Source organism: Tachyglossus aculeatus, chromosome 5 (genome assembly GCF_015852505.1).
Source record: "Tachyglossus aculeatus isolate mTacAcu1 chromosome 5, mTacAcu1.pri, whole genome shotgun sequence".
Classification (NCBI taxonomy): domain Eukaryota; kingdom Metazoa; phylum Chordata; class Mammalia; order Monotremata; family Tachyglossidae; genus Tachyglossus; species Tachyglossus aculeatus.
The window spans coordinates 79396775-79532412 of record NC_052070.1 but is presented as its reverse complement, the minus strand read 5'-3'; the positions used below and the strand labels follow the sequence as shown (position 1 = coordinate 79532412).

At 44.3% G+C, this 135638-nt stretch overlaps 1 protein-coding gene across 2 annotated transcripts; it reads right to left on the bottom strand.

Annotated features, from left to right (window-relative positions):
• Positions 1 to 22820: 22820 nt before the first annotated feature.
• KAT6A (lysine acetyltransferase 6A) lies at positions 22821 to 134837 on the bottom strand. 2 transcript variants are annotated; one of them, XM_038746237.1, is made up of 17 exons: positions 134787 to 134837; positions 123903 to 124837; positions 76032 to 76140; positions 72959 to 73074; positions 72617 to 72698; positions 71882 to 72017; positions 70399 to 70715; positions 66036 to 66154; positions 60254 to 60369; positions 41457 to 41598; positions 40022 to 40183; positions 38918 to 39011; positions 34816 to 35047; positions 33334 to 33535; positions 32046 to 32654; positions 30131 to 30440; positions 22821 to 25648 (listed from the first exon to the last, which is right to left on the bottom strand). In XM_038746237.1, exons 2-17 carry the CDS (start codon positions 124503 to 124505, stop codon positions 22998 to 23000), a joined length of 6000 nt encoding a protein of 1999 aa, XP_038602165.1. In that variant the 5' UTR covers positions 124506 to 124837; positions 134787 to 134837; the 3' UTR covers positions 22821 to 22997. The 2 variants fall into 2 exon arrangements, with proteins under 2 accessions (XP_038602165.1, XP_038602164.1); XM_038746236.1 differs by lacking the exon at positions 134787 to 134837 and adding an exon at positions 125078 to 125144.
• Between the last annotated feature and the right edge of the window lie 801 nt (positions 134838 to 135638).

Here is a 135638-nt window from a genome sequence, read left to right as displayed (position 1 = left end):
TGTTGGGTAATTGAGCGTGGCTGTGGAAAATAGTTGGACGAGACTGGAGCTAGGATACGACCCTGGTTTATTGAGGCTGACAATAGGATCAGACAAGTTCCCTTCAATGCCAGTATGGCCAAGCCATATAATCCGGGGGTAATCTTAAAAATCTGATGAACTTTTGGGGGGCACAAACACTTTTTTTAGCAGTTGCCAGGGTCTAAGTATGCTGATTGTGACCAATCAATCCATGCTATTTATTGAGCGCCAGCTGTATGCAAAACAATGTACTAAACTCCTAGGAGAGTTTAATGGAAGGAAAAGGCATGTTCCTTGACCTCAAGGCACTTACAATCTAATTATGCTTCAGTACGATCTAGAAACACTGCCTAAAGGTCTTGATTCTGTTTCTTGCGTTTCTACTGTATCTGGTTGTTCAGCAAAAACGTCTGCTGTGCCTCTCTGTGGTCGGAAGCTATGTTGCAATTCCAAAAGCCCTTGGTTAATGATCCAAAGTGACCGATTCAAGACAACTCCGGCTTAGGGTTTTGTCAGAAAAAAGAAAACAATTACGATGCCATCACATTTTTCATATAGCCTTCCTGCTATTGTCTTCAAGATGGTGAGACATTTCTTCAGGATTCTGGGCACTTAATCCCACAATATTATAGTTATATATTAGTATTTGTGGTTCGGTGGCCAGACAGCAGGCCTTGAAGTCAGAAGGACCTGGGTTCTAATGCCAGCTCTGCCAAGCGTCCGCTGTGTGACCTTGGGCAAGTCACTTCACTTCTCTGGGCCTCAGTTACCACATCTGGAAAATGGGGATTAAGATTGTGAGCCCTATGTGGGAAAGGGACTGTGTCCAACCCAATTATCCCAACTCTTAGTACAGTGCCTGGCTTAAGCGCTTAATGAATACTGAAATCATTTATCATTATTATTTTATATTATATATAGTATATATTAATTTAATTGATAAATATTAATGGTGCAAATTAATCATCGTGAGGGTGGGGCTTATCATAGTCTAGCACACAATCATGATGTCATGACATACAGCAAAGGGATTTGGAGTTACTTTTTGACTCTTGGGATCAGAAACCAAGCCAAAAAGGAACTCTCCATCTTGAGAGCTTTAAGAAAAAAACTGAATACAGTCATCTGACTTGGATGGTTTAGTCATTCATGTGCCAGGAAAAGGGGATATTGGGTCATTTGGCTTCTTAAGGTCTAGCACTTCACAGCTACAATGTGCTTGGCTAATGTCTGCTTTGTTACAATCGAAAACTAAATCGATCTGGGGTATAACCACAAGAACAAACAATAATAATAATAATATGCAACTGTTTCAGAAGCCCAAACATGGGTCTACATAATGGGCAATGTGGGCATTGCTTGCCCTGTCATTTTTGCCAACTACTTCCATCTAGTTTCTTGGTGATTGTTCTTGGGAAATAGAGCAGAAAGTAACGATGCTATCTGAGGGAGGGACATGAAAGGGAGAAGAGTTGATGACAGGGAGGTGGGGGGGGGGGGATGATCAGAGGGCCACACTCTTGGTAAATACTCATCAGATAGAACTAAATGAGCATTTAGGTTAATTAAGAGGTCCTAGAACATCCTGCTGAAGTGGGAAGAAGGAGCTCGTCCCCTGAAGACTACTGGGAACAGGCCACAGACTCCTCTGCCTGAGCTGGTGGAGCCATCTCCAGAAGCAAGAGCAGCAGGGAGTGTCCCTGGGAAGTGAATTCCTCCTTTTTAAAAAATAGTATTTGTTAAACACTTACTATGTGCCAGGCACTGTACAAAGCACTGGGGTAGATATAAGCTAATCAGGTTGGACACAGTCCATGTACAGTCAATCCCCACTTTACAGATGAGGTACTGAGGCACAGAGAAGTTGTGACTTGCCCAAGGTCACACACACAGCAGAAAAGTGACAGAGCCGGGATAATAATAATAATGTTGGTATTTGTTAAGCGCTTACTATGTGCCAAGTGCTGTTCTAAGCGCTGGGGTAGATACCAGGTAATCAGGTTGTCCCACGTGGGGCTCACAGTCTTCATCCCCATTTTACAGGTGAGGTCACTGAGGCCTAGAGAAGTGAAGTGACTTGCCAAGGTCACACAGCTGACCAGTGGCAGAGGCGGGATTAGAACCCATGACCTCTGACTCCCAAGCCCGTGCTCTTTCCAGATTAGAATTCAAGTTTTTTGACTCCAAGGTCGGTGGTTTTTTCAATAGGCCGAGCTGCTCCTCCCAAGGCTTCAGCCACCATGGGAAATGCAGCATGGCCTAATGGAAAGTGGAGGGTCCTGGGTGTCAGGGGACTTTGGGTCTCATCCTGGTTCTGCCATTACCTCCTATGTGACCGTGGTCAAGTCACTTCACTTCTCTGAGCCTCAGTTTCCTCACCTGTAAAGTGGGGTTTAAATAGTTGTTCTCCCTCTCCTATAGGCTGTGAGTTCCGCTTGGGATGAGGATGGTGACCGAACTGATATCTTGTTCCTACCCCAAGGCTTAGTACCATGCTCGGCAAAATAGCACAATAAAAATAATATTATTATTATTAATATTATTGTGCTTCCCCAATTTCTCCTTCCTCACACTCCATTCCACTCTTCCCTCGCTCAGCTCGCTTTTCACAGGGAAAAGGGCTCAAAATGAGGAGCCTCAGCAGTCAGCCATCCCTGGGGTGGAGATTGATGAGTTCTATTACCATTCCAAGAAGTCCCTGGTGGGATGGCTTTTTTCCTAGAGAAAGCATGGTACCTCAGGATTCCCAGATCAATCAATCAATGAACCATATTGATTGAGGGCTTACTATGTGCAAAGCACTGTACTAAGGGCTTGGGAGAGTACAGTACAACAGAATTAGCAAAGATGTTCCCTACCCACAATGAGTTTACAGTCTAGAGGAGGAGACAGATATTAACATGGATGTCATTTATAATATATAAAGATCCCTAAGATCTCAAAATATTCTCCCATCTGTTTCCCTGTCAGGGTCTTCAGGCTCTTGGCCTGACTCTATTTGTCTTCTAGCTTCTGGGAAATATTATTTGTCATCATTCATTTCATGCCTCTGCTCAGGCTATTAGTAGATTTTCTAACTAGCGTTTTATTCCTCAAATCACTTGCTGTTCCCTTATTATTTGTTTATGTATTTATGGTATTTGCTAAGCCCTTCCTATGTGTCAGGCACTGTACTAAGCGCTGGGGTAGATAAAGATAACCAGGTTGGACACGGTCCCTGTCCCACCTAGGGCTCACGGTCTTAATCCTCATTTTACAGATGTGGTAACTGAGGCCCAGAGAAGTAAGTGACTTGTGCAAAGTCACACAGCAGGCAATCAGCAGAGCTGGGATAAGAATTCAGGTCCTTCTGGCTCCCAAGCCCATGTTCTTTCCATTAGGCAACACTTCTTACGTTATTTCTGTATTGGGAACTGTTGTAGCCCTTTACTCTGCCTTCCTGTGTCCTAGGAGCAGCATGGTTTAGTGGAAAGAGCACGGTCTTGGGAGTCAGAGGTCGTGGGTTCTAATCCTAATCCACCATTTATCAGCTGTGTGACTTTGGGCGAGTCACTTCACTTCTCTGGGCCTCGGTTGCCTCATCTGTAAAATGGGGATTGAGACTGTGAGCCCTACATAGGACAGGGACTATGTCCAACCCGATTTGCTTGTATCCACCCCAGCACCCCAGTGCCTGGCCCCTGCCAACCTAACAGGAAAAGTCAGAGCCGGATACGTCTCTGGTGTCTTCTTGCCGGAACATTTACACTACTCTGCCTTCAGTGGCAGTCAGTCAATTGCATTTATTGAGCACTTACAGTGCTAATACTTATACTGTAAGCCCCAAGTGGGGCATGATGATCTTTTATTATTCCAGCATTTAGTACAGTGCTTGGCATATAGTAAGCATTTAATTATTATCATTATTATTATTACCACCAAGTGGGGATTATGTCAGGGCTATGGGGATTAAAAGAGAACAAAAACACTTAACGTACATATGAAATGTGACAAATATACTTTTATCAAATATATGAAAGACAAGAGCCCCACATCCAAATCTTAAGTCTGAAAGACAGCAGGGACTTAGAGTGATTATCTTGCCCAACCCTCTGCCTTCAGGCAGTTCACGTCTATTGATGCCCTGATAATGAAGAGTAAGTCCCTTCCCTTTTAAAGCCACTCAAAGAAATTGGCAACTATTTTTCAAGCCTCGAGACATCCTTATTTAGCACTTACTCAGTCTCCTCAGAGTGTGCTTGAAGCTCTTTCCTTCCCGATCTGTCCTCCAAGGAGGTTGAACACAGCTGATCTTCTCCTTCTTGCATTTTGAAGACCACCATCCCTTCTCAGCTTTCTCACCTCTGAATTAGATAATCTGGATAACCAAGCTTTCTTTGCGGATTTAGTTTTCCAAACGCTTTAGCTCTTTTTGTGATTCTCTTCTGAATCCTTTCTGTGCTCTCCATGACCTGATGGTGGAACCCAAATACAGTCAAATTCAGACTAAGCAAATGTAAGATGTGGGAAAAGCATAATCATTAAACGGATCACAAGAGGGTATATGGGACATTGCAGGCTGAAAAGAAGCACTTGCTAGAGAAAAGACGAATATTTTGCTGAAGAGCAAAAGGGCAAAGGGAAGAGAAACTAATGGAGTGGGTGGATGAAATAAGAGCAAAACTAGAGGCAGGGCAGAATTTGGAGAGAGACTTACAGGTGAGGGTGAAAGGAGAAAGAGATAGCCAGGGATTCCCTACAGAGAGGAGGGGTGAGAAGAACGAGGTCTCAGAGAACAATGACTGCAGAGGATCAGAGATGAAAAGTGGGGTTCCCAGAAAGAGGCCTCCAACCAAGAAGCAGAATGGCCAAGTGGATAGAGCACAGACCTAGAAATCAGAAGACCTGGGTTCTAATCCTAACTCTGCCACTTGTCTGCTATGTGTGACCTTGGGCAAGTTCCTTAGCTTCTTTGGGCCTCAGTTCCCTCATCTGTAAAATGGGGATTATGACTGTGAGTCCCATACAGGACATGGACTGTGACCAAGCTGATTAGCTTGTATCTACCCCAGCATTTAGTACAGTGCATGGCACATAGTAAGCACCTAGCAAATACCATTAAAAAAAACAAGCAAAAAACCCCCCATGGAGATAAGCAGCCAATTTTTTTTGGTTTGAGGGGTGGGAGAGTAGGGAATGAGGGCATTTAGAGAAATGGCAAATCAATCAATTGTATTTACTGAGCCCTTACTTTGTGCAGCGCACTGTACTAAACACTTGGGAGAGTGCAATATAACAGAGCTGGTAGAAATGTTCCCTGGACAGAGAAGTTTACAGTCTAAAGAAGGAGAAAATTTCCTCAATTTAATATTTTAGTAGCTCCTTTTACACACAAAGTACTTAATAATCATTATTGGTTGCTCCAGGTGTCAGAATGCCTACCTGTAGTTCCTTGTCCTTAGGTATTTTAGAGAGCGACAACAATTACCAGTTGTTTTTTAAACTTCAAGTGTCCTGGGAGAGGTAATAAGAAGGCCATAACTTAGCTACTCTAGGCTGTTTCCTCCTCTTCTAGAAGTAAGCTTCCTAGTCACTCTTGCTGCAGAACATTGGGAAAAGGCTATTGCTTTGAGAGAAGAGGATCTAATTAAGATAGCTCCATTCCTTTTTTCATTTTTTTCCATAATTGCCTCTTTAATTAGATGTGAGCCCTACCAGCAACCTTCAAGATTGTTCTACTTCACAATTAGTTGTTTCAAAGCTTACCTCCCACTCCGCTGAAGGAAAGTTTCTGCACTACAGCTAACTGGACATGAGCCCCTTTGGTCTGTGGCCAAATGATTCAGAGGGTAATAATAACGAAGTGGTACCTAGAACAGTGCTTGGCACATAGTGAGCGCTTAACAAATACCATCATTAATATTATTATTACCTGTTAAGCAATTACTATGTGCCACACACAGTACTAAGAGTCAGTCAGTTAGTCAATTATATTTATTGAGTGCTTAATGTGTGCAGAGCACTGCACTTGGTGCTTGGAAATAATAATGATGGTATTTGTTAAGTGCTTACTATGTGCCAAGCACTGTAACTACCATGGCTGCATTGAAAGCAACTCAATGCCGTCTCTACATATTTCAGAACCATAAGATAAAGGTCTCAGAAGCAGGTAAACAGCTAAAATACAGCATGACACTTTCACATTTTTGCTGTTTGTATTTCATTTGCTCTGTTTCTAATAGTTAAATCCCTCTTCTGCCTATGTGTTGGTATTCCTCTAAGAGCTAGTGGATAAAGCACTAGCCTAGCAAACCTGGGAGCTAGAAGGCCTGGGTTTTAATCCCAGCTCTACCACTTTCTTGCTGTGCGATCTTGGACAAGTCACTTCATTTCTCTGTGCCTCAGTTTCCTCAACTGACTAATGGAGAATCAATACCCGCTCTCCCTCCTACTTTAGGCTGTGAGCCCATGTGGGACGGGGAGTATGCCCTACCTGATTAACTTGAACTTACCCCAGCACTTAGAATAGTCCTGGACACATAGTAAGCGCTTAACTATCCTTAAAAAATCAGTTTGTTGTGCTGCTGCCGAGACAGCTTTTGATGATCAATGTTATGTTTTCAGCTAGCAGAACCCCACAATCAATCAAGCTAGAGGAGACTCTAAAAATCACATCTCCTCCAAAAGGCCTTCCTTGACTGAGCCATCATTTCCCATACCCAAGCACTTAACTGTGTCCCCCTAAAGCACTTTGATATTCACCCCAGCCCCACAGCACTTATGTAAATAGCCTTATACTCTACTATTTCCCCTACCCAAAATTTACTTTAATGTCAGTCCCCCCTGTAGACTATAAATTTCCTGTGGACAGGGATTGTGTCTACCCATTTTCCCAAAGGCTTAATACAGTGCTCTGCACAGATTAAGTGGTCAATAAATCCTATTGATTGATTGATTAATTGACCCCCTGACCTATTCCCAGCCCCTGGTGAGGCCTGGGCCTAAACAATTCCAGATAAAGGGGTCTACCTCTCACCCATTTTGAGGCTCCTTAGAAGGAAGGTTCCCAGCTTTCTTCTCCTCTAATGTTTAACAACATCCAGTAATCAAGAAATTCTTCCACGTACGTATCTTAAATTCACCCCTTCTCTACCAGTGCAGTTTCATGCAGTTTCTCCTTGGCTTATTCTTAGAACAAAGTCTGACACCGACCTCAGTGCTGTGGAAAAGGGCAAAGTAGCCTAAAGTCAGGGGAATGCTTGCTATGACTCTGCCATCAGTGAGAAAGGTTTCAGGCGAGGAACCAGGTAAGACCATCTCATGTTGGGGGCAGGTTTGGTGGGAATCCTGAAAGTCACTGGCTAACATGATGGGTGAAGATTGCAGCGGCTACCCTGGCTACTGCCTGCGGTTCTATGGCACAGTATTGGTACTTGGAGGGGATTAAATGGCCATAGATTGGATTTGTTTGTAAAATTCTTGCATTCACTTCACATCGTGGTGCACTCCCAGTCCTCTAGACTGTAAGCGTGTTACGGACAGGGAATGTTTCTGTTATATTTTTATACTGTACTTGCCCAAGCACTTATAACAGTGCTCATCACACAGGAAGCGCTCGACAAATATGATTGACTGACTGACCGCCATCAGTAGACTTTATCAGTGCCATGGACTAGCCCAGGTGGAACACCACTGGCCAGGATGAGTGAGAGTGTATGGCGCTGTGTAAGGCACTGTGCAAAGCGCTGTGAAAACCACTATGACTCTGATCAATTTCTTTCCCCAGGTTCCTGGTCCTGAAGTCTTTGTAATGAGAGAAGGTCGAGGTTAACCTTACTGAGTCAGCCCTCTCATCTCAGCGTGGCTCAGTGGAAAAGAGCACGGGCTTTGGAGTCAGAGGTCATGGGTTCAAATCCCGGCTCCGCCAATTGTCAGCTGTGTGACTTAACTTCTCTGTGCCTTAGTTACCTCATCTGTAAAATGGGGATTAAGACTGTGAGCCCCACGTGGGACAACCTGATCACCTTGTAACCTCCCCAGCACCTAGAATAGTGCTTTGCATATAGTAAGCGCTTAATGAATGCTATTATTATTATTACTCTGTCCTGGCTGAATATCTCCAACTCTTTTGACCTCTCCTCATAGGCTTCACTTTCCTACCCTGAGGCTTTCCTCTAGAGAGGCTTCAAAGTCTTCCCATCCCTCTTAAATTTCAGAGCTCCGACTAAATGGAATTGCCTAGTAAGAGTCTGGTCAATGCTAAGGAGAATTAAACCTGGCTTCATAGTTCCTCTGCTCCTTGGGCTGACATTCTGGTGATTGGTGTCCTCCTTCCTTCCCTTCTTCCTGGGAACACAGAGCTCTACAGCCTTCAGGTGTTGACTCAATTCCCAAGCAATCCTGGGGCTAGACTGGCACCAGGATGGATCCAGGAGGCAGTTGCAGTTCAGACAGGGCCCAGCCATGCTCTCTCCGTACCCTAGGAAGCCCTGACAATAATAATAATAATAATAATGATAGCATTTATTAAGTGCTTACTATGTGCAAAGCACTGTTCTAAGCGCTGGGGGGGGGGATACAAGGTGATCAGGTTGTCCCACGGAGGGCTCACAGTCTTAATCCCCATTTTACAGATGAGGTAACTGAGGCTCAGAGAAGTGAAGTGACTTGCCCAAGGTCACACAGCAGACATGTGGCGGAGCCGGGATTCAAACCCATGACCTCTGACTCCAAAGCCCGGGCTCTTTCCACTGAGCCACGCTGCTTCTCTACAACTCAACTCCTCCTCTCAACTGTAAGCTCATTATGGGCAGGGAACAGGTCTGCCAATTCTATTGTATTGTACTCTCCCAAGTGCTTAGAACAATAATAATAATAATGATGATTGCATTGTTAAGCACTTACTATGTGCAAAGCACTGTTCTAAGCGCTGGGGAGGATACAAAGTGATCAGGTTGTCCCACGTGGGGCTCACAGTCTTAATCACCGTTTTACAGATGAGGGAACTGAGGCACAGAGAAGTTAAATAATAATAATAATAATGGCATTTATTAAGTGTTTACTATGTGCAAAGCACTGTTCTAAGCGCTGGGGAGGTTACAAGGTGATCAGGTTGTCCCATAGAGGGCTCACAGTCTTAATCCCCATTTTACAGATGAGGTAACTGAGGCACAGAGAAGTTAAATGTTTTGCCCAAAGTCACACAGCTGACAAGTGGCAGAGCTGGGATTTGAATCCATGACCTCTGACTCTCAAGCCTGTGCTCTTTCCACTGAGCCACATTGATCTCACATTGCTCTCACAAGCCGTCTCACAAGCCCGCAACTTTGGTGTCATCCTCGACTCCGCTCTCTTGTTCACCCCTCACATCGAAGCCGTCACCAAAACCTGCCGGTCTCAGCTCCGCAACATTGCCAAGATCCGCCCTTTCCTCTCCATCCCAACCGCTACCCTGCTCATTCAAGCTCTCATCCTATCCCGTCTGGACTACTGCATCAGCCTTCTCTCTGATCTCCCATCCTCGTGTCTCTCTCCACTTCAATCCATACTTCATGCTGCTGCCTGGATTATTTTTGTCCAGAAACGCTCTGGGCATATTACTCCCCTCCTCAAAAATCTCCAGTGGCTACCAATCAATCTGCGCATCAGGCAGAAACTCCTCACCCTGGGCTTCAAGGCTGTCCATCCCCTCGCCCCCTCCTACCTCACCTCCCTTCTCTCCTTCTACTGCCCAGCCCGCAACCTCCGCTCCTCCGCCGCTAATCTCCTCACTGTACCTCGTTCTCGCCTGTCCCGCCATCGACCCCCGGCCCACTTCATCCCCCGGGCCTGGAATGCCCTCCCTCTGCCCATCCACCAAGCTAGCTGTCTTCCTCCCTTCAAGGCCCTACTGAGAGCTCACCTCCTCCAGGAGGCCTTCCCAGACTGAGCCCCTTCCTTCCTCTCCCCCTCGTCCCCCTCTCCATCCCCCCATCTTACCTCCTTCCCTTCCCCACAGCACCTGTATATATGTATATATGTTTGTACATATTTATTACTCTATTTATTTATTTATTTATTTATTTATTTATTTATTTATTTTACTTGTACATATCTATTCTATTTATTTTGTTAGTATGTTTGGTTTTGTTCTCTGTCTCCCCCTTTTAGACTGTGAGCCCACTGTTGGGTAGGGACTGTCTCTATATGTTGCCAATTTGTACTTCCCAAGCGCTTAGTACAGTGCTCTGCACATAGTAAGCACTCAATAAATACGATTGATGATGATGATGATTGCTCTGCACAAGTGCTCAATTAAATACCATTCATTTGACTGAAAGAGTCTGGGTGTCTAACAGACCCTGGGGACAGCCTCCATTTGACCTGGCTTCCATCAGTTCTCAGGACTGAATATTCCAAGATTGCCTGGAGTGGACCTCTAGCCTGCCTAGCCCAGACCAGTCCAGAAGCTAAACCTCAACAAAGCTCTTCTCCAAAAGCTGAGAAAGAGCATAGCTTACTGGATATAGCATGGGCTTGGGATCAGAAGGGCCTGGGTTCTAATCCTGTCTCTGCCACAAGTCTGCTGTGTGACTTTGGGCCAGTCACTTCACTTCCCTGGGCCTCAGTTACCTCATCTGTAAAATGAGGATTAAGAGTGTGAGCTCCATATGGGACAGGGACTCTGTCCAATCTGATCACGTAGAACAGTGCTTGCCACGTAGTAAGCACTTAGCAAGTTCTATTATTATTGTTATTATTAAAATTATTATTTTTATTACATGCTAGCCCATCTTTCTGTCTCCTTTCTTGTCTGCATTTTTACTAACAGTCCACGCTGTTAGAATGAAACCTCACCCCACAGAAGCAGAAAAGAGGCAGAAGCTGGGCTCTGTGCTGTCTGTCTGAGTCCTTCATACCAATATGACTCCAGGGGCCGTTTTCATCATCATCATCATCATCATCATCATCAATCATATTTATTGAGCGCTTACTGTGTGCAGAGCATTTTCAGGCCAGGGACAATCTCGTGGCTTCTGTCTGACTCACAGGATTGAACCCCTTTGTCCCACATTCATGGAGCAGGGGCAGAGGCCTGCTTTACCCCCTTTTATCACGTAGGGACTATGAGCTCACTGTGGGCTGAGAACATATCTCTCAACTTTTTTATGGTATTAGTTAAGTGCTTACTATGTGCCAGGCACTGTATTAAGCGCTGGGGTAGATACAAGATCAGGTTGGACACAGTCCATGTCCCACGTGGGGCTCAGGGTCTTAATCCCCATTTTACAGATGAGGTAACTGAAGTCCAGAGAAGTGAAGTGACTTGCCTAAGGTCACAGAGCAGACAAGGGGCAGAGCCAGGACTAGAACCCAGGTCCTCTGACTCCGCTTTCCCAAGAGCCCTTTATCTCAGAACAACCAATATCTCTTTGTCCAGCTTCATATTTGATGAGTCTAAAAATGGCTGGCTAAAATGAACAAGTCATCCTAGAATGAAGTGCTCTTGCTCTTTCCACTGGTCCACGTTGCAAGGATCATGTCTAACAAGTACAAGTTGCCAACTTGTACTTCCCAAGCGCTTAGTACAGTGCTCTGCACACAGTAAGCGCTCAACAAATACGATTGATTGATTAACAATTTTATTATGCTGTACTCTCCCAAGTACCTAAGACAGTGCTCTGCACATAGTAATCACTCAATAGATACCACTGATTGAATGATAGGGAAGGCTGCAGTCCTAGTACTAGTAATGTTATTTATTAAGTGTTCGATTTGTGCAGGGAACTTTTCTAAGAGTTGTAAAAAAATACAAAGGTGGAAATTGGGCAGTGTCCCTGGCCTTCAAAAGTGCTCATAATAATAATAATAATATTGATGATAATAATAACAGTAATAATTGTGGTATTTATTAAGCACTTACTATATGCCAAGAACTTTTCTAAGCACTGGAGTAGATACAAGGTAATCAGGTTGTCCTATGTGGGGCTCACAGTCTTCATCCCCATTTTACAGGTGAGGTAACTGAGGCACCGAGAAGTGAAGTGGCTTGCCCAAGGTCACACAGCAGACAAGTGGCAGAGCCGGGAGAGGGAAGAGTCTCAAACCCAACAGGCTCCTGTGGTTTGGTGTGAGAGGATTGACTGACTCTTGCTGCTCCTTATTTTTTTAATGGTATTTGTTAAACCCTTACTATGTGTCAAAAACTGTTCTAAGCACTAGGGTAGATACAAGATAATTAGGTTGGACACAGTCCCTGTCCCTTTTGACAGTGTTGCAATTATTTTTATGTTTGATTATCCCAGTGCTGTGTAAGCTCCTCTTGGGCAGGGAATGTGTTCCTTCATCAGTCTGTACTTCCCAAACTCTGGGTTCTGGGAAGCTCATGAGGAGCTCATGGATTTCTGCTTCCTCTATTCCTGGAGCTGGGCTTTTTATTGGAATTGGAGCAGCTGGGGGTGTTGGGATGGCAGCCAGTGCCCCTGCCACCACCAATGGCAAGTTGGCTTGTTCCTGCCGCCTCTCGTGGGAGGACACTTTCCACCTCATGCAACATTTTCTTCTCGAGGACTGTGCCGGAGGGGTGAGGTAGCTGAAGCCTGTCCTCTCCAAAGACTGCAGTCTTCAAACCCTAGCTTCCATATTTTATAGCTGATATTTAAAATTTTAATATTTTCACTGTGGCTGGATTCAAGTCCTACTGTTTCCTATGTCTGTCCTCCCTCATTTGAATTTATAAATCCCTTTTGGGCCAGCAACCGAGTCTGAGTTGATATTCCTGGAATTACCCCAACATTTAGCACAGTGTCAAAATGTGAACGTTAGGAAAGCTAATAATTCACATCGGACCTCGGGAAACTCGTATTTTACACTGACAAGCGTTTCACATCCTTTGTTTGAATTATTGTTCCCCAAGCTTAATGATTCTGATGCATTTTCCCTAGAAAATTGAAAAGTACATGGTTCAGAAATTTTAAAGTTTAAAAAGTCAAGGCAATTGTTGGGAATGCCACTTCAGCAGAGGGATTTAAGCACTGAAGCAGGCTACCAGGGGAACATGGTAAATCTTACCACTCAGGGCACTCTCCTCTTATTTTTAAAACCACCATCTGTCCTGCGTGTCTTAGCAGGCACTTGCCTGGAGGTAGGGAACTGGACCAGATGAAATCCTTCAGAGATTTATGATTCAATTAGTGTAAATCTTTGGTCTTGGCCCAGGTTGGAGAGAGGTTGATCTTTCCCTCTTACTTTATCCTATTTATTTCCTTCCTTCCTCTAATTCTCTTCCTATTTCTCAGTCTCTCTTCCTCTAAGGACCTCTGCTGGTCTTGCTTTCTGTCTCTTCCTTTCCTCTCCTCTTTTTATTTTACATGCTTACTAGATGCCAGGCACTGTACTAAGTGCTCCAGTAGAAGCTCAGACACAGTCCCTATTGCACAGAAAGTTCACAATCTTACTGGATCCCTCTCTCTCTATGCTCTGTCCCTCTGGTCCCCTCTTCACTGCCTCTCATCCCTTCTGGCTCCCCTTTCTGGCTCTTCCTCAAAGTTAAGCACAGACATACCTGGTTCCCATTCAGCTGCCATTCTCCCTCTTGCAGCCTCTTCTCAGCTCTGTCCCATTTTAGCATTTGAACTAAATTCTGAATTTATCCATTTCTAGATTCATAATTATTAAACAATAATCCATTAACAAGATACAAAGCAGTGTTCTAAGGCACTAGCTTTCATTATCCTTACACTGATAGTAACTATCTGGCAAGCAAATAGAAAATGTTTTGTCGGATGTCCCACAAAGCTAGACAGACAGCTTAAAAAAAAGTGCAGTTCAGTCAGGGAAAAAAAAAAATCACCTTCATTAACCAGAAAACTATTTACTAACATGAATTTCAGCTCCTAGGAAAATCTGGATATTTTTACAACTTAGAACTCACAGTTCTATATTACGCAATTAACAAAAACACATTTGAAATTTCAGCCCAAAACACTAATTTTTTTAAATTGTCAATGACAGGAAACAAAAGACTTAGATTGAAATGTTTCAACACTAACTTGAATATCCATTCTGTTCTACATATTCACAGAAGCCATGACAGTCCTAAGAATCTATATGCCCAAGCGCTTTCCCAAGAGCCCTTTTATCTCAGAACAACCAATTTCTCTTTGTCCAACTTCATGCTTGATGAGGCTAAAAATGGCTGGCTAAAATGAACAAGTCATCCGAGAATGAAGTGGAAGATTAGTGGCAGACCTTAATGGCCTAGATTTTCAGAACTGAAAATATGCCTCTCAAAAATACTTTTTGGTACCGAGAAAATATTTAGGGAAAAACATGTAATATCTACAAGGATAGACCTTCCACTTCCAAGGATTCTTTATTCACTATGCAGTGTGCCTATAAAACAAAAATACCTGAAACTCTGTCTCCATCTAGTGTTTTGAGAGATCTGGTAGCCTGAACTACAACTGATATCCCCTGATAGGAGGACATTTCATTCTTCAGTGGGTGGCAGTTGAGCTGGTTGTAGTGTGAATGCTTGGATTCAGAGTTTAAATATTATAAATTTAGAGATGTTGCTATCTGCTGCACTACATTTAACTCTGCAGCACTAAAACCAATGCAACCTCCTTAACAAGCAGTCTACACCTGCTGCCCCCACTTCCTTTCTTAACCCCCCTGCCATCTGGCTTCCGCCCCCTTCCCTCCACAGAAATTGCCCTCTGTACAATCTCTAATGACCTCCTTCTTGCCAAATCAGACAGCGTCTACTCCAGCCTAACGCTTCTCGACCTCCCGGCTGCCTTTGACACTGTCGACCATCCCCTTCTTCTGGAAACATTATTCAACCTCGGCCTCACTGACGCTGTCCTCCCCTAGGAAAACCAGATTTTCCTCCTATCTCTCTGACCGCTTCTCAGTTTCTTTCACGGGCTCCTCCTCTGCCTCCCGCTCTGTAACTGTGGATGTGCTTCAAGGCTCAGTTCTGAGTCCCTTTCTATTCTCCATCTACACCCACTCCCTTGGAAAACTCATTTGTTCCCACAGTTTCAGCTACCATCTCTACATGAAAGATTCCCAAATCTACCTCTGCAGGCCTGATCTCTCTCTTTCTCTGCAGTCTGGCATTTCCTCCTGCCTGAATCAGGATATATCTATTTGGAACACCTCAAACTTGACATGTCCAAAACAGAACTCCTCATCTTTCTACCAAAACCCTGACTTCCCCATCACCGCAGACACCACCACCAACATCCCTATCTCACAAGCCCATAAACCTTGGCGTTATCATCAATTCATCTTTCTCATTCAATTTACTTTTCTAATTGTATTTGTTAAGTGCTTCCTTACTATGTCAGGCACCGGGTTGGGTGCAAGCTAATCAGTTTGGACACAGTCCATGTCCCACATGGGGCTCACAGTTTTCATCTCCATTTTGCAGATGAAGGAACCGAGTCACAGAGAAGTAAAGTGACTTACCCAAGGCCACACAGCAGATAAGTGCTGGAAACAGGATTAGAATCCAGATTCTTCAGACTCTCAGGCCCATGCTCTAGCCATTAGGCCATGCTGCTTCACATATTCAGTGTCACCAAATCCTGTTGGTTTAGCCTTCATAACATAGCTAAAATCCACCTTTTCTTCTCCATCCAAATGGCTATTATGCTGATCCAACACTTAATCATATCCTGCCTTGACTACTGCATCTGCCTCCTCACCGACTTCCCTGCCTCCTGTGTGTCCTCTCTTCAGTCCATGTTTCACTCTGCTACCTGGATCATTTTTCTGAAAAGGCTTTCAGATCATATCTCCCCACTCCTTAAAAATCTCCAATGATTGCTCATCCAACTCTACAATAACAGAAACTCCTTACCACCGGCTTCAATGCAATCAGCTCTCTCCCTCCTACCTTAATTCACTAATAATAATAATTGTGGCATTTGTTAAGCACGTATTATGTGCCAAGCACTGCTCTAAGCACTGGGGTAGATACAAGCTAATCAGGTCATCCCATGTGGGGTTCACGGTCTTAATCCCCATTTTACAGACGAGGTAACTGAGTTAGAGAAGTCACACAGCTGATAAGTGGCAGAGCCATGATTAGAACCCAGAACCTCTGATTCCCAAGCTCGTGCTCTTGCCACTAAGCCATGCTGCTTCTCCAGTGAGTTCCAACTAGTGATTTAACCTTTCATTTCAAGTGTGGAAAGGGTATTGATTGAATGTCCACTGAGCGCAATGCATATTTTGAGTAAGGGGAGAACTTGGAATGAGACACTGACAAGGGAGAGAGGGTTTCTTTTCTCTTCATTGACCCCCAAGACTTCTAGAACTGTTACCTGTCCTGGGCCAGGCTGGAAAACATCTGGAAAACTTAGCAGCTGTTTGACCTGAAGTAAAGATGGTATGAGGGAAGCAGCATGTCCTAGTGGGTAGAGCATTGGACAGGGAGTCAGAAGGACCTGGGTTCTAATCTCAGCTCTGCCACTTGTCTTCTGTGTGACTTTGGGCAAGTCGCTTCACTTCTCTTTGGCTCAGTTACCTCATTAGTAAAATGGGGATTAAGGCTGTAAGCCCCATGTGGGACAGACACCGTGTCCAACCCAATTTGCTTGTATCCATCCCAGTGCTTAGAACAGTGTCTGGCACATAGTAAGCGCTTAAGTACCATTAAAAAAAAATCAGGCTCCTTGGGCTGCTCTGCTCTTGAGTATCTCCAGCTAGTCCATCCCCAAAATCTGCACCCACAAGAGGTACTGGAGACTTTACGAGAGGGTTGGGTGCCGTCCTGCCCCTCTGTGGGTTCAGGAGCCAGCTGCAGAAGAAAGGTGAAAGCCACAACTCCCTCCCCATAGCAACAATGTACTTTTCCCAAGTTTGTGAGTCCACCCAGACACACTGCACAGGCACCCCTTTCCATGGAATAGAGATGGTCAAGTATTTACTCCATGCACAGAAAATACTTCTGTCAATCTTCAGTCACGGTTAGCTGGGAGAGAGTAAACACATCAACAATCAAAATTAGAGAGTAGTGATTTTAGAAAAAAATCCAGGTTTAACCATGCATTGACCCTTTTGTAGCATTAAACATTTAACTTACTCTGAGTCAAATCTTAGCAACATTCACTCATTTTTTGCCCCAGTGGAAGCCTTTCCAAGTCCAGCTTCAGGGACCCTAAGGTCACCATGCAACCTTCAGTTTCAGCAAAGGAAAAGCAGAGGGAGAGTGAGAAGTAGGTGAGGCAGAGACCAAGAGGCCCAGAGGTTGTATGTCTGCCCATGAGTCTTTAGCTCCTTCTCTCCTCCTCTTTGTCCAATCCTTCCCAGCAATTGGCCTGGTCTCGTTGATGTCATTACGAGGTGCCGGTCACTCCTAGGAGGGCATATGGACAAGCCCTGGGGATCCAAAGCTGCACTTCTCTCCTTCTGGTGCCATGCAAAGTTTTGCCCAATCATCCCACTCCACCTGTTGAGGAAAATAGATAAAACAGGAGAGAGGGAAGGGAAAGAAAATGGAGATGAAGAGTGAGAAGGGAGAAGGAAAAGGAGGTGAGGGGAGAGGAGGAGGAGAAAGAAAAAAGGAGAGGAGGAGAAGAGAGGAGAAAAGAGAGAAGAAAGGGAGGAGACGAGAGAAGAGGAAAGGATGGGAGATGGGTGCATACTTTTTCTGACATTGGTTTCCTCTGCCAGTGCCACTGCCTCTACTTCAACAGCTCCTGTCGCCGTAAAAGCTGCAGTGGTTATGAAGCTGACCTAGGGTGGACCAGTTGCTTGGGTGGTCGCAGCAATAGAGGACAGTGGATCCGGGTGAAGCTTTGTGGCCTAGAGGATAGAGCACTGGCCCAGAAGTCAGAAGAACCTGGGTTCTAGTCCATGCTCCTCCACTTGTTTGCTGTTTGGCCTTAGGCAAGTCACAAAAATTCTCTGTGGCTCAGTTACCTCATCTGTAAAATGGGGATTAAGACTGTGAGCCCTCTGTGAGTCATGGATGGTGCCTGACCTGATTAGCTTGTATCTACCCCAGCGCTTAGTATAGTGCCTGACACATGGTAATGCCTTAACAAATACCATTTAAAAAGTGGCATGATGAGAGTTTACCCAAGCAATTGCATTATGAGATCTGGCTCCTGTCTCGCTCCTGCCTCCCTGTTGGGGGACAAGGTTAAGGTGAGATCTGGGATTGGGAGCAAAAGAGTCCTAGTCCAGCTTTGGAGCACAATAATGGTGGGAGAAACCCCAAGTGCCAAGTGGTGACTGTGACCTGTCAGCAGGAGGGGCAAGGAATGGAGATGGCGTTTCTGTTCAAATCCCAACCTGTTTCCAGCTTCAGGGTTTGGCTGCCCACTCTGCCAAAAACTGCCAGTTTAGCCCCCGGGGTGCCAAAACCATGGGAACAATGGACTTCCCTCTCCCCTTGAAGTTGGTGCCACGGTTTCAATTATTTCCAACACTGGCTTCGACCCCGGTTGTACCTAACAGTTAAAAGTGCCCGGGGCTGACCATTCTGGGTGGAAATTATTATCTGGAGCAAGGTTATAGTCAATCAACCAATCAATCATATTTGCTGAGCACTTACTGTGTGCAGAGCACTGTACTAAGTGCTTGGGAGGTACAACACTATAACAGGCACATTTGTTTTGTTGTCTGTCTCTCCCTTCTAGACTGTGAGCCCGTTGTTGGGTAGGGACCGTCTCTATATGTTGCCAACTTGTACTTCCCAAGCGCTTAGAACAGTGCTCTGCACACAGTAAGCACTCAATAAATATGACTGAATGAATTTCCTGCCCACAGCTAGCATAGAGGGAGAGAGTATATGCACCTAGCTCACCCATAATGGCAAAGGTTCAGGGCACTCAACGGTTTTTACACATGAATGGCACAGATATTCCCAAACTTTTGCACTGACTCTGATTTCCTAATGAAGAAGAAAACTGGTTAAGGCTCCCCTCACTTCCTTTCCCCCTACATCAGATGCAGATGCTGCTGAGCAAGGAAATGGTCAGGCAGTGGATGGTGAAGCAACAGCAGCACGGGACAACTGCAGACTGGGAACTGAAAACTATCCATTAAAATACATATTTCCCAAAGGAAATTTGGAACATAATTGGGAATCCAATAATTTACATTAGAAGAGTAGGTAGTGGGATTATGCTCAGATTAAGTAAGGAAAATTTAGTAAAAGAGAAAACCACAATGCATACATATATTTTTTTCTAGTTCTTCTTTCTAGACTTCCAGCCATTTGAAATCAGGTCAGGCTAGGAAAAAGCAAATTGCATTCATGTAACAAACTCTGTAGATGAAACCTGGCCGCCCAAGGGCGGGAGAGGCTGGAAGTGTAGCTGTTGGACTTCCAGAGGTCTCTGATACTCCCAGACTGATTTCTAAGCTGCTTTATTGTATTCAATTTTCCAGGGGCTGTTTTATTTGATAGTTCCTGTTAGGCAATCTAACACACAAAGCTAAGGAGCTAGAAAGCTAAAAAGCTTCCGATTTTTGATTTCCGGACAATACTTTTCAACCACGATGATTCATCCCAAGCAACGATATCAGGTAATGGGAAAAGCTGAGTAGCAGGAACTTGACAGCTTTCAACTCACATGGGCAAAGTTGCTGGATTATACCTGGACGACAAATTTTTGGATTAACAACAAAGGTTTCTTTCTCTTCTTAAGTCTAAGTCCCGAATTAGGGCTGTCATCCAGACCTGCATCTATCTGCCCTTTGGACTGAATAAAAGAATCTCCGGAAGAGTGACTGAAAAATGATTTCTTCAGTGTTTCGACAATGAAATCACACCCAGTTCCTAAGAAATAACGGTTAGGGCTGCAGCAAGTCAGATTGATAGTTGGATGAAGACTGGGCATCTGAAGCAAAGGTCGCAGCGTCCTTTCTGAACATTTCTTACCAGAATAAAAGGTGAAACTGGGAAAGCTTCTCGAAGCATGGGCCTGGGAGTAAGAAGGACCTGGGTTCTAATCCTGACTCCACAGCTCATCTGCCATGTGACTCTGGGCAGGTCACTTACCTCTCTATGCCTGTTACCTCATGTGTAAAATGGGGATTAAGACTGTGAGCCCCATGTAGGACAGGAACTGAGTCCCACCTGATTTTCTTGTTTTTACCCCTGCGCTTAGACAGTGCACATAGTAAGCACCTAACAAAAAAAAAAAAAAGTATTTTTTTTTTAAGTGTAAAAACCACACTGAAGACTTGAGAACACTTTGGAGGGAGGAAAAATTCCACATGCAAGACAGGCATCCAAAATGGCTCAACATAATTTATTTTTTTATGTTAAAATGTACAGAGTTCTTTTGAAAGTACTTGCTAGAAAGGGGAAAAAAAAGTGATATTACATACAAGGAGAGGAAGGGAGGCCAAATGGCCCAGGAGCGCATGACATGGAGAATTACAAAGGCATCTAGGCACCCCTTCCCCATAGCTTACAAGTCACCATGAACAAAGTACAAAGAGGTTACAAAACAGGAAAAGCAAATATAAACAGACAGGAATAGACTTAGCTTCATTTGTACATGCGGCTTTTAGAGGCATCTGGAGCTCTATTCACACACTCTAGAGATCTCTTTAAAGAGAATTTTTATCTTTCTTAAAATAGTTTTTAATATTCTACAACAAAGATAAAAAATTTTAAAGATGGAATGAAATGAAAAAGCTCTTATTTTAAAAGGCATCAAAGTCACTAACAGTGAGTTTTTAATTTCTTTTAGAAGATTACCCAAGTTATCTTGCTAAAAATACATTTTTTTAAACAGAAGTGAAAAAATGACAGGTACCAATATTACTGTGTTGGATAATTTCTTTTAGAATATAGAAAAGAACATTTTTTTCTCTACAACAGTTCTACAGTCACAAAGAGGCTTGTGGAAAAGGGAGCTGCCCGATTGATTTTTTTTTTTTTTTTTTTTAAAGAAAGAAACCAAACCAAACACAACCGCAAACCAACAGAAACGGAATTCACGGCCCTCTTTTCAACAGCTTCTCCTTCCGCCTTGACCCACCCTCCTCCCAGGAAACCTCCCATCCCACCCCCCACCCCAACCAGGAAGCAATGACACAGCTGAAGATGTAGGAGGGAGAGGGCTGCACGGTGCACTTTCTACATAGATGATTGGGAATCGGAATAGTATATACAGAGAAACTGGGTCCTACGTAGCCTTGCACATGCTCAAAGTCGATAGCGATAAGATGTGGAATTCTGCCTTTTCCTATCTAACACACTTAACTGAGAAAGTCAATTTAAGTGCATCTGGAAAAAAAAAACAACAACCCAAAAACCAACAACCTGTGCATTTGAATTTTTAATGCCTAATTGGTGCTTTAAAAAATTTATCTATATAAAATATACAAATAAAGGAGAGAACTTTATGCTTACAAGTTTAATTAAGCAGTATTGCCCCCCTTTCGATATTTGACAGCATATACCGAGTGGTATAACGGTTTCCACCTTTACAATGATGGAAAATGTTTTGCTTTTTTTTTTCAATCCCAGGCGAGAGTAACGGGAAGGAGAATGGGAAAACTTGGCTTTACGGGGGGAAAAGAGAACGGAGCTGAAGCACACATGAACACCCTTGCTGAGTAGTCTTTGCCGTTTTGTGCTGGTGGCTGTCCCTCTTCTTCTTAACCCCACACGGGAGATGGGCCAATGTACTCTGGATTCACCAGGAGATAGATTTAAGACAAAGGAATCTCAAAGGATGCCGGGAAACTAGAGGTACGTCTTGTACGAAGAGCTAATGTAAATCAGACTATAGACCCTCAGGACACACGAACAGATGTTTCTCATCAATCTCTCAAATGTTAGAGAAATAGTGGCGGAGGTCTTTCAGGTTCGTTTGTTTATTCTTTTTTTTTTTCTCTCCAATTCACTGAAACGAATACTTATCCGAACTCGACAAACAATGGAATTTAAAAGCGGAGAACCACCGACACTGCTGCTTGAGCTTACCCAGACCCAAAGGCTCAAGAATCGAGACCCTAGACGGTTCAAAGTACATACCGAAAAATTAAAGTTTGGATGGAAAAACGGGATTCGTAAAGTGCTACCGAAAAGAGGGCCTTGCCCTCTTTCTGGAGGTTCAAAACTCTACTCATCCCAAGGCTGGATTAGGACGGCAAGCAGCTTTCCTGAGAGATGTTGCCGCTCATTGAGACGTAGGGTACTCTATGTCTCTTGAGTGTCAGGTGGGAACACTAGAAAAGTACAATATTCTTGACTTAAGAAAAACCGGACACCTCAATGAAGTCATCTAAAAGAGAAACGCACTGGGAAAAAAAGTTTTGAAAGGTTATATGTAGGGAGAGGAGGGGATCTGAAGAAGAGAAGCTTTTTTTCCGCCTCGCTTTAGAAAACAACAATAATAATAACAATAACAACAATATTCATAAAAATAAGTTTAAAGGTAAAGAGCTTGGGTTGTTCTCCATGTCCCCTTCCAAGTCTCCCCTAAGTGCCTCCTGCTAGAATGAAGTAGGAAATGAAAGGTTGGGCTTGGAGGGAAGGGCTTAGTTACCCCTTGAGATGGATACCTAGCATTTTAAAATGACAACACCGGGAGCTGCAAACAGCGAGGGGGAACAAACGATCATAAAGGAAAATAAAGAGAATTTCACTTTTACACCAATTCTGTCCGTGTGGTGAAGAAAGTAAGGCTCTTTTTAATTATGAAAAGATTTTGTGCATGGTTTTCCCCCGTCCCGCCCCCCAGATCCATTTTCAATGTATTCTTCTGTAAAATGTTTCAGGATTGTGAAGAAAACCGAAACCCAGAACGAAAATGAACCAAAACCAAAAACCAAAAAAAAAAAAAAAAAAACCCAAAAACCAAAATAAACGAACAAAAAAAAAAAAGACCAGGCTTTCTAAAAAAGAAAAGAAAAATCCCTCTAAATCTACAGCAATATTTTAACTGGAAAAAGGTCCATTTTCTCTGGTTTGTCAGTATAAAAGGTTCCTTTATTTATATATATTTAAGTTTTTAGCGGCAAGTTCGTCTTGCTCATCTTCTCATATAGGGTCCGTTGAGTGACTGCTTGGGCACGCCAGCAGCATTCATGTAGCTGTGATGGGAGGGGCCAGTGTACATCATGTTTCCATGAGGATTTGGCTGCATAGGCTGCTGGGTATAGGCCTGGCTCCCCATCATTCCCATCTGCATCTGCATAGGATACTGTGCTGTCTGGTTCATGTAGGTGGGGTTGCTATGGTAACTGCTGTTCATCATGGGCTGGGTCATTCTGTAGCTGTTCATGGCATTCAAGGTGTTCATATTCATGGAATTGACATTGTAGGGGGTCGTCGGCATCAAGTTAACCCCCATGTTCATGCCCCGCTGCACAGCTAGCGCCCGAGGCCCGGCCTGCATGGCGACCGCCGGCGGGCTGCGGCCGTAGAGCTGCTGCTGGTGAGCAGCCGCCGAGGGCAGAGGCGCCGATTTCGAACGGATGGCAATGTGTCCCTTGACCGGCATTTGTCCTTGTAACCTCTGGGTGTGGGGGATGCCGATGTTGGTCGCAGACATGTTGCACTGAAGCAAGGGGGATGTGAGGTTCATGGTGGTGGACGCCAGATTTGGCGGGGGAGTCATGGTGGCTTGTGCTTGAGGAGTCCCAGCTAATGGATGGGAGGGGGCTAGCTGAGCCAGTCCCGTGTTGGACAGAGACACGCTGGTTGCATAGGAAGTCACGGCAGGAGAATGGCTATAAGGCATGGCATGAGGGTCCATTATGGTGTTCGTCAGCTGCTGCAACTTGGCTAAACTGAACGTGGCCGATGGCTGGGAGTAGCCGCCCGCCCCAAAATCCCCCGGGATCCTCTCGTAGATACTTATGTTGCCGGTGCTTCCAGATTCGGGGATCTCCATGATCATGGGTGCCGGGGTGAAGCTGTTGTTCATACTACACTGTGACAGGGGAGGCTGCTGCTGGGGTGGAGGCGGAGGCTGAGGCTGTTGGGGTTGAGGCTGTTGCTGCTGCTGTTGCGACGGCGGTGCTGGTTGCTGTGGCGGCGGCGGCGGCGGCGGCGGTGGCTGTTGCTGCTGCTGTTGCTGCTGCTGCTGCTGCTGGTTACTCGGTGGCCTTTCCACCACACAGCTCTGAGGTGACTTGATGCTGCAGTTGGCAGCGGGCTGGACGCTGTTCGGCTGCATCAGGCTGCAGCTATTGCCGATGTTGGCCATCTGCTGAGTGACCACGCAACTGTTCTGGGTGAGGCTGCTGGAGGAAGACAGGCCCCCGTAAGAGCAGCTGCTCTGGGAAGAGTTATTCCCACAGATGCTGCCTCCCATCGTGGAATCGTAACTGCTGGGGTTTTCGTAATTCTCGGTGGTGCTCTCAATGCTGCCCAGGTCACTGAAGCCGCTGTCCACCACCTGCTGAGAGTGGTCTGATACCGAAGGCACATCCATCATGGGGCTGGTCTCCATGTTCTGCATAGAGGGGGCGGACAGGGATCCTTGCTCGGGGCTGATCTGGGTGTAACCGCTCTCCAGAGCCGGCACGTTGGGGCTGCTGACGGAACGGACCGACTGGCTGGGGTGCGACTGGACCGAGGAGATCGGGCTGTTGTGCTCTGACGCGTGACAGTCTTCCACCATGGATATCTGAGGGTCTTCGTCAGCTTGGGTATAACTCTGGAGAGTCTGACACGCGGCAAGCGTCTCCTCGCAGTCTTGGTAGGCTCCGTCGTGCTCGTTGCTTTCTTCTTGCGTCAGCGACTGAACCGCCTGGACCGTTTCCAGGTCCAGTTCGCTGTGAGGAATCTCTTCCTCTTCTTTCAGTTCAATCAACGCTTCTTTAGTGTTTTGCTCTTCTTCACGGTCGTCTTCAGACCCCGGCAGGTGCTCGGACACGACTGACGTCTCGTGAGACGCCTGCTCCTCCTCCGAATCTGGCTCGGTCTCATTTTTGCCCTTTACGTCCTCTCTGCCGTTCTGTGTATCTGTTTCTAAAAAAGACTCCTGGACATCGGGCTCCTCTTTGACTCCTTCTCTCACCGGCTGCTCCTCCGATTCTTTTCTCTTGGTCGACTCCAAGTGACCGTCATCTTCATCATCTGCGTCGTGGTCCTCGTTTTCGTTGGTCACTATGGCCACTTCATCCTCTTCCTCGTGCTCCTGCTCCTCTAGGTCCTGCTGCTCTTCCTCCGATTGCCTCTGCTCATCCGACACCCGCGGCTTCTCTTCTGCTTCTTCCTCTAGCTCGGGTTCTTTAGCTTCGGTCACTGGGCTGCTGTTGCTGTCCACTGGGGAAGCTGCTCTAACTTCACTGCTGGTGGTATCTTCTTCTTCTCCCTCTCCCACCTCTTCTGTTTCCACGTGCATGTCGTCCTCCTTCCGCTCCTCCGCAAGCGGGAGGTCATCTTTCTGCTCAACAGCCTCTTCTTGCTCTTGCGGTTTAGGCTTACGCCCAGCCTTGGCGATAGGTACCATGGACTCGAGTCTGCTTTCTTGACCAGACACTGGCATCACCTCCCGGTTCAGCTTAAACCCTGGTTTTCGGCCGGGTCTTTTCTTCCAGTGGATGGGTTTACGGCTTTTGCCTTTCGGCCATCCTTTCTTCTTCTTCATAGGTGTGGAAGTATCTGGCTCAAGGGGAGAATCCTTCGCATCACATTTTCTCAACAGAGATACTGGCTTCAGGATAGGGGTGCCTGGGGAAAAAAAAAAACAGCATCACAATACCTTGTATTTGTCTGGTCAGTCAACAGTATGTATTTGAGGGAAAAGGTAAGTGCATAGCCCTGAACTGGATCTGGTCTAGTAATCAATCGTATTTATTGAGCGCTTACTGCGTGCAGAGCACCAAACTAAGCGCTTGGGAGAGCATAACGCAACAAAACAACAGACACATTCCCTGTCTATAACGAGCTTACAGTCTAGCACTCTTTACTAAAGAAGTCATCAGGCTTTTCGGATTTCATCCTATTGCTTCCCCTGCCCCGCAATTCTGTCCTCCCTTTGTTCTAATGAAAAAAATTAGAAATCAGGGGCAAAACTAAAAAAAAAAAAAGACGCTATGAAATATGTTTCAGAATGACGAATGAATGCATTTCAAGGTTGACACTGTCAAAAATTAATTATCCTTTTCTTCCTCAAAATGTTTTCCAATATCTGTATTAGAATTTATTTTGCAAGAGAGGATGCAGTAGTAATTACAATTCTCACAGCTCTAGTCAGAACAACAACTCTCAAATCTCAAACTCTCAGGCATTTCTTCCCTGTCAGGGCATTGCTATTTGTCAAAGTGAAGGAAGGGAGAATAACAAGGGACTGTACATTTTTTCCCCCCTTGTCTACCTTCCCTTGGTTGGTCAGTGATGATGTCTGATCTAGATTTGAGATTCTGGAAGTAATTAACTTGAAGGCCTGAATCTGCCTTATGAAATATATCAACATATATCTACCACTTGGCATTTATAATTTTAAATTTCATAAAGAGAACCTATTTATAATATTTGGGGCACTAATTTATGGTTTCCAAATATCTCAAATTTTTAAAGACTCAAAATAATTTTAGAAATTGATATCTCATACATTTATATTTTTTCTAAAATATCCTTTTTTTCCCCCTAGGGGAAATTATCTTTCGGGGAAGCAGCGTGGCTCAGTGGAAAGAGCACGGGCTTGGGAGTCGGAGGTCGTGGGTTCTAATCCCGGTTCCACCACTTGTCAGCTGTGTGACCTTGGGAAAGTCACTTATGTTCTCTGAACCTCAGTTACCTCATCTGTAAAATGGGGATGAAGACTTTGAGCCCCAGGTGGGACAACCTAATCACCTTGTATCCCCCCCAGCGCTTAGAACAGTGCTTTGCACGTAGTAAGTGCTTAATAAATGCTATCATTATTATTATTTCTCCTCCCAACCCCTTTTTTATTGTATTTGTTAATGTATCAGGCACTGTATTAAGCACTGGGATAGATCAAAATAATCAGATTGGACACAGCCCCTTTCCAACCTAGGGCTCATAGTCTTAATCACCATTTTACAGATGAAATAACTGAGGCACAGATAAGTTAAGTGAGTTGCTCAAGGTCACACAACAGACAACCTCAAAATTTCACACCTCTAAATGTAGGTGTTGTTACCACTATAATAGCACATAGTGCTATAATATATATTTTTAAAAAAAGCATAGAGAAGAAAAGTGAGCCAGGAACAGATTAAGTTCTGACTTCTAGTACAGTGCTTAACTCAGAATATCAAACAAATGCCATAGATATGGAGACAATAGAGGGTGACCTGTAATCCTGAACAAATCAGGGATTCCTTTTCTATGAATGGATGTCCTACACTCACATTTTCTAATTATAGTGACTCTGGTAAGCTAGATATATCCTTCCTCAGCCTATCAATTCTGCTCCTGAAGCAGCATGCAACAATCACACACAGTACCAAATACATATGGGTCAGCACCTCAACTCTGCGGCACTTCCTTGCTGGTGGGCAGAACACTATAGTCTACACTGTGTGCTATGATAGTTTTTTTAAATTCAACTCACATTAAAAAGAACCCTAATAAAACATTAAACCATCATTTGTCCCTAAGTGATTAAAACAAGAATCCCAGGATAGCATCTCATATTAGGGTTAAATTAATTTCAATCCTTAGTTTTAAAATGCTCTACCTAGGAAACATTGGGCATCTTTTAGACTGTGAGCCCACTGTTGGGTAGGGACTGTCTCTATATGTTGCCAATTTGTACTTCCCAAGCGCTTAGTACAGTGCTCTGCACACAGTAAGCGCTCAATCAATACGATAGATGATGATACAGGAAATGGCTGCATTTCTCCAATGAAACTATGGAATCTACGCTACCGCTCTACTCCACGTGATTACTGTAAGGAATAAAGAGAATGAGAAAAAGAACCCAACTACTAATGTTACATCTGGATTTCGGAAATATTGGCAATAAAAGCGGCCACCCAAAGATTGAAATTGAGAGGTTTAATTATGGCTCTGCTCATAATTTAATCCACGTGGGTCAAATCACTGACATAATGCGTACCGGTGCCGCATTGGCAAATCTTCTGGTTTTACCTCACTCTTGACTCTCCTGCCTCTGACCCATCTCTCACGCTGTTCCTCCAGCTTAGACCTCCCTTCCTTCTGCCATCCCCTCGTCCCCCTCTCCATCCCCCCCATCTTACCTCCTTCCCTTCCCCACAGCACCTGTATATATGTTTGTACATATTTATTACTCTATTTATTTGACTTGTACATATCTATTCTATTTATTTTATTTTGTTAGTATGTTTCGTTTTGTTCTCTGTCTCCCCCTTCTAGACTGTGAGCCCACTGTTGGGTAGGGACTGTCTCTATATGTTGCCAATTTGTACTTCCCAAGCGCTTAGTACAGTGCTCTGCACATAGTAAGCGCTCATTAAATACAATTGATGATGATGAATTGATGATCAGGCAGATCCCTGCTCTCTCCACATTCACAGCCCTCCTAAACCCCGCTCCCTCCTCCAACAAGCATTCTCTGATTCATTTCCCAGCACCCTGAGCACTACTTTCCCTTTAGCCAATTAAGTGCTATAATTGGACCTTATCTACATCTTCCTTGGCACTGTCTGCTCAATTTACTTATCTGACCACACAAGTTGCAAATATTTTAGCATTTACCACCCCAGCTAGTTTGCAAGCTCCTTGAGGGCAGGAATGTGCCACTGCATCATTTTATACTTTCTAAGCACCAACTACAATGTTCCACTTGTAGGTGATAATCCAGGCTATGCCACCTGTCTGCTATGTGACCTTGGGCAAGCCACTTAGGTTGCCTCAGTTACCAAATCTGTAAAATGGGGATTAAAAACTGGGAGCCCCTGTGGTATATGAACTGCATCCAACCTGACTGTCTTGTATTCACTCCAACACTTTGTACAGAGCCTAGCACATAATAAGCACTTAATAAATATCATTAAAAAGTGGGGGCTCAATAAATGCTGCTGCTATTACTTCTATGAGAACTTCTAATTATAAAATTATCTGAGAAATATTCACAACCACCTGGGAACGTTTAGCAAATATAAAAGTCCCGCATGAATTCTTGGAACATGAATATAATCAATCAGTTGCATTTATTGAGCATTTACTGTGTGCCGAGCACTGGACTAAGCGCTTGGGAGAGTAAAATATAACAGAGTTGGTAGACATGTTCCCTGCCCAGAATGGAGTCAAAATATAAGTACTTGAATAAATACGTGTAAATCCATAAAATATAATATAAAGTGAATATAAAAACAAACTCAGGCAGACAACTATGTGAAAATTAACAACTTGGAAAAGGAGAGAATAGTAAATATATTCTGGGATTTCAATGAACTGAGATCTATAAATAAATGGAAGGGTTGGGAAATACTTCAAAAGCAGTCAAGGAGCTTAAAAAGAGAACGGATAACAACTTGGGGTAATGCAGTTCACTCATCTGAGGAAAAATCATCCACAACATAGATATCCCGGAGAAATCTTTAAACAGTGGACACACAGAGTGAATGCCCTCTCTTTAAATCCCCTCTTTCCTCTAGCAAGCATTATATTAATGTAAATGAAAGATTGGGATTACAGTATGATGATTTTCAACATCCACCCCTCATCCCTTTAAATTTCTTTTGTATGGATGTGCAGAAGTCATGAATTAAACCCTCAGGTGATAGATACATGAGGAACATAAAATGAACCAGTCAGGGAAGGATAAGCTGTTTTCATCGCTACCAAAGTAGAAACCTTGTACATTTATATCATCCTGAAATGTTAGTTTCCCATCTCAGCTTATAAGTGAAAACCTGCGCGTGAAAAGGAGCTAGTAGACTAGATAGTCTTAAGGATTTATGTATTAAAAATTAGAGCTACTATGGCAAGGGAGAAAAAGTCTTACAACTGAAGTAAAAGAGGAAGGAGGGGAGAGGGAGTGAGGGAAGACGCTGCCAAGCAGTAGAGGAACACATAAGCAGCTGACTAATTTGACAAGGGCTTTAATAGTTACCAAACCACAAGCCTCACTTAGTCATTGTGAAAGAGGGCTGTGCGAGTTATACCAATCTTTGTGGGAGTCCCTTTCTGCCCAGTTCAGTTATTATTGCTATACCCCCTGAGAAAAACCACCACTCTGCACAATCCTGTGAAACATACCTTCAGCATCATCTGATTCCTCCTCCTCTTCATCTTTGGACTTCCTCTTGGAAGAGGGCCGATGCCTGAGGACGTCTTGAGGGGGCAAACGATGGAAGTAGTCCCTGGAGAACAACTCATTCTCATCCTCTTCCTCCTCCTCTTCGTCAATCTCAAACGTGGGCTCCAATCGGGGCATTGGCCTCTCGGAGTCAGAGTCTTCAAAAGGCTCATCTAACACCTCTGTTGTTTCAGAAATAGTTTCCGTGACCACACTGCTATTGTGGTGCTTGCGTTTTCGGACTCGCCTTCGCCGATGAAGAATTGGCTTCTATTTAAAACAGGGGAAAAAAGAGACACTTTTAAGAACAATAAGATCAAGCTGCTGACTACTAGAGGCAACACAATCCAGAGTAAAGAGCAATCGATTAGGAGTCAGGTGACCTTGGCTTTTTTCTGTGTTCCCAATTGACTACAAGCTTCTTGTGGGCAGGGATCAGGTCTATCAACTCTATTGAATTGTACCCTCCCAATCGCTCAGTACAGTGTTCTACACATGGTAAGCACTCAAATAAATTCCAGTGATTGATTACTCTGGCCAATAGTCAAGCTGTGTAATCTTAGTGCAAAATTTAACACTAGAATACGCTACCAAATATATCAAGTGCTTTGAAGTTCTCAAAGGAACGCTGAACACAATACATGAATCCAGTAGGAGACTCCAAGACCTAAATAATTCTGGCCACTATCCAAACCTTCCTGATTCAGGTGAGTGACAACTGTGCTGTCCTTTCCCTCGGTTCTCTCTGAGCACATACATTTTAAAAATTCAAACAGGTTTTTACCTAATTTTTTAAAAAAATAACTTCCCTTGGATTAAGAAGTATTTTTTTACCTGAAGAAATTCACACTCTACGTGTAGTCCACTTTCCAAATATCTCATCTTAAGGATTCTTTTTCTCTTGGTGTTTACTGACTTTGAACATTGGCAATACTGATACAATTAAAGAGATGGACTGCCCCTGTACTGGGGTTACTCAGAAGTCAATCTACATTTCTAGGGTCCCCTGGGACTGATGTGGACTCTGGTGGTGGGAGAAGTTCTTGGTTTGACTTGCATCTTCTGACTCATGCCAAGACCTTACTTCACTTCCCTCTGTTGCAACCTGCTAGGCCCCCAAGGAACATTTTTCTGGGTGACCCACACATTATCACAAGACAGAATGTGATAGTTTGAAGGAGTGTGCCTGCACAATGAGACCATCAAAAAACATTCTGAACCACCAAGCAGGAAGAAGATGAGAAGAAATAGCACGGGTCAGGGGTACTCAAAGAGTTAGAAGATTTCTGGAGGGACAGTTTTGCTCTGATGGTTTCAGTGCATTAACTATTCTGCTTTCAATTTTCCCTAGCACCTTGTTCTCATTCCCAGTATCATGGGAGGAAATGCTCAGAATCCCTCCAAACTGAGGTTCGGACTACAAGTCCTGATTCTGAACTTAAAACCATGGTTTGCTCCTGCTTGCCTGAATTCCCAGCCTCTGAGCCAATTCCAGAAGATTCTGCTTTTAATTCTCTCTAGCACCCTGTTCTCATGCCCAGTACTATGGGAAGATATGCTCAGAATCCTTCCAAACTGAGGTTCAGATTTTAAAACCCTGATTTTGAACTTAAAACCACGGTCTGCTCCTGCTTGCTTGAATTCCCAGCCTTTGGGCCAATTCCATAAGGAGATACAGCAATGACATCTGCTAGCAATTATTCTCACCAAAGTAGAAATGACAAGCATTTCTGATTTTCACTGGGAAGACCTAAGGCAACCAAATACAGGTGCCTCAATTTATAAACAACGACGAAAAACCCTGAAACCGTCCATATTAAATCCCATAGAGAGAAACGGGAAATATGCATTAGGAGTGAATGAAGACACTAATACCTTTCGTTTCAACGTGGGCTTAGTCAGAACCGGTGGAGAAGTTGATCGAGGACTTTCAGGTTCTTCTTCTTCTTCCTCGCTACTCTCACTAAAACTCCTCAGGAGGGCTCGGTCACCATCGCTATATCGACGAGGCAACCTATCACTCCCTTCTGGCAATCTGCACTTCAGAACCTCTGGCGTTTTCTTTAGCTGACCTCTCCAAATCTCGACGCCTTCACTGTATCGTCTCCTGGGAGCTTCTGATTTCTCATCTTTACCAAAACGCTCTGGAGAGGCTACTGACTGCTCCTCACATTCAGTATATTGCCCCTGGGAGGGGGCAGATTTCTCCTCACATTCACCGTATCGTCCCCGGGGAACTGATGGCGTTTCTTCCACAAGCAGTTTGGATTCTTTCTCACAGAAAGGCTCTCTGATCTTTTTGCTCTTCCGCCCGCATCGGCCTCTCCTTGATGGCTGATTATTTGCAGGAAGACTGTCCAGGGGAAGAACTTGCTTGTTGTGCCGGGCCGAATTGGCTGGTGCAACGATGTCCGGTTTCTTTTCACTCTCTAAAGAAGAATAAGGATCTGGCTCTTTTTTCTCCCAAGATGCAGGCTTCACCGTCTAAGTTTAGAAAATAAAACAGTCATGTTGATTGATCTATAGCATATTTTCTCCACCCTTTTTGTTGTGAAAAATGACCAAAGCAAAAATACTTCTGGAGAATTAAAAACATATATGCACTGAAGAAAGAAAAGGAATTTTTGTTCACTGAGTATGAAACTTTAACCAAAACTACAGTAAGTCGGACAGTGCACTCTTCCAAACATTTAGTACAGTTCCCTGTACACAGTATGTGCTCAATAAATACCACAGATTGATTGATTCTAAAAAATTTAACAGCAAAGTCAATTAGCCATTTTTAATATTATTTATAAGAAAGAATTATGTTTTGCCTCAATTCACCACAGAGATTCTCACCTACCTCCATTTTACCTGCTCAGCCAGGCTCAACAAAGCTCGTTGTGGGCAGGGAATGTGTCCATTTATTGTTGCATTGTACTTAACCAAGCGTTTAGTACAGTGCTATACACACAGTAAGCACTCAATAAATGATTGAATGAACTGAATCTATCCACCTTTTACACGACTCATATGACTCATAACGTAACTGTGTGTTAGCTACACTGATACCAAATCTATCCAAGTACAATAATAATGGCCACAGAAATCACAAATTCTGGGGATAGCCTAAAACATATTCCTGTGTTCTAGAAATTGGGATCTATGCTCTTAAACTGACCTCTATTTCCCTTTCCAGGCCCTGTTGCTCTTCATTTTCCCCTTCCTCGGCTTCCTCTTCTTCCTCCTCTGAGACAACAGAGTTGGAGACGATGACAGGTGTCCACCGCAAACATTCGGGATCTACATCAATGGGTCGCAAATTCACCTGAAGCTTTGCCATATGATCTTGGATCAGTTTCTCCCGACGGATAATCACAAATCTGGAAGCAGATAAAACCCTAAAACTGTCAGCGACCATAAAGATATAAAACCTTGGGACAGGAACTGTAATAATAATAATAATAATAATGAAGGCATTTGTTAAGTGCTAGGTGCAAAGCACTGTTCTAAGCAGGGGAGAGGACATAAGGTGATCAGGTTGTCCCACTTGGGGCTCACAGTCTTAATCCCCATTTTACAGATGAGGTAACTGAGGCCCAGAGAAGTGAAGTGACTTGCCCAAAGTCACACAACTGACAACTGGCGGAGCCAGGATTCAAACCCATGACCTCTGACTCCCAAGCCAGGGCTCTTTCCACTGAGATACGCTGCTTCTCTATGTATTATGGAGATAATGTAAATGACCAAACACATCCAGAATTAGATTGGGTGGCAGGCAGTGTGAGAGGGCAATTTGCTCCCATTTGAGGTACCCAAAAAATCTAATGAGGGAAAAATAACACCCTCCACAAGTCTCTAATGAGCATAAAAGCAGTGTGGTTTAGTGGAAAAAGTACAGGCCCAGGAGTCAGAATACCTAGGTTCTAATCCCAGCTCAGCCACTTGATTCCTGTGGGACCCCAGGTAGGTCATTTAACTTCTCTGTGCCTCGGTTTCCTCATCTAAAAAACGAGGCTTAAACACTTGCTCTCCCTGCTATTTAGACTGTGACTCCCATATACGGCAAGGCCTGTGTCCGGCCTGATTACCTTGAACCTTACCCCAGTGCTCAGAACAACGCTTGGCACATGGTAAGCACTTAACAAATACTACATTTCTTCTTATTAGGGAGAAAATGGCTCCTGATGATGAACTCACACTACAATACCCCAATTAGACCCAAGGCATGTGCATAGTTTCCGAGTCCAAGGGGGAGGACTAAGGTGTGGACATACAGAATGCCAATTTGATATTCTCTGGCGTGTATTTCCAGCTCCACTCTATCTAAACATTGTCCTTTCTTGGTCCAGACAAATTGTGGACGTAGGGATGACAGTTGGCTGCTGTGTGGGGCAGGTAGCATGAGTACTGGTGACAGTTGGGCCTATTTTTCCCCTTCAACTGGACAGGGAAAAGTGAGCCAAATGCTTCTGTATCAGAAACTGTTTCCAGCAAAAGGAGGAGTCCTAGGATTTAATATGCTACACAGATTTCACTTCCTTATCCTATTTTTCCAGGTTTGCTCCACTGTCATCCTTAACCCCATATATCTGATTTAATGCAAAAAACGTGTAGCAAGCACTTTGACTTCCAGGAGAGCTATACAGGAGACTATACTTACTGGTCACTACGAAAATCCAGCATTCGGAGGTGGTGAAGGGTGGATGTAATGTCTTGAGGGCAAATTCCAGTCAATTTGCTTAGCTTCTTAATGCTGATTTGTTTGTCATTTTGGTGATAAAGGCACTCCAATATTACACTTTTCCAGTAAGCCATGTAGGAAAGACGACCCAGATCAGACAGTGGTTTCTCTGGAGACCCTGCTTGGCCTTCTCGCTTTGATAACAAATAACCTAAGGAAACCCAGATGCCACACGTCAGACAGCCTGAAAGGTGGTTTCGACAACATCATATCCCTCCTTCATTAATTCAGACATTCAATTTAATATTAAGGTTACTCCCTCAACAAGAGTCTGGCAGAATTCCCTCCTACTTAAGACTGTGAATTCATTTATTCGATTGTATTTTTTGAGCGCTTACTGTGTATAGGGCAATAAGTGCTTGGAAAGTACAATTCAACAAACTGTGAATCCCATGTGAGACAGGGACTGTGTATGAACTGATTACCTTGCAACCACCCCCGCGCTTGGCACATACTAAGCATAATAAAAATTATATTAATTCATTTGGGGCCAGTAAAAATATTGAGCTTCGGACCAACTTTGACCAGGTAAGCTCATTATAAGCAAGGAACTTGCCTGCTGGTTCTGAAGCACTGCACTCTTCCAAGCGCTTAGTATAGTGCTCTGCCCGTAGTATGCACTCAATAAATACCATTGATTGATTAATTTTGGTCCATGGAGCTTTCTGAGAGAAGCCACTACACTGCAGAGCTCCACGGAATAAGATGAGTACTAGGGCCACTAGATGGCAATTGCTACTGATTTTGAACGGAAAACAACGAGGAACGAATTTAGTACATGTGTAATCCCTATCTTCCACCATATCAGACCTTGTAATAATAATAATAATAACAATAATGGCATTTATTAAGCGCTTACTATGTGCAAAGCACTGTTCTAAGCGCTGGGGAGGTTACAAGGTGATCAGGTTGTCCCGCGGGGGGCTCACAATCTTAATCCCTACTTTACAGAGGAGGCAACTGAGGCCCAGAGAAGTTAAGTGACTTGCCCCAAATCACACAGCTGACAACTGGCAGAGCCGGGATTTGAACCCATGACCTCTGACTCCAAAGCCCGTGCTCTTTTCCGCTGAGCCACGCTGCTTCTCTATAAATTGGGTGGGTGGCAAGAGGTACCTCCATTTTACAAACCAAATCTCTGGTATATTGAATGACCCCTATCACACTGTCCTCTGATCTCTAATCATCAATCATATTTATTGAGCGCTTACTATGTGCAGAGCACTGTACTAAGCACTTGGGAAGTACAAATTGGCAACATATAGAGACAGTCCCTACCCAACAGTGGGCTCACAGTCTATTGGTGGCACAAATGGATGCCAGGCACCACGGCCTGACTGGCTCAGAAATTACTTCAACGAAATCCCGAAATAAACCTGAGTGGAGGGGTGGGAAGAAGAATCTGATGAGTGAAAGTTGCTTGATTTCCATCTGCAGAACTCCTAACTAGCTCAGGGATATTTTACTTGCTCCGACAGAGTTAGCATCCCTCAAAACCAGCCCAACCCACTGGAGTTCTTGTGGTATCCAAATGTGCCAGCCTGGACCTAACCAAAACTATCACTACCAACATGTCTTGTTTCTCTTTTCCCTCTAGGAATCTTCCCTAGTCCCCCTTCCTCTTCTTTATGCCTTGTGCATTATTTTCCTCTTCTCCCACTTAAATTCTTTCCCTTAGAGGGCATGAAGCACTACGTTAATGTAAAAAGAGAATGGGAAATGAAGAAATAGATGGGGGTCAATCAAAATGATATTTAGTGAGTGCTTATTTGGGCAGACCACTGTACTAAACATCTGGGACAGTACAATAGGTAGTAGACCTGACATGATCCCTACCCTCAAGGAGCTTACAAATCAAGCCCCCCAAAATGGAAAATTAAATAGGATTACAGGTAGGAGGAAGCAAGTGGGTACGGAGATATGTACGTAAGTGCAACAGAGGGACGTGCGCAACCAAGTGCTTTACCCCACACATCCAATCCGTCACCAAAACCTGCCGGTCTCACCTCCACAATATCGCCAAGATCTGCCCTTTCCTCTCCATCCAAACCGCCACCTTGCTGGTTCAATCTCTCATCCTATCCCGACTGGATTACTGCATCAGCCTCCTCTCTGATCTCCCATCCTCCTGTCTCTCCCCGCTTCAGTCTATACTTCACTCTGCTACCAAGATTACCTTGTACAGAAACGCTCTGGGCATGTCACTCCCTTCCCCTGAAATCTCCAGTGGTTGCCTGTCAACCTCCAAATCAAGCAAAAACTCCTCACTCGCGGCTTCAAGGCTGTCCGTCACCTCGCCCCCTCCTACCTCACCTCCCTTCTCTCCTTCTCCAGCCCAGCCCGCACCCTCCGCTCCTCTGCTGCTAACCCCCTCACTGTGCCTCGTTCTCGCCTGTCCCACCGTCCGACCCCCGGCCCACCTCCTTCCCCTGGCCTGGAATGCCTTCCCTACACACAGCCGCCAAACTAGCTCTCTTCCTCCCTTCAAAGCCCTGAGAACACACCTCCTCCAGGAGGCCTTCCCAGACTGAGCCCCCTTTCTCCTCTCCTCTTCCCCTCTCCATCGCCCCCACATCCTACAGCACTTGTATATATTTGTACATACTTACTACTCTATTTTACTTGTGCATATTTACTACTCTATTTTATTAATGATGTGCATATAGCTATAATTCTATTTATTCTGATGGTTTTGACACCTGTCTACATGTCTCGTTTTGTTGTCTGTCTCCCCCTTCTAGACTGTGAGCCCGTTGTTCGGTAGGGACCATCTCTATATGTTGCCAACTTGTACTTCCCAAGCGCTTAGTACAATGCTCTGCACACTGTAAGCGCTCAATAAATACGACAATGAATGTGAAAATGTTGAAACAGAAACTGGGGAGGAAATAGGGTGGGGAGAAGAGATATTTATCAGGGAAGGCCTCTTTGAGGAGATGTGATTCAACAGGACACTGAAGAAGGGGAAAGCAAGATGTGACGTACGAAGGAATCCAGGCGAAAAGGAGGGAATGAGCAAGAAGTTGTGGCAAGAAAGATGAGAAGGAGGCACAGTGAGTAGTTTAGCTTCGGGGGAACAAAGTATTCTAACTGCATTGTAGTCAGAGAGAAGTGATGATATGTAATTGGGCAGTTATGGGGGGGAGAGCTGACTGAGTGTCTTAAAACCAATAAATGGACCCAAATCCTGATTTACAGTCTAGAACTTAATTCACAGAGATTGCTAGAACATTACCTTCAGAATGTATAATAACTTGCACATTAGTAGCAAATAAAGCTTTTTATATTTCATTTTGAAAACAACATTAAAAAGTATTCCAAAAATTTAATTTAGCAATAACTTCTTCTGAAATCCCTAGGCTTATTGTAAATTATGAATCTTGTGTGGCATTATCGTTTTGTACACCATTTTACAATAAAAATTTGCAGACTACAGGGCAGAGTATATCTTGATGGAGCTTTTTATCAAAAACAGTTATTACTGTTGCTATTTTCATTATTATTATTATTATATGGGTGAAGCCCTTATTCTGTGCCAAGCACTGTTCGAAGCGCTGAAGTAGATAAAAATTAATCAGGACAGGCACAGTCCCTGTCTCTCATGGGGGAGTCACAGTCTAAGTAGGCAAGAGAATAGGATACAAATATTTTCCAGGTCACTCATTGCTGTAAGATTGCAGCAGTATGAGTCTTATACTACCAGTCTTAACACCAATTTCATCAGATTTGTAATCTATTTTTAGTACGGACAGATGAGAGGGTTCACAGGTAATGTGACATCAGGAACATAGGATATTCATTAAATATCACTCCTTTAAAATATTTTATTTTACCCCAAAAGGACTGGTGATTTTATGAAGTATACAACTCACTTTAATCTGAGTGAAAACATTTCACCCTTTAAATATGGCATGGTTGGCACTAAGAACCAATGCAGTTTATTAGCTTCTTCCAAATGATTCCAAAACTTAAAGAGGGACTGAGATGGTGACTAACAATTACCTAGCGATGGGACACTTACTGAAGTCAATAAGGAATCGGCCATAGCCCTTACGCTGGTACTGGGGAAGAATCATTATACAAGAAACATTGTACTTCTGCTGGCAGTGCTTCTCCTAGAGGGAAAATAGACAGCAAGTTTAAAAACAACAGACTGGCGAGATTGAACTGGAGTACTAATTATCAAGAAACAAAGAAAAACAGGGAGAGCCGTAGCCCTCTTCCCCTGGGAATGGCCATGCAAATCAAGAGAAAAATACCCCATTGAGGGAAGATAGGCCAATATTAAGTCATTGCCATTACCCTTAAAACAATCATCCCAGGGGACTAAAGGAAATGAGATCTGACATTTGTACATTCTTTCTGTAACTCAGAAGCAAAATGCAAATGCCAGGAAGGGCCGTGTAGGAATCCAAGTCCTTAGCAATTCCTCAAAGGCATAGAAATACAGGTGCTCGGAGACCCCATTCTGTTCTATGAGCGGGGAGACAAATCCAGCACTTACAGCTGGAAGAATTTGAAGCGCTCATCATCTACACAGTGCTTTGCACACAGTAAGCGCTCAACTGAATCTACATAGCCTACTAGGAAAAAAAAATTGTATTGTAACTGGAACACAAGGGCAAAAAGTTACCAAGCATTGGCGGGGAGGGAGGGTGGAAAAGAAACGAAGAATACTCTTCAGTAAATATATTCCTAGCTTCTACAATATGGTAAGCTCAGGATCAGTGAAGGATTAATACTATGAGCTTTGGAGGGTCTAAAATACACATCAGGAAGAGACAGTAGCTGCTCGGTAAAGAGCTCAGAAAGAACAATGTGGATAATGACTGTGTTTACTTCACAAGAAGTTCTATCCATTACCACCAAGGGAATGGGAAGTCATTTAAAATCCTCTCCCCTTGAGTGTTAACTGCAGTTCAGATTCCTCAGAGAATATATTCTGCTCAGCATTAAGCAGCTTCAGGCATTAGGAGTCTCTGAATTGCTACCATGTAGAATCAAAGGCCAAATAATTTTCAGTTGTTGGAAGACACCTGGTGAACACTATCTCCCACTGTTTCCATGGAAGGATGGGCCCAGAACAGCTCCAAATCTCCAAGGGAGCCCCAGTTTATATGCTCACCTTGGAAAAGTAGCCAACAAGATGACAGCCCTTGACATCATTCTGGGTCAGCACATAAAAAAGAAACGGTTCCACATCATAATAGAGAGTCTTGTGGTCCAAGAACAGCTTTGCCAACAGACACAGGTTCTGACAATAAATGGTACTGACATTTCCATCCACCTAAAAGAAAAAAGGAAGAGGTCAACCCTGGTATTGTGACATTCCAGCAACCTCCAAAGGATGCCTCAGGGTCAGGTGCAGGAAACACCAAAAAACGATATTTAGCATATGGCTGGCGTTTAGGCTCCCAGACTGAGCCCTCTTTTTCCTCTCCTCCTCCCCATTCCCCCCCACCCTACCTCCTTCCCCTCCCCACAGCACCTGTATATATGTTTGTACCGATTTATCACTCTATTTCACTTGTACATATTTACTATTCTATTTATTTTGTTAATGATGTGCATTTAGCTTTAATTCTATTTGTTCTGACGACTTGACACCTGTCTATCTGTTTTGTTTTGTTGTCTGTCTCCCCCTTCTAGACTGTGAGCCCACTGTTGGGTACAGACCGTCTCTATATGTTGCCAACTTGTACTTCCCAAGCACTCAGTACAGTGCTCTGCACACAGTAACTGCTCAATAAATACGATTGAATGAATGAATGAACCCAATTCTTATGTTTCTCTCTCTCGTGCTCTCTCTCTCTCACACACACAAATGCACACACACACACTCTCTTTTTAAATGATATTTAAACCTGCAAGTTTTACAGTTTTCTCCTAGAATCACTGCCAAATCCACCGTATCTCTACCATGATGCCTTTTAAGTTGTTAGCACAACTTTGTGTTATATTGTACATGGAATCAAGTGCTTTGGAATGTGAGATCTGGAAGGTTTAGTCACTTTTAAATATGTCACAGTACTATTATACCCTGAGCTGGGGCCCTGACACACTATGAGGCAGTCCCTGACAGACACTTTTGTGTCACTGGTTGGCACTACCCAACAGATAGAGTTAGTAATATAACTCCTAATATTTATGCTTATAATGGTCAAAGAATTTTCATTCAAATCCTCAAATGCATACACACAAAAAAAGGTTTTCCACTAACCAGTCATTGTTAATGATGAATTTTACGCTACAGTGCCAGGCACATTTCAGCCAGAGAGGAATTATCATTCACTTTCCAAATACAACAAAATCGTTTCTGAGAAAAATGCTAATGAACTTTTAATATATTTGAAAATCAGTAGTTTGTAAACCAGGCGTATTTACAATCACTACTCGGCCCAACTACTGTTTTGTATTTTATAGCAATGAAATGACAGTTGGGATGAGTCATGCCAATGGAAATATCTAAAAATTAAAGAACAACTTGTTTAGTTGGGTATAGACTTCACTACAGTAAAGTGATAAAAGAAAATAGCCACAAACCACTTGTTCCCACTTACTTCAAAGACAGAGATATTATTTTTTCTGTAAATCTCATTGGCTGGAGGATGGAACCAACCACATTTCTTCATATGCTGCTGTAGGATAGTTCTACTTTTCATGTACTTTAGGCAGAATTCACAAAGATACAACTTGGGTAGCCTGAAAAGAAAACAAACGGAGCTTTCATTTTCTAAAGAAATTCATCAACAATATTTACTGCAGGATTCCAGAACTCATAGTGATAAGGAACATTTTTTGGAGTACTCCCACAACAATATTATTCAATTATTCAATTGGATAATTGAATAATAATTATTATTCAATAACTATTCAATAAGGAAACAAAAGCTCAAACCAACTACACACATTACTCATATTATTATTTTTATTTGAACATTGTTAACACTTTTAGGAGCTTTACAATGACTATTACCTCTTTCGAGATCCCTAAAAAATAAGCACTGATATTCGCTTACTGTGCACCTAACTGTGAAAAGACAAGCCATAAGATTAATGATTTGTCTAAATAATACTTTGTAAATCCCGGATAAAACCAAGAGCATTTGCTAATCTATCAATGAAATCTACTGAGTGTTTACTGTGTGCAGAGCGCTGTACGAAAAGCTAGGGAAAGTGCAGTACAACAGAGCTGACCAACACAATCCCTGCCCAAAAGGAGCTTTATCTACCTATAGTAATCAATCAATCAATCAATTGCATTTATAGAGCACTTACTATGTGCAGAGCACTGTACTAAGCGCTTGGGAAGTACAAATTGGCAACATATAGAGACAGTCCCTACCCAACAGTGGGCTCACAGTCTAAAAGGGGGACTATAGTAGTAGTAGTAGCATTTATTGAGCTTCCATTTGGTGTGATACACTGTACTAGGCACTTGAAAAGTACACAATAACAAAGTGAGATGTTTCCTCCCCAAAAAGAACTTATACTCAGAGGCGAGACAAACAAAAATATTTATAACTAGAGTGGTCAAAACTAAATAAAGTGTGTGTGTGTGTGTGTGTGTGTCTGAGAGAGAGACAGAGAGAGAGGACAGTGCTTGGGACTGGGGGTCAGAAAGACCTGGGTTTTAATCCCTATGTGTGACCTTAGGAAAGTCACTTCACTTTTCTGTCCCTCAGTTACCTCATCTGTAAAATGGGGGTTAAGACTGTGAGCCCCATGTGGGACAGGAATGGTGTCAAACCTGATTATCTTGTATCTACCCCAGAGCTTAGAAGAGTAACTGGTACATACAAAGTGCTTAAAAAATACCATTTAATAGCAGTATTATTTATATGTACAAATACAGATATAGCCAGATACATCCTTAGAACTCGTGTGTGTGTGTGTGTGCGCGCGCTAGAGTTGGCTGATGGGATGATATGGCTTAGGGTGTACGGAAATTAATCAAGGACGGTTTGTTGAAGGAGGCAGAATTTGAGAGACTTGAATGTGAGGAGAATTGTGGTCGAGTGTGTGTGGAGGGGGAGGGAGTTCCAAGCTGGGGAACAGTGTAAGCAAGGGTATGGAGGCAGGAGAGTGGAAAGCGAGGTACAATTAGAAGACTGGCTTGGGAGGAACAAAAACAGCAAGTTGGAGAAGGAAGAGGAGAAGAGACAGACAGTTAAGGTGGAGCCAGTCGTAGAGAGTCTTGAGACTAATTGTGAGGAGTTTTTTTTCGTTTGTTCGTTTGTTTTTACGTGGAGACAAAGGGAACCAATAGAGGGTTTGAGGAGGGGAGAGATGTAGGCCAAGTGATGCTTCAGGAAAATGATCCAGGCAGCAGCATGGAGAATCAACTGGACTGGAAAGAGGCTGGAGGCTGGGAGACCAGCAAGGTGGCTGGTGCAACAGTCTAACCACGACAGGACCAAGGTTTGTAATAATAATAACAATAATTAACAATTATAGTCTTTGTTAAGCTCACACTTTGTGTCATGCACTGTTCCAAGCAATGGGGGCAGATTCAAGATAATCGGGTCAGACACAGGCTGGGGGACCAGCAAGGTGGCTAGTGCAACAGTCTAACCACAACAAGACCAAGGTTTGTAATAATAATAACAGTAATTAACAATTATAGTATTTGTTAAGCTCACACTTTGTGTCATGCACTGTTCCAAGCAACGGGGGTAGATTCAAGATGATCGGGTCAGACACAGTCCCTGTCCCACATGGGGCTCACAGTCTGAGTAGAAGGGAGAACAGGTGTTGAATCCCCATTTTACAGATGGGGCAACTGAGGCACAGAGATGAGAAGTGACTTGCCTATGGACACCCAGGATGGGGATGAGAACTGTGATTAGAACCCAGGTCCTGAGACTCCAGGTTTATGTTTTTTCCAGTAGGCCACGTTGCTCCTCATGCTAAGGTGGCAGCAGTTTAGGAGAGGAAGGGTGCATCTGGGAAACACTGTGCCTAGTTATATGTTTAGCCTAGTTATATGTTTAGTTCATTGCTTAACTGTATAATTCATACAGCTTGATTAAAGATAGGCTTTCAAGATTAGCCTGAACACTAATAACACTCATGGGATTGACAGTTCTTGTCCAAAAATTAGTTAAATTACATCACAGAAGTCTAAAATTTTATACCTGAAAGCATCTGATATAATCAACAATTGAACCACAATAGATTATTACAACTGAATTTTAATAGCTGCATTATCTAGAATGCTCTCTCCGAGTACCAAACAACTGCAGAGTTTACCTCTGCTAAACTACTTCCTTTTCCCTCCTTTTGAAGTATTTTGACTGATTTGAGAGGACTAAAACCTCTCTTAAAATACCAGTCGATAATGACTTTTAACATGGATAATGACAGACTTGTAAACAGTCAGAGTCTTTTTGCTGAATAGAATGAGAAAGATAATCTCATTCTAGATAATAGATAATAGAGAAGCAGCATGGCTCAGTGGAAAAGAGCACAGGCTTTGGAGTCAGAGGTCATGGGTTCAAATCCCGGCTCCGCCAATTGTCAGCTGTGTGACTTGAGGCAAGTCACTTCACTTCTCTGGGCCTCAGTTCCCTCATCTGTAAAATGGGGATGAAGACTGTGAGCCCCAAGTGGGACAACTTGATCACCTTGTAACCTCTCCAGCGCTTAGAACAGTGCTTTGCACATAGTAAGCGCTTAATAAATGCCATCATTATTATTATTATTATTATAATCCCTGGAAAACTAACTACTGTATTTGCACACACACCCACAAGAATGATAAAAAAGTGTTTTTTTTACTATTGATAAACATTTTATCTTTGATCATGCAACTAAATGCATTGTTCTTTTTTTATCATGCTTAATATACTTATATTGTTTTGCTCAATTTCTTAGAACTTGGAAACGCAGTTTATGTTATTTCCTGTGGAAAAATTATTGCTCTTTCACTTAAGACATTTTAACGGAATCAATTATGGAATGCTAACAGGAGTACAGCAATATAGCAGTCTAGCCTTTTCCCTTCTATGAATTTTAGACAATGTAATTTATGCCATACTTCATGGATTATTTGGAGAGATTTTGTCATGGGGGGAAGGAGGGAGGGAGAGGGAGAGAGAGAGAGAAAACACGCTAAAGCTCTCACTTCTCCCTTATCAGTTAGCATTCACTGAGTGTCTGGAGAGTAGTGTCCTGACCTAGAAATGAGAATAGTACCAGGCAGCATGGGTGCCAATGTTTCATTCTGAGCATAGAAGCCAAGAGGAAGCATGAATTTTATGGGTGAGGAACCATTAGAAGGGGAAGGACTTCAAACAACTAAATCAGAAAGCCACCATTTTGGGTGATTTTAGTCCTAACTGGAAACGCTCAGCTGTTGCAAGAACAAGCCTAGGATTCCAGTCATCACCCCCCTGGAGTGGACATCATCATCACCAATCGTATTTATTGAGCGCTTACTATGTGCAGAGCACTGTACTAAGCACTTGGGAAGTACAAATTGGCAATATATAGAGACAGTCCCTACCCAACAGTGGGCTCACAGTCTAAAAGTGTGCTGGGTGACAGCCCAGATTTCCAGGTTGAATAGGTCTCTGTTGTGCTGGCAAAGAGAGACCCTTTGGCCTAAAAATCTCGGAGCAGCATCACGGCCTGGTGGAAAGAGCACAGGACTGGAAATCACGAGTCCTGAACTCTAATCCTGGTTCCGCTGTTTGCCTGCTGTGTGGCCTTGGGCAAGTCTCTTAACTTTCTTTTGCCTCCACTTCTTCAGCTGTAAAACGGAGATTAAGTGCCTACCTGCTCAGGTGTGTGCTCTCTCTCTCTCCCCTCTTTCACTGGGCACCCCATGTGATCTGACTGCATTGTATTTACCCCACTATTATTATTATTAAATAAGCCACACTTCTCTGGCATCTACCCAGAACTAATTTGCTCTGGATGAGGGAGCCTACGACACGTGCCCATTTGCCCAATGGGTACCAGAAACCCAAAGGATAACTTCACCTATGCCCCAAGGTCTCCCAGAAGCAATTTTATAGCCTTTTTTGATCTGGTCAAGTTAATTTCCCATTGGGCAAAGCTCTGGTCTACTCCTCAAAATCAGGGGCTCCTAGATCCAGCAAGGTCTGGCTCAGGGCCAATCTTTATGAAGCCCTGGGGTTTTCCTGATCTCGTGCCAAGTTCTACCGTTATTGAACTGTTGTGCACAGAACAGCCATTTTATTCGAGTGCTCCTTAAAGCTCTGCCCAATTCTTGTTGCTCTTCGAATTCTCATCAATTTGTTCAAGTCTTTCTGTTATTATAGTCTCTGAATTGGTCTTCCTTCTACAGTATGGTGATCTGTGATGTGATACTTCTCTACATAGCCCATGAAACAATTTTTTTTTCAGTCAAAGTGCAATGCAGGTACACTGACATTGCCTACTCCTTCCCTTATCCTTCTCAATAACACTTAATGTTACTCGGTATTTACTAAATGACTAAAATATTCAGTTATTTTTTCCACGTAGCTCACTCTCCCAAGCACTCAGTACAGTGCACACTGTAAGCACTCACTAAATTTGAATGAGTCATATTTCAGATATGCAATCAAAACTGAATGCACATGAGCATTCATACATAAAAATATTTTCTGCTCCACTGAAAGATCCAAGGAAGTACATGCAAATTCCTTCTATGCAACTCTGTTCAATTTTCCCTACCTGTTCTTGCTGTTTCCATACCTATGTTCTTGGTTCTCAGAGAGGCTTGGCGGCAAGATAAAAAACTCATTCCCTGCCCTTGACAACTCCTGTCCATCTCCACTGTCAAAATGCCCCATTCATAAATCCAGCTCTATGGCAACCCCCAAATTCAATCTATCCACCAATCAACGGCATTTACTGACCACATAGTCTCCCATACTTCGGGCTTGGGAGAGTGTCACAAAAACCAAAAGATACGATACCTGACCTTAGGAGGCTTCCAATCTAACAGGGGAGGAAAGCAGGCATTGATTGGGAGGAAATAGTGACGAAAAGATGTGAAACTTTGGGAGGTTCACCTCTGATGGACTTTTTTGTCACAAAGTTGTCAGGGAATTCATGAAAGGTCAGAAAGGTAGGTGGTAAGAGCAGAGGGGGATTTGACTGGGAGTTAGGTTTAGAATAGCTGATGCAGCTATGGAAGTGGGAATTGATGAGGGGAGAAGAAAACTCTGGTGAAACAGAAGCCAGGGCTAAGGGAATTTGAAGTGGTGGAAGCCCAGAGCCTGGATCTCCATCCACAGTGCTCAGCAACATCGGAGCATGAGCCGAGGAAGCTGACTTCCCGGGGCGGGGGGAATGCTGGGCTGCCAATGGGTGCGTGTCAGAGTGATGGAAGGACATAGGGGTGAGGGGGCTGCATATGATGGAAGGGGTAGGGTTGAGGGTGTGTAATTTGGCATCAAAGGAGAGAAGGTTGACAGGGAATCCCAGAAGGTAAGTAGGAGACGGTGAGGCTCCCTGGGAGAACATGGTAGGGGAGACAGTGATTCATGGCTCCTAAAATGACCCCCTCAATTAATAGATTGCTTTACTGCATAGCTCTCTTAGGTGTTTTCCCCTCAGAAGACTCTTCAAATTAACATAGCCTACACAGAATAAAGGTAATAAAATCATCCCTCTCTCAACTGAGCACTATGAAATGAAGCTCAGCAACTTACCCACATTCATTTATGCTAAAAATCCCATAAGCAGTTTTACTTCATCTAAACTTAAGGCTCCAAAGCAATCCCCAGGACACAGTTTTCCTTCTTGGGGCAAGAATGGTGCAACTGAATGAAAACCAAATACCTTTCTCTACTGTCTGAAGCTGAAAGACCTTAAAAAAGGAATTGCAATGTACTTGAAATAAAAAAAAAGCTGTCAGCTGAAACATCCTTTCCATACCTCTATGCAAACAAATTCTGACTTCAGGTCTAAGTACCTAAAGTCTGTCAATCTATCTATGTTTTTATGTGTTTATTTATGGATAGAGAGATAGCTAAGTTTAAGGAGAGACTATTTGATTTTTGAATAATTCGAGGCATTCTAATCAGAATTAGAAATACACCGGTCAACACAGTTTGGTGCTTTGTCTCTACCCAACACAGCTGTCATTGAAAATATTTCCAGTTTTCATATCAATAGCCAAACCCCTGGTTTTGCTAGCCAGGAGGGACTCACTTGGTAAGCCTCTGATAGGAAGATTAAGATTTCTTCTACACATTTTTAGAAATATCTCCAATTCTTTTGCTAAATGATACTAGTAGAGACTACCATTAGCCTAAATATAATTCAATATTAGAAAAAATCCTATACAAGTGCATTAATATAGCCAACTTTTGATTATTCTTGCTAATTGGATACAAGAATAGCATAAACCAATTGAAGCCATAAACACTCTCTCAAAGTTTAACTTAACCAAAAATTTCAGTCTCCTCATGTACTAAACTTTCATCAGGGCAACTGACAAGAAGGAAAATTTACTCCTGATATTTTAATTTCACCCTCTTTCTCTCTTTCTGTTCCTTCTCCAGGGGAAGCATTAATCATCTGTTGATGTAGCAAAAAAAGGCAGCAGAAAACTTGTAGAGAGCATAGACAAAGCACAGACTGGATTAGCAGCTTCTGAACGACTGAGTTGATGATCCAAAAGTCTCAAAGAATTCTAACAAATGTTTCCAACTATGTGAATTCAACTATGCACTTGAATTCATACCTCCAAGGATTTTGCTGCTCACCCCTCCGTCCCCCTCGGCACTTACATACATATCCTATAGTCTGCTGCTTCTCCTATCTGTAATTTATTTTTTCAAGTCTCCCCCTCTAGATAGTAGGATCTTTGTGGGCAGGGATCATGTCTACCCACGGTTTTGTACCAGTCAATTAATTGTATTTATTGAGCACTTACCTAGTGCAGAGGACTGTACTAAGCATTTGGGAAAATACCATAGAGTGGGTAGATATGATTTCTGCTCTCGAGGATCTTACAGTCTAATGGGGGAGACTGACGGCAAACTACATTACAGGTAGGGAAAGCAACTGAGTGTAATGTTATATACAGAAAGGTTGTATGGTGGGGACAGGGGAATATCGGAGTGGGGGCAGTTAAGGGGTCTGTGGGAAAGAGAGAGAAATAGGGCTGGGGGGAAAAGAGCTCAGTCTGGGAGGTCTTCCTGGCGGAAATGATTGCAATTTGGCTTTTAAGATGGGGAGAGTACTGGCCTGTCCTCTTTTAAGCACTTAGTTCAGTGCTCTGCACACAGTAAGCACTCAATAAATATTGCTGATTGACTGACTGATTACCTATCAATCCAGAATTAAACACCAACAAACACAGCATAACATATGTTCAGTCCATGATGCTCCAATTTTGTTTAGGATCCTTTTAAACTAACACTACTACGAGCATTACTCCTGATCCATTCATGCATCCGTCTTTGAACTTTATGTCGTCACCAACCCCTCACCCACAACCTCCCTGTGGATGCCTCGAGCTCCCTGCCCCTCTCCCCACCTTCAAAGTCTTATTAAAATCACATCTCCTCCAAGAGGTTCTCCAATTAATTCCTCTTTTCCCCTACTCCTCTCTTCTAGGCCATCTATGCACTTTTTTTGTGGCACTGGTTGGCCAAGCACTGCGGTAAGTGCTGGGGTAGATACAAGCTGATCAAGTTGGACACAGTCTAAGTCCCACGTGGGACTCACAGTCAAACACCATTTTTCAGGTAAGGGAACTGAGGCATAGAGAAGTTAAGTGTGCCCAAGGTCACACAGAAGACAAAATATGGATTAAGACTGCAAGCCCCATGTGGAACATGAACTGTGTCCAACTTGATTAGAAACCGGGTCCTTCTACCTGCTAGGCCTGTGCTCTATCCTCTACGCAATGCTGCTTCTCACATGGCTCTAATCTGAATCAGTAATTAATTAATTAATAATGGCATTTATTAAGCACTTACTATGTGCAGAGCACTGTTCTAAGCGCTGGGGAGGTTACAAGATAATCAGGTTGTCCCACATGGGGCTCACAGTCTTAATCCTCATTTTCCAGATGAGGTAACTGAGGCCCAGAGAAGTGAAGTGACTTGCCCAAAGTCACACAGCTGACAATTGGCAGAGCCGGGATTTGAACCCATGACCTCTGACTCCAAAGCCCGGGCTCTTTCCACTGAGCCATGCTGCTGCTTTAAGCACTTGACAGTCAACTCCTGCCTCAGCCCCACAGCACTCTTATGTACAAATTTATAATTTATTTCTTCATTTTAATGTCTATCTCCCCTTCTAGACTGTGAGCTCTTGATGGGCAGGGGATGTGTCAATCAACTTCCTTGTACTGTACTCTCCCAAAACACACACAGTTAGTGCTCAGTAAATACCATGGATTGACATTATCTATAACCTTGCATCTCCTCCCATTACTCATTATTATGAATCCTTTCTTTTTTGATCGGCAAATCAACTTCTCAACCTCTCTCTATGTGACATGTAAGGACTCTCCAACAGTTTCACGGTCTACTAGACTGTGAGCCCGTCGTCGGGTAGGGACCGTCTCTATATGTTGCCGACTTGCACTTCCCAAGCGCTTAGTACAGTGCTCTGCACACAATAAGTGCTCAATAAATACGATTGACTGATTGATTGACTGATGTGTCAATCAACTTTCTTGTACTGTACTCTCCCAAAACACACACAGCTAGTGCTCAGTAAATACCATGGATTGACTGATTATCTATAACCTTGCATCTCCTCCCATTACTCATTATTATGAATCCTTTCTTTTTCGACGGGCAAATCAATTCCTCAACCTCTCTCTCTGTGACATGTAAGGACTCTCCAACAGTTTCACAGTCTACCAGACTGTGAGCCCGTCGTCGGGTAGGGACCGTCTCTATATGTTGCCGACTTGTACTTCCCAAGCGCTTAGAACAGGCTCTGCACACAGTAAGCGCTCAATAAATACGATCGAATGATTGAATGAATGAATACTAGCCCACTCTGGCTTATTCACAGTTTTGGGATGATAGGAGACAAAGTACACTTGAGGACTCATAAGTGGGTCTTCCTCCCTCCTGCCGGGATCGATAACATGAGGTGGGAATACGGGAAAAATATATGAGGCAGAAACACCAACGGGCCCAGGGAAATAGAGGCATGTGCACATGCACATATGTACACACGCCCCACTAAGGAAGGGGAAAAGTAACTACAGACTCAGAGTGAGAAACAAGAAACACAGATACACACAGGACCTGGGACACACACAAAGAAAGCAATCGGGGCTTGGTGGGGTCAGGAGCACCTGAACCCAACCTGAGGTCAAGAAGGATCCCGAATGCTGCTTCTCGATTCAAGGATGGGGCGAGCTTTGTCACAGGCCCAGCTTTCAAGCCAGGCCCTTCCTTACTGAGAGAGGAGAGGAGAGTGGGCCACCCAAAAAGCTGCTGAGAAGCAGCATCACTTAGTAGATAGAGAAGGGGCCTGGGAGTGAGAAGGACCTCAGTTTTAATCCCGGCTCTGCCACTTGTCTGCTGTGTGACTTTAGGCAAATCACTTCACTTCTCTGTGCCTCAGGTACCTCATCCACAAAATGAGGTACCAACCTGATTACCCTGTATCTACCCCAGCACTTAGTACAGTACCTGGCACATTGGAAGTGCTTAACGAATACCATGAAAAAAACAGTAAAAACTAATGGCTCTACCATAATTGGTTGCCAACTTGTACTACGTTTTGTTTTGTTGTCCGTCTCCCCCTTCTAGACTGTGAGCCCGCTGTGGAGTAGGGACCGTCTCTATATGTTGCCAACCTGTACTTCCCAAGCGCTTAGTACAGTGCTCTGCACACAGTAAGCGCTCAATAAATACGATTGAATGAATGAATGAGTGAATGAATAACTGGTGCGCCCCAACAATACAGACTGCCCCATCCAGAATTGGTGGACTTGGGTAAGAATAACAATTGCTTTCCTAATTTTTAAGAGATAAGTCTCTCTGTCCTGGGACAGCAATTCCAAACTGGCAACTTAACACATTGCATCATTTCCTATTTCTTTGTCATGAAGATGCCTTGCTAAATTTTGTGTTTCCACATAAAAATGTTATCTTCCCAAGTGTTTTAATTTTATTAACTCATCATTTGATGGCGCTGAACATTAATTCCACCAAAAGTTTGATTCCCAACATTCTTCCGCAATTTCTGTACCCTGTACTTCATTTTCAATTCTCTTCTTGCTTTGCCCCATCCTGACCACGGCTGCAAACGTCAGCAGCATAACAGACCTGAAAGGGACTTCAGATATTCTGGTCTGGGCCCCGCCGTCCAGATGAGTAGTTTTCAAATATAATTTTATATTCCAAATGGGTTCACAAAAGCTAGCAATAGGCTCATATTTAGCAACTCACAATATAAATTCGCAAAATAATCTCCCTTCACTACGTACCACCCAACTATCAAAAACATCACTGCTTCCAAAACAATAGGTCTATACAATCTGGAACTGAAATGAACAAACATCCTCCTGCCTATCCCAGATACTTTTGTGAAAATGAAACAGTATGGGATGGTAGGGCTGCTTAAGTACCCGCTCTTGCCCGGGAATCTCCTCCTCAGTAACTGGAAGGGAGATGGGGAAAGGGGAGATAGAGGGAAAGGGAAATAGGGAATGGAGAATGGATGACAGGTGAAAGAGAGAAGCAGTGCGGCCTTGGGGGTAGAGCAACCGGCCTGGGAATCAGAAGGACCTGCTTTCCAATCCTGGCTCTGCCATGTGTCTGCTGTGTGACCTTGGGCAGATCACTTCGCTTTTCTGTGCCTCAGTTCCCTCATTTGTAAAATGGGGGCTGAGACTGTGAACCTGTGCCTAACCTGATTTGCCTGAATCACCCCAGTGCTTAGTTTAGGGCCTGGGACATTTTAAGTGTTTAACAAATACCGCCATTATTATTATCATTATTATGTGAAAGAACGGGGTATGGGACAGGGATATGAAAGTTGGAGGAAAAAGAGAGGCGAGGAGGAAAAGTAAAGAAGAAAGAATGGGAGAAAAAGAGAAAGGAGAAGAACAGACTATCAGGTGGAAAGGGACAGGAAGGGTATGGGCTCACCCCCTCCTCTGATGACTTGACACCTGTCCGCATGTTTTGTTTTGTTGTCTGTCTCCCCCGTCTAGACTGTGAGCCTGTTGTTGGGTAGGGACCGTCTCTATATGTTGCCAACTTGTGCTTCCCAAGTGCTCAGTACAGTGCTCTGCACACAGTAAGCGCTCAATAAATACGATTGAATGAATGAATGCTGTTGCTACCACTGCCATCCTCCTTCACCATCCTTGGCGCCACCACGGAAATGCCAGCATTTCTGTGGGATCCAGGACGCCGCTACCTATCTCCTGAGACAAGTGAAAGAGGGAGAGAGGGCAGCTGTAGTTGTCCTATCATCCCAGAATTGGTCCTTCCAAGCCCCGGATGGGAATTTCAGGCAGGATGAGACACCCGTGCTTCGGGCAGCACTGGCATCAGTGTGGTTTAGTGGAAAAAGGACGTAGCTTGGGAGTCAGAGGACGTGGCTTCTAACCCCGGCTCCGCCACTTGTCTGCTGTGTGACCTTGGGCAAGCCATTTAACTCCTCTGTGCCTCAGTGACCTCATCTGTAAAATGGGGATAAAGACTGTGAGTCCCACGTGGGACAACCTGATTACCTTGTATCTACCCCGGCGTTTAGAATAATGCTTGGCACCTAGTAAGGGTTTAATAAATATCATAATTATTATCATTGTCATTAGCCATCCCACCTTTTGGTAAAATCTTCTTACCCTCATTTGTGTCGGGGAATTACACGTTTCTACACCAGTGTTTGGCAGCCCACTGTTGGGTAGGGACCGTCTCTATATGTTGCCAACTTGTACTTCCCAAGCGCTTAGTACAGTGCTCTGCACACAGTAAGCGCTCAATAAATACAACTGAATGAATTATTATTATTATAAGGGCCAATTGGGTCATAGAGGTGTTGGCAGGGGTTGCTACTGTCATACTCCCGAAGAAGATGCAACCGAGAAAGGCTCTTATTCCATTCCTTGACAATCATCATCATCATCATCATCAATCGTATTTATTGAGCGCTTACTGTGTGCAGAGCACTGTACTAAGCGCTTGGGAAGTATAAGTTGGCAACATATGGAGACAGTCCCTACCCAACAGTGGCCTCACAGTCTAAAAGGGGGAGACAGAGAACAAAACCAAACATACTAACAAAATAAAATAGAATAGAATAGATATGTACAAGTAAAATAAAATACCACCGAGGGGTTCTTCGCCACTGTTCACTCCTGTCTCCAACTTCCCTAAAACCTATGCCAGCCCTTCTTTCAATATCCACTATGAATTATCGGATTTACTGCTCTGATAGTCCTTGCTGCTAACCTTGCTTGTCCATGATATGGATGCAGAAAAGGCAATTGCTCCAATCTTCTTAAAACTCTTCTGGGTAAGCCTTTAAAGTTCGCAGGATTTGATCAGTAAATCAGTGACACACAGGAGTCTCTTTTATGAGGACAGATATGAGAAGAATGGGTAGTTAAGATCATAGGAGGGGGTTGGTAATTTTAGGGGGAAAGAGCAGAGAAAGAGATCGTTAATCACACTGGATTTAGATGGTATTACCACAGTAATAGGCATTTCTTATATCTAAAGATGATGCTTCTAATGGTGAGATTTTATTCAACTGGGCAATTGATAATAAACTGCAGTAAGTATTAGACCAGGGAAAAATTTTATTAATGTTTGAATAAACTTCTTTATCTTTATAGGAACTGTCATTGTGGAACAATCTACAAAGGAAACTACTGTCCTTTGAAATTAGATGGAATGAAACCTTGAAATTATACTGTAAGATATGTATGGCAGAGTCCATTTAAGAGTCAGGCCTTAGTTGTTTTACTGGTTTCTATTTCACTTTTAACTTCTGTTTACCATGATCTGCTGCATTTAAATTTTGTTGTTTTCATTTCATTCTTTCAGGGATGAAAATCACAAGTCTTGAAAAGAAATTAAGTTCTAATGAAATTCTCATCCAAAGTCATCAATACCAATGAATTCTACAGTAAACTCATTTTAATAAGCCCCCAAGGAAATAGCCACACACCTGTTCGTTATTTTGAAAGTGTCATACTTGAATTTCTAATTTTAAAATGGCAAGACACAATTAAAGCATAAAGGTCCCAAAGATGGGTAAAAATCAAGAGGTGAGTCTATTACTAAAAAAAAAGAGTAGAGAAACTGCTCCCAAGTCATCCGTGGATTTCCCAAAGTCAAGATAAGGATGGCTAAACATAAAGCTGGACTTGGAAATGATAAGAGCCTCTGTTCCCCACATGAAACTCGGAGAAGTGTCAAGATTGAGAAGCAACATTTGAATTAAAGAGCTCTTAACGATGTAATTGATGGCTTTCTTTGCTTTCAACTGTCTTGCGAGAAAAACAATCGAAGAAAACTTGAATATCATACAAGCTCTAAACGTACAAACCCAGACGCCTCTTTGTGAATTGGCAGAGATTTATCCATTCACGTGAATTAAGGAGACTTGAGATTCAACAGAAATCTAAACATTTTCTACCACCTGCCGCTGTCAGGTTTACTGCTGGTTTCAAGACTAGTGTTGCATAAATCTCCTTCTAAATTAGTGCAGGTGATGTCATAATTGCACACCATTTTCCTCTCCTTCCATATATCTCTCTGTCTCAGAAAATACATATTATATGCATTTTATATATATGTACATATACATGAGTGTGTATTATACATTACAGTCTCCCCTCTAGACTGTAAGCCCGCTCTAGCCTCTAAGACCCTTCTAAACTGTAAACTCCCCTCTACACTGCAAACGAGTTGTGGGCAAGGAATGTGTCTACCAATTCTAATGTACTGAACTCTGTCAAGTGCTTAGTACAGTGCACTGCACACAGTAACCTCTCAATAAATACCACTGGTGATTTACAAAAGTAAAATATTTGCAGAAACTGGCCCTGTTTTTGATTCTGCCTCTTGGAATCACAATGTTCTTGTAGCCTCCTCTCCAAAAATGCCAGCCTATTCCTCATGGTCACACTCCAGAATGGTCTGTCATGATATGCTGAGAAGCATACCAGATAGAGCACAGGCCTCGGACTCAGAAGGTCATGGGTTCTAATCCCAGTTCTGCCATTTGTCTTCTGTGTGACCTTGGGCAAGTCACTTCACTTCTCGGTGCCTCAGTTACCTCATCTGTAAAATAGGGATTGAGACTGAGGGCTACGTGGGACAGGGACTGTGTCCAATCCAACTTGCCTGTATCCACCCCAGCGCTTAGTACTGTGCCTGGCACATAGAAAGTGCTTAACAAATACCATTATTATTATCATTATTATCTGTAGTTTTTGTCCCTTTGTTTTCTTGTAGCTTGGCCGTATCTTTTGGGTTAGTTTTTCGCTATATCTTTAAAATGTTTCTTTGTCCCTTCTTGCCTTATTTGAAATATGTAGTGTAATAACCTCTTTATTCCAAAAGTCAGTATCAATGTGGACTTCTATTCCCAAAACCAAGGCTCCTCTCATCTCTTCTATCATGTTGAATATATCTGCTTTGGAACCACATTTAGGAATCTCAGAAAATAGCATAAAATTGTTTTCAAGATCCAGTAAGATCCCATAAGCATATCCACTTCTTGCCTAATGATGACAGCATTGTAAATTGAGTTTAATGATTGTGATCATTCCTTGGTCCTGGGGTTTCAAAAGTGGCACGCAGTTGAGACAGCGGTGAAATTCACCCACTTCGACTCCCGTGAGTTCACACCATTTTGGACCCCGTTCTTCTTTCATAAATGTCCCATTCCGGGCACCCTGAATTCAAGCCACTGAGTTGAAATTATGGCCACCTACCAGGCATCTGACAGAATCCCGGGTCTTCTGCTGAAGACACTGAAAGACCCTAGAAGCCCTACACTATGACCTAGTGCCCAGCACCAAGTTGGTGCCTCAAGTTTCTCCAAATTGTAGGCACGCATAATTTTCTTCCTTTCCAAACAGGTATTTATGGGAAAATTAAAAAAAAAAACCAAACCTGGTCATATATGTCCAGATACTGCTGCAATAAAGTGCAGCAAAGAGACATTCTGAAAGCAATGTGGGCTTACACTTTTCTGTGACTAGTAGCCAGTTTCTTTGTTCTGGTTGAGCTGCAACAAAACAATGCAATATACACCCTTTTGAGGGTGTGTTCCTCTTATCCATTTCCCCTTAAAATGTGGCAGTGGGGTGGTAGAGGAGTTGTGAAAAACCATAGTCTCCTATGAATTGAAATTATCATCTACAGCAGAGTAAGCAGAATTTCCTGCTATTTATATCGGTTGTCCCCAGAGCAGCACTAGTGTTCTCTCTGCACACTTGCCTTTTCTAAAACAGAACTGTTACCTTCTCCTTGCCTTAAAGCCATTAATCCCTAGTAATCCAGTATATTCATAATATCTTGCTGGGTTGCTGAGTCCCAAACTACAGTTCGGGTTTGCAGATCCCTCAGTGATATGATTCTGATATGCAGAATCAATCTCCTGGAAGTGGCCCAGGTGCAGATTTGATTTTGTCATAAAACTAATGTAAATCACTTAGTCTCATTATTCAGTACTGTGAATAATGTAAAACGTTGTCATGTTAAGACAGCTTTGCAGCCTCCACTTTTTTCCTTGAATCAACTTGGTTTGGGAATTCTAACAGTTTACATTATAAAACTGATTTCTTTCTAATGCACTGAACAGTCTGTTTCCCCTATTTTTGCCAAACCGTTGAAAGTGTGAGAAATGTAAAAGATACCTCATGACAACCTTATTTATGCTTTTTATGAAAAGAAAAAAAAAAACACCCTGAAATAAGTACATCTTAAAGAGATGAGGCTGGAGACTGTGAGAATTTGGAGGATGCTTGATTTTTAGAGGATACTTGATTTTGAAACTTCCTTCTGTGGAATGTGTTACTTAAAATAAAAGCTTAACTGAAGTGATACAATTGTTCTGGGAGCTCTAAAAAATGTTTGTAGAAGCTGCGTGGCTCAGTGGAAAGAGCATGGGCCTCGGAGTCAGAAGTCATGGGTTCTAATCCCGGCTCCCCCACGTCTGTTGTGTGACCTTGGGCAAGCCACTTAACTTCTCTGAGCCTCAGTTACCTCATCTGTAAAATGGAAATTAAGATATGACCCCCACGTGGGACAACGTGATCACCTTGTATCCTCCCAGCACTGAGAACAGTGCTTTGCACATAGTAAGTGCTTAACAAATGCCATCCTTATTATTAAAGGGTTCTCAGTAATGGGGTTCATTGTAAGACCCCAATATTTTATTATATTTTGTCAAATTAGGCTAATTTTACAATGCCACACTAATTCCTTCCATCCCCAGGGATTAGAAAAGCAAGAAACATCCAGCTCCCCTAAAACCAAGGGGTTGCATTCTTGCACAACTGTAGGTTAAGAAAGACTCACAAATGCATGCACGTTGCATGCTTATAAACAATTTATTCACATGCCACAAATAGGCTCACGTTGTTGGGCAAACTTTCCCTTATTCCCTAACACCAGTCTAGCCAAAATGCATAGTAAAAACATGCACTTTGGCAGAACTGAATTTATTTGTGGTTTTAGTCTCTCTGTGCTTCAGCCTTGTTTACAGTTGATCTACATTCTGAACCGACTTCCTTTTCTAGTTTTAGAGCTCCTGTGGTTGATGCAGGTTGAACGATTCTCACTGAAAACAAAATAAAAGTTTCCAAGCTGCTGAAGAAATGTAACTCCTGGGCAAACCAGTCTGAATAAATGGAACTAATACTTCACATTCGTACAAATCTCCCTTCCCTGCTCAAAGCATTTTCCAGGCAGTAACTCATTATTAAGGCAATGATTTCCACAAAGCAGATAGGAACATGAACTGAGGCAAAATATTTAGGTGCCTGAAGCAGAGTACAAAAGCTTTCTACTTTCACCAAAGACGCTGTCTGCTTTCACTAGATAAACCTATTTAGCAAGAAGTCACACTGCTTTTCACAACCCCAACCTCAACCTCTTCAAAGGTTAAACAAAATCCCAATGAAGTAAACATACAATACTACTGCAAATATTGGCAGAGCTGAGGTAAAATGTGTGTAAGGCTATTATGGGCACTGAACATGTCTGCAAATTCTGTTTTTATTGTTCTCTCCCAAGTGCTTAGTACATTACTCTGCATGTAGTAAGCACTGAATAAATGTGACTGATTGATTATACATTTTTTAAAAAGCCCCATGCAAATTCCATACTCTCACACAGGTTCAGATACCATTTTACAAACACCTTCACACCTACACACAGTTTCCTGACATACACCTAATGCCACAATTCTACAAACCTCCCGATTAAGCTGAAGCCCATAATTTAGTTTAGTTAGTGAAGGCATGGCTTAGTGGAAAGAGCATGGGCCCAGGAGTAAGAAAACGTGGGTTTAAATCCCAGCTTTGCCACCTGCCTGCTGGGTGACCTTGGGCAAGTCACAACTTCTCTGGGCCTCAGTATCCTTACCTATAAATTGGGGCTTCAATACCTGATTTTCCTCCTATTTAAACTATAAACCCTATGTGTGCAGGGAACATATCTACCAACCATGTTGTATTCTCACAAACACTTAATACAGTGCTTTGCACAAAGTAAGCACTCAATACCACTGACTGAATGACTGACTGCACCCTGGGTTGGCTACATTCAAACAGCCACTAATAAATAAAATAACAATTCTCCATCCCATTTTGCTGTGCCTTCTAAAGGAAAACGGCCATTTCCGGTGCACAACTGAGAAAATGTAAATGCACAGCAAACATTTCCTTCAACATTTCAATCAATTCAGAGTGGTATTACTCAAGTCAAACATTTCAGTCATCAATAGTTCAAATATGATGACCACAATTCTAGATTCCTTCGCATGAGGAGTGCTCGGTGGATTGCTCCAAAAGTGGGAAGGAGGTCCGTCTTAGCCCATTTCTGGATCACTTCCAGCCTCTAAATTGATCGGGTTAATGAGCCAGGATTTTTTCTGCTCAGGGAGAGGGTCCCTCCCCTCGAACCAGAGTTTCACCCGGAGATCCAAGCAGCACATCCAACTTCTTTCTGCCACTGCAGAAGGGGAATCTTCCCACCTTCTTCTCCTACCTTTCTCTTCCAAGTAACCATCGATCTCCCTGTTCTCTCCTACCCCTCCCACAGGGCCTTTCTGCCTCGGATGGAAGCGGTAAAAGAAATGAAGCAATCCCATAAACTAAAGACTGAACCAGACGATGAATACAAATCCACCCAAATAAGCATAAATGATTTTTTTCATCACATACCTTGAGTATTCTTGTGGATATGGAGAAGAATACCAAGTGTGGATTTCATACTTCCCAAACTCAATAACAGAGGGACAACGGACTTGAGGATCAGGAGGACCAGTCACCCCTACTTTCTGTGCAATGAGAAAAGCAGAATAAAAGCAAAATTAGACCCATCGGCAGTTTCCAGAGAGGGGTAAAGAGGAAGAGATTTCTAGATGACATCTCCATGGGATCCCACAGCTACTACAGAAGGCAAGAACAAGCTGACAAGTTTTGAAGTCAATACCCAAACCATCGCTCTCCAGGGGGGAAACCCCAACGAAAAAACAAAAGGCTAGCACATTTCTTGGCACCACCTGGAATTTCTATAATCAATAACACAAAGAGAAGAACCTGATGGACGTGCGGCTTCGCCTCACACTACTATAGACAGAATAATGAATGACGATTGTAAGAAGCACAAATACAGTGAAAAGGATGGGGGAGACACACGGCTCTGACTGACAGCAATAAAAAAAACCCCGACGTGAGCTTTGGATTTCCAGGAAAACTACCGCCAATAAACTAGAGAATTTGTAAACCGAACAGTTTCTCGTGAAGTTGGGAATCTAGAAATGACGAACTTCTGTTCCCCTGCCTGTTCCGCTCCCTGGGTGCCCTTGGCGGCATCCCTTCTGGCTAAGGATCTCGGCCTGCCCCCCACATGCTCTGTGTTTGCTGGACTGGGTACCAAAGTCACTACTCTGCTTTTTTGAACCCTCTTCACCTCCAGCCCGGCCAAACGTTTGGTAATTGTTGACTCGCCTGCCTGGGCACCCTCAGCTCTCCTCCACGGTGGCTGAGGAACGCACTGCCTGTCCCAGCAAGCTTTAACCTACCAGCCACACTGCCTCCTTGGAAATCAGCACTGGATTCCCTCTGCACCACTGAGCGGACACCATCCCATCCTGCTTTCCGCTACCTTGGCAGGAAAGGCAGCAATATCTGCAGCACAGGCAGGCTGGTGGCCATGCTAGCCACTGCTTTGGTTTCGGGTATGCAGTGGACTCAGTCACAAGGAGCCTGAAATTCTGCTCTTCCAGCCACAGCTCCCTACTGACTTTGGCTTTCATTTTGTGTACCGTGTAGGTGACCTTGTCTCTTACGTTGCTTTAATGTTTTACTGTTCCCAATGCGCCTATCTCAAGTCTTCCCCCCAACTTTTATTTATAGGTGGCCAGCAACTTGAGGGATAGCATTGATTCATTCATTCAATCGGATTTCTTGAGCACCTACCATGTGCAAAGCACTGTACTAAGCGCTTGGGAGAGTATTATACAACACACAGATACAGTCCCTGTCCACAACGAGCTTAAAGTCTAGAGGGGGAGACAGACATTAATATAAATAAATAAATAAATAAATAAATGTATGTTACAGATATGTACATAAGTGCTGTGGGGCTGGGTTTTTTTTTTTAATTCCCGCTTGTATACTCTTTCCTGGCATTTAGTACTGTGCTGTTCACAGAGTATGCACTTAATAAATCTTACTACTACTACTATGTTTCCAAAGTCTATTTCTAGGGTTAAAAGTAAAAAGGCACCTTAACCATGAAAATATTTGCAATTCTAATCACAAAAAAAAATCTAACCTCAGTTTTGCCAACAGGAGAAAGAGGGTCACTCAAGAAAAGTGAAAAATGATTTTCTCTTATTCTCTTGTTACCTACCTGAGAGTAATAAATAAAGAACACTGCAAAACACAAACATTAACAATGCACACTTCCAATCTGTTCCCGGCAACCCTCACTTTCCTTATGCTGAATTAACTCTGAATAAATCTCTCAACAGCGAAGAGCATGTTTTCTAATACATATGGACTTTTTCTCCTTTTTCCCCTTCTGCCAAGAGGCATATTCTTTCTAGCTCTATTGACTCTTCAACCCCTGCAGTATTTTGGACAGCTATCCGTCCAGGGAGCAATTCAAAACTCACTACCTCTGAAAACCATTTTCACTTTATTTCATGCCTCGGCCTCAATACTCAAATATTGGCCCATGTCAAGGACTGCTTTTGAAAACTATATCCTGAAATTTTAGCACCAAAATGCAGTTCTTCTGCACAGAACCTCAGTTAACCTCACAGACTTAGCTGGAACAGATCCTGTGGAGGTTTTACTAAAAGTAGATACTGATATCCAACTTCGTACCAAGCACTATATTCTGTATGCACTGATGGAAATTACCAGAGAATCAGAAAACCGGGCTCTTGCTCTTAAGAAGAACCGAGTTGGGGACTCAAATTTTAAATGATGTTATTGGAGAAAAAGGTAGACTCAGTTTATCTTTTCAGCCTCTTGGAGCAAGCACTTATATGCCTTCTATAATAAAAAAGGGCAGCTACGTAGTGCCTTAAATAGATGTCAAAACAGATTACACTGCAATCAAATACCTAATAAAAAAATACTACCCAGAAGAGAGGACAAGACTGTACAACTTAGAAAAAAATCAGAATTTATCACTTAATAACCAAGAATTATCAAGTTCGACTCGAAGGAAGCTCTCTTTGCCACAGCTCATTTGCTCAATTCCCCCAGGTCTTTCCCACCCTTCCCTTTTAGTAAAAGGCCCTGGGATTTATCTCGGGTTTCATTATGAGAGTCAGATGAGAAATCAACATCTTTTCCTCGGATAGCTTTAAACAAAAGACGAACACCCTACATTAGCGAGGCTAAGATGAGCTTTGGCACTCGTTCTGAGACTACTCCAGCAATAACCACCAAAAAATAATCCACAGAACGGCGTGAAAATATGAAATGCTCGCTTCTTAAAATGGACTGATTGTGTTCCTTGCAATTAAAATGGGACAATTTACCAAACAACAGTTCAATGGGCGTATGTTTCCGACTCTTCAGCAATCACCCACCTTCTCCCCAAGCCATTGTCTCATGCGTTACTCAATCTGTTCCCCAAGCCGTTGTCCCATACATTACTCAATCTGCTCCCAAAAGCCAGGTTTCCCGGCACTTGGAGACACTGCAAGCCAGTGAGAGCCAGCGTAAATTTTGGAGCGCGGGGTTCCGAAATGGAGCACGCACACACGGAAAAGAAGGAAATAAGCACCTGTTGCGGCACCACCTGCTGCGGGAGTTGCTTCCCATCGGCTGCCCGCCTCTCCTCCAGATGAACGCGCAACGTGAATGTGGAGATCCAGCTCCAGTAGAGCTGCTTGCACATCACGGCAGCCAACGGAGAAGGTACCAAGAGAAAGGTTCATCCAACGGCTCCCGCCCGGCCTTCGCCTGCCCTGTCTGTCTCCTTTTCTACCTTCCCCGCACCCACAGCCGCCCCGGCAGATCCCTTGTGAGTTCCTCCCAGCTTCGCTCTGCATTCATTTCCGTTTGCTCAGGTGCAGAGGTTAACCCAGCTCTACACACTTACTAAGCAGCCGAGGCACCCGGACGGGGCTTTAACCCAATCTCTACCAAAACCAAGAATTGGCCAGGTTGCTTTCCAACCACGATCCCGGCTCTCTGGGTTCTTTTGCAAACATGATTAGCCAAGTTACCATCTCACAAGCTGGTAATATTCCTCTTCGGTACTGTCCTGAGCTGCACACTGGTAATAATCCACTTATGTATTGTCCTGAGCAGCAAGTATTTGGTTCTCAATTCAAAGAACAGGGGATTTGTTTTTCATAATCCTACCTAAATTTTCCCACTGCCATGCCAATTTTTGAAGAAATTACGCTTTACTCACACACCAAATCGTTAATTTTATTTAAGGAACCTCTCTACAGGTGCCTTGAGAGCACTATAAATACAGTGGAACATCCAATGGTAAATAAACAACCAACATATCTGAAGAGGAATAAAAGAAAACCCCTACATTTTGAATATAAAAAAGATCCATACACCTTATCACACAAGCTTCAAGAAATACTGGACAATTTAGAATTCATCATAAACTGTTCAATATTTACTGAAGCCTGTGTGATAATACGAATACACTTTTTCACTTATTAATTTACTGATATTTAACTTCCTATGTTAGCAAAAAGATAAATACTTTCAATAGGCTGTCCTTCTTTAATGAGCTGCAAGAAATCTCCCTTAACGGTTCTAGAAACTATACTGCCCACAAAAGAAGTCACTTCCTGTATAAACAGTCCTTATCAGATTATTTTTTTCAAACCCACAGGATCAGGTGATGGCAAAAATGTGATTCCACCCTACAGGGTGACTGGAGAAGTTTTTATGCTTTCTTTTATCTTCTCAGGGCAAGGCCTCCTGCAGCACATACATTTTTATGTTAAAAGGAAAAGTATTTTCAGGACAGTATAAGTACAATATTTGTAGACTGTTCATTTTCTGGACACGGGAAAATTTCCTTCTTTTTAAAACTTCATTTTATCAGTTTTAGGTTTCAGTAGGCAAAATTAACCTCCCGGGAGGCTGACCTCTCACCCTCCTGTCTCTCCCCACTCCAGTCCATACTACACTCTGCTGCCCGGATCATTCTTCTTCAAAAACGTGTCTCCCTACTCCTCAAAAAACTCCAGCTCTTGCCCATCCACCTCCACATCAAACAAAAACTCCTCACCACTGGCTTTAAAGCACTCGTTCACCTTGCCCACTCCTACCTCACCTCACTTCTCTCCTACTACAACCCAGCCTGCGTATTTCGCTCCTGTAATGTGAACTTCTCACTGGGCCTCAATCTCATCTATCTCGCCGCCGACCCCTAGCCCACGTCCTGCTTCTGGCCCGGAACGCCCTCCCTCCTGAGATCCGACAGACAATTACTCCCCCCTCCTTCAAAGCCTCACTGAAGGCACATCTCCTCCAGGAGGCCTTCCCGAAGCCCCCATTTCCTCTTCTCCCACTCCCTTCTGCTCTTCACCGTTCTTGACTTGCTCCTTTGTTCTTTCCCCCTCCCAGCCTCACAGCACTTATGAATATATATGCAGGAGGGCAGATGGGGAATCTCTGGCAAACTAGGCAGGGAGGCAGAGGGGAAGAGGGAATGACTGTTGACATTACTTGACGAGTCTGCAGGGGCATTTGGACTTTTTTTTACCTCTAAATCCTACAGGTTCATAGCATTTTCACTCATTAACCCGTTCTTCTCCACTCTTCAATTCTTTATCACCTCTCTGCTAGACTAACACCCACCCTTACTAGCCCCTCAGCCAATTTTACATACAACTGCCCATACCATTTTTCCTAAAAAGCCAACTGGAGCATATCCACTTCTCAAAACTTCCAATGGCTCTCCACTGTTTTACCCATAAGATGGAAATTCTTCACCACTGGCTTCAAGCATCTCAATCTGCCTGGCTCTTACCCAGTTTATTCTCTTTGCTCTCCTCAAAGAAATCTAATCATCTCTCTCACCTCCAACCTACTGTTCAAGTGCCCTGCCCCTCACCTGAAATATCTACTACCGCTATCTCACCAAACCATGTACCATGTCCCTTCTCTTCTTCAGAGTCTTGTTCTTATCGCACTACCTTCCCCAGGAGGCAATCCCTGACTAATCCCCCCACTTCTGCCCCGTCAGCCACTCTTGTGCACTTTGGTTTTCACTCATTATCACTATATCGACGACTTTTCTTTTAAGAGCAAGGACCCCATTTTAATCATCTTCTGTATGTCCCCAAGGGCTTAGTACAGCATACTGCACAAAGTACACTGGAAGGATGGTGAAAGTGATAGTAATAAAGACGATGACGAGGAGAAGTCTACTAGGCTATTTATTACATATACATAATTACAGGGCAGTCACTATTTCCCTAGATGGTGAACTGAATTTTACCTGCAGTGCTTGTTCCTGTATATCTCGAAATAATTCCATATCTTTTTCGGTCATGACTTCCTGGCTTCCAAAAAGCCGCTCGTCAGCTTCCTGTTTTCCATCCCAGCCATCCTGATTGTCTGTGAATTAAAGAGTTCTCAAAGATCATTACTACAGCCTGACATATTAAACAAAGTCACAACAAATTCAGATGTCCTTAGCTATTTTGGACTGAAACCGAAAACTGAAACCTCATTTATAATATCAGTAACAGGATATTTCTACACTTGAAAAAGCGCTAGTTAACGCTAAATCAATCAATCGATGGTATTTATAAAGAGAGTTATGTGGCATTTGCTCTACAATTAATAATGCGACTATCTGGATGTTACTGTTTGTTGATTAATGTTTTAAAAACTTTGGAAAAAAGTGACTGAAAGAGAAATCTACAGAGCCTGAAATTAATTCTGAAGCAGCAGGAAAATTATACAGAATTGCTTTTTCCCTCTTGGTGAAAAATAGATACTAAAGTAAACTTAAAATTATGTTTCTCCAAATCCTAACAAGTATGGAAAAGGAACAACGTGGTATTGCTTCTATTACCTGGGCCATGAGTGAAAACCAGGAAGCTTGGCTCTTCCAGAAATAACTCAATATCTCATTACAAGGGCCCTGTATTTTCCCCACAGCAGACAGGAAATCTTCTCAGAAATAACATCAATAGTTTCACACCCAATTGTTAATATTTGATTCAGCTGAAGGCTGTAGCCTCCCCTGCAAATATTGGGGATCCTTTTAAAACATTTTCAGAACTAAGGATGATGGATGCTCCTTTGTTATCCACTTACTGCATATGGTAAATTATGGTACTAAACAGAACAAAAAAACTTATGACAAGAACAACAGGGGGACTATGTAGATCGCAGCCCTTCATATTTGATGATGGCACTGTTTCCTCTGGCTATATGTGTGGCTAAAATGACCAGTCTGTGAAAATCTTTTTTTTTCCTCCTTACACTGAATTTTAAATGAACAACTTCCTGTAGGTGCAGAGATAAAAGACTCACTGGTGCCAATATTCCCTAGCTAAAAGAAATGATGAAAATCTGAAGAGTCCAGATGAGATTAATATTCCCTTGAGAATGATCCACCGGGCACAGGAATGTGCCCTATCCAGCACTCCTCAGTAGAGCTGGACTGATCGGGAATTTGCAATCTCCGGTAAACACACCAAAAGGTGGCTCAGCTAAGCTGGCACTCTCCATTCTGGCTGCAGCTTAGGTTCCAACTTTCATTTTCCCTCTCCTCCTATGACTATAGTTGGATTGCAGTGATACTATGGGCACCAGGGAATCTCGGGTTGTTAGGATGGGTCTTCAGAGCTGTAGCCATGGCGCCTATGAACAAGAAGTCCCTCTGGTAGACCAAAATGTCAGGCCAGCTCAGAGGGTTCCCACTGCCTGGTTTAGGTTAATCCTCATCCTCTACAACCCAGAAAGAACACTACAGTGTTCTCATTTAAGTATTTTTTGAGACCAAATTCACTTAGAGTTTCTCTAATTGATGTATATTTCTCCAACTTTCCCCAAAATCTTTATATTATGACTGTGTGAGGAACCCATGGCTTGCAAGCCACATGTGGCTTTTCTTGGACTCAAATGTGGCACTTGAGCAGGGATGCTCATCTGTGGACTCAGCACTTCGAGGATGGCCACGTTAGAAATAATCAGGCCACTCTGTCTGGAAAGAAGATGAGAGGGAACTAACAATGGTGGCAAAATGAGCTGGAGCTGCTCTGGTTTCACACACCTGCCCCACAAGCCTCCCACCCTCAGTGAGCAACAGCAGTGGGCCAGCCAAGTCGGGCAGGGAAGGCGACTGCTCATTCCCCACATGCAAGGATAACAGTAGCAGGTGGGTGAGGCTTTGGGCAGGAAAGTGCCAAAGGCCACTGTGCTAGATATTGCAAACACTTATCCCAGGCCTAATGCACACCAAAACCTAAAACAGCCAAGTTTAGTGACAACAGTGGCTGAACTAGGAGTAAGTTCAATTCTTCACCTCCCTCTCTCTTTTCTTTCCTTTTTTTCCCCTCTACTCTTTTCCTCTTTCTCTTCCATCTCTTCCCCCTTGTTAACAGGGGAGGACACCCATCTTACCAAATCCACCCCACAACCGCTCAGCCTCTCCTGTTGGCGCTGATGCAGGCGGAGGGTTTCCGCTGCAGTTCCCCCAATTCTGTGGGTTGGGTGGGAGTGGGGTGTTTAGGAGGAACCTACCTCCTTCCCTCCAGGCTTAGCAGCTTTTCAGAGCTGTGAGTGGGAGGAGGAGCTGGGGGGCTTTATGGCAGGATGGGGGTGCACAGGCTGAGTGAAGAGCTGTTGAGTGAGTAGGAGCATCCAGGGTAGGTGGGGATTCCTCTCTCTCTGACTGACGTGAGGGGCAAAGACTCCGTCCCTTGGAGGATCGGGGCAAGGATTTCCTGCTTAGAGCAGGGTGAGCCCAAGCTCCAGGGTATCCCAAGGCCCCCCTGTCGCTCCCTGAAGCAGGGAACGTGTCTGTGGCCCTTTGGGAGTTGGTGTCCACCCACTCCACCTGGTACATGTCCCCAGCAGGTCATCCGTTGCTGATAGATGCCGCAGGGAGTTACTTGTTCCTGACTCCCTTCCCCTCACCCTGTCTTGTCCTCCCCCATTCTCCTCATCTCTTCCCTTTACCCATCCCTTCCCCTTCCTTCTAATGGCTGTGATGCCCAGACACATCGTCAGGTTCACCGTGCAGAGTGTACTCTTCCAAGTGCTTAATACAGTGCTCTGCACATAGTAAGCGCTCAAAAATGCCATTAGTTGATTGACTGACTGATGTCACATGCACAGGGAGGGAGGAGCCGTGAGCACTAATTGCATAAAGGTTTCATTCCGTCTGGCTCTTCTGCAATATAGGGTTGCCCACCCATCCAGCAAACTGTAGGGAAAAACATGAAACTACTTTTACTCTCAGAGAGCATGTGGCACTTGCTTGGCCATTCAAACAGATAAGTTACACAAGGGGGAGTCTCCCTCCTGAAGAGACTCTTTGGAGGAGAGCAGTTACACTTACTAATTGCATACTTAACGAAGGGAAAGCAAAGCTGAAGTGCTCCCTCTCTCTCCCATCCTGAGATGATACCTATTTCTGTTGTCTCTGAATAGACTTCTCCCATTTCTGCCCCCTTCGTATAGGCCTTGGCCTAAATGATCTTCTGTGTCTACGCCACACAGAGATACAGAATTGAGACAGAAAATAGGTATCAGGCACATATCAGAACACTGGTATGTTCTTCTTTGAATTAAAGTAAATTGTGCAGTTTTATTTTGGCGTAAAACCTACTGAAATGGAAATGAAGTGGAATTCATAAAAACTCCAAGTGAGATTTAGTACAGTTTGGAGTGGAAAAATGTAAAACCAGAAACCCACTCATCACCAACCATCCTACTCTCTTAATCCTTACCACCAGAATAATGTGGGGGTTTTAGTTGCTATTGGTTTTTAAAGAAGGCAAACAAATCCAAAAGGACCACCCTCACTCAAGGATGATATAAAAAGTGCTGTTGGTAAGCAGAAAACATCCACTAAACTGTTTTGACTAGAGGCATCCCTGAATTCATTTTTTATATTTTTATGGCAGCCCTTCTCGTGCAGTATAATTGGACAGATCTAGCATACAAATTTTCTCTTCAGCGAGACAGATTCTGAATAAGCATTACTCTAATAGATTCAAATTTATTTCCATTAAATATGGAAACAAAGTCAGTTCAGTCAGTTTTTTCAATTTTTGCCATATTCAAAAATAGAGGAGTATGTTACAAAAAACTGACATTTCTATTACTAGTTTCTACTTGGTTTGAAAATAACCAAAAGCCAAAGCAATTCCACTACTTCAGACCTTCCTGGAATTTTAGATAAAGAGGATGGTTGTGACTGTTGACACCTGACAAATCATTCAAATGTGCTTAAAAACAAAGAAGACTCAAAAGGTTCTAATAAAGGGGATAGATCCTAATCTCTTTTGTTTGTGCTCATTTGCCAGCTGTCACTCAGTGCCCTTCAGGAAACCTAACACCCCCTTACATAATAAACTCACACACAAACATATCTATATCTATATATATAGATAGATATTCTTCTCATTTAATGCTTCTAGCCAATCATTCTGGAAATGCTCTAGCTCATGAGTTGGACAAGTTCGGCTATCTTCTTTAAAGATATCAAAACGTGTATTCTAAATAGCTTTCCTTTTTCGTTCTGGGATCTCTCTCCTCCTGGAAGGAAAGGAAGGTCAAGTCTGAATCTCTAACATCAACCCAAACTATTCACTTCTTTAAACGGTCAAAGGGATCGTTACCTGCGGGCCAATCTGAAGTGCTTGATTTCCTGATGCCCTTTTTCCTGATCCTATATTGCTCAGAGTAGTCCACCACTTCTCCTCGAGCTTTCCGCCCATCAGGGGAGGGGGTGAAGAATTTGGTAAGGCCATCAATGAGCCCTTTGGTTTTCTTGTTGAATTTCAGGGGGGTACTGCCATCTCGGCAGAAGTCCAGGCCGTCCATTCGCTCCAAATACCCTTCTTCCGACGAAGACGCTGACTGGCTGGAGAGGGTGATTTTACGTTTCCGACCCCGACCGGGGCCGGCGCGCACCTTGCTGAAAGGACCTTTTGATCTAAAGGACAAATCAGGACAGAGGGTGAATAGCAAGATACATTCTCCTCTGAAGACTGCAATGTAGTTGATCCTGCCGGGCACTCTGTAAAAACCACGGCGAAAACTCTTCTGACGGGGGTCAAATTTACCATTGTGGGGAAGCAGAAAGCCACAGCAAGCATGTTAAGAACTCTAGCTCTGTATTCCCCCCTGGAGGGTTGCCGCTCCACAAGCACCATCCCAGCTTTGAACCGCCTCCCCCAGTTAAAAGAACCATACAAATTAGAACTCACTCACAGCCCGATAGCCTCAAAGAGATTAATATGAGAAAAACTGACACTGAAATCGACAAGACAACTGTGGGCCATCTCCAGCCTACTATCACTCCCTTAGCTCAGCTGCATCATCTACCAACAACCCCCGGCCAGTGTGAAGGCTTGGGAGAGCTGGCAAACAAATAATCCGCTTGCTCGCCTTAAAGGATCGTAATCCTGTTTCCAAGATCTAATTCCACTACAAAAGCAAGAGCCCAGAAACCAAAAGCCAAAGGGAAGCACTGATCAACACCACCTATCTGGGTCAAATCTCACTCCCACTCCTAAAACTCTTACAGCTGAAAAATATTCCAGCTGACAACCAGCTAGGGAAGCAGAGCTGGGCTACTTCTACCTCAGGAAAGTCAAGAAGGGGTACACAAGCAACCCTTTAGCAGTGGAGTGAAAATGAAACTTGGGAATCACTCCAAGATTGGGAGCCCCGCCTCCGCCACCTGAGATACAAGGGAATTCTCACCCGGGAAACACCTCTCAGTGCTTAGTTCAGGGCTCCGCACACAGTCAGCACTTAATAAATACTAATTTCTATCACTATTACTACTGGGAGAAAGGAGATTGGGAGAAAAGCCTTATGGACAACTCACTACCAGACAGAAGGTGGGAGTGGGAGAACAAAGGAGGACAAAAGCAGTGGTGTGGGGGGTAGCACAGGGAGGTGGTGGTGGGAGAGAGGACACTGGAAAGTGGCAAAAGGGCCGGTGATGAGCCACAGATGAAAATTTCCATTTCAACTGCTCAAACACGAGGACAAGTTACAGTAATAAAAAATGGTTTCTTTCTATGATGAACAATGGTTTTGTTTGCCTAGTGGCCTCTTCCTTCCTCCTCTCCTTTCACCGGTACTACTTACACTGCATTTTGTTGCTTTAACCTGTTTTTGGGGCGTCCTATTGGATTGGCATATCGCCGCTTTATCTGTGCAGCCTTCTTGTGTAGAAGTTTTCTTCCTTTCTTCCGAGGTCGACAGATCTGACATATCCACATGCCTATTTAAAGAAAAATTCCATCAGATGGCATCCCAGGACTAAATCTACCACAGATTTTCGATACTCCCAGCTGATAAACTCCAACACGAGAAGAGCCTGAAAAGGGATTCCCTTTCTGGGAAGATCCATCCTTTGCCCGGGATACTTCACTGCCCAGGCCCAACTCACAAAACGGCTCCTGGCACGCGGAATGGCCGTGGCATTGCCAGGCCAACACAAGCAGAAGTGTGCACAAGTCCCCGTGTGCCTGTTGGGACTACAAATCCTGCCGCCTTGTCTAAACACGGCCCTGCTTCCAACCAGAGGTAAGGCTGGGCCCCGATGAGTCTATGATGGGGGTTCTGCATCTTTCTTCTGGACCTTGGCCCATGCGGTGCTCTGCTCTCAATTACACCCCCAGAAACACTTCCTCCACCCTTAAAAGGAAAGGAGCGCTTCCTGGTTTTTCAAACCTGGGTCTCTTACTGATTACCAAACTGTTAGCAGCTCAAAATATAAAGGTTTGGGGGAATCCTCTCATGGCCTAGAAGCCTCTAAGTCTATAAGTCAATTCCACCGGGACTTGAATTTTCGATTCCCAAAGTGGGGACAGCTCTCACCTTTCGGCATCCTGGTGAGTGGTGGATCACAGCACTCCATGTGAAAACCTCGGTCGCATGAATCACAGAAAAGCATATTATCCTTTGGGGAAAAAAGACAGGCAGCTGTTCAATGCAATGAAATGGAAACCCATCAAGATCGAACCCTTATGTGGTTTAAGCAAGGCTGATCAGTCAAAAGAGCCCACTGAGCTCTGTTCGATTATCCCATGGAAGCAGGTATCGCTAAAGTCTGCCAGACTAATTGTTTGAGAAGTAATAAGACCTAGTTATAGGCCGAGCAACCGGCACGGACCTTCCACCGAAAGCAAAATGTCCACGAGGGAAATCGGAAGGACTTACTGCATTTTTGCCCTGATCTCGACAGGAGCTGCACGTTTTGCACTCAATGCATTGCCACCGTAGTGCCTTCACTCGAACCGTGAGTTCTGGAGAGAATTTCAAACAGGACGGATGACCTACGAAGACAGTAGAGCACAATGATTTACATGGAATAATCACCATGAACTTTATCATCTTGTTTAAGGGTAATAGGGTGAAAAGAGTAACTCGGAAAAGGTCCCTGATCATCCTGAATCTACTTCAGTGCTCTGTACAGTGCTCACCAAAGTGCTTAACTAATATCACAGTTTTGATTATGAATCCCACTAGACTATTAGTCCCTTGAGGACAAGGATCGTGACTACAAACTCTGTGGTTTGGGTCACTCAAATGCCCCTTTTAAGCAGCCAGTGTAGAACCACCACTTCTGACCTATTGTTTGATACCTTCCCAAGGGCCTAGTACAATGCTCTGCACCCAGTAAACACTCAATCAATACCACTGATTGACTGAAAGGAAAACGTACATGAAGCATACATTTCACTTGGACTTATACACACTTCACTCATTTCACTTCTAAACCAAAATTAGGAATTTGGTGTTCATACGGATTGAATTTGACAAATTTAACTTTCCAAAACAGGGCCTGAACCCCATGCCGATGTTTTATAACCTCATATCAGGATTCTGATTACCTATGCAAATTTTCATGATTAAGAGAGCTCAAACTCAAAAACCCCACCACGGCTAAACTATTTCCCTCTTTCACTGGTTTACATCTTCTGTCACATCCAAAACCAACAGCAGCAAAAGAAATCCCCTCTTTGCCAAGATTTGATCCCCACTCAATACTCAGCAACTGAGAGGAGAGAAAATGAACCAAGGGCCACTGTTCACTTGATCTCAGATAACGGTACGCTCCTCTCCCTTAAAACAGGGTAGTGTATTTTTTGGGGGGGCGGGGGTTATTTGTTTTTTGATGTTTGGGGGTTTTCTTTTCGTGTGTGTGTGTGACGGGGGGGGGGGGGCGGGGGGGATGCCCCTTTAAATCAGCCAGTGTGGGATCACAACTTCTGGCCTAGGATCAGGAGAAGAGTAATGCTTTCAGGGGCAGAGCTAATTACCAGTAAATGGTGCAGTAGTTCCACACCTTTAAATGCTTCCCAAAGCCCCGGTGATACCATACCAGTCAATCTGTTCTAGATAGAGTGGTTCTGCCACTCATTAGGGGAGCAAGCACAGGGCATGAAGAAGTTACCCCGATTCTTCCCAGGGGTGGCCCCGAAAACAAGCGTTGGTACTTGTGATGGTGTCTCCCATCAAAAACAACAAATGAGCCTCTGTCTTACAACAAACATGGAATGAAGGAATTGTTTATTTATAGTCAAAACCTAAATATTAGCTTTAATGACTCCTTTCCTTTCCTTTCTCAGTGATACATCTGACTCTAACTCACATCTCTTTTCATAGGGTAAAGACATATAATGAAAGCAGTTCAAAGGAACATGCAACAACAACTCATTAAGTTGTTGTTTCCACCCTCTATTTTCAATGCGTCCAAATTCATTTGGAATTATGCTGGATATCAGGGATGAACTACAGAATGAACTAAACGCGGGCTAAATTCAGTTTTCCCCTGCAAAGAAAATGGAGGTGGTGGGGAAAGAGTCCTGAATGAATTGAAGATATGTAATGCTCGCTTTAGCCTTTTAGTGATAAGATTTGCCTTAGAAGTCCTAAGCAAAAGGTAAACCAGACAGACCCTTCCAATCCCCGGGGAAAAGAGAACTTTTGAACGATCTGGTTTCAGAACCGAATTTTTAAAACTCTCCCGGCTCCCTGCTAGAAGAGCCCTGGATTATTTTTCTTTCTGCCATCCATAGCTTGGGTTCTGTTCCATATATACTCTTTCCCTTGGCGGCAGTGAGGGCAACTGTTCCCATAATTTTCTGAGTTTGACTCGCAGATGTGCTTATCCCAGGTCCCTGAGAAGATGGTAGCCTATCTTCTGGCAGTCTCCCATTCCTTCTGAAACCCCAGCCTGCTTTTTGACCCCATCCTCAAAATAAAAGGTTGGCCCTTCTGCTCTGTTCCACCTGGGAGAGGTGGCGGGGAGTAGCCAGGAGTAGCCATGGAAGGGAAGCTCCTGGGCTCTGTTTCTGTCCATTGCCCACATCTATAGGACAATGGGCTTTGGCTTTTTGGCTTCCTAGCGAACAGAAGAGAAATGAGTCCCCAGCAGTTTCAATGTGGTAAAAGCAGGGACAAATAAGTGATCAGAGATTCATTTAAAGAAAATTCCACTATGGGGTGGTGGGTGCCGGGGGCTGAGGAGGAGGGAAGCTTAGGGAGGGAGAAGAGACAGCTGATTCATAAATTCAGGGTGTTTTGTTACCTGGAAATTCACTGTCATAAGTAAAAATAACCTTGTGTAGGTAAGATTTCTGGGGGACTTTGAAAATGACTCTTGGAAATGAAGCATTTCCTAAATTGGGGTTCTTCTTCAGTAATTATTAAAGAGAAACTTGTAATAGTTCCAAATGCAGGTCAAAATTGCTTCCAGCAAATGTTCTAAAATGTGATAAAGGGGGGGAAATCTGAGGATCAAGGCCCAAGTGTAAGCAATAACATTTTCCAGAGCTTAACCAGCGTTTGAATAATAATAATGGCATTTATTAAGCACTATGTGCAAAGCACTGTTCTAAGCACTGGGGAGGTTACAAGGGGATCAGATTGTCCCACAGGGGGTTCACAGTCAATCCCCATTTTACAGATGAGGTAACAGGCGCATAGAAGTTAAGTGACTTGCCCAAAGCCACACAGCTGACAATTGGCGGAGCCAGGATTTGAACCCATGACCACTGACTCCAAAGCCTCTGCTCTTTCCACTGAGACACGCTGCTTGAACGTCTCTACTATTCTTCACTGTCTGCACTGGTCTGCTTAGCTGGAGCCCCGCCCCGAGTCCCTCAAAGCAGATTAGCCCAGGGAGTCATCTAGCTCAGTATCACTGATGCCCAAACAGGAAAGCTAAGTGAATTTGCTACCTTGCATATGCAAGTTCTATTTAGAAGGAGTGTGAAGAAGCACCTACCACTGTTGCCACAGTCAGCGCAAGAGATGAGCTCCTCAGGTTTCTTCTCTCGGTTTTGTTCCTTTGTACCAAGGCAGAAACTACAGATTGGGATGGGTTCAGCAACCGGCTGCAAAGAAGGAAGCACAAAGGTCACTCGTGTTCTAATACATTTGCGGGTGGCTTGATCAGTGAACGTATAATCTTCTGATAATGGCCGAATCACAGATCTCAGGAGGTCAATGCACGGCCCATGAGTGGTTTGGACCACCTTTGTCACTCCCACATTTCCAGCCCAAGAGGCTACCCCGCTGCAATGAAACCCTGAACATTTCCAAACTTAGTAGACCAGCGAGCCCAGTTCTAGTTCCTCCTTAAGCAGATCCCCAGGACTTCCACGACACTGTTTGGCCCAGGTTCATAAGGACTAAGAAGTGTGCACCAACAGGAACTAGAAGTTTGGATTTCCTTTCCAAGTAAAACTGTTATACATGGGAAGAGTTTCTGCATACCAGTCAATCATATTTATTGAGAGCTTACTGTGTGCAGAAGACCATACTAAACTAAGGAGAGTCCAATACTGCAGTTGGTAGACAAGTTCCCTGCCACAATAAGTTTACAGCCTAGAAGGAAATAGAGACATTAATACAAATACATAAATTAAGGATCTGAGCCTGTTGTTGGGTAGGGACCGTCTCTCCATTTTGCCAACTTGTACTTCCCAAGCGTTTAGTACAGTGCTCTGCACACAGTAAGCGCTCAATAAATGATTGATTGAATGAATGACTATGAACATAAGTGCTGCAGGGTGGAGGGAGGGTTGAATAAAGGGTACAAATTCATTCATTCAATCATATATATTGAGTGCTTACTGTGTGCAGAGCACATGGAAAGTACCATTCAGCAATAAAGAGAGATAATTCCTGCCCACACTGGGTTTGCGGTCTAGAGGAGGGGGAGACAGACATCAAAACAGATAAATAGGCATCAATATCCAAGTGTCAGGGTGACACGAAAGGGAGTTGGAGAAGAGGAAATGTGGGCTTAGTCAGGGAAGGCCTCTTGGAGGAGATGTGCTTTTAATATGGCTTTGAAGGTGGGGGAGAGTGACCATCTTTAGAATAGGAAGTGGGAGGATGTTCCAAGCCAGAGGTAGGATGTGGGCGAGGGGTCAACGGCTAGATAGATGAGCCTGAGGTGCATTGAGTAGGTTGGAATTAGAGAAGTGAAGTCTGTGGGCTGAGTTGTAGCAGAAAATCAGGAAGGTAAGGCATGAGGGGGCAAGGTGACAGTGTTTTAAAGCTGATGGTAAGGAGTTTCTGTTTGATGTGGAGGTGGATGGGCGGCCACGGGATGTTCTTGAGGAGTGGACTGAATGGTTCTCTAGAAAAATCATCTGGAGAGTCACGTGTGGACTGGAGTGGGGAGAGACAGGAGGCAGGAAAGTCAGGGAGGAGGCTGCCTGCGGTGTGACTTTGGGCCAATCACTTAACTCCTTTGACTCAGATTCTTTATTGGTAAAATTTGAAAATTTGTAAAACTGTTTGCCCTCCTACTTAGACTGTGAGCCCATTTGGGACAGGGATTTGTACCCTTTATTCGCCCCACCCTCTGCTCTGTAGCACTTACATACACATCTGGGGAGAGTGGCCGAACTGAGTGATGTGTAAGCCTTGATATTCTTTTTTCCTTATTTGTCCCTCACGAGCCCCAGTGTGTCATCTGCTCTCATGTTTTGATGCTAGGGATGCCTGTCTACTTCTTTTGTTTTGTTGTCTGTCTCCTGCGAGCCCGTTGTTTTAGGGGTTGTCTCTATCTGTTGCCAAATTGTACTTTCCAAGCGCTTAGTACAGTGCTCTGCACACAGTAAGCGCTCAATAAATACGACAATGAATGAATGATGCAGTAAATCATGGTGGGATAGGATAAGTACCCCTCCCCACAGCACCTGTATATATGTTTGTACAGATTTAGTACTCTATTTTACTTGTACATATTTACTGTTTATTTTGTTAATGATGTGCATTTAACTTTAATTCCATTTATTGTGACGACTCGACACCTGTCCATATGTTTTGTTCTGCTGTCTGTCTCCCCCTTCTAGACTGTGAGCCCGTTGTTGGGTAGGGACTGCCTCTATATGTCGCCAACTTGTACTTCCCAAGCGCTTCGTACAGTGCTCTGCACATAGTAAGCGCTCAATAAATATGACTGAATGAATGAATAACGTGGCAGCAGTTTGGATGAAGAGGAAAGGGTGGATTTAGCAATGACGTGAAGGTTAACCGACAAGATTTGGTGACAGACTGAATATGTGGGTTGACGGAGAGCCGAGTCAAGGGTAACACCAAGGTTAGGGGCTTGCAGGGCAAGGAGGATGGTGATGCCTTCTACAGTGATGGGAAAGTCAGGGAGAGGACAGGGTTTAGGTGGCTGGTTCATTCATTCATTCACTCAATCGTACTTACTGAGCCCTTACTGTGTGCGGAGCACTGTACTAAGCGCTTGGGAAGTACAAGTTGGCAACATATAGAGACATATAGAGATGGCTCACTGTCTAGAAGGGGGAGACAGACAACAAAACATGTGGACAGGTGTCAAGTCATCAGAATAAACAGAAATAAAGCTAGATGCACATCATTAACAAAATAAACAGAATAGTAAATATGTGCAGGTAAAATAAATAGAGTAATAAATCTGTACAAACATATATACAGGTGCTGTGGGGAGGGGAAGGAGGTAGGGAGGGGGGGATGGGGAGGAGGAGAGGAAAAGGGGGGCTCAGTCTGGTTGAACGCTGCCAGTTCCAGCAAGCCCCTGGTTTAATATTGGATATACCAGAAAAACTACAAATGCCTGGTGGCCGAATGTACGGGGTTGTGCTCTGTTTTACCTTCCCGAACCCCAGCCCAAAATACTACTTACAAGCGGGGGCTGAGAGAGGGGCTCAACCTGCAGGCCCGATATGACGTCCGCTAAACACGGCCCAAACCACATACTGTGCTGATGTCATCTGCACTGATCCACGATGGAGGCCGACTCACTGCCCGTCTCAGTTTCTGCATGAGTACGTGTGTTTACGTGCATGCTCTGTGTCCTCCAAATACTGTTTTGCTGATGGGCTGATTACTGCTCACGTTTTTATTATTTATTGTTTGATTTTTCATTGTCTGCCCGTGACATTCTCGCCCCACTTAGATGGTAGATTCCCTGCCTAGCTTTATTTGGTCTCGTTATAGATTGGAAAATCCTGGAGGATGGGTATAATGTCTACCAGCTCTGTGGCAATGTAGTCTCCCAAGTGCTTAGTGCAGTGCTCTACACACAGTAAACACTCAATAATTACCCCTGATTGATGGCTGTATTTACTCCAGTGCTTAGTACAATGCCTTCTACAGAGTAACCACTTATTAATCAATAAATCAACGGTACTTACTATGTTCAGAGCACTGTGCTAAGTGCTCAGGAGAGTACAACAGAATTGGCAGATCCGTTTCCTGCCCTTTATAATAATGTTTGAGACCACCCCCAGACAACAAAGAAGAAATCCAGTGTTAACACAGTTGCAGACCCAAAACCTTGGCTACTTAAGTCAGACAAACCAAAATCGGAACAAAATAGGCTAATGAGTGGTCCTGAGACAAGATGAGAAATGACCAAGCCCTGAGTTCAGAATTCATCACCAAATGATAATGATGGTTTCTACAAAGCACTTACTACTACTATAGTAATAATTCCGCTATGGGTTAAGCGCTTATTGTGTGCCAGAAACCGTACTACGTGCTGGGGTGGATACAAGCAAATCGGGTTGGACACAGTCTCTGTCCCATGTGGGGCTCACAGTCTCAGTCCCCATCCCACAGATGAGGAAACTGAGGCACACAGAAGTGACCCGGCCAAGGTCACACAGCAGACAAGCAGCGGAGCCAGGAGAAGTGCTGGAGAAGATACAGAACAGAGGGGACACTACATGGGGTTCACAGTCTAAAAAATGTCAGGAAGAACAGGGATCTTATCCCCATTTCCAGGGAAAAGCCACAGGGCTTGAAGAAGTCAAATGACTCTCCCAACGTCACAAGCAGGCAAGTAGCCATGGCAGAATTAGAACCCAGGTCTTCTGACCACCCCACAGTCCTGTACTCTTTAAACTACGCAACACTGCCTCTCCCAATTAATGCCAAAGAATGAACGCCGCAAAAGCAGCTCTAACCCCCTTTTCGGTGCATTAATCTACAAAGCTCCAGGAAGGCAGAATTTAAAAGGAGGAAGTTAAATGAAAAAGCATGGACTGTAGTCCTTTTTGCTGCTTTTAGCCTAGACAGGCCTCGTATTGGCCCTTTCCAATTAGGCAATAAGCTCCCAGTGAGTAGCAACTGTCACTTTAATGAAATGTTGTACTGTGCTTTATATTCATTCTACATTATACAAATTAGGTGCCTAATAGGTGGTTTTGAAGATGACGGTGGTATTCCTTTTGCCCCACCTTAAACTCTCATGGCTGTGATTCCTGTTCAGGTGAAAAACTCATCTACAAACCTATACACCCCTGAAACAGCATGAAACTTGTGACTTGTTTACAAAAAGCCAATAGGCGTCTATCTGAAAGTCTTTAAAGATCAAATATCATATCTCAGAGGAAGAGAAATTTTCTTGAAAAGGAGTGACAAATTCACTACTTTTCAAATACTGCGTGGCACTGGATTTATAGTTTTCAGAATCCACCGTGCCACTACTGTCAAATGACACTATGAGCCAATTTAAATTTGGCATAAATCACTTTGATACAGTTTGCAGTTGCCCCAGTACAGTCTATTGCAAGACACGCTAATCCGAGTTGCAAGTGATGAATATGTCACCTTTAAATTACTTGGAATTGTTTTTTTAGTTTACTTTAGGAAGAAGTATCAATAATTTATCCTTTGCCAGTTGGCTCTCGAGAGGCTGTCTAAACAAGTTAAATGGGTTTCAATAAATCAGCTTGATTACTCGATTTTCTGGGTCGGTAAGTCTCTCTAACTCCCTGGTACATCTGCATTGTTAGGAAATAGCTAAAAAAAACTTCCACTTGTACCACTACCTATTTGAAATCCGAATCTACTGTGGCTATTACCAGCGTGGCTCAGTGGAAAGAACATGGGCTTTGGAGTCAGAGTTCATGGGTTCAAATCCTGGCTCCGCCAATTGTCAGCTGTGTGACTTTGGGCAAGTCACTTAACTTCTCTGGGCCTCGGTTACCTCATCTGGAAAATGAGGATTAAGACTGTGAGCCCCCCCGTGGGACAACCTGATCACCTTGTAACCTCCCCAGCGCCTAGAACAGTGCTTTGCACACAGTAAGCGCTTAATTAAAAATGTCATTATTATTATTATTATTATTATTATTATTAGGTAATACCAGTCACACTGTGAGTTCCACATACAAGTTTCAATGTGCAAATTTCACTTCTAACTTAAAGACAATGGAAAGTGATAGGGAAAAAGAACAACGAGATATCATCATCATCAATCGTACTTATTGAGCGCTTACTATGTGCAGAGCACTGTACTAAGCGCTTGGGAAGTACAAATTGGCAACATATAGAGACAGTCCCTACCCAACAGTGGGCTCACAGTCTAAAAGGGGGAGACAGAGAACAAAACAAAACATACCAACAAAATAAAATAAACAGAATAGATATGTACAAGTAAAATAACTAACTAAATAGAGTAATAAATATGTACAAAAATATACATATATACAGGTGCTGGGGGTAGTTCTCAACCTGAAAAGGACAGGAGCACACAGAAAAGAGGGAGAAGGAAAAGTCACACTGTGAGTTCCACATACAAGTTTCAATGTGCAGATTTCACTTCTGATTTAAAGACAATGGAAAGTGATAGGGAAAAAGAACAATGAGATATCTTCATTTCATCCTAGTTCTCAACCTGAAAAGGACAGGCGCACACAGAAAAGAGGGAGAAGGAAAAGTCACACTGTGAGTTCCACATACAAGTTTCAATGTGCAAATTTCACCTCTAATTTAAAGACAATGGAAAGTGATAGGGAAAAAGAACAATGAGATATATTCATTTCATCGTAGTTCTCAACCTGAAAAGGACAGGCGCACACAGAAAAGAGGGAGAAGGAAAAGTAAAGGAGACAGGGAAAAAGAGTATTCGCAATCAACCCTTTTCAAAAGCCAGATTTCTGTTTTGCGGTAGTATAAGGACTCACACAGACAACTTTCTGGCACACAAACTGAAGCTATAGTGCAAAATATATATTCTTGAGGAAACAATTAAAGTACTCATGAAGCTCCATTCTCCCAAACATTTCAAGTTCAGTCCCGACGCAGGGTCAAGTAAAATTCCTGCTGCTAAAACTCAAGAGTTGAGGAAATTGGGGGCATCATCATCATCATCAATCGTATTTACTGGGCACTTACTATGTGCAGAGCACTGTACCAAGCGCTTGGGAAGTACAAATTGGCAACATCATCAATCGTATTTATTGAGCGCTTACTATGTGCAGAGCACTGTACCAAGCGCTTGGGAAGTACAAATTGGCAACATATAGAGACGGTCCCTACCCAACAGTGGGCTCACAGTCTAAAAGGGGGAGACGGAGAACAAAACCAAACATACTGACAAAATAAAAGAAATAGAATAGATATGTACAAGCAAAATAGAGTAATAAATATGTACAAACATATATACAGGTGCTGTGGGGAAGGGAAGTTGAAGGGGCAGTGGAACATATGCAAAATCAGAATGCCTGGAAGTATAATGGGGGGGGGGGGAATGCAAACTAAAATACCACCTTACTGTGACACTATGGATTGGACAAAAGCGGGACAACAGAATCCCATGAGACTCCGTGCCACACGGTGGCTTGCGGATGCAAGGTGATCTGCCTCAAATTCCAGAAAATGGAGTAATCCCGTTTTCTCTCATCTGTTACTCTGGAATACCAAAGAGCAGAGGCCGTGATACCCACCAGATGGCAGCTCCGGCTGCAAAACCTTCTATTCTGGACTCCCAAGGCAGTAGTAACCTGCATTTTGGCTTGAAACTAAAGCAGAAAATGATAAGAAGACCTTTCTAATGTTTATTTTTTTGGAGAAGGCACGATTTTACATAATTTTAGAAAGCACCACTACGTCCATAAACACGTCCCTGTTAAGGCTAACTATAACACACACTTTAAATGATTTATGGTTGCATTTCCTAACGGTGATCGGACACGGCGATTCCATTCTCAATTTTTAGACCTCTGTCAGTTATACTAAGTTCTCTTATTTTCTACACCTGTCAAAAAGAACTTGGCCCACTCACAACCAGTTGGTTTTTAAGCATTACCCCCAAACTGGTGCAAATATGAGCCCGTTGTTGGGTAGGGACCGCCTCTATATGTTGCCAACTTGTACTTCCCAAGCGCTTAGTACAGTGCTCTGCACACAGTAAGCGCTCAATAAATACGATTGATTGATTAGTACAGTGCTCTGCACACAGTAAGCGCTCAATAAATACGACTGAATGAATGAATATAAAGAGGGACTGATTATATCCCCCTAGACTGTAAGCTCATTGTGGGCAGGGAACATGTCCACCAACTCTGCTGTACTCTCCCAACTGCTTAGTACAGTTCCCTACACTGTAAACTTGTTGTCTGGAAGGGAATGTGTCTGTTACATTGTTGTGCCACCCGTTTTTTTATGTGGAATTTTCAAAAAGACTCATTTACTGCTCAGTTTTCTTCTCTGCTTCAATCAATCAATCAATCGTATTTATTGAGCGCTTACTGTGTGCACAACACTGTACTAAGCACTTGGGAAGTGCAAGTTGGCGACATATAGAGACGGTCCCTACCCCACAGTGGGCTCACTGTGTGTGGTCTAGTGGAAGTGAAGCAGCATGGTGTAGTGGACAGAGCACGGGCCTGGGTATCAGAAGGTCACGGGTTCTAATCCTGCTCCACCACTTGTCTGCCATGTGTGATCTTGGGCAAGTCACTTCACTTCTCTGGGCCTCCGTTACTTCATCTGTAAAATGGGCATTGAGACTGAGAGCCCCACGTGGAACGGGGACGGTGTCCAACCCGATTGGCCTGGATCGACCCCAGCGCTTAGTACAGTGCCTGGCACATAGTAAGCACTTAACAAACACCACCATTACTATTACTAGTGTACTCTGTCTCCCCCTTTTAGACTGCGAGCTCACTGTTGGGTAGGGACTGTCTCTATATGTTGCCATCTTGTACTTCCCAAGCGCCTAGTACAGTGCTCTGCACACAGTAAGCGCTCAATAAATATGACTGACTGATTGATTACTGTACTCTCCTAAGTGCTTAGTACAGTGCCCTCAACATAAAAAGTGCTCAATAAACATGACTGATTTCTCTGCACACAGTAGTGCTCACTAAGTATCACTGGTTGATTGCTCAACATACCATTCTACCCACAAATATATTTAACCATTTAAAGATTAGTCAGCCCCATTACAGTGAAAAAATCTGTCTTTAATGTAGCACAGAGGTGGGTACAGTTCCCTACCCTCTTTCCTGAGAACCGGCAGGCATTTGCCACCCTCCCCGTCCTGCCTCTGAGCTCAACTCCCCCACACAACTGGACCCTTCCCCTCCACCAAAATGGATATTCCTACTCCATTCCATTAAGACTACATCTCAGTACCTCCTTAAGGACATCTTCCCTAAAATAAAGATCCACTGTTCCGATGCGTCATATCAACGATCGTGTGTGTGTTCTTTATGTATTATATATGTCCTTTATATTACGGCAGAAAGCTGATTACCTGAATATCAGAGCAGCAGCATGGCCTCTTGGATAGAGCACGGTCCAAGAAGCCAGAAGGACCTGGGTTCCAATGCCGACTCCATCGCTTGTCGGCTAGGTGACCCTGAGCAAGGCACTTAATAATAATAATAATAATAATGATGGCATTTGTTAAGCGCTTACTATGTGCAAAGCACTGTTCTAAGCGCTGGGGGGATACAATGTGATCAAGTTGTCCCACGTAGGGCTCACAGTCTTACTCCCCATTTTTACAGATGAGGCAACTGAGGCTCAGAGAAGTTAAGTGACTTGCCCAACAGACTTGTGGCGGAGCCGGGATTCGAACCCACGACCTCTGACTCCAAAGCCCGTGCTCTTCCCACTGAGCCACGCTGCTTCTCTGTGCCTCGGGTGCCTCATCTGTAAAATGGTGAGCCCCATGTGGGACATGGACTGTGTCCAACCAGATTAACCTGTATTTACCCTAGCACTCAGTACAGCACCTGGAACAAAGTAAGCCCTTAACGAATATTATTAACAACAACATTATCCAGGCTGACTGTTTCTCACACCCAAATTAGTCCTGGTGTTCAAACTAAACAAAAATGGGTATATTCCCTCTCCAAAATACCCAAGTTCAAGTTTGTGCAATGACCCTGCATAGCTTCATTCCAGTTCAAAGTGGATAATCAGTTTTCTGCTACATTAATTTCACATTTGTTTGCCTAATATGTCTTCCCACTTGATCTGAAGCAGCACAGTGTAGTGGACAGAGCACAGGCCTGGGCGTCAGAGGGCCCTGGGTTCTAATCCTGGGTCTGCCGCTTGTCTGCTGTGGGACCTTGGGCAAGTCACTTCACTGGGCCTCAGTTCCCTCATCTGTAAAATGGGGGTGGAGACTGCGGGCCTCATTTGGGACAGGGACGATGTCCAACCCGATTTGCTTGTATCCACCCCAGCACTTAGTGCAGTGCCTTGCACACAGTAAGCACTTAAATACCATAATTATTGTTATTAATATCAACTCCTCAGGAAACAGCATGGACCTGCGGACCAGAGGACCTGGGTTCTAACTGTGGCTCTGCCCATGCCTGCTGCGGGATCTTGGGCAAGTCATTTGACTTCTCTATGCCTCTGTTTCCTCACTGTGGAATGGAAAGTCAATACCTGTTGTCCCTCCTACTTTGAAGGGGGATTCAAAACCTGTGATCCCCCTTTGGGACAGGGACTCTCTCAGACTTGATTATCGTAAATTTACCCCACTGCTTAGTACCCTCTTGGCACCCGGTTAGCCCAGTGTCTACCCCAGCGCTGGACTAAAGGCCGGGGTAGACTCAAGCTAATCGGGTTGGACACAGTCCATTTCCCACATGGGGCTCACAGTAGCAATCCCCATTTTATAGATGAGGAAGCTGAGGCAGGGAAGTGAAGGGACTTCCCCAGGTTCACACAGCAGACAAGTAGCAGAGGCAGCATTTGAATCCAGGACCTTCTGACTCCTAAGCCTATGCGTTACCCTCTAAGCCATGCTGCTCCTCACTTAATTACATATCCCTTACCCTATGCTGTTTCCCCATCTGTTCATTTATTTTAACATCCGCCTCCCCCACTAGATTATAAGTTTCTTGACGGCAGAGACTATGTCTACCAACTCTGTTGTAACGTACTATCCCAGGCAGTTGGTAAAGTGCTCTACCCATGTGTTTATTATCACTGATTGATTGACAACCCCCTAAACCTTATACTATGCACCCCCCCCTTATAGTTAATAAAGGCATATTCATGAGATGTTAAATTACAATAATAATAGTGATGATGAAAAATGTACTTCTAATAATAATAATGGCATTTATTAAGCGCTATGTGCAAAGCACTGTTCTAAACTTCTCAGAATAAAGATATCCCACCCCAATAATAATAATAATAATGGCATTTATTAAGCGCTTACTATGTGCAAAGCACTGTTCTAAACTTCTCAGAATAAAGATATCCCACCCCAATAACAATAATAATAATAATGGCATTTATTAAGCGCTTTCTATGTGCAAAGCACTGTTCTAAACTTCTCAGAATAAGGATATCCCACCCCCCTCCCCAAAAAAAACTAATAACAAAATACAATCATAAAATAGCCTGGGAGTTATAAGATCTTATATCATCAATTAGATACCGAGACTAACAACAAGAAGATTTCCCTGTATAATTGTAATCAGCTCTACCATTACCCATTAGTCATTATGAGGCTTTAATAGAGGTGCTAAATTGAATACACTTTTATTGTGTTTGGCTCACTTAATGGCTCCCACAATTAGACACAATAATGAGATTATTGGTGAAAGAAAACAAATTCATGAAATGATTAGAACAGTAATGATCAACTACAGTTTGTCATCTCTTACTAGGTCCTGCAGACTACTGTCATTCTTAACAATTGAAGAAGAAACAGTGTATCTGTTTATTGGAGGACTCGCCTACTCCCAGAAGAGAGCGTGTCAAAACTTGGAATGAAAACCAAGTTATGTTTTTGTAAAAGACAAATACTATGTCCATCAGAAATGCTATGAAAATATTGACTGAATTTTCCCTTTTAAAACAACACCCTACTGAAAATTCCTTAAGACAGCTACATGCCCACTAACAATAAAGCAAATATTTTTTATATCACGTAGATAAAATTACTCATCTCGCTTATTTTACCATCAGAATAACTAGTAAGGGGAGGGTGAATGGGTTTACATTCTTTGGGGGCTGAAAAATCTTTTGAGAAGCAGGGCGGCCTAGTGGAAAGAGCACGTGCCTGGAAATTAGAGAAATTAATCCTGGCTCTGCCACTTGCCTGTGGTGTGACTTTGGGCAAGTCACTTAACTCCTCTGTGCCTCAGTTTCCTCATCTCTAAAATGAGGGTTAAGTATCCCTATTAGATTGGGTGCCCCATACGGGATAGGGACTATGGAAGGAGGAACAGGGACAGTGCTCAGGATATAGTGATCACTTAAATATCACCATTATTATTATTATTATTTTGCTCTTATTTGCAGGGTTCCCTTAAAGATAATGAAGCAATTGGTATGTCCTTACTTACCATGCATAATATTCCTAATGAACGGTAACACCCACCCTAAAAGAGAAAGAGCTTTGGAAATAAGAGATGTGGAAATGAGAGTTATCCTTCAATTTGAAGATAACACTCCCAACAGTGCGACTGCATCTGTGAATGTGTGTCTAAAAAAGAATCTCTTTAACACTAGGCATAATTTGCCCAAGGAAATATAATAGGGCACATTTTCTGGCCCCTTGCCATTTGTGCAAGTACTGTTTAGACCCCCAAAAGATACGTCCTACCACCATCAGGGCACATGCTTGCCTTGAATACTGCATCAGCCTCCTCACTGGCCTCCCTGCCTCTCTCCCAACTCCAGTTCATACTTCACTCTGCTGCTCGGATCATTTTTCTCCAGAACTGTTCAGTCCATGTCTTCCCACTCCTCAAGAACCTCCAATGGTTGCCCATCCACCTCCGCATCAAACTCCTTACCGGCGGCTTTAAATAACTCAATCACCTTGCTTCCTCCTATCTAACCTGATTTTCTGCTACAACGCAATACGTTCACGTCGTTCCTCTAATGCCAACTTTTTCACTTTCTAGACTGTAAGCGCACTGTGGGTAGGGTATATGTATCTAGCAACTCTGTTATAATGCATGCTCCCAAGACTTAGTACAGTGCTCTGCACACAATAAGCACTCAGTAAACATGACTGATTATACTGTTTGGCTTAAGGAAGATTATTATTAATCATATTTATTGAACACACTGTGTGCAAAGCACTGTACTAAGCACTTGGTGATCTGTGCTGAGCCATCCACATCATCATCATCAATCGTATTTATTGAGCGCTTACTATGTGCAGAGCACTGTACTAAGCGCTTGGGAAGTACAAATTGGCAACATATAGAGACAGTCCCTACCCAACAGTGGGCTCACAGTCTAAGAGAGTCTAAGAACATGCTATGCTCTCATTCAGTCCCCCTGTCACAGATCTGCCCATATCACTGAGCGTGATACTCAGAGTGACTTAATAAGGGCTGGGAGATAGGGGAGTCTTCCACTTTCTTGCAAAAAACAAAACAAAAAGTGAAACAAAGGACAACGATAACAAGACAAAGCACAAGCTCGCTGTGAGCAGTGAACGTGTCTACCAACTCCGTTGGATTGTACTCTCCCAAGCACTTAGTACACTATTCTGCACGAAGTACGTACATCAATAAATACCATTGACACAAAATACACAAGTGACCTCCACAAAACAGATGATCTGGAGGATGAACTGAAGTCAGAAGAGAGCAGGAGCAACAAAGCAGGGCATGTGCAGGCAAGTGGGGACGTTTCGGGGGCAGTGTGAGCATCCCAGACTTCTATGCAGCTATGGAAGGCCCTGATTCCAGCAACTGGGTAACTGTTAAACTTCCCATTCCCCTTCACATGAGGATTGATGATGATGATGAGGAAAGCCTCTCCAAAACATGGTGCACTCAGAATCCATATCCACGAGCCAGCCTTCATCAGGCTACTCAATCTCCCACAGCACGGTGATTCTGACTTCCCACGCGGCCACTTCAACGAGGATCAAGTGACACCATACATTCCGAGCAATGAATCCTCATCATCCCACACTACTCCAGTTCCATGGAAGTGAAACTTGTAGACAGTGAAGGAGTAAAGTGGAAAAAGTTAAAAAAAAAAATCCTACAATCTGCACCTCATTGGCTACGGAGCCAAGAGTAAGGGGAGCTACCCACGAGTCCCCAGAAACTGACTTTTTTTCTGCATCACACCAGAGGAAGGACACAGACATAAGAGGAATGGTTTTCCTTGCTTTTCGGCCCTCCGTTGCCTGGAACCAGTTTGTACATCTGTGGTTGAGTAAGACGAACTTCCCACCTACAAAATAGTGGCAATCAAAAGGGGTTTGGTAATGGAGGTAACTGGCGGCAAACAGAGAAGAGTGAGAAAATAATAAAAAAAAGAATTGACAATATGTGGCAAACAGAGAAGAGTGAGAAAATAATAAAAAAAAAGAATTGACAATATATGGCAAACAGAGAAGAGTGAGAAAATAATAAAAAAAAGAACTGACAATATGTGGCAAACAGAGAAGAGTGAGAAAATAATTTAAAAAAAGAATTGACGATATCTGGCTTCTATTCGAAGTTAGGAAAGCAGCACAAGGCAGAGGACACGCTTTCCCAGAAGCCACCCGCGTCCATCCTGGGACAAACCGGTGGAGGAAATGGAAGGCCAAAATAATTTATTAAAATGATCAATTATTTTTGTTCATGCGGAAACTTGCCATTACACTGCTAAATTTTTTCAACTCAAGTTTTTTTGTTAGTTACGGAGGTTTCCTTGCTTGCTGGATGAGAGGCAGCCTGTCCTAGTGGAAAGAGCACCGGCCTGAGAGTCAGAAGGCCTGGGCTCTAGTCCTAGCTTTGCAAGTTGACTACCGAGGGACCTTGGGCAAGTTACAATCTCTCCATGCCTGGGTGTCCTCACCTGTTAAATAAGGATAAAATATCCATTCTCCCTCCCTCTTAGACTAAAAGCACTGTGTGGGACAGGGACTGGGACCAATCGGATCAACCCAGTGCTCAGCACATTGTAAGCATTCAATACATACCCCTATTACCATTAAACTTTAGAAATGAAATACTGGCTACTCAACTACAATGCCAGTTCTCTGGGGGAGGAAGAATTTTAAATCAGAAAGCACTTTCTGATCTGGCATGTTATCCACCTTTGGACAATATGCCAATACTTCATGCCAGAAAGCCTAGACAGTTGCAAACAGAGCAATCTCAATGTTTTCCTTGATTCTAGGAACTTGCCTAACTTAGTACTGAAGTCATGACAAACTGAAACCTGGGACATCATAAACCATGATATCTATGGTTTCTTTCTGAGTGCTAGACACTGTACTAAGTGCTTGGGAGAGTACAACAGATGCGACACACAATTTCCGACTTCCAGGAATTTACAATGTAATCGTTTCTAAGTTTACTAATTTCCTCAATTGGTGGGTAATTATTGAGTGGCTATATGACTGTACTAAGCACATGGGAGAATATGACAGAAGAAAACCATATATTTCCTGCCCACAGGAAGCTTACAAGCTAAGGGGGAGGCAGTCAAAGTGGGAGTGTAGGATGATGCAACAGGAAGTGGTACAAACATAGCAGGATGAAGAAACACAGCAATTGAATTCACAAGCAAAAATACAAACCAAATATGCTTATATAAATAAGTTCTGAGGAAAGGAAATCAAATGCACGAGGGTTAAGAGTGGTTATTGAGTTAACATGACTCAGACATTATGAATTATTTGGGAAGGCTTCCTGAAGGAGGTGAGACTATAAGGAGGGCTTTTCAAAGGTGGGAAGAAATGTGTTCAGGTGGATTCTGTGCAGAGGAAGGGATTGGGGAGATCCAGGTCGGGAGAACAGCATGAGCTAAGGGACTGAGGCATGAGAGTCAAGAGAAAGGTAGAGTTAGATGAGCTGCAAAGTAGCAGGTCAAAGGGGCTGATCTGTAGGATGGGAAGAATTTGTGGATAGCCTTGAAGCCAAGTATGAGGGATTTTTGCAGGCGAAAGTGGAAATGGAAAGCCACTGGAGGTTTTCCTGACATATCTGTTCAAAATTCTACAGTGCTTTTTTATAGATATATTTCATTCATTCAATTGTATTTCAGTAGAATAAGGCAAATTAGTTAAAAGGACAGGTTCCCAATGAAGGTGTTTTAGGACTATCACTTATTTCATTTTTGAATGTTAGAGGACTTCCAATTACTCCCTTGTCCCATAGTCCTTGAGCAGGGCTGTCCTTAGGAGGCCCTTACAGGGATGAATCCTGCAGATAACACAACAGCAGGCATCTGGTGTGGCCCCTTTCATTTATTCCTTCATTCAGTCGTATTTACTGAGCACTTACTGTGGGCAAGGCACTGTACTAAGCGCCTGGAAAGTATAATACAGCAATAAAGAGGGGCAATTCCGGCCCACAATAGGCTCACAGTCTAGAAGGGAGGAGAGAAGACATCAAAACAAGTACAGCAGGCATCAACATAAATAGAATTATACATATATACATAAGTGCTGTGGGGCGGGGAGAGTGGGGAAGAGGAAAGGGAGTGAGTCACGGTGACATGGAAGGGAGTGGGAGCTGAGGAAAAGTGGGACTTAGTCTCCCCATCGTCACTGGAAAATTATCTGACTTTCTCTTTGGGGCCCTAAGGCAACCTCACACTGGTGACTGCAAATCCCAAATACATCAGATAATGTCAACACTATCCATAGGGACCTTCCTAAACCCCATGATCACCCTGTGGCCTGAAGAATTATACCTTTAAAACCAACCAGGCAGAAGACGAAAACTTTACAACCTATCACTTTTTTTTTTTAACCAGCTTGCCTTCTACCCAAGAAGGAGATGAACAGCCAGCAGAGCCAGTTTTAGAGGAGTAGCTTCCTCTGCTGAGCAACATGTAGCGACAAACTGGCTAGCACAGGACCATCATTTCTGGGCTCAGTCCTGGAGCCAGGGGGCAAAATGACTTACAGCAAAAAAAGGCAGTTACTCTCTGAATAATTGCTTCCCCTGTTCCGAACTAAGCCCCTGAGATACTGGCTTAGGGGTTCTCAACAGCCAAGTGGTTCATGCAAAGAGAGGCAGGGTCCCCCCAGCCTCAATCTATCAATCAACCGTACTTACTGAGTGCAGAACATTATACTAAGCTCTCAGGAGAGAACACTATAATAGATTTGGAAGACATGTTCCCTGACCAAGAGAAGCTTATGGTCTATAGAGGAGCTTTCACGCTAGAACTCCGATAAGCACGACTCCTCAAAATTGGTGGCCGTAACAAACCAACTGCGGAATATAGTAGAATTAATTCTATCAAGCTTCCTTACTCATCTAGCCTAAATCACTGTGCACTCTTGATAAACGGGTGACATTCTGCAAGGCCGGTCTAAACGTACAAAAAAAAATGTACATTCTTCTTGCTGTTAGTACTCAAGGATCTCTGATGAGGCAGGAATCTTCAAGATGAGGAGATAGGAAAGGGTTCATTTAGTAATCGGATAACCAAATCCTACCATTCATCCATCCACACGCTGCATGATCGCATGTAGTTTTGTTTTTTGGGGGTGTGGGGTTTTTTTTTTCCTATGTTGAGCTTTTCAGTAAATAAAATTCCTCTGTATTTTCACCTTGATCTGACTGGGGGGAATTTAAGGGATTGAATGAATTTGAAGCCTGAGGGAGTAGCTTTGTATCAGAGAATGTGTTGTAGAAAGGGTGGAGAACAAACTGATGTAATGCTCAATAAGGGAAGCCCTGGCAAGTGCAGCCTGAATGCGCATGCTCGCTCTCTCTCTCTCTCTTTTTCTGTGTCTCTCTCCCTCTCCCTCTCTGAAAGATCTGGAAAACTAGGCTGGAAGCAGCCAGCTCGGTTTCATGCTGCAAATTTTTGGCAGACATTCAACTCCTTCTGCTGTTTTCTAGCAAGCAAATTTATCTATGTAATGTCACCAGATCCAGGGAAGGAAGGAGGGAGAGAGATGGAGGAGGGGGAGAGAGTATATTTTACAGGCTGCCAGTTCCTGGCGCATGCTGTTACTATACAAAGGATGTCTAGAAAGCCAGCGCGACGTACAGTCAAAGAAGCCTGTGCCTAAGCATGTGCGCGCACGCGCATGCACACACACACACACATCACACACCCAAAGACAACTGCAAAGATGAAAACTCCCTAGAGAAAAAGAAAGTCCTTTAATTGAAGCCTTGATTCATAGGCAGTGACTCAGTTCTGAAACTCTCTAAATTCAACAGGGAAAAGTAGCCTTCAAACCTGCAGGGCAAAAAAGCAACCTGTCCCTTCTCAGCCAGTGCGGGCCTTAATGGTCGCTTCAATCAAATCAGTCCTATAAATAGGCTCCTCTTAACATAGGTTAATGAAGCCTCTAAGAAAGCAGCAAAACTGTCCTCCCTGTATCTGTTCCTCTTAAAATTGCCCTTGGGCAAAAGATGGTTTTTCATGCCTTTAGGAGGGCTAAAGTTAGTCAAATCACTGAGAACAGAAACAAATGGAAGAAGCCGATATGAAATCAGAAATCAGCATGCATCAGGCATCCCACATGGGTCACTTCCTAAAAATTAAATAACCTAAAATGCCAAATCCTAAATAAAATAGAGGAAAGCACCAATTAACAAGTCTATTAAATTAACCAGCAAAACCACAGCCTTTCCCTTCTGATCTAAAATGATGAATGCTAGCTCAAGGTCAAACTACTTTTGCATATGCTGCAGAAAATGACCTGGAATCTGCAACCGGGGAATGTGACAGAAAGAATAGGGAAAAGAGCAAACTCCCAGGTCAGACATGGGATTGGAAGGTTTCAGGAAGAACTCCATTCCGCTTTTGAGAACACGTCCATAACCAGGCTCCGTTTACACTTTTAGGCTGCTTCGGCCGGCCTATCTTCTTATTTCAAACCACTTTACAATCATCAATTAATTATTCACACATCTCCGTGAAGCAGGTCAGGTATTATTACTCTCACTTTCTAGATGAAGTGGGGAACAAAGACATTAAACGGCTGGACATAATCAATTTGAAGCAAATGTTTTGATGGAGGGTTTCCTCGAAGGGATCCATTTCCTCCACGAGGGCACAGCCACCCACACCAACTGCGTGCCAAATGTGAGCCCTTTCCAAAACATCGCTTGCCAACATGGTAGAGTTAAGAGAAGTTACTGAAGATAAGGGACTATATCTCTAACAGCCTCTCATCTTCAATGTTGAATGTTATGATGGGTCTGGAGGAGGGCGGAGGCAGTGTTAAGTGATAGGGTCCAGAGGCTAACAATCTACCGCATTTCATCTTTAGCTTAAATTAAAGATGGGGTCACAAGGCTACGAGGACTACTTAAAAAAATCTGTCATTTTCATTATGAATCAAGTTAAGGGGGCAATAACCTGTTCTGCCTAGGGAAAAATAAATTAGCAGAGGAGCCCAATCTAATAATAGCGACAGTAGTAATCATCATTATTGTTATTATTAGGCAATCAATGGTATTTATTAAGCACTTCTGTAAAGCACTATACTAAGCACTTGAGAGAGACAACAGAACAGGGTTGAGAGGAAGTGTGGCCTAGCGGATAGAGCACAGGAATGGGAGTGAGAAAGCCCTGGATTCTAATCTCGGCTTCGCTACCTGTCTGCTGTGTGACCTTGGGCAAGTCACTTTGATTCTCGTGCCTCGGTTAACTCATCCCTAAAACAGGGAATACGACTCTGAGCCTCTTGTGGGACATGGACTGTGTCCAACCTGATTAGCTTGTATCTGTCCCACAGCTTAGAACACTGCCTGGCACATAATAAGCGCTTAACAAATACCATTTAAAAAAAAAAAAAGAGTTGGTACACAGGATTCCTGCCCAAAAGGAACTGTACCTAATAATTATTTTGGTATGTTTGAGATGAGGAAACTGAGGCACAGAGAAGCAAAGTGACTTGCCCAAAGTCCCAAAGCTTAGAACAGTGCCAGCGTGGCTCAGTGGAAAGAGCCAGGGCTTTGGAGTCAAAGGTCGTGGGTTCAAATCCCAGCTCCCCCAATTGTCAGCTGTGTGACTCTGGGCAAGTCATTTACCTTCTCTGTGCCTCAGTTACCTCATCTGTAAAATGGGGATTAAAGACTGTGAGCCCCCCGTGGGACAACCTGATCACCTTGTAACTTCCCGAGCGCTTAGAACAGTGCTTTGCACATAGTAAGCGCTTAATAAATGCCATTATTATTATTATTATGATTCCTGTCCAAAAGGAACTGTAACTAATAATTATTTTAGAACAGTGCCTGGCACATAGTATCACAGATACCATTTTTTTAAAAAAAGAGCTGGTACACATGATTCCTGCCCAAAAGGAACTGTTACTAATAACCATTTTGGTATGTTTGAGATGAGGAAACTGAGGCACCGAGAAGCGAAAAGACTTGCCCAAAGTCCCAAAGCAGGGAAGTGTCAGAGCCGATATCATAACTCAGGTCCTCTAATTCCCAGGCCGGTATTCCTTCCACTAGACCACACTGCTTCTCTGAGAGTAAGCGCTCAATAAATACGAGTGATTGATTGATTGATTGAGAGACAAGAGATGGACACAGACCTTGAGTGGTAAATTCATTCTGGGATTAAGACTGCGGGGACAGAAAGCCTCCTCTCTCTCTGGGATGTCTGATCCCGGCAAAAGTGCTTCCCTCGAGCTTCTAAATTGGGTGCAGGATTGATCAATTGTACTTACTGAGCAGTTACTGTGCACTGAGCACTGTACAAAGGGTTGAGCGAGTACAATATGAGTGGAATACAAGCTCCAAAATGAGCTTACAGTCCAGAAAGAGAGAAGCTGGAGTAGAATAAGTGGGCATGAGTGAACTATTTGAACAGCGACAAGCCTCCCACTTCAAAACTTGATTTTTTTTTCTTCACTCAGTTCCTTTACTAGGAGGGTTTTCATCCCACATTTTGAAGTGAACACTTTTGAGGAATTAAGGAGTGTTCCTGCCACAATGCGCACCTATCTGAAAAGAGCACAATGTGGGGTCGGGAGAACGAGTGGTCGTAGTTTGAGTACATTAAACTTGGTGTGAGAAGCAGCATACAAAACAATTGGAAAAATTTCCCTCTTATCGACAAAGTGGCCTGCGCTGCTTCACAAATCTGTCGGTTTTAATTCTTCAGAGCTAAACTGCAGTGGATGCCGATATCTGACGTGGGTCTTCTGCAGCTTGGTTTTTTTTAATACAAGTCCCATTGTTCAGTAATCTTATTCTGCAGCCTTCGACATATTGATTTCAGATGCCGTCCTCAACTTGAGATGAGAAGCACTTACAAGCAAAAGCATAATGGCCCAGTCAGAGGCCGGGGAATTAGAAGAGCGGGGGTTTTAATGCCAGCTCCACCAATGGATGTGTCACTTTAAACTCCCTGGCCTTGGAGAAAGCAGCGTGACTCAGTGGAAATTGGGACTCAGAGGTCGTGAATTCTAATCCCGGCTCCGCCACTTATCGGCTGTGTGACCTTGGGCAAGCCGCTTCACTTCTCTGGGCCTCAGTTCCCTCATCTGTAAAACGGGGATTAAAACCGTGAGCCCCATGTGGGCCCACCTGATTACCCTGTATCTACCCCAGCACTTAGAACAGTACTTGGCACATAGTTAGCGCTTAACAAATACCACCATTATTATTATTATTCAATTTCCTCATATGCAAAATGGGGATAAGAAACTTGCTCACGGATTGTGAGTTCCATGTGATAAACAGACTGTCAGATCTGTCTTAGCAGTTAGCAGGATGTTATGGTACACAATAAGTGCTTAATGACTACCGTAAATATTACTGCTACTACCCCTTAATGAAAATTTACAACGCTAGTTTCCTCTGAGAAGCAATGTGTCTCAGTGGAAAGAGAGCGGGCTCGGGAGTCAGAGGTCATGGGTTCGAATCCCGACTCCGCCACTTCGCTTCACTTCACTGTGCTTCAGTTACCTCATCTGTCAAATGGGGATGAAGACAGTGCTTTGCACATAGTAAGCTCTTAATAAATGCCATTAAAAAAAAAAAGACTGTGCGTCCCACGTGGGACAACCCGATTACCTTGTATCTCCCCCAGTGCTTAGAACAGTGCTTTGCACATAGTAAGCGCTTAACAAATACCATCATTATCATTATTATAATGGGAGGGGAGTTCACAGGAACCAAGGAATGGGGAATCAATTTCTAAAAGCCACATTTGGGCTGGAGAGAGGAGAAGTGAAGGAAGTTTACAGGGAGCAGAGGGGCAGGAAGGGGCAAAGAGTTACCCAATCATCAGTGAGGAGGGTGGGGGTTACCAATTAACTAGATGGAGTCACCTGGGATGGTCAATACATCTATTTTCTTTCCAAAAAAGCAAAAGCTGGCTACTCTATTGTAGATAATGTGGTTACAGTGCTCATCTGTAATTGAATACACAGTTCTGGGTAACTGTGGTAAAAATTGGGTATCAGATCTTTGCTTGGGAACAAATCCCTCATTTATAACACTGTTCCTTTGAGAAAATTGGCTCCAAGTTATGAGGCTTGAACTTGAGCGGTTTCCGCAAACCAATTGTGCTGTAGTTTGAGGACACAGTACAGTGCTTTGCACACAGTAACCACTCAATAAATACGACTGAAATGACTGAACTATCTGCATTAGGATCTTTTAAGTGTCTGGTATCCTGGAAAACTTCCCACTTGAGGGATTTTGCAAGATAAATCAATCAATCAATCGTATTTATTGAGTGCTTACTGTGTGCAGAGCACTGTACTAAGCGCTTGGGAAGTCCAAGTTGGCAACATATAGAGACAGTCCCTACCCAACAGTGGGCTCACAGTCTAAAAGGGGGAGACAGAGAACAAAACCAAACATACTAACAAAATAAAATAAATAGAATAGATATGTACAAGTAAAATAAATAGAGTAATAAATATGTACAAACATATATACATATATACAGGTGCTGTGGGGAAGGAAAGGAGGTAAGATGGGGGGATGGAGAGGAGGACAAGGGGGAGAGGAAGGAAGGGGCTCAGTCTAGGAAGGTCTCACTTTGGGATTACGACTATTTTATATACGTTAAGAAAATTAATTAAGAGCAAGCCTTTTTTTACACTAAGATGCTCACAACTGGACTTACATCAGGTTAATGATAAAGCTGGTTCAGAAGCGTACATGGTCTGTAAATAAATCCATTTACTGCCCCCCAAAACCACCAAATGAAATTAGGGGTGACAGACATCCTCAGTGAACACTGTTTCTCCACATGCACTGTGATAGAAATGAATCTCAATTGTAGTGTTCCTGTCAAAATTTCCCAAATCAAAATTCCAGGAAAGCAGGGGCCGGTTGTCTTCTTTGGAGGGACTTTCCTTTGGAACTCCCTCTCCATTACAGCCATAATTTATTGCCATCCAGACTCAGAATAAGATATCTACAGTTTTGCTGATTAGAGTCTGTCATATCAAAGAACACTTTGACTTTTTTGTTGAAATGTTATGAATGTTTTATACTTTTGGATCTCTGCCCAGAGACCTCCAAATAATGGACACTTTCTATCAAATGGATGAATAAACATTCAAACATTTAAAAAAAAAACCAAAACAATATTTCTCAGGGCTTTTTTACTGCCTTGCTCCCATGAACCTGAGGAAGTGGTAAAGGTGGACTCCAAATGTGTAAACTGTGACCTTCATCATTTAGGATCATTCTCTGGTAAGCACATACCTCCTAGTCACAAGGAAACAACCTCGACAAGTGGAAAGTGCACTGGCCTGGGAATTAAAGGACCTGAGTTCTAATCTTGACTCCGCCTCCCGTCTACTATATAACCTTGGGCAGGACACTTATCTTTTCTGATTAAATCCTCCTTCCTCCAACTGTGAGCCCCATGTGGGACAGGGAATGTATTCATTCAACTGTATTTATTGAGAGCTTACTGTGTGCGAAACACTGTGTTCAACCTGATTCTCTTGCACCTACTCTAGCGCTTAATACAGTGCTTGGCACATAGTAAGTGCTTGATCTTAACAATTACCACTGGGGGGGAAAAAAAAAGGATATTTCTGATATTACCAACCACAGCTGGGAGGAAGTTGCTAATCACTCCTACCTTCCTTCAACCTAACAGAAAAGAGAAGGCAGATCAGGTAAGGAATCCATCAATCAATGACATTTATTGAGTGCTACGTGCAGAGCACTGTTCTAAGCGCTTGGGAGAGTATCACAGAATTAGCTAAGTGCTTACTATGTGCCAGAAATTCTGTGCTCTGGCCCCCTTCTCCCACCTTAAGAGGTCCTGATTTCCCTGTTACAGTGAAAATGGTCCCAGACTAGAACTTAGGTTTCCTGAGTCCCAAAGCAGCGCTGTGGAGCTCCCCGTCTAGACTGTAAGCTTGTTGTGGGCAGGGAACGAGCCTACTGTTATACTGTACTCTCCCAAGTGCTTAGCAAACAGTAAGCGCTCATACACAAGACTGAATGAATGAATATTAAGAGTACAGGACAGAAAGGTCTGGGATAGAGGCACTGAACCTCAAGAACTCCTCTTGGCACAGGCCAATATAGTTTTCAAGCCCTGTACGGTACATCACAAAAGAATTAGTGCCCCAGGGGGTCAAAAATTCCAATCATTTCACCCAAACTGTTAAACGTGAGTCTCAACCACTTCTGATCCAAAGCTATCTTTGTGATGAAATTCAATTCGATTCTAAAAAGGACAATGGTTACTGTGGGCTTCAGTAGCTCTTCTGCTCCTGTATCCATCTGGGGAGGGAGGAATGGAATGAAGAATCCTAGGAAAATAGATGGGGCACATGCCTGGCTTCTGGGGTTGAAAGTGATTCCTTTCCTTCCCCTTCCCCAAAACGATAAAGCCAGGGAAGGGGTCATTGGACCCCAGTTGGTCCAAGGACCCCTCCTCTCCTTCCAGAGGCTGTGCAGGAAAGATACGCGTCGGGGGTGGAAGAAGGAGGCAAAGGGATGTAGCTTCTCCTGCTACCTTCTGGGTAGGAGAGATTTTGAAAATCTCTTCTACATCGCCAAGATCCACAACATCGCCGCAACATCCCCAAGATCCGCCCTTTCCTCTCCATCCAAACCGCTACCCTGCTGGTTCAATCTCTCATCCTATCCCGACTGGATTACTGCATCAGCCTCCTCTCTGGTCTCCTGTCCTCCTGTCTCTCCCCACTTCAGTCTATACTTCACGCTGCTGCTCGGATCATCTTTGTGCAGAAACGCTCTGGGCATGTTACTCCCCTCCTCAAAACTCTCCAGTGGCTACCAATCAACGTACGCATCAGGCAAAAACTCCTCACTCTCGGCTTCAAGGCTGTCCATCACCTCGCCCCCTCCTACCTCACCTCCCTTCTTTCCTTCTACAGCCCAGCCCGCACCCTCCACTCCTCTGCCACTAACCTCCTCATTGTACCTCGTTCTCGCCTGTCCCACCATCGACCCCCGGCCCACGTCCTCCCCCTGGCCTGGAATGCCCTCCCTCTGCCCATCCGCCAAGCTAGCTCTCTTCCTCCCTTCAAAGCCCTACTGAGAGCTCACCTCCTCCAGGAGGCCTTCCAGACTGAGCCCCCTCCTTCCTCTCCCCCTCCCCATCCCCCCCGCCCTACCTCCTTCCCCTCCCCACAGCTCCTGTATATATATTTGTACAGATTTATTACTCTATTTTACTTGTACATATTTACTGTTCTATTCATTTTATTTTGTTAATATGTTTTGTTTTGTTGTCTGTCTCCCCCTTCTAGACTGTGAGCCCGCTGTTGGGTAGGGACCGTCTCTATATGTTGCCAACTTGGACTTCCCAAGTGCTCTGTATACAGTAAGCACTCAATAAATACGATTGAATGAATGAATGAATGAAAACAGGTGAGTGGCTATAACACATAATAAAGTTACACTGGTAGACTACAAACTCCTTACAGGCTGGGACCATGCCTTGTATTGTATGCAAGATGTACTCAATAGGCACTCAATAAATATTGATGGAGGGAAGAAAAAAAAACCAAAAAAACAAGCCCGAGAAGATAGTGGGAGACAAAAGTGTTCTTTTCCCACTGCAGTCACCAGGATTTCAGAAAGCTGGATTAGCAGCATGGCCTAGAGGACAAAGCACAGGCCTGGGACTCCAGAAGGACCTGGGTTCTAATCCTGACTCTGCCACTTGTCTTCTGGGTGACCTTGGGCAAGTCACTTCACTTCTCTGGGCCTCAGTTCCCTCACCTGTAAAATGGGAATGAAAACTAGGAGCCCCATGTGGGACACAGACTGTGTCCCCAACTTGATTGCCTTGTATCTACCCCAGCACTTAGTACAGTGTCTGGCACATAGGAAGCACTTAAATAGCACTTTTTTAAAAAAATTTTAAAATGCTCTTCCACGTTCAGGAGGGTGGGGACAGCTCCTCAGTCACAGACAGAGTATTTGATACCTAAACCCAGGGAAAGCGCAGAAAACTGTTTAAGAACAATGCAACTTAGGGACTGTGACCCTCCAGCACACATGTTGCTTGGGGAAAGAATGTGGATGAATGGGGCCAGAGGCAGCATGGTGAAATTTACAAATAGCACAGTGGAAATGCAAAAGTTGGGAGGGATGGTGGGAGAACCAGGAGTGGCTAGAGAAGCTAGCCTGGCACCTGGGACCAGAAGCTAGTACACCAGCCAGCCAGCCAGCATGATGTGGCTTGACCCTCTCTGACATGCATTTCAGGGAAGAAACTCATGGAAAAAGTTTTAAATACTACTGCTACCTCAGAGCACTATTGCCCCTTACTTTCTTTGAGTGAGAGTGAGTCTCTTCTCAATCTGCTTCTGAACCAGTGGTGCCAACATTCATTTTTGGGCCCAGGGGCAAATCTGGGGCAGAAAAGAAAGGGGGTGGGGTCGCTTTGGGTAAGCGAAGACAGGAAAAGAGAAATAGGAGAAGATGGGGAAAGACAGGCAAATGGGAGAGAGAGAGAGAAAAGACAGGGAAAGGGGGGAAGCGGCAAGCTCTTTGTGAGCAGGGATCTTATCTCCCTACTCTATGATTTTGTATCTAGTTAGTACGGTGCTTGGCACAGTGCTTAACAAATACCACAATTATTATTAGTAGTATTATTATTACCCCAGGGCCGTATGTCCCACCAGGAGGGGAGGCAGAGGTGGTACCAAAAGCTACACCTCTGCCCACCCTATCTAGAAACCTAATGATTTTGCCCATACAGTGCCAAACCCAGTGGGGCAATCACCACCTTAGCCCCCTTAGGAATCGGTGCCTATGATGGGAACCAGCCACTCACTGAAGAAACTTCTCCCATACTTCCAGGCTCAGGGCCCAAGGGGAATAACATTCGTTCATTCAGTCATATTGACTGAGCACTTACTATGAGCAGAGCACTGTACTAAGCACTTGGGAAAGTACAATGCAACAATAAGCAGTGACATCCCACCGAGGCTAAGGGCAGCAGGGGCTGCAGCTTCCGATGACATGGATTCACTTGGTCCTCTTTCACATGCTGATTTCTTGCAAACAGAATGGAAGCGGCACCCCCTCTTACATGCTCTCCCATAAAAAAAAAAAAGCTGTCATCTAAACTTTTACAGTATCGGCACTAGCGCGGTTTATTTTTCCGGGAAAAAAAAAATGATCAGGAACGAGGATGCTTCAGGTGCCAAAATCAGGTACCCTAGCCTGATCAGCGTGGGCTCAGACTGGGTCGGAAGCCCCACGTCAGCCAAACCTCATTTTGGGGAAAGAGTGGGGCTGTGCCCACACAAACACACGTGCACTCACAACTGCCTTGCATCCCGCTGATTCCCAGAGGCTTCTGTACATGTAAGGTTCTTTGCTGGAGTGTTTGCATGCCAACGGCCAGTGTCTTCCCCCCCTTCCAGCCTGGGCTGGACAGACTCCAAAATGTGCGGCAGCACATTTAGACCGTGGGACGAGCTCTGCCTCTGCTCTCTCGCTCATTTCCAGTCTCTCCTCCGGCTGGGGCCAAGGAGAAAGGGCTTTGACAGTCCGGACACGTGGCCCCTTCATTTTCTATCGAGGCTTCATCTGGACCCCAGCCAGAAGACTCCATTTCTTTCTGGCTCCTGCTGAAGACGGAGCTGAGTTCTCACGAGCCATGTTTGCCACTGAATCAAGGTGGATACTTTCTGTCTCTCATGCCCCCCTCACCAAGACCTTTCTGTCTCTCATGCCCCCCTCACGGAGACCTCTCGCCCAGAGAGGGGTAGGGACTCATGTAGGGCAGCGCGTGCTTCACCACCCTGCCCAAACTCTGCACAGCTAAAAGACGGGAAGGGCATTTCTGCCAGGGCAATGACCCCCACAATTCCCAAACCTTGACGAGCAAAGGGAAGTGATCCCTGATACTAAACACCCTCCACAGGAGAAAATTATGGGAGACCTAAGCTTGTGGTGGGCAGGGAATTTATCTGTTTATTGTTATATTGTACTCTCCCAAGCGCTTAGTACTGTGCTTTGCTCACAGTAAGCGCTCAATAAATATGACTGAATTTGAATACAATGTCTCCAAATACTGAAGTTTAACTTAGAAAAAAAAAGAAAGTAAACTCCCTACCAGCTCCCTGGAGCTGCCCAACATTGGCTTGGAAAGGGAAAGGAATGTCATTTTCCTACATAATTTGGGGTAGAAAGAACTCCTCAACATTCCTACAAACCTGGGCAGACAATGTGTAGCCCATCCCTGTTACACTGTACTCTCCCAAGTGCTTAATATCATGTTCTGCACACAGTAAGCACTCAATATTTATGATACACTGATTAATCACTGTCCTCAATCGATGACATTTATGGAGAGCTTACTTTGTGCAGAGCACCCTAGTAGGCACTTGGAAGAGTGCAATGTAGTAGAATTAGCAGACATGTTTCCTGCCCATAAGGCTCTTACAGTAAAAAGTGGGTAACTGACATGGCACCAGATCCTGAGAGACGCAGGCTACATCTCCTTCTCTCTCCGCTCATACAAGTAAGCTTCCAGAATTCTCCCGGGACCCCGCTCCTCTAAATGAATCCACACAGAAACCCAAAGGGATCCCATCTATTGGGAGGGAGGAGAGAGCCACCTCACCTAAACAATTACCAGCCTCCCCTTGCCACTGTCCCCCCAAGGTTGAACCCCCTCACTGTGCGGGAGGGATGTGATGTAGGTGACTTCCTTCCTCTCCCCTTCATTCCTTCCTCTTCCCCTCGTTCCTTCCTCTCCCCCTCGTCCCTCCTTCCTCTCCCCCTCGCCCCCCTCTCCATCCCCCCATCTTACCTCCTTCCCTTCCCCACAGCACCTGTATATATGTCTATATGTTTGTACATATTTATTACTCTTTTTATTTATTTATTTTACTTGTCCATATCTATTCTATTTATTTTGTTAGTACGTTTGGTTTTGTTCTCTGTCTCCCCCTTTTAGACTGTGAGCCCACTGTTGGGTAGGGACTGTCTCTATATGTTGCCAACTTGGACTTCCCAAGCGCTTAGTACACTGCTCTGCACACAGTAAGCGCTCAATAAATACGATGATGATGATGCTGATGACTGGCAGAAAGACAGCCAGAGGAGTCCTCAGACCCAAATGAACCAGGTTCTGACATCCCATGGCCTGGCTCAAACCAGTCTTCTCTCCTGGCTTCTCCCGCTTTTCCTAGATCCGACTCTTTTTTCCCCCCATCTGCCTTCAGTATCATCCAGCCTCCCTAAGACCTACATTTATCTTCGTCCTATTATCCTGTCTTTTCTTATGTGCCGACGACACCCCAGGACACCTAAGTACGGGGACAGATAGGCTGGTCGGGGTGGCAATAGAGCCTTTTTTGTGGAGCAGCTCTCTCCCCTCAATCCATTCGCAATGCACCCCTCCTCCTTCATCTCCCTTGTTATGCTCTCTTTTGAGACTATTTAGCTGCTTCATAGATAAGCCCTTTATAAACAGGGAGCGAATGGAATGGAAAGAGTTTTTAGATTACCAGTTCATCCCGCCCTACCTTGCAGGGGAAATTTAGGAGTTTCCAATTGCTCTTCCACAATTAATTTTCCTTCTCAAAACGACAATCGAAGGAAACAAATCATTCAACGTAGCCTGCTTTTATCCTGCCAGAATTACTACAGATAATGCTCTAAGGGTCTTCATCATAGCCATATTTAATGAATTGGGATGCCTTGAATCCAGGCTACTTACAGTGTTGCACAGCACAATGCCTTCAATCAAAGCTTTGTCTTGTTCTTCATGTCTCGACAGCTTATTTATCACTCCTAACTCAGCAGTTCAACAGAGACCTTTCATAGCAGACCTAAAACTGGCCTAAAAATTCAGAAATACTGTACCCAGAGCACTTACTGGGTCTATGCAAACAGAGGCCCCGAAGTTACACAGAGGGGATGCAACTTGGGTCTAATGGCAAGAAGCCACTAGACTGTCCCCCTTCTAGACTGTGAGCCCGTTGTTGGGTAGGGACCGTCTCTATATGTTGCCGACTTGTACTTCCCAAACGCTTAGTGCAGTGCTCTGCACACAGTAAGCGCTCAATAAATACGATTGAATGAATGAATGAATGAATGAATGAATGAATGAATGAAAGAAGCAGCAAGGAAATGTAATTTATCCTCGGGGGAAGCATGACACAGGTACTTAAATACAAGTACAGCTCACAGAATTTTGAGCCAGAAGAACTGCTGTTCTAAATCTTCAGGATTCCTCTTATGTAATCAAGCTAATCTGCCAGATCGAATAAAATTATTCTACACCTCTCACTCATCTATTCCACCAGTGACCCCTTGCCCGCTCTCCCCCATCTCCAAACCCTCTAGCAGCACATCTCCTCCAAGAGGCCTTCCCTGACTATGCCCTCATTTCCCCACCCGCCCTCCCCTCCGTGTCAACTATGAGATTGGTTGTGTACCCCTAAAGCACTCTGATACTCACCCCAGCACTACGGCATTTATGTGCATATCCTTACACCCTGTTTCCCCCGTTAGTAATTTATTTTAACAACTGTCTCCCCCTGTAGATTATAAACTCCTTGTGGGCAAGGATCTTGTCTACCGAATCTATCCAACTGTGCTCTTCCAAGTGCTTCAGTATAGTCCACCATAAGTGCACAATAAATACCAAATGACTGATTGAGTGGGGAGCCCAATTCTCCCAGTGCCTGCGTTACCCCCGCGAGAGAAAGTTGGCCCTAAAGGAGGAATAAAGACTTTCAGACCACTAAGAGACTCCAAGTACACTATAACAGTGTTGCAAAACACAAGACTGAGTGCCCTAAATGGAGGATGGACAACTGTCTGGGCCCTAGGGCCTTATGAGGTGTACAGAGAAGCAGCGTGGCTCAGTGGAAAGAGACCGGGCTTTGGAGTCAGAGGTCATGGGTTCAAATCCCGGCTGCGCCAATTGTCAGCTGGGTGACTTTAGGCAAGTCACCTAATCAATCAATCGTATTTATTGAGCGCTTACTATGTGCAGAGCACTGTACTAAGCGCTTGGGAAGTACAAATTGGCAACACATACAGTCCCTACCCAACAGTGGGCTCACAGTCTAAAAGGGGGGAGACAGAGAACAGAACCAAACATACCAACAAAATAAAATAAATAGGATAGAAATGTACAAGTAAAATAAATAAATAAATAGAGTAATAACCTAACTTCTCTGTGCCTGAGTTACCTCATCTGTAAAATGGGGATTAAGGCTGTGAGCCCCCCGTGGGACCACCTTATCGCCTTGTAACCTCTCCAGCGCTTAGAACAGTGCTTTGCACATAGTAAGTGCCATTATTATTATTATTATTATTATTATTATTATTATTATTATTACAGAGGTCCAGAAGCAAAGGCCTCCCGGCCATCGGGGAGAGAACAGGCAGGAAGCTTAAACTGCCCAACAGGTACTTTCATCAGCAGCAGCTCCCGCCTGGCTCCAAAATGTTCTCTGTGGCCCCAGCGGCTACTTGTCGTATCCGTGTCAGATGCTGCGGGCAAAAGTGGTTGGATTTGTGCAATGAGACCGGGAGCCCTGCTCCGGCCCTCAGCCTGGATTAAAGCAATCTGGCGGCCTTCAGGCGCACTCTGCTTACCCAGAACCTAAATAAACGGGGCCTCGTATCCTAATGGTCTGAAAGGGTTCCTGTTTTTCTCAAAGTATCTATAAGCAGCGCTCAATGGAAGTCCTCTTGAGGTAGGAGGTCTTCCCCAAGCCCGCTCTCTGGCCTAGATCCCACACCCACTTGGTCTCCAACAGACCACCTCTCCCCAACTTTAAAGCACTCCTAAAAATCACATCACCTCCAAGAAGCCTTCCCTACCATGTGTGTCAACTATGCACCTGAATCTGTACCCCTTTTGCACTTGATATTCACCCGACTCCCAGTCCCTCAGCACTGATGTACATCCTTGGCACTTGTTAAGCACTCACTGTGTGTCAAGCACTGTTCTATGCGCTGGAGTGTCCTAAGCCCTGGAGTTAATCACGCAGGACACCACACTCTAAGTAGGAGAGAGAACAGATATTAAATCTCCATTTTACAGTTGTGGAAAGTGAGGGAAAGGAGAAGTTAAGTGTCTTGTCCAAGTTCATCCAGCAGGCAAGTGGCAGAGCCGGAATTACAACCAAGGTCCTCTGACTCCCAGGGCCGTGCTTTATCCAGTAGGCCTCCCTGTCTCCTTTATCAATCAATCAGTCATATTTATTGAGCACCGACTTTGCGGAGAACACTGTACTAAGCGCTTGGGTGAGTACAATGTAACAGAGCTGGCAGAAACATTCCCTGCCCTTAACAAGATGCACTTCCTCTATCTGTAATCTATGTTAATGACTGTTCCCCCCTCTAGACTGCAAGCTCCTTGTGGACAGGGATCAAATCTATTGTATTGTACTTTCCCAAGCTCTCAGTACAGTGCTCTGCATACAGTAAGCCCTTAATAAATACCATTAATTGATTGAAAACAACCAGCACTTATGTCCCTATATTTAGTTAATTGAGGTATTTATCAAGCACTCACTAGGTGCCAAGCACTCTACTAAGCACTGGGATAAATCTTAGCACCCTACCCCACATGGGACTCACACTCTAAGGACAGAGCAGGATTTAATCCACCCTTTTACAGATGAGGAAATGGAGGCACAGAGAAGTTCTCCAAGGTTACAGAGCAGGCAAGTGGCAGAACCGGAATTAGAACTCAGGTGCTGACTCTCATGCCCGTGTTCTTTCCAATAGCCCATGCTGTTTCCCTGTTTCAGCTTTTCAACTAATAATAATAATAATAATAATAATAATAGTAATAATAATAATGGCATTTACTAAGCGCTTACTATGTGCAAAGCACTGTTCTAAGCGCTGGGGAGCTCACAAGGTGATCAGGTTGTCCCACGGGGGGCTCACAGTCTTAATCCTCATTTTACAGATGAGGTAACTGAGGCACAGAGAAGTGACTTGCCCCAAAGTCACCCAGCTGACAATTGGCGGAGCCGGGATTTGAATCCATTACCTCTGACTCCAAAGCCCGAGCTCTTTCCACTGAGCCATGCTGCTTCTCTATCAGTTTCAACTTTACAGCACGATCCTCCTTGATGGAACTAACGTCAGGGGAAGGAACGATAAAACCCTCGATGAGGGGAAAGGGAAGAGAAAGCTTGAAGTGGGGAAAGGAAAGAGGGCAACAACAACAACAATGATATTTATAAAGCGCTTACTATGTGCCAAGCACTGTTCTAAGCGCTGGGGAGGTTACAAGGTGATCAGGTTGTCCCACAGGGGGCTCACAGTCTGAATCCCTATTTCACAGATAAGGTAACTGAGGCACAGAGAAGTGAAGTGACTTGCCCGAAGTCACACAGCTGACAATTGGCGGAGCCGGGATTTGAACCCCTGACCGCTGACTCCAAAGCCCGTGCTCTTTCCACTGAGTCACGCTGAGTAGGGAAAGCAGGAAGGTGGGGTAAGAAGGGGTTACCTTATCACCATGTGGAGCTCTCCGGTCCACTTTTCTTCTAAGGAAGTAAAGGTCAGCTACTTTTTCATGAAGCCCCTCTGACTCAATAGAAACACATTGCCTTAGCTTTATTACCATTCTATAATTGACGGGGTACACAATTCTGGGTTATTTTGGTTAAAATGGGGTATTGGAATTAATGTCTCCCCTCCCCGCCCAGACTGTGAGCTCACTGTGGGCAGGGATTGTCTCTCTTTATTACTGTATCATACTTTTCCAAGTGCTTAATACAGTGCTCTGCACACAGTGAGTGCTCAATAAATACAACTGAATGAACTGCCCACTTACAAAATGTCCCAATGAAAAAATGGATGAGAGGGGAATTCAACTAATATAAAAACAACACACTGATCCCCTTTAACCTTACTGTGAAGAGGTTCATTAACCACTTATATTGAGCTCTAAAAGGTCAACAGATCAGCAAATCCGATAAACTTGGGGTGTGCAATAGAGCCCACCCCACCACCCACTGGCATCCAATCCTCTTCACCCCCACCAACGTACACCTTCAACTATTTAACTGCATCACATCAGTTCTTAAATACTCACTGTGAACCCAACTATTCATTCATTCATTCATTCAATCGTATTTATTGAGCGCTGTGTGCACAGCACTGTACTAAGCCCTTGGGAAGTACAAGTTGGCAACATATAGAGACGGTCCCTACCCAACAACGGGCTCACGGTCTAGAAGGGGGAGACAGACAACAAAACAAAGCATGTGGACAGGTGTCAAGTCATCAGAATAAACAGAAGTAAAGCTAGATGCACATCATTAACAAAATAAATAGAATAGTAAATATGTACAAGTAAAGTGAATAGAGTAATAAAACTGTACAAACATATATACAGGTGCTGTGGGGAGGGGAAGGAGGTAGGGTGGGGGGGATGGGGAGGGGGAGAGGAAGGAGGGGGCCCTGTTTGGGAAGGCCTCCTGGAGGAGGTGAGCTCTCAGTAGGGCTTTGAAGGGAGGAAGAGAGCTAGCTTGGCGGGTGTGCGGAGGGAGGGCATTCCAGGCCAGGGGGAAGATGTGGGCCGGGGGTCGACGGTGGGACAGGGGAGAACGAGGCACAGTGAGGAGGTGAGCGGCAGAGGAGAGGACGGTGCGGGCTGGGCTGTAGAAGGAAAGAAGGGAGGTGAGGTAGGAGGGGGCGAGGGGATGGAGAGACTTGAAGCCGAGAGTGAGGAGTTTTTGCCCGATGCCTAGGTTGACTGGTAGCCACTGGAGATTTTTGAGGAGGGGAGTAACATGCCCAGAGCATTTCTGCACAAAGATGATCCGGGCAGCAGCATGAAGTATAGACTGAAGTGTGGAGAGACAGGAGGATGGGAGATCAGAGAGGAGGCTGATGCAGTAATCCAGTCAGGATAGGACGAGGGATTGAACGAGCAGGGTAGCGGTTTGGATGGAGAGGATAGGGTGGATCTTGGCTATGTTGCGGAGGTGAGACCGGCAGGTTTTGGTGACGGATCGGACGTGAGGGGTGAACGAGAGAGCAGAGTCAAAGATGACACCAAGTTTGCGGGCTTGTGAGACGGGAAGGATGGTAGTGCCGTCTACAGTGATGGGAAAGTCAGGGAGAGGGCAGGGTTTGGGAGGGAAGATAGGGAGTTCAGTCTTGGACATATTGAGTTTTAGATGGCGGGCAGACATCCAGATGGAGATGTCCTGATGGCACGAGGAGACATGAGCCTGAAGGGAGGGAGAGAGAGCAGGGGCAGAGATGTAGATTTGGGTGTCATCAGCGTAGAGATGATAGTTGAATCCGTGGGAGCGAATGAGTTCACCAAGGGAATGAGTGTAGATAGAGAACAGAAGGGGACCAAGAACTGACCCTTGAGGAACCCCTACAGTTAAGGGGATGGGAGGGGGAGGAGGAGCCCGCAAAGGAGACTGAGAATGAATGGCCGGAGAGATAAGAGGAGAACCAGGAGAGGACGGAGTCTGTGAAGCCAAGGTCGGATAGCGTGTTGAGGAGAAGGGGGTGGTCCACAGTGTCGAAGGCAGCTGAGAGGTCGAGGAAGATTAGGATAGAGTAGGAGCCGTTGGATTTGGCAAGCAGGAGGTCATTGGTGACCTTGGAGAGGGCAGTTTCGGTGGAATGTAGGGGATGGAAGCCAGACTGGAGGGGGTCGAGGAGAGAGTTGGCGTTGAGGAATTCGAGGCAGCGGGTATAGACGACTCATTCAAGGAGTTTGGAAAGGAATGGCAGGAGGGAGATAGGGCGATAACTAGAAGGGGAGGTGGGGTCAAGAGAGGGTTTTTTAGGATGGGGGAGATGTGGGCACGTTTGAAGGCAGAGGGGAGGGAACCAGTGGAGAGTGAGCGGTTGAAGATGGTAGTTACGGAGGGAAGGGGCGAGAGATTTCATAAAATGAGAGGGAATGGGGTCAGAAGCACAGGTGGCCAGAGTAGCACTTAAGAGGAGGGAGGAGATCTCATCTGAAGATACTGCTGGGAAGGATGGGAGAGTAGCGGAGAGGATTGAGAGCAGGGGGGTTGGTGAAGGGGGAGGAGTGACTTTGGGTAGCTCAGACCTGATGAAGTTAAGTTTACTTATGAAGTAGAAGGCCAGATCGTTGGGGGTGAGGGAAGGAGGAGGGGGAGGAACAGGGGGCCTGAGATGGGAGTTAAATGTACGGAAGAGCTGACGGGGATGATGGGCATGGGTGTCAATAAGGGAGGAGAAATAGTTTTGTCTGGCAGAGGAGGGGGCAGAGTTGAGGCAGGAAAGGATAAACTTGAAGTGAACGAGGTTGGCTTGGTGTTTAGACTTTCTCCAGCAGCGTTCAGCAGCTCGAGTGTAAGAGTGAAGGAGGCGGACAGGGGCAGTGATCCAGGGCTGTGGATTAGTGGTACGAGAGCGGCGAAGGGAAAGGGGAGTGAGCGAGTCGAGCTGAGTAGAGAGGGTAGAGTTGAGAGCAGTGATCTGATTATCAAGATTGGGTAGTGAGGAGAGGGAGGCGAGGCGGGGTGTGAGGCGCTCAGAAAGATGGATGGGGTCGAGAAAGCGGAGGTCTCTGTGAGGTAGTAGGGTTCACTGCTTCCAAAAATGAGTTTTTGAAGATCCTGAGTTCATGTAAAGGTTCTCGTTGGCAAAGGGACTCAAGAAAGATCAAAGACCTGCACTTAAGAATGAAGATGAGCACAAATGACTACAGATATTCTAAAGGGAAAATGAGTTTCATGCCTGCACAGTACGTCAACATTCTTGTCTCGTTACTCAAAGATGGGCAAGATAACAAAATAAAGTGGGAGTTAATGTTCAGAAAGGATTATATTTCCTAGGGATTGTGTTGTCCCCTTAGAATGTAAGTTCCTTGGGGGCAAGGATGGCTTGCATCTTTTCAGTTACTTCCCCAGTGCCTATTATTGTGCTCTCGGTACACTGTGAGCACACTTAATCATTTCCCATGGTGTGGATAATGGTAATGACACTACTGAAAAAAAAAGGGGAGACAACTGGCTGTGGAGCTGATAATGTCTCGGTTTAGTGACTGATTATGAAAATAAAAGGAAAAGATACTACGACTTAACAAAATGAGTTGGAAAGGAACACTCGTAGCCATTTTTAGGTCAAATGTAGTTCGTTATTCCCCGGAGATACTAATTGCCTAAAGCATAAGCAGTGCTAACACCTACCAGCCCAACCACTTCTACGCACAGAGGACAGAGGTCAAAGGAATCAGCCATCTTCTGACAAACACTCAGACATTTTCAGATTTTAATACCTAGATTTTCTCCTACCAGCACAACAGCTATTTTTCTTTTTACTACTTAGAATTCTCCCACAACCTTACAAGCAGCTAGTTATTTGACTGCAAATTAACTTTAGCCAGAACTCCCAACCTCATTAGTTACCACGAGTTGACGTATATTGCCTTTCGCAACTTACTTTTTGGAAGTTACGTTTTTATAACTTGTAAAAGAGTACATTGCATTAATAAAGGCAGCTCTACTCTGGCTGTTGCTCCAAACTGCTTAGGAAGTGAAACCAACTAAATTATCATGGATTGTCACTGGTTGGGTTTTAGCACTAGAACTATAAACAGTTTAACAGGTGAAATTCATAATGACTTGGAAAGGCAGAGCTGACCTGCCCTTGTTCTGCTTTTATGCTATTTGTTCACCTGTAATATTGTAAAATAAATCCAACACACCCAGAATCAAAATACTGTGTGCATAATAATAAACTCTACTCTCCACAGCACTGGACTGCACAATTTTAAAGCCCTGAGTCTAAGGAGATTTTCCTTTTCATTAACTGCAGTTTAAAGACATGTCTTTTTACATCTAACAGAACTGCCAGAACATACGGTTCCAAACGGTACTGCATACCTAGTTACTTGATGTCTTTTCTGTCCTTTTCAACTACTGAAATACTATCTTTAGTTCTTAGTATACTCTTCAAAACATGGTACATGTTAAAGTAATCATTTCCTCCCTATTTCTCCATTTAAATAAAAATAATAAAAATTTCAAAACAACTTTATCCACAAGAAACTAAGCCATTTTTTCCTAACATCCTTTCAGCTGAATAGTGTTGTTGTCGTAGTAGTGATGCGAAGCAATGTGAGCTAGTGGAGATGGCATGAGCGTGGGAGTCAGGAAACCTGAATTATAATCCCAGTTCCACCACTTGCTTGGGCAAGTCACTTCACTGCTCTGTGCCTCAGTTTCCTCATCTATGAAAATGAAGATGAGGCTACCCGCTCTCCCTGCCTTTTAGATTGTGAACTCCACATGGGACAAGAACTGTATCTGATCAGATTACCTTGTAATGACCCTAGCACTTAAGTACTATCAATCAATCAATCGTATTTATTGAGCGCTTACTGTGTGCAGAGCACTGTACTAAGCGCTTGTACTAAGTACTACCAGAGCTTAGAACAGTGTTTGGCACATTTAGTAAGCGCTTAACAAATACCATCATCATAATTATTATGACTTTTATTATCATCATTATGGTATTGTTTGAGTGCCTCCTGAGTGCCATGCACTGTACTAAGCACTAGGAAAAGTACAACAGAAGTAAAAAAAAATATTCTTTTTACCATCTAATGGCAGAGACACATACAAAAGAATTTACAAACGATAAAAAACAGCAGGAAGAACAAGGATCAGATAGGGAGTACAACCAATATGCCATGATTAAATGTCAGAATAAATTATAATAAATAATTGCCTACATAGGTACAAAAGTGGTGAGAGTGGGTATAAATACATAAGTGTTAGGGGTGGCTCTTGGGTTGATCAGATATGGGATGGTGGGGATTAATAAGGGAAAGTTTCCTGCACAGTTATTCTCTTTTACAGAAACAAACCAATTTAGAAATTTAAAAAACACACACAAAAATCCTCCAGACTCTGAACCGGTTTCAAAGGAAACATTTCAGATGCAAAATATTGCCCTGATTGCAACCGAGGTTTAGCCACCAATTTTTAAACTTTGCTGAAGACATTAGGGTTTATCCCAAGCCCACCTGAGCCTCTGAAGAATGCCAAGTCGAAAATTAAACTATGTTGCTTCCATGGAATACCCTCACTTTTTTTTTTCTTTGTTACGGCATTGGTTAAGCTCTTACTATGTGCCAGGCACTGTACTATGAGTTGGGATAGAGACAAGAGAATCAGGTTGGACACAGTCCCTGTCCCACATGGGGCTCACAGAAGGAGGAGGATGTAATCCCCATTTTACAGAGGAGGTAACTAAGCACAGATAAATTAAGTGACTTGCCCAAGGTGGCACCGAAGATGAGTGGTGGAGCCAGGATTAGAACCTAGAAATCTTTCCACTCCGCATATATCAGAAATCGAAGATTTCCACCCTATTAAGAACTGCTTCACCTGCTTCTTGCTAATCAGGTGAATCAAGCTGAAGACAATTCCGGGGTCTTGGATTTCCTGAGTTAGGGATGGTGCTGATGAAAGCCATCTGTTGGGATCCCTGACTTTCTGTAGAAGAGGGGTTGCCTTCATTTTTTTTTTTCCAGAGAACCAGCTGCGGCAGAATGAATCCTAATCCCGCTCCAGCTGGGACAATCGGCAGCAGAAGGGGGTGGGGGGGTGCTCCTCCTAGTCTAATTAAGGACAGTTCATCTGCTTCAGATCCTTTGTGCGCTGACTCCACCCAAAACCAGTCGATCTGCAAACAAGTTTGGAGAAAAGGCCTACTGGTCTCTACGATTAACCTGTACTTGTTTCCCAAAAAAGATGCTAAGACACAGCATGGCCAGCATGAGCTGTCCCTACATTTTATACACAAGTTATCCTGCAGGTAGAATGAGAAACAGTCATTCAGCTGTTGATACTATACTCACACTCCTATGATCTGATGTGCTAATAGGTCTTTCAAAGCTTTCGTATCGGACAAACAGAACCTAAAAAAAAAAAAAAGAAGTAAATCTGCCTAGGATGTATATTCCCTGTGACGGTCCAGCAGAAAAAGGTAAAATCTATAAGAGGCCAACAGAATCTAAGGAAGTTAAGTGGGCCCTGGAGTGCCACAGTTATGGAAAAGCAAGCATACCGCCCTGATTTGCATAACAATCTACAGAATTCAAAAAACCGTTCCTTAGATCATCAATCAAATGAAAATATCCCTGGATCTTTGGCTTATCTGTTTTGGTTTTTATTTTTTTTTTTGAGCTTGCTTGATGTCCTATCTCCACATCTCTCTGCCTCACTCAGTTGTTTGCTAATTATATGTAGGGCTAGGAACTCAGATCCCTTACCAGTAAACATTTGTTGAGCCCCCTGCGACTGGGATTTATTCCTCCACCACTGTTTATATGCCTATGGCCTAAAGTAAATCAGGGCTGAGGATGTAAAAATCAAGCAATGATCCCAATGGAAAAAAACTGTAACACACAGTACTTGGCTGCTTCTTCCTATTCTTTTTAGATGAGCTTTTATGAGAATCTATGTAAGCAGGAGTTATCTCTGAGAACCTTTCACAGGCAGCAGCTTGTAATCTCTGCTTTATGATGGGAGGGTGAGCAGCAGAAGGAAACGTTGAGTGCCTACGAGTTTTGAAAACTGCCTTCAAAACCAGTACAGAGGATCACCACTGTATAAACATTTAAAACGTCAGGCTCTTGAGAGTCTGCAGAGGATACTTCTGCAGAGATCTATATGACTGGAGTGTTATCTTTTAGGGCAGCACTGAATATTTATGCTTATACTGGCATGACCTTCTCCACTTTCAAGAGCCATTGAACCAAGTCAACTCGACTGAATAGAAATAAAAACCTACAACTTAAAAGGTAGCACTTAGGCTTTTTTTCTATCCAATACGTCCTCCTCCAATTTTCTCCTCCAAGAACGCTCTATAAATACCCAGGTTTTTTCACCCCAAAATTGGTGAAATCAAGAAACAAGTATCTCCTGGAGAATTACAAAAAAAAAAGTCCAATTTTCTTAGGATTTCAAAAATCATACCCGACTTCCATTCTTAATTTTACTATTAACTTTGACTAGATGACCGTGGACTAATTACATCTCCCTCTGCCTCTCCACTTAGAAACTAGGCATCATAGTCACCTCAGTTCATAGACCCCAGTTTTCGCCTTCCGACTAAATAGTTGGGCAATTTACAATTCTGTTGTGAAACTCTCTGCCATATAAATTGGCTTGGGCCTATGATTTGGCCTATTAAAATCGAAAAGCGATATTTCTGAACTAAATGCTTAAAGGTAGTGTGCTAAAAAGTTAATTAAGAATTGAAAATAACGACACCACTGAAAAGGAGAGTAAAATTTAGGCACATGCTGTTGGGCCAGACTTCTAGGGGGGGTACACGAATCCTTTCAGAGCCCCCTCTGTAAATGCTATGATACAAAATAGGTCCTTGTGGCCGGAAAGAGTTAATTTACCTCATAAAAGTAAGCCTCTTTTCACTTTCTAATAATACAATCAGGGCTAATTATGTTTCCTCCTTTCAGATCATCATTTTCATTAGCTTGCATTTCCACAATATGAGAAGGGGAAAAAAGCAAGTTCCATTTGGACGATTATATATTAATTTAGGGAGGCCTGTGGAAAGATCTTATTTCTCTGATATTTAATTTTTGTAATTTTGTACCCAAATAAAAGGACTTATTTCTACAGAAAAGATACCCTTAATAATAGAAATTGAAGTAGCGAGCCTATTCCATAAGCACATCTGCATTCATTAAAAAAAAACACCATCAAGGACAGAGTCCTTGATGTAAATATCTAAAATCAACTAAAATGGCAACAAAAAGGTCCCCAGTGATCTTAGCCTGAAGACCCCTGCACTTGTTAGTAAAGATTGGCTCAAAAGCTCACTGCACACACATGACAAATGTAAGAAGGATAACTCAGCAGAATAACTGCGTGGTGAACCTCCTGAAATTTTATGTCCTAACCAATGCATTTTTAAAACTTCCCGCAGGAAGAAACTTGCAAAGGAGTGTGTTCTAGTACTGAAGCCACGGAGCATTTGCATCAGGCGGAAGCAAACATAAACCTACTGGAGTTAGTTTCACTCTCATCCTACCACCCACACCCAATAACCAACCCCGGACAAAGTGCAAATGTTATTTCTGTTGGTTTCGTTCTCCAGGTAGCTCATTTGAAGGAACAACAAGAACAATATTGATCTATTGATCAAAATACATCCATTGCCTACATGTCATTCGAATATAACTTGCAAAAACAAAATGGTTTTTTTATACCATTTGTTAAGTGCATAATGTGTGTCAGGCACTGTTCTAAGCACTGGGGCAGATATGAGTTTATGACGTCAGTCGCAGTCCCTGCCCCTCACTGGGCTTACAGTCTAAATAGAAGGGAGAACAAGTACTGAATCACCACTTCACAGATTTAGGGGACAGACACAGAGAAGTTAAGTGACTTGCCCAGTCACAAAGAACCCAGGTCCTATAACTTCCAAGCCGGGCTCTTTCCATTAGGCCCTGCTGCTCCTCATTGTTGTGAATAACATGCCTTTTCTGGTAAAGAAAAAAAAAAAAAAAGCCAGGGTTTTTTTGCTGTGTTTTTAATCTATTTAACTTGTTTCTTCGATCTTCAAATAAAGCAACTTTAAGTCTCATAGACCAAAGGAGAAAGGCAGCCAAGAGGTAAAGGCCCTACTCCACATCTACCTTTCCAATCCTCAAAATTCATATGTGGATTTCCTCTGCCTGTCTTAAACTCCTGCGAGGAGGGCAGCGGAGAGGGACAATCTGCAGGTAACGGGGTCTCAAGCATAAAATGCCAAATGAACTGGATACGGTTTCATTCCAAATAGCTGAAATTGGGGAGGGGAAAAAGGAGGAAAAGATGAGTGCAAACCAAGAGAAGAATTAAATAGTTCAGTGCCTTCTTTGTGCAACTCCCTCCTTGTTCAACACATTGTGGGAAATTACAAGTGAAGACTAGGTCTGACAATGCTAGAACTCAGGCTCCAAAAGAATGAAAACGCACAACATGAAATAGGCACTCCACATTAATTTTGCAGGTCAGTATCTATGCATGTTGAGTACTGTGAAGTTTGTGAAGAATCGTGAGACCTGAGCAGCAAAGAGGTCAGTTAAAGACGATTTCCTAAATAAGATGGGTTTTGAGTCACATTTTCGAGAAGGGAAGGGATGTGGTTTGCTGTTCCCCCTCTAGTCTGCAAGCTCCTTGTGGGCAGGGAACAAGTCTTCCAACTCCGATATACTTTACGAAGCATTTAGGACAAAACTCTCCACCTGCTAAACTGCGAGCTCATCGTGGGCAGGGAACGTGTCTTGTTTATTGTTATACTGAACTCTCCCAGGCGCTTAGTGCAGTGCTATGCACGCTGTAAGCGCTCAATAAATACTACTGAATTGAATGACAGTGCTTGATAAATGTCACTGACTGATTGACAGAACGGGGAAGTTTTCAGGTTAGCTCCGAGACAGAACAGTCATGTGCTGGAAGCGGTGAAGAGGTCTGGCTAACCACAGTGAAGGATGGGAACAAGGAGGAGGCAAGAAAAGTCAGCTAGATTTGGATGTTCAGCAAACTAGTGAGGACCTTGAACACAGTTTTTATGAACGGGTGGCAATTAAGGGCTACCCTAGGAAAATGGCACGAGAGCTCTGAATTCTGGAAGGTACCGCCACTTCCCTGTTTGTTTCCGCTACACGTTTTTGAATAGGGCACGACGGCAAAATCAGTGAATGTTTTTCCAACATCCTGCGTCTGGACAGAGAAGGATGAAGTGTCAGAAGAAACAGCTGTGCGCATGCACAGAGCAGCAGACTCAGTGTGAGTCCTAAAATATGATATCCTTAGTATAGGACTCTCGGAGGTTGAAATCGCTGCCTTACAGAAGACTGAATGTACCTAAAAACATAAATACTCTTGGGAATTCTTCCGAACGATGGTCTCTTGGGGGAAAAAAAAAGGCTTTCAGCTGTCCTTCAATCAAATATCCAGTTATGGTTTCTCCACAGACACCTGAACCAGGCATTTAAATCGAAGCGCTTGTCTCATGATTCTGTGGATTACTATAAAGTACATCTAGATATGACCCCAACTGAGTTACTATTCTAGCAAAAGGAAAGAATGCTTTTGGTTCAAACCTGTCAAACTACTGTCCATCAACTACACCTTTCCTATACTGTGAAGCAACTGACTATTCAAAGCTGATTTAACAAAACTTAAAAGAGTTTTTAAGGGAGCCCTAATTCGTTCATTCGTCCATTCAATCATATTTATTGAACGCTTTACTGTGTGCAGATCACTGTACTAGGCAGTTGGGAAGTACAAATCGGCAACATATAGAGACGGTCCCTATCCGACAACGGGCTCACAGTCTAGAAACTTTCCAAAAGGTAGTACCTTAAATATGAAGAAAGGGTCAAAGTAATTACAAGAGAAAAAGAGAGAAATAGGCTGAATCCAGCAAGGATAAATAAGAAATACATGATCCGATCTCTTTAGTTTATGGCCTTGTTTTAGACTGAAATTTCCCATTTTCTATAAGAATGTGCCCCTGCAGAAATCCACTGCTCAAAATAGTAAACAATTTAGCTTTTCAACATAGAAAGACTTTCTCCAAAACACTCCAAACTTCCTAGAGGCCATAGTATCTGTATAATGTCTCAATGTGAACTGCACATCCATGCTCAAACCTACTGAAAATGAAAACAGTTTAGTAAGATAGACTCTGAATGCAAATTCTGTCGATAACTCAACATAAATACTGTCTATTTAAATTACAGGTAAATTTATTACCTGGTAATTTTCTACTTAGAAGAGTTCAATATTATCATCAATCGTATTTATTGAGCGCTTACTATGTGCAGAGCACTGTACTAAGCGCTTGGGAAGTACGAATTGGCAACATATAGAGATATTAGTCCCATGGCTTCCCACAAAAGACGGGGGAAGATGTGAGACGGTTAGAGGAGAAAGAAAAAGGTGCAGAGACGTCCAGACTTTAAACCCTCACAACTATGGTGAAACAGCAATCTCCCATATATGTAAACTTTTTTTTCCAACTATATTAACAGTAATTCAAATCTGTTGCTAGTTATTTAAAACATTTTGACTACATTCACAGCTACTCCATATTTCCTTCATTACAAACTTTTTAGAAAGTGAACAAGTTCCAATGAGTTCCAGCAGAGTAATTTTAAAGTATCCTTTATTGTCCAATCTTTAAAGCTTTTAGAATCACTTGGTGGCATCAGCTAAAGCAGTACAAAAAACTCTTGCTTTAACAAATCTTAAGAGGTCCTGGGCTTTTGCTTCTTATCCTGAAACTTTGTTATTTTTTAATTTCCACGGTTTAGATTAAGATGACACATGAGCACACTTTTAAAAATGTTCCTTAAAGTGAGAAGCATATCATCTCTGGTTGAAAAAGCTGATTGTAAACATTCATTACAATTCAATCAGTTTCCTCAAACTGGACTGAGATATTCAAAGCCCTTGTATAACGATAATAATAATAATGGTATTTGTTATGCGCTTACTATGTGCGAAGCACTGTTCTAATCACTGGGATTGATACAAGGTGATCAGGTTGTCCCACGTGGGGCTCACAGTCTTAATCCCCATTTTACAGATGAGGGAACTGAGGCACAGAGAAGTGAAGTGACTTGCCCAAGGTCCCGCAGCAGACAAGCGGCGAGGGTGGGATTAGAACCCATGACCCCTGACTCGCAAGCCCGGGCTCTTGCCACTGAGCCACGCTGCTTCTCTGTGATGGAAAAGTTCTTACTGTGCTCCACTTGGAGTCAAATATTTTAATTTTCACTCATCTTGAACGCACGGGCTTCAGCAGTCTTACTATCTACTTAAAAAGAGTAAGGTTGTAACATTAAAGAAGGTTAGTGTTTGACTGAGTGGATTCAAAACACTTACTTGAAGGTAAAGGTGCCATATTTCCTAAAGAAGGCTACAAAATATTTAAACTTTTTCAATGCTATGTGTTAACAGCTTACCAGGTGCCAGGCACTGTACTAAGCACTGGGGAAGATACGAGCCAGTCAGGTTAGATACGGTCTATGTCCCCACGTGGGGCTCATAATCATCACCCCCATTTTACATATGAGGAAACTGAGGCACAGAGAAGTTCGCTGAAGATCATGCAGCATCATCATCATCATCAATTGTATTTATTGAGCGCTTATTATGTGCAGAGCACTGTACTAAGCACTTGGGAAGTACAAATTGGCAGCATATAGAGACAGTCCCTACCCAAAAGTGGGCTCACAGTCTAAAAGGGGAAGACAGAGAACAAAACCAAACATACTAACAAAATAAAATAAATAGAATAGATATGTACAAGTAAAATAAATAGAGTAATAAATATGTACAAATATGCAGCAGACAAGTGGTGGAGCTGTAATTAGAACCCGGGACCTATGGCTCCCGGGGCCCGCGCTCTTTCCACCAGACCACTCTGCTTCTCGCACCTAATGATAATAACAGTGGCATTTGTTAAGCGCTTACTACGTGCCAGGCACTGGGTCGATACCTGCCAATCGGGTTGGACATAGGCCCCGTTCCTCCTGAGGCTCTCGGTCTCAATGCCCATTTTCCAGATGAGGTAACTGAGCCCCAGAGAAGTGAGGTGACTTGCCTAAGGTCACAGAGCAGACAAGTGGCGGAGCCAGGATTAGAACCCGTGACCTTCCGACACCCGGGCCCACGCTCTATCCACTCCGCCATGCTGCTAGACCACATACTTCAAAGCAGAGAAGAAAATTGAAGCAGTAAATGTGTCTCTTTGAAAACTCCACAAGGGTATAAAAAGACGGGCATTAGAAACTCTGTTCATGTAGCATGATTTCAAAAGCTTCTGTGAAACAATTTGGTGGATCACAACAACTGAGGAAGCGCTCGGGCCACGTCTCAGAAAAGTACAATTGGGCTGAGCACAAAAACCTGAATAATCTTCCCTCTCTGGAAGGTGGCATCCAATGACTTACACAAAATTTAAAAAAAGAAGTCGCCGATTGCGTAAGGAGTGAATCAGTTCACTTGCCAGGATGACTCACCCCAACCACACAATGAAACAGCCACTTTCTGAACTAAGACACCAGGTCAAAGAAAAGGCAAATCGCCGCTCAGGTTTTTTGTCATCTTCGATCCACGACAATCCAGATTTACGGAAAAGCAGCCCTATTGTCAACCGTGCGGAACAGTGTTTGGAAGCCCAACAGAGGTCTGTGGATGGGCTCGGCCCCCGGACCAGAGCAACTCCGAATACTTGGATCATGCTGCCCACCAGTTAAATCAGAATTCCGACACTTCAAATATTACAGAAAGCAAAAACACCCACTGATCCTGTCTCAGAGGAGGTCAGCATTTAGAAGAGAAGTGACGCTCTTTCCCTTCAAGGGACGATGACCAATTGGGACCGGTCACAACCTGGATCAAAAGTCACCATCGTCAACAGTCAAGGGAAGACACACGTTCTGGGAGTCAGAGTTCCTAAAACTCCAAGGGATTCCTTGCTCACTCTACAGTCTGACCGCTTCTTCCACAGCTAAGCAGTTACCCGAACGAACTGCACGCACGCCTAAATTTCCCAGGGACTTTTAAAGTTTTGTTATCTTTTGGATGCTAATCTGAATTCAAGGACCAGACTTGGAAAAGCTATCTTTCCAAGGGTTTCCTTGCTCACTCTAGAGCCTGACTGCTTCTTCCACAGCTAAGCAGTTACCCGAACGAACTGCATACACGCCTAAATTTCCCCGGGACTTTTAAAGTTTTGTTTTCTTTTGGATGCTACTCTGAATTCAAGGACCAGACTTGGAAAAGCTATCTTTAGACGGCCTTGATTTCAGGTGACCGAATCTTAGGCGTGCGATATTCCTAAGCGCCAGGGAGGAATTCATTACCCGACGGGTCTTCAGCTAAGACTCGGCTTTGAAAACAACCCCAGGGTGGTACCCTCCAAACGGGACGGCAGATCCATTTGGCCAGTATGTTTGAGATTGCTCCGGAGAAAGCTGTCACACCCACAACCCTTACCTTATCCTTCTCATGTGGAAGGAGGGAGACGGGGGGCAGGCAGGAAAGAGACTCACACCTCTCTTTCCCATCCACCGCGTTGGCTGCTTTAGTGTTGAGCCGGTAAAGAGGTCCATCTTTGAGTAGTCTGCCGTGGCCAACGGCACGTTTGACAGCCAGTCGCAACTGCTGGTGAAAGATGGAGGTAGCACCGCCCCCAAACAACGCAGACACATCCTTTTGGCCTTTCAAAAAGCGTTCGATGTTCTTCAGGGTGGAGCCGCTGGACTCTGCTAAGCCCTCGATCGCCCGCTTGATCAGTTTATTCCAATCCACATTTTGCTTACCATCCAACTTTCCGTGATTCCGGGGTTTAGGAAGTGCTACTCTCCCCGGATTATCCGGATCTTTGTAAGAACTGAGTCCTTTGTTGGAAACTTTTAAAATTGTCCCATCTTTAACGCTCAATTCCAACTGTTCCAGCACAGTTTTACGATCCAAGCCATGGGACGATGACACCGCGTTGCATATCCTCTCTTCTGAAGGACGCTGTTTTTGCCTCTTCACCTTTTTGATCGCCTCCAAAATCCACTCCGTGTACAGCGGGTTAGCGAGTTTTACCATGGTGAAGAATTCTGTATATCCATAGAGTCGTTATCCCTTATCCTGATGCTGAACGAGTTTCACACCGTGAAAGACAAGATCCTCCGAGGCTGTGAACCAGTTAACCATAGCATACACATTTTCTGACCTAAATCCTTCCTCCTTTCACAGGCAAGAATGCTTTCCCCTCTTCTAATTTAAACCAAACCACTCCGTTAGGAACATCTTCATATTGCCTAATAAATCCCACAACCGGTCCAGAGACAGGTCCTCCCAAACGTCTAGGAACTCAGAACACCTCACTGCTCCTTTCCAATTTCCAGGTTCAAGTCGGAGAAATGTGCAGATCAAACCTGAAAGAAAATGAAAACAATGTCACTTTCTCGTCCGAAAAATCCATTATTACAACTTGGGCAGCACGGTTTTAAGTTGACAGGTACAAGTTAATATGTACACAGAATCATCTTGGAGAACGCTAAAAAAAAGAATTCGAGTTGGGAAGAGATGACTAAATACCACACAGTGTTCTGGGAATGACCTTAAAATTGCTCAAAGGGTTGTCAGATAGGCTATCATTTGCCACCCCTTCTCACCGGTCTATGGGCTGTTCCTTGCTATTCTTCCCCACAAGAGGAAAAGGAGTCACCGTCTCTGCAAATGACAGCTAGTGGCAAAATGCCTGCAATGAAATCGAGAGTGAATCTTCATCTCCGTGAACTCCACGGACACTGAGGGGGCACACGTAACCCAACAGAAATGGTGAACACTCAACCTGAAGAACAGCAACCGCTTCACGGGCCCATGAACACTTATAAAACTGCAATTATTCAAATGACCCCAAAACTACTCTGTTTGAAACATCGAGAGTTGTGTAGGGGGCTGAACGGAAATAAAACTCTCTACTTTGAAAACCCTTCCCTTGAACGCAATTCCTCTCTCCTGTCTGTGAAGTCTGGAAGAGTTATCCTCAAGCATTAAAAACACAAACGGCGGGATCCTCCAAAACGTCAGACCGTCACGAGACGCTCAGGAATATTCGACGGCTGGAGAGGTGGAACTGCTACTTCCACTCTGTAAGTAAAGAAACTAAAGCTCGACTAAATTAAAAATGACTGGTCCAGGATTACCCGGGGTCTCAGTAATACTGCTAGAAATAGGTCCCCTATTAAACTCACAGAGAACTGTTAGTGACTGGTCCCAGCACGTAGAGAGAAGGAAGAAGTTAAAACACAGGTGAACTCCCCTCTCTGCAGTTCGGATAGCCAGAATTTGACCTCACTTGAGGGACTACTGTGCAGTTCAAGAGAATTTATCGTTACGCATTTACAAAAGCCACATTAAAGCAAGCCAAAAAAACCAAAAAACCAACAAACCAACGATTTGGGGCTTCAAAAAAAAATGCTATCACTGAAGTTATATTCAGAACTGCTGCATTTCTCCAATAACGCTCCCCATTAGATACTCAAAGGTGCCGACCCTAGGCATTTAAACGAGAGACAAACACCTCCAGAGTCTATTCTTCGAGGTCAGGCTTAGATTAAGAAGTTGTTAAAAAGGACACGGCTCTTTCCGATTCCTCAAACCTGAAGGGGAAAGTTGAACCGAGAGCTCAGCCTTGCCGAGCCCTCCAAAGAGGTTACGAATTTGGCCGAGAACAGAATCCAGAATCCATTCTTCCAGGTCAGGCTCGGATTAAGATGGAAAAGAAGTTGTTAAAAAGGACACGGCTCTTTCCGATTCCTCAAACCTGAAGGGGAAAGTTGAACCGAGTGCTCAGCCTTGCCGAGCCCTCCAAAGAGGTTACGAATTTGGCCGAGAACAGAATCCAGAATCGATTCTTCCAGGTCAGGCTCGGATTAAGATGGAAAAGAAGTTGTTAAAAAGGACACGGCTCCTTCCGATTCCTCAAACCTGAAGGGGAAAGTTGAACCGAGTGCTCAGCCTTGCCGAGCCCTCCAAAGAGGTTACAAATTTGGCCGAGAACAGAATCCAGAATCGATTCTTCCAGGTCAGGCTCGGATTAAGATGGAAAAGAAGTTGTTAAAAAGGACACGGCTCCTTCCGATTCCTCAAACCTGAAGGGGAAAGTTGAACCGAGTGCTCAGCCTTGCCGAGCCCTCCAAAGAGGTTACGAATTTGGCCGAGAACAGAATCCAGAATCCATTCTTCCAGGTCAGGCTCGGATTAAGATGGAAAAGAAGTTGTTAAAAAGGACACGGCTCTTTCCGATTCCTCAAACCTGAAGGGGAAAGTTGAACCGAGTGCTCAACCTTGCTGAACCCTCCAAAGAGGTTACAAATTTGGCCGAGAACAGAATCCAGAATCGATTCTTCCAGGTCAGGCTCGGATTAAGATGGAAAACAAGTTGTTAAAAAGGACACGGCTCTTTCCGATTCCTCAAACCTGAAGGGGAAAGTTGAACCGAGTGCTCAACCTCGCCGAACCCTCCAAAGAGGTTTCAAATTTGGCTGAGAACAGAATCCCCTTGAGAGATCTACATCTCCTGCGAGCAGAGTTCTCTGGAGAGGAGAAATCACCGTATTCCAGGAAACTCCGTTCCGTAGGTATTTTCCAAGTTAATGAGCCGTTCCCGCCTCCGTGTAGGAAACCGGGAATGTCCCAACTGATCGATCGGGCAGGGAAAAGGAGGAATGACAGCCACGCGCCGTCTCTCCGGCAAGGAGCTCTTTAGTCAGCGGGTCTCTTCCAGGCAAACTGGCTCAAAACTTGAGCTCTCGTTTGCCTGACAATCCCCCCGCCTCGGGTCTGGAGAAAACCCGCCCGATCCCTCCCCCTTTATTTTGTTTTGTTTTTCTCTGGGAGAAAGGAAAAGACTCGGCAGACGTAAAGAGGCCCGTCCCCGGCTGGCTCGCTGACAGGCTGGACGGTGGCTTCCGTGGGATCCAAGAAAAAAAAAAGGGGGGGGGAGAAAGAAGGAGGGGAAAAAGAAGCATTGTGGCTCAATGGAAAGAGCACTGGCTTGGGAGTCAGGGGTCATGGGTTCAAATCCCAGCTCTGCCAATGGTCAGCTGCGTGACTTGGGGCACGTTACTTAACTTCTCTGGGCCTCAGTTAGGGAGAATGGGGATGAAGACCGGGAGCCCCACGTGGGGCAACCTGATCACTTTGTATCCTCCCCAGCGCTTAGAACAGCGCTCTGCACATTCATTCATTCATTCAATCGTATTTTATTCGAGCGCTTACTGTGTGCAGAGCACTGTGCTAAGCACTTGGGAAGTCCAAGTTCGCAACATATAGAGCCGCTCCCCACCCACCAGCAGGCTCACAGTCTAGAAGCGCTTACCAAAAACCATCGTTATTATGACTGTGAAGGAGGAAAAACAACCAACCGGGGGAAGAAGTTAACAGTTCATTCATTCCTTCATTCAATCGTATTTATTGAGCGCTTACTGCGTGCAAAGCACTGGGAAGTCCAAGTTGGCAACGTACAGAGACAGTCCCAACCCAACAGCGGGCTCACAGTCTAGAAGCGCTTAACAAAAACCATCACTATTATAACTGTGAAGGAGGAAAAACAACAAACCGGGGGAAGAAGTTAACAATTCATTCATTCCTTCATTCAATCGTATTTATTGAGCGCTTACTGTGTGCAAAGCACTGGGAAGTCCAAGTTGGCAACGTACAGAGACGGTCCCAACCCAACAGCGGGCTCACAGTCTAGAAGCGCTTAACAAAAACCATCACTATTATGACTGTGAAGGAGGAAAAACAACAAACCGGGGGAAGAAGTTAACAATTCATTCATTCCTTCATTCAATCGTATTTATTGAGCGCTTACTGCGTGCAAAGCACTGGGAAGTCCAAGTTGGCAACGTACAGAGACGGTCCCAACCCAACAGCGGGCTCACAGTCTAGAAGCGCTTAACAAAAACCATCACTATTATGACTGTGAAGGAGGAAAAACAACAAACCGGGGGAAGAAGTTAACAATTCATTCATTCAGTCATATTTATTGAGCGCTTACTGTGTGCAAAGCACCGTACTAAGCGCTTGGGAAGTACAAGCCGGCAACATACTGAGCCGGTCCCTACCCAACAGCGGGCTCACAGTCTAGAAGAGCATCATTATCCTGACTGTTAAGGAGGAAAAACAACAAACCTGGGGAAGAAGTTACCAATTCATTCATTCCTTCATTCAATCGTATTTATTGAGCGCTTACTGTGTGCGGAGCACCGTACTAAGCGCTTTGGAAGTCCAAGCTGGCAACATACAGAGCCGGTCCCTACCCCACAGCGGGCTCACAGTCTAGAGGGGGGAGACAGACAACAGCACAAAACGTATTCAGAGGGTAAAATAAAGAGAATAAATACGCACGAGTAAAATAAAGAGGGGACTGTGAGCCCACTGTTGGGTAGGGACTGTCTCTATATGTTGCCAACTTGTACTTCCCAAGTGCTTAGTCCTGTGTTCTGCACTCAGTAAGCGCTCAATAAATACGATTGATTGACTGATTGATAACGAGATCACGTGGAGAACTTGGGCGCGATGGGGCTGACAGGTGGCGGCCCCTCTGCCTTCTACGCGGTGAGCCCGCTGTTGGGTAGGGACCATCCGGATTGGACTTCCCAAGCGCTTAGTACAGTGCTCTGCACATAGTAAGCGCTCAATAAATATGACTGATTGATTGATTGATTGATAACGAGATCACGTGGAGAACTTGGGCGCGATGGGGCTGACAGGTGGCAGGCCCTCTGCCTTCTAGGCGGTGAGCCTGCTGTTGGGTAGGGACCGTCCGGATTGGACTTCCCGAGCGCTTAGTACAGTGCTCTGCACATAGTAAGCGCTCAATAAATATGACTGATTGATTGATTGATTGATAACGAGATCACGTGGAGAACTTGGGCGCGATGGGGCTGACAGGTGGCAGCCCCTCTGCCTTCTAGGCAGTGAGCCCGCTGTTGGGTAGGGACCGTCCGGCTTGGACTTCCCGAGCACGTGGCTCAGAGGAAAAGAGCCCGGGCTTTGGAGTCAGAGGTCATGGGTTCAAATCCCAGCTCTGCCACTTGTCAGCTGTGTGACTTTGGGCAAGTCACTTAATAATAATAATAATGATGGTATTTGTTAAGCGCTTACTCTGTGCAAAGCACTGTTCTAAGCGCTGGGGAGGTTACAAGGTGATCAGGCACGGGGGGGCTCACAGTTTTCATCCCCATTTTACAGATGAGGTAACTGAGGCCCGGAGAAGGGAAGTGACTTGCCCAAAGTCACACAGCTGACAGTTGGCGGACTCAAGATTCGAACCCATGACCTCTTACTCCAAAGCCCGAGCTCTTTCCACTGAGCCATGCTGCTTCTCCACCTACTCTTTCCATCCACTCTTTCCTACCACCCATATATCAGACCCAGTCCTTAACTTCTCTGGGCCTCAGTTCCCTCATCTGTAAAATGGGGATGAATCAATCAATCGTATTTATTGATCGCTTACTGTGTGCAGAGCACTGTACTAAGCGCTTGGGAAGTACAAGTTGGCAACGTATAGAGACAGTCCCTACCCAACAGTGGGCTCACAGTCTAGAAGGGGGAGACAGACAACAAAACCAAACATATTAACGAAATGAAATAAATAGAATAGATATGTACAAGTAAAATAAATAAAAAATAGAGTAATAAATATGTACATATATACATCAATCAATCGTATCTATTGAGCGCTTACTGTGTGCACAGCACTGTACTAAGTGCTTGGGAAGTACAAGTTGGCAACACATAGAGACAGTCCCTACCCAACAGTGGGCTCACAGTCTGAAAGGGGGAGACGGAGAACAAAACCAAACATACTAACAAAATAAAATAAATAGAATAGATATGTACAAGTAAAATAAATACATAAATAGAGTAATAAATACGTACAGACATATATACATCAATCAATCGTATTTATTGAGCGCTTACTGTGTGCACAGCACTGTACTAAACACTTGGGAAGTCCAAGTAGGCAACATCTAGAGACAGTCCCTACCCAACAGTGGGCTCACAGTCTGAAAGGGGGAGATGGAGAACAAAACCAAACATATTAACAAAATGAAATAAATAGAATAGATATGTACAAGTAAAATAAATAGAGTAATAAATATGTACAAACATATATACATATATACAGGTGCTGTGGGGAAGGGAAGGAGGTAAGATTGGGGGGGTGGAGAGGGGGACGAGGAAGGAAGGGGCTCAGTCTGGGAAGGCCTCCTGGAGGAGGTGAGCTCTCAGTAATCAATCAATCAATCGTATTTATTGAGCGCTTACTGTGTGCAGAGCACTGTACTACACGCTTGGGAAGTCCAAGTTGGCAACATCTAGAGACAGTCCCTACCCAACAGTGGGCTCACAGTCTAGAAGGGGGAGACAGAGAACAAAACCAAACATACTAACAAAATAAAATAAATAGAATAGATAGGTACAAGTAAAATAAATAGAGTAATAAATATATACATCAATCAATCATATTTATTGAGCGCTTACTGTGTGCAGAGCACTGTACTACGCGCTTGGGAAGTCCAAGTTGGCAACATCTAGAGACAGTCCCTACCCAACAGTGGGCTCACAGTCTAGAAGGTGGAAGACAGAGAACAAAACCAAACATATTAAGAAAATGAAATAAATAGAATAGATAGGTACAAGTAAAATAAATAGAGTAATAAATATGTACAAACATATATACCTATATACAGGTGCTGTGGGGAAGGGAAGGAGGTAGGGCGGGGGGGATGAGGGGGGAGAGAGGAAGGAGGGAGCTCAGTCTGGGAAGGCCTCCTGGAGGAGGTGAGTTCTCAGTAGGGCCTTGAAGGGAGGAAGGGAGCTGGCTGGGCGGATGTTGGGAGGGAGGGCATTCCGGGCCGGGGGTTGAGATGCCATTATTATTATTATTAGGGAAAGAGCCCGGGCTTTGGAGTCAGAGGCTGTGGGTTCAAATCCCAGCTCCGCCAATTGTCAGCTGTGTGACTTTGGGCAAGTCACTTCACTTCTCTGGGCCTCAGTTCCCTCACCTGTAAAACGGGGATGAAGCCTGTGAGCCCCCGGTGGGACCGCCTGATCACCTTGTCACCTCCCCAGCGCTTAGAACGGCGCTCTGCACATAGTAAGCGCTTAACAAATGCCGTCATTATTATTATTATTCTCTGGGCCTCAGTTCCCTCATCTGTAAAGTGGGGGTGAAGCCTGTGAGCCCCCCGTGGGACCACCTGATCACCTTGTAACCGCCCCAGCGCTTAGCACATAGTAAGCGCTTAACAAATGCCGTCATTATTATTATTATTCTCTGGGCCCCAGTTCCCTCACCTGTAAAACGGGGATGAAGCCTGTGAGCCCCCCGTGGGACCACCTGATCACCTTGTCACCTCCCCAGCGCTTAGAACGGCGCTCTGCACATAGCCAGCGCTTAATAAATGCCATTATTATTATTATTATTCTGCACCCTTTCATTCATTCATTCATTCAATCATATTTATCGCCTCCCCCTTTCAGACTGCGAGCCCACCGCTGGGTAGGGACCGTCTCTCTATGTTGCCAACTTGTCCTTCCCAAGCGCTTAGTCCATCATCATCATCAATCGTATTTATTGAGTGCTTACTATGTGCAGAGCACTGTACTAAGTGCCTGGGAAGTACAAGTTGGCAACATCTAGAGACAGTCCCTACGCAACAGTGGGACTTGGGAAGTACAAATTGGCAACATCTAGAGACGGTCCCCACCCAACATCATCATCATCATCATCAAGCGTATTTCTTGAGCGCTTACTGCGTTCGGGGCACTGTATTAAGCGCTTGGGAAGTACAAATTGGCAACATCTAGAGACAGTCCCCACCCAACATCATCATCAATCGTATTTATTGAGCGCTTACTATGTGCGGGGCACTGTACTAAGCGCTTGGGAAGGACAAATTGGCAACATATAGAGATAGTCCCCACCCAACATCATCATCAATCGCATTTATTGAGCGCTTACTATGTGCGGGGCACTGTACTAAGCGCTTGGGAAGGACAAGTTGGCAACATCTAGAGACAGTCCCCACCCAACATCATCATCAATCGTATTTACTGAGCGCTCACTGCGTGCGGGGCACTGTACTAAGCGCTTGGGAAGGACAAACTGACAACATCTAGAGACAGTCCCCACTCAACATCATCATCAATCGTATTTATTGAGCGCTTACTATGTGCGGGGCACTGTACTAAGCACTTGGGAAGGACCAGTTGGCAACATATAGACAGTCCCCACCCAACATCATCATCAATCGTATTTATTGAGTGCTTACTGCGTGCGGGGCACTGTACTAAGCGCTTGGGAAGGACAAGTTGGCAACATCTAGAGACAGTCCCCACCCAACATCATCATCAATCGTATTTATTGAGCGCTCACTGTGTGCGGGGCACTGTACTAAGCGCTTGGGAAGGACAAGTTGGCAACATCTAGAGACAGTCCCCACCCAACATCATCATCAATCGTATTTATTGAGTGCTATGTGCGGGGCACTGTACTAAGCGCTTGGGAAGGACAAGTTGGCAACATCTAGAGACAGTCCCCACCCAACATCATCATCAATCGTATTTCTTGAGCGCTTACTGTGTGCGGAGCACTGTACTAAGTGCTTGGGAAGGACAAGTTGGCAACATCTAGAGACAGTCCCCGCCCAACATCATCATCAATCGTATTTACTGAGCGCTTACTATGAGCAGAGCACTGTACTAAGCGCTTGGGAAGTCCAAATTGGCAACATCTAGAGACAGTCCCCACCCAACATCATCATCAATCGTATTTATTGAGCACTTACTGCGTGCGGGGCACTGTACTAAGCGCTTGGGAAGTCCAAATTGGCAACATCTAGAGACAGTCCCCACCCAACATCATCATCAATCGCATTTACTGAGCGCTCACTATGTGCGGGGCACTGTACTAAGCGCTTGGGAAGGACAAGTTGGCAACATCTAGAGACGGTCCCCACCCAACATCATCATCATCATCATCAATCGCATTTATTGAGCGCCTACTATGTGCGGGGCACTGTACTAAGCACTTGGGAAAGACAAATTGGCAACATATAGAGACAGTCCCCACCCAACATCATCATCAATCGTATTTATTGAGCGCTTACTGCGTGTGGGGCACTGTACTAAGCACTTGGGAAGTCCAAATTGGCAACATCTAGAGACAGTCCCCACCCAACATCATCATCAATCGCATTTATTGAGCGCTTACTGCGTGTGGGGCACTGTACTAAGGAAGGGCAAATTGGCAACATCTAGAGACAGTCCCCACCCAACATCATCATCAATCGCATTTATTGAGCGCTCACTGCGTGCGGGGCACTGTCCTAAGCGCTTGGGAAGGACCTCCAGGAGGCCTTCCCAGACTGAGCCCCTTCCTTCCTCTCCCCCTCGCCCCCCTCTCCAACCCCCCATCTCACCTCCCTCCCTTCCCCACAGCACCCGTATAGATGTATATACGTTCGTCCATACTTATTACTCTATTTTACTCGTCCCTATCTATTCTATTTATTTTATTCTGTTTGTTTGGTTTTGTTCTCCGTCTCCCCCTTCTAGACTGTGAGCCCACTGCGGGGTCGGGCCTGTCTCTATACGTTGCCAACTTGTCCTTCCCAAGCGCTTAGCCCAGTGCTCCGCACCCAGTAAGCGCTCCATAAACACGATTGATGAGGATGATTCAATCATTTTAGACTGTGAGCCCACTGTGGGGTAGGGACTGTCTCTATGTGTTGCCAACTTGGACTTCCCAAGCGCTCAGTACAGTGCTCCGCACAGAGTAAGCGCTCAATAAATACGATTGATTGATTGATTGATTGATTGTACTTCCCAAGCGCTCAGTCCAGTGCTCCGCACAGAGTAAGCGCCCACGACTGATCGATTGATCGGTTCAATCCTACTTCTGGAGCGCTTCCTGTGTAGACGAGTCGGCGACACGGAGAGACGGTCTATCAATTGATCGATTGATTGATTGATTGATTGACGGTCCCGACCCCGTAGGCGCTCAGTCCGTGCGACCGGATGAGTGACAGCCCGACGGGCACGGCGCCGCAACACCGGGGGCCGGGCGGGGGCGCGCTCGGGCACGCGCCCGCGCACGCGCACCGGCGGCGGCGGCGGCGGCGGGGGGCGCGCGTGCGCGTGCGCGTGCGCGGGTCGGTCCGGGCGGCCCGGGCCGAGGCCTGGCGGCGTGAGGCGAAGCAGGCCGCGGCGGGGCCTGAGGCGGGGCCGGGGCCCCGACGCGGGGCGGCCCGGCGGGGCGGGGCGGGGCGGGGGTCCCCGCCGGCGGGGCCCGCCGACACTTACCGGGGCGCGGGAGGGCGGCGACGGCGGGGCCCCGGCGCGGCCGGCGGAGCTGCCCCGCACTGACACGGCCGCCATCTTGGAGACAGGGAGCGCGGCCGCCGCCGCCGCCGCCGCCGCCGCCGGGGGGGGGGGGCGGGGGGGGCGGAACAGCCGCGGCGGGAGGGCCGCGGAACGGCCGCCAGGGGGAGGGGGAGGGAGGAGGGGCCGACGGCGGAACAGCCGGCCCCGCCGGGTCACGTGAGGCCGCCACAAAGGCCTGGCGGCCGCCCCTCCGTCCCCTCAGCGTCGATCCTGTCGAGGGAGCGCTCCCGTTTATTGATCATCGTCAATCGTATCGATCGAGCGCGCGCTGTGCGCGGAGCACTGAGACTTCTTCATTCATTCATTCGTTCTTTCAATCGGATTGATTGAGCGCTTGGGAACGGACAAGTTGGCAACATAGAGAGACGGTCCCTACCCAACGGCGGGCTCACAGTCTACATTTCTTCATTCATTCATTCAATCGTTCATTCATTCAGTCGTATTTATTGAGCGCCTGCTGCGTGCAGAGCGCTGTACTAAGCGCTTAGGAACGAACAAGTTGGCAACATAGAGAGACGGTCCCTAACCAACAGTGGGCTCGCAGTCTAGATTTCTTCATTCAGTCAGTCAGTCAGTCGTATTTATTGAGCGCCTACTGCGCGCAGAACACTGTACTAAGCGCTTAGGAACGGACAAGTTGGCAACATCTAGAGACGGTCCCTACCCATCAGTGGGCTCACAGTCTAGATTTCTTCATTCATTCATTCAGTCATTCAGTCAGTCAATCGTATTTATTGAGCGCCTACTGCGTGCAGAACACTGTACTAAGCG

What these genes read in the sequence shown, in the direction of transcription:
- KAT6A (XM_038746237.1), bottom strand. Translation starts at nt 124,505, where the DNA reads ATGGTAAAACTCGCTAACCCGCTGTACACGGAGTGGATTTTGGAGGCG. An exon ending in GAGATCAGGGCAAAAATGCA is followed by an intron (nt 72,699 to 72,958) that starts GTAAGTCCTTCC and finishes TTTTCCCCAAAG; the next exon opens with GATAATATGCTTTTCTGTGA. An exon ending in ATAATATCTCTGTCTTTGAA is followed by an intron (nt 40,184 to 41,456) that starts GTAAGTGGGAAC and finishes TTTTTCTTTTAG; the next exon opens with GTGGATGGAAATGTCAGTAC.